We start from the raw sequence: 144,179 nt of genomic DNA, 5'->3' as shown, positions 1-144,179 counted from the left end.
TGGACGGTTGGTTTTCCCTACATAGAATGAGGAGCATATCTGACAGGTAGCTAAATAGACAACATGTGGTGTCATGCAATCTGCTTCAACAGAAATAGAGAAATTCTTTCTCAGATCTGGGTGAAAAAAATGAGGTGTCTCATCTATATAACAACAGAAATTGCATCGTCCACACGGTTTCGTACTACCTCCATTCATTTCCAATCTAGTATTAGAGGTGTAACAAAGTTTTCTTGTGAGACTGTTTTTGTTTCTATACAGAAACTTAGGGTGATTACCCACTATAGTTCTAAGTTCATTGTCAATTAACAGAATGTCCCAATGCTTATTCATAATCTCTCTTAGTTCTAGATGATCTGATGTGTACTGTGTATTAAATTTAATAGTACGCGGAAACAACATATCTGGGTTCTGGTCCATCAAGTGTTCTTGTGGGCCAAAGTAAGGTGATCCTTTGGTGGATCTTAAAGCTAAAGCAGCCTTCAGCTGCTCACTAATTTCATGTTTGCGATAACCTCGCTCTACTAGTCTATCATTCAAATTAGAAAGCTCTGTTTCATAACATTGATCAATAGGGTTGAGTCTGGATGCTCTATTAGTAGAGGATCACCTTACTTTGGCCCACAAGAACACTTGATGGACCAGAACCCAGATATGTTGTTTCCGCGTACTATTAAATTTAATACACAGTACACATCAGATCATCTAGAACTAAGAGAGATTATGAATAAGCATTGGGACATTCTGTTAGTTGACAATGAACTTAGAACTATAGTGGGTAATCACCCTAAGTTTCTGTATAGAAACAAAAAGAATCTAAAAAGAAAACTTTGCTATACCACTAACACTAGGATGGATATGAATGGAGGCAGTACGAAACCATGTGGACGATGCAATTTCTGCTGTTATATAGATGAGACACCCCACTTTTTTCATCCGGATTTGAAAAAGATTTTTAATATTTCTGCAGAAGCAGACTGCATGACACCACATGTTGTGTATTTAGCTACCTGTCAGATATGCTCCTCATTCTATGTAGGAAAAACCAACCGTCCACTTAGGGACAGAATGAGAGAGCATATCTACCACATAAGAAAGTGCTCGATACATAATGCTTTAGCGAAGCATGTCATGATGACAGATTCTTCGCACACTTTTACATTTAAAGTCCTTGAGGTGATACATCAGAATTCCAGGGGTGGTGATGTAGTTACACACACTGAGGGTAAAGAAAGTGATTGGATCCTATTATTGAAAGCAGATAAAGGATCAGGCCTCAATGAAAGAGCGTCTTTAAGACCGAGGCTGAGACAAAGAAGGAATATAAGATAGTACAGTATAATTTATGAGGCATTGAAATTTTAATTGCTCATTCTATGAATTCCCTCTTACATGATTCTTAACTAACAATATTTTTATACCCTACATATACGGTATTTTTATTTTTGTCCCATTGGCTTATATGTTCTTTTTATACAGTTCAGTCATTAGAATTTTATTAGATAATTTTATCAGATTTTTCATCTGGCCATGAGCACGCAACAAATTCCGTCATTTGGGATAGGACAGACATTCCATTAATATGAAACATAGACATGATTCTGGATTTTTTGATGTTAAGGATCAATGAAATATTGTATTTATGCATATTAGATAAAGATATAGATTCTTGTATTCAATTTTAAAAAAAATTTTTTAGTTGTTTCCTAAGTATTTTTATGTCTCTCATAAGGTTTATATGAATTTGAGAGTATTGTGATAATTGTTTGTATATCTCTTTAAATGCTTTTTATGTGATTTGATTGTTTGATTGGCATTTATTATTTTACTATAAATGGCTGCTCTTTCAGAACACAATTGTCATAGATCTGAAGAAGCTGTGAAGCGAAAGCGCTTATCTGTACTTTTATTAAACAGTATACTGACATTATTTACCTGGCCGTCTAACGTTCCTTGTATTGGACTTTAACGTTTATGGTGTTGGATTCTATCATCAGTGGACTTGCACTTGCTAACTCTGGGGTTTGTTGCAGTTCGTTTGATTATTCATTATATTTTTCTTACCCCAGTTTCAACCTGCAGTGTGACCGGAGATTTTTTATCAGTTACTTATATATTTATACATAGTCTACGCATGCAGGAGCAGTGTATCGACGTTTTTGGATTTTATACTTTATTTTTTGCTTTCTCAACCTATCAAATGGCTGATATCGAACTTGATTACATTCCCAGAGATGAACATCGTGGGAGCGTAACTTTGCGAGATGACGTTGTTGTCAAGAGGTTCCAAGACCAGTTGAAAGGAAACGCCTATACATCTTGGTTCTTTGATGAGGAGACAGCACGAAGGGAAGCGATAGGACAGAACTTTGATTCAAATAAATTGTATACGATGCTTGAATACATCGAGACGAGCTTTATTAAGCTCAAGAGGCTACAAGTACAAAGGGCACATTTTCAGTTATGCCTAGATCGCAACATAATACCGAGGGGTCTGCGAGTGTTTACAATGCCTAGCCAAGGCAAGGACTACCCAGAACTTCTGGCACAGTGGCAACGCCTGAATATAGAGGTGAGTCAGAAGTATTTGATGCTCTTAATTAACTTCTTTAAACCGGAAGAGACTGCCCTGACCGAAGAGATAAAGAAAAGCAATGTATTTTGTTTAACGACTTTCCTTCGGACATTGTATGCCCTTTGTTTGACAACATGTTGGATAGTATTTCCGTATTTGAAAGAAAGCTATACCAGCAAAAACGGCACAAGGTCATTAGGGACACTAATGACTTTAAAAATGGACACGTCTTTATGTGGCCTAGGCTCAATGCAAAAGCTACAGCAGAGACAAGTAATGTGAACTTTGCCAATGCAGTAAAAAAGACGGGGTATGATAAACCGATGAACAGGGTTGTTGACATGCTTCCTAGGGCTTCTAAGGACTGTAACCAAATAATTGATGGGAATAACACAGCTAATAGCTCTGTATTAACTCAAATTGTACAAGTTGATGTTTTAGAGAATAACATTGTAACTAATAATGCTCTAAATAGTGAACACTGCAATGATTCCACAGATGTGATACACTTAGTGCATTCTACTGTGGACAATAACACTAACCTGTACCCAGAGGTTAAGATAGTTAAAGATAAAACAAAACAATTAGTGAAAGAACCTACTGATATACATACTAATGAACCGGTCGTTAGACCAAAGCAAACTGCTATACATTCTACTTCCAATACGTCTGCCCAACTGGTTTTTCCTCTTCCAGTCAGAGCGGAGAACAACAGGTTTCGTTCCCGCTCGGTAAGCAGAGGCAAACAAAAAAGAAAACTCTCAGAAGAGTATACCCCACAGAAGACACTGAGAAAGATGTGGGTAGACAAACACTAGTACATAATATGTCGAATTATATCTTGACGGATGAAGAGTTGAGCTTATTGAACAAAGGGCTCAATTTTATTCCCAGAAGTAAGAGTAATATGATAGACACTATAATGGATGTTCGACTTTTTTTGTAGAAACATGATGTTGAAACTTATGTTCAAAGATAGCACTCAGGCACATAGTGAGTTTAAGTTTAAGAATTTGAGTGAGTTTACAACCACTAATCACCCATTGATAGAAGCATATATGAGACTTACTGAAGACGAACTCTATAATTATTATGAGAATAAAGCCTCCAAAAAGCATTATTATAGTAAGGACAACCTCACATATGGTGAAAGACTTAGCCTCAGGAAATTACATAGTGATTCTAACATAGCTATTAGACCTGCGGACAAGGGAGGGAAGATTGTGGTCATGGACATGACTGATTATGATGCACGCATGACTTCTATGTTGTCTGATGACTATTATGTTAAAATGGCTAGACATGATGTAGTTCAAATTATTAGATATGTGTATAATACCATTACAGACATCTTTATGGGACATTTGATAGATAGAGATACTTATGAATATCTTATTGTCTCTCATCCTGTCATACCCATCATACATGGCCTCCCAAAGATACATAAAGACCTGACAAATCCTCCATTAAGACCTATAGTGTCAGGCCGAGGCTGGGTAACCGAACACCTATCAGTCTATGTAGAAAAACATTTGAGGCATGTATTAAATAACAACAAGACAGTTTTAAAAGACTCAAGACAATTTTTACTAGATTTATATACTTGCATCAAAGATGTGACGATTAATATGGAATATATTTTTGTTACATTTGATATTCAATCTTTATTTACCATGATCCCCAATGATTTGGGTGTCATGTATGTTACTGAATATATGCACAAGTATAGTGATTATCCAGCAGTTAAAATAGATTTAATAACTTGCTTTTTGGAACTTATATTAGAAAATAATTTGTTCATGTTTAGTGAGGAAATATATAGGCAGAAAGATGGCGTAGCTATGGGCACACCCTGTGCCAATAGCTACGCCAATATGTTTTTAGCCCAATGGGAGGAACAGTCTCTCTTTGGAGATGCTTTATTTAAACAACATGTCATTTTTTACCGACGTTTCGTCGATGATTTGTTCGTTCTATGGAAGGGCACAAAGGAACAACTTGATTTGTTTTTCACCAACATGAATGATTTACTCACTTGTCTTAAATTTACAATGAATAGCTCACAATATAGGATAGAGTTCCTTGACATGTTCATTGAAAGGCTCGACAACAATATTATTAATACAGGGGTATTTCGAAAAAGTTGCTACAGCAACAATTTACTGCACAGGACTAGCATGCATCCTTCACATGTTTTTAGGAACATTGTGAGAGGACAAGCTATTAGAGCATCTAGGCTCAACCCTATTGATCAATGTTATGAAACAGAGCTCTCTAATTTGAATGATAGACTAGTAGAACGAGGTTATCGTAAACATGAAATTAGTGAGCAGCTGAAGGCTGCTTCATCTTTAAGATCCACTAAAGGATCACCTTACTTTGGCCCACAAGAACACTTGATGGATCAGAACCCACATATGTTGTTTCCACGTACTATTAAATTTAATACACAGTACACATCAGATCATTTAGAACTAAGAGAGATTATGAATAAGCATTGGGACATCCTGTTAGTTGACAATGAACTTAGAACTATAGTGGGTGATCACCCTAAGTTTCTGTATAGAAACAAAAAGAATCTAAAAAGAAAACTTTGCTATACCTCTAATACCAGATTGGAAATGAATGGAGGTAGTACGAAACCGTGTGGACGATGCAATTTCTGTTGTTATATAGATGAGACACCTCATTTTTTTCACCCAGATCTGAGAAAGAATTTCTCTATTTCTGTTGAAGCAGATTGCATGACACCACATGTTGTCTATTTAGCTACCTGTCAGATATGCTCCTCATTCTATGTAGGGAAAACCAACCGTCCACTTAGGGACAGAATGAGAGAGCATATCTATCACATAAAAAAGTGCTCGATACATAATGCTCTAGCGAAGCATGTCATGATGACAGATTCTTCGCACACTTTTACATTTAAAGTCCTTGAGGTGATACATCAGAATTCCAGGGGTGGTGATGTAGTTACACACACTGAGGGTAAAGAAAGTGATTGGATCCTATTATTGAAAGCAGATAAAGGATCAGGCCTCAATGAAAGAGCGTCCTTAAGACCGAGGTTGAGACAAAGAAGGAATATAAGATAGTACAGTATAATCTATGAGGCATTGAAGTTTTAATTGCTCATTTTATGAATTCCTTCTTATATGATTCTCAACTAACAATATTCTTATACCCTATTTATACAGTATTTTTATTTTTGTCCCATTGACTTACATGTTTTTTATACAGTTAGTCATTAGAAATATTATACTTTATTAGATTTTTCATCTGGTCATGAGTACACAACAAATTCTGTTACTTTGGATAGGACAGACATTTCATTAACATGAAACATAGACATGATTCTGGATTTTTTGATGTTAAGGATCAATGAAATATTGTATTTATGCATATTAGATAAAGATATAGGTTTTTGTATTCAATTTTAAATTTTTTAGTTGTTTTCTAAGCATTTTTATGTCTTTCATAAGGTTTTTATGAATTTGAGTGTATAGTGGTAATTGTTTGTATATCTCTTTAAATGCATTTTCTATGTGATTTGATTGTTTGATTGGCATTTACTATTTTATTATAAATGGCTGCTCTTTCAGAGCACAATTGTCATAGATCTGAAGAAGCTGTGAAGCGAAAGCGCTTATCTGTACTTTTATTAAACAGTATACTGACATTATTTGTCCGGCCGTCTAACGTTCCTTGTATTGGACTCTAACGTTTATGGTATTGGATTTTGTCATCAGTGGACTTGCACTTGCTAACTCTGGGGTTTGTTGCAGTTTGTTTGATCATTCATTATATTTTTCTTACCCCAGTGTCAACCTGCAGCGTGACCGGAGATTTTTTATCAACTTGTAGTGGTGTTTTTATCTTTGTAATTTTTTAATTCTCAAGTTTTTAATGTTGGTATTTAAGTTTATCATGCATTGACTATGTTGAATGCTTTTGATGTTTTAACAGTGTATTTTTCAAGAAATTATGTATGATAGTTTTCACTAACTGTTAGCTATTGATAAATGATGCATGTCTATTTCTTCAAGTAAAGTAGGCAGCTAGGTCTAATTAATTGGGTTTAATTAGTTACATGCTATTTCTTAACTTTTTTCGGTTTTGGATTTGTATTATTGATCATATGACCCATGTAAGAGTTTTTAAACTTGCTGGTACTGGCTCGTAGTTTTGTTCTGATGAAGACCACTTGTATTTTATGGATGAAAAGTATTGTTCAATGAATGTGACTCGGTAATAAACTTTCATTTGGTGACTAATTGGAGGCTGCTTATTTATTGAATTACATCTTTAGTTCCTGCTCTGTCTGCACAGAGTTTTGGTTATTTATTTCCAAACTTTATTATGTCTCGGTTTTGGTTATTTATTTCCAACCTTTGTCTGTTATGTCTCGGTTTTGGTTATTTATTTCCAACCCTTGTCTGTTATGTCTCAGTTTTGATTATTTATTTCCAACCTTTGTCTGTTATGTCTCAGTTTTGGTTATTTATTTCCAACCTTTGTCTGTTATGTCTCGGTTTTGGTTATTTATTTCCAACCTTTGTCTGTTATGTCTCGGTTTTGATTATTTATTTCCAACCTTTGTCTGTTATGTCTCGGTTTTTGGTTATTTATTTCCAAACTTTATGTCTCGGTTTTGGTTATTTATTTCCAACCTTTGTCTGCTATGTCTCAGCTTTGGTTATTTATTTCCAACCTTTGTTATGTCTCGGTTTTGGTTATTTATTTCCAAAATTTGTCTGTTATGTCTCGGTTTTGGTTATTTATTTCCAACCTTTGTCTGTTATGTCTCGGTTTTGATTATTTATTTCCAACCTTTGTCTGCTATGTCTCAGCTTTGGTTATTTATTTCCAACCTTTGTTATGTCTCGGTTTTGGTTATTTATTTCCAAAATTTGTCTGTTATGTCTCGGTTTTGGTTATTTATTTCCAACCTTTGTCTGTTATGTCTCGGTTTTGGTTATTTATTTCCAACCTTTATCTGTTATGTCTCAGTTTTGGTTATTTATTTCCAACCTTTGTCTGTTATGTCTCGGTTTTGGTTATTTATTTCCAACCTTTATCTGTTATGTCTCAGTTTTGGTTATTTATTTCCAACCTTTGTCTGTTATGTCTCGGTTTTGGTTATTTATTTCCAACCTTTATCTGTTATGTCTCGGTTTTGGTTATTTATTTCCAACCTTTATCTGTTATGTCTCAGTTTTGGTTATTTATTTCTAACCTTTGTCTGTTATGTCTCAGTTTTGGTTATTTATTTCCAACCTTTGTCTGTTATGTCTCGGTTTTTGGTTATTTATTTCCAAACTTTATGTCTCGGTTTTGGTTATTTATTTCCAACCTTTGTCTGTTATGTCTCAGTTTTGGTTATTTATTTCCAACCTTTGTCTGTTATGTCTCGGTTTTGGTTATTTATTTCCAACCTTTATCTGTTATGTCTCAGTTTTGGTTATTTATTTCCAACCTTTGTCTGTTATGTCTCGGTTTTGGTTATTTATTTCCAACCTTTATCTGTTATGTCTCAGTTTTGGTTATTTATTTCCAACCTTTGTCTGTTATGTCTCGGTTTTGGTTATTTATTTCCAACCTTTATCTGTTATGTCTCGGTTTTGGTTATTTATTTCCAACCTTTATCTGTTATGTCTCACTTTTGGTTATTTATTTCCAGCCTTTGTCTGTTATGTCTAGTAATATTTGTTATATGTTTAGACCTGCTCTTTTCCCTCATCCTTTTCTTCTTTCTGTGTCTTTTCCAAACCATCTATTCTCCAATAAATTAAAAATGGAGCCTATTCCCACCCAAAAAATTGCCTGTGCCTCTTCCTCTGACCTTCATCTCTTGTGTATCCTTCATCACTCTTACCGCATATCTGCTTTTCTGTCACCCTGTTTCCTTGGGTGCATGTGTTACTTGTGTTCCCCACACATGTCATGCACCTGTTGTTAGCTACTGTTAGCCATGATAAAGTGATTGCCATTCACCTTTTTTAATTTTTTTATTAGAAATGTTGTGGATTACATTGGATTGGTGTAATTATTTATGTCTATGTATTATGACGATATCCATAATTGTTTGCAGATACAGTTCACTTTTCAGACACAACAGCTGATGCACATTTGTCTTCATTTAGAACTTTCCACGTATTAATGAAAGTTCCATTGGGCTTGTATAATTTCTGTGGATGTGCACTGGTAATGCACATACATATATTACTTTCTGAACAAGTTTTCCTGGAATACATATTTGGCATGACTGATTCTGGTTGCACTGATGTTGCTGGTTATGTCTACTTTGTGCTGAGTTATTCTTCCTAGACTGGGGCATATTTGTTAACTCGGTTAATCACAATTCTTGCTCAGAACTCAGGATTTTCCACAAGATTCCATGAAATTTATGGAATCTGACATGTAATGTTATCAATAATGTAAAGGCTAAAGTTTTTTTCTTAAAATGCAGGTGTTTGAGACATTTCAATTACACTGAACCTAAGAGTAGCAATATGAAATAATGTGTTAAGACTGATAGGGGTTTATGGTACCGCTCATAAGAAGAACATAGCTATGAGAAGTTTGGATTTTTTTTCTGCCATATTAAACATAGAATATATTCTGGGATATGGCTGTTGGAAACTGCAGGCATCATAAACTGTTTTTACTCATGTAACAAACATAATGGCATACCACATATACAAGTGAAAAAAAGCATATAAACGTATGCACATAAATGATGGAAGAAAATGTTAAGCATAAATATGATACACCTTGTTTTATTTATTTTATTACAACCCAATGTTTTTATTTTATCAACAGACAAACTTTATTGGAAATCAAAATATAACAAATTCTCATCTCTCCATACAGTTTTCAGCCACTTTTTAAAGATCTCAAATACTATGATATTGCAAAGGTTATTTCAAAAAATCTAAACAACCATCATGTGAAACTCCACTCCGAATATTTCTCAAATTATAGATAGAGAAAACAAAAATATAAATAATTTTTAAGTTTAAATACTACATTTAAATCTATATAAATAAGTTGTTAAAGTTCTTAGGAAGGACTAACTCAGCTGATAAAAAACAAAAAAATGCATCTGCTGTAAATAAAATTATCTCATTTTAATAAATGTCACAGTAAATGGTCTCTGTTCATAAGCAACAAACGTGACAACTTTTCATTTCACAGGTTTGTACTGCAACAAATAATATTCAAATATAATCAAGATTCTGTATATTAAGAAAAATATATTTTACGCTGGTCTGCAAATCATGGAAGGTTAGTCCTTTATAAGGATAAGTACTGACTGCAGGCATAAAAGAGTGAAATAGAGTGGGAAATGGAGGCAGTTAACTGAGGCATGGCTAGTAAAAGAAATCCCTATTTAAATGAATCAAGTACTAAAGAAGAGAAAAAAATGAAATGTTAATTAAAGTCAAGAGGAGTACGTTTGCAGAAAAATTCACCACCTATATCCGATATTTTGCAATATGAAAATTCTCTTCTGTAGCAATAAAGTAACTGGTAATTCATGAAATAGTTTAACAGCCAGCAAGGAGTGAAGCTATAGTTTTGGTCACTAATGTATTTTTGCCAAAGTGCTAGAAATATGTACTTTTCATGAGAGGAAGTGTAACACCTAGTTCTTTAATACCACCTTTAGAGACACTGATGCTTTATGCGCTGATGTCATTTTAATCACTTTACATTACATTTATTAGACTGAAGAAGGAAACAATAAGCCTATCAAGTCTTCACCTTAACAACATTTGATGTTATAGCTTCCTCCATCCTCTGCCTTCACTGTTATCTGATGTCAATATGTGTGTTGTCCTCTTGAATACTTATGTGCATTCCCTGTAAATACCATTCAGGTGCACTGTTCCATAAGACTGAAGCCCCTTCGGTGAAGAACGTGTCAGGTATAAACTGAACTGATAACATTGTACTAGATTATTTTAATATTTTTAAATGTAATACAAACTGATAAAATCCATGAGGTGTGCACCTAAGGATTGCATGAGACCACATAATTTTGTTATAATGAGAAGGACTGTTGATTAACAAAGCTGTAAAAAAACTCCAGCTTTGGCTGAAATTTGATATTATAGGTTCATAGGTTCATACTAGGCTATCTGCCCTAGGGCATTTATAAGTCTAGCCAGAGTGTGTTTGGCTTTCGCCACCCATTTTAAATGAATTTTGCTATGCCCTTTTTCAAGGTTAGTATACTGTGCCTCTGTCTAACAGTGACACAGAAGTGATACCTGGGGTAAACCTACGATCTCCCATCCACTCATCAAGATTCCTCTTGAAGAGAGTCAATGAGGGACTCTGCCTAACCTGGACTGGGATTTTATTCCAGAGTGAAGGGAGCCTCTGGGTTATGAATCTGTCCCTCCAGCATGTCCTATTTATTTCAGTGCTGAGGTTCAAGTCTCTCAAGCACATAGCTCGATGGGATTTGGATTTTCTGAGGAGCAGCATGTCCATTAATTCCGGGTTGAACATGGCTTTATACGTCAGGCACAGATCGCCTCTGAGCAAGTGGTATGTCACTGAGTAGAGCTGGAGTTTCTTTAACCGGGCAGCATATGGCATCTGTCTGAGCCCTTTGATCCTCTTGGTGAGGTACTTTTCGGGTCTTTCCAGTTGCTGCAGGTGTCTGGTAAGGTACATTCCAAAAGGGGCATTGTACTCAATTATGGGCCTGATGAGGGATGAGTAAAAAGGCATGGTGACCTCCCCTGATCTAGATGTGAATCCCTTCATGATTAGGTGGGCTATATAAAATGTTTTTCTAACCACTTTGGCCACATGGTTGTCAAATGAGAGATTGCTATCAACTTGGGTCCCCAGGTCCCTAATTACTTCTTCTGTACTTAATGGATTACCACCTATGTGGTAATTTATGGGCACTTTGTTTTTGCCAAAGGGGATGACTATACACTTTTTGGCGTTTAGCTTGAGGCCATGGCTCTGGCACCAGTTGTCTGTTTCTATGAGGCCCTTTTGGAGGATGCTTGTGTCAGCTGGAGAGTCTATTATGGCGCCCAGTTTGCAGTCATCTGCAAACTTGGTCAGCCACAGTCCTTCCATGTTGGCCTGTACCTTCGAGAAATATATGCCAAACAAGAGAGGTCCCAGGACTGAGCCTTGCGGGATGCCACTTGTAACTGGTTTGGAGTCTGACATGGCTCCAGCAATTCTAACCATGTGGGTTCTGTCCTTGAGCCAGTTTGCAACCCATCTAGTGACATAGGGGTTTATATTTAAGCTGGTGAGCTTATCTATAATGCCTGAGTGGGGTATTGTATCGAAGGCTTTTGCGAGGTCCACGTAGGCTGTGTGGACCACCTTCCCCTCATCAATGGCCTTGGTGACTGTTTCAAAGAAATCGACCAGGTTTAAGAGGCAGGATCTGCCCTTAACAAAGCCAAACTGGGTAGGATCCAGTGTCTGTAGGTCCCCAATATCTTTATTTATGAGGTCCATGATGATCCTTTCCATAGCTTTGCAGACCAAGCTAGTCAGGCTTATGGGGTGATAGTTTCCAGGATCCGTTGAGGCACCACCTTTGTGGAGAGGGACCACTGTTGCTGTATGCCACTCTTTGGGTACATATCCTGTAGTAAGGCTGAGAATGAACAGTAGTTTTAGGTTTGGGTTTAGCTCTTCTTGGAGTTCATGTAGGACGCAGCCCGGGACACCGTCTGGTCCCATTGATGCTGTGTTTTTTGCTTTGGAGAGGGCGGCTCTTACCTGAGCATCTGAGATGTCAGGGAGGCAGCACTCTGCTGGGATAGATATTTGCCCTTTTGGTGGGGCGGGGAGTTTGCGCTGAACCTGGCAGCTAGGATGTTGGCAATGTCTGTGGGTTCAGTGTATTTTTGTCATTTTGGACTAATTCTGAGCATATCTGGGAATTCCCACCCAGGTTCCTAACATAACTAAAGAAAGCCTTGTGATTATCCTTAGTGTCCTGTGCAATTTTTCTCTCAAAGCTGGCCTTAGACAATTTTATGAGTGCCCGTAGTTTTTTTGCTAATACTGATCAGAGATGCCTTCCCTTTTTGGGATTTTGCTCTATCATGTAGTAGCTTCCTCCTTCTATTGTATAGTTTGTTTATGGCTGGGGTCCACCAGACAGGACGTCTGCCTTTGGAGGATTGGGTCTTGGTTTTATATGAGATTGCATGATCCATGCATTCCTGAAGGTGTTCATAGAATGCATTTATAAAGGATTCTGTGGTCTGGGCCATATTTTCCACAGGCCCGGGGGCTTTGAAGGATTCCACTTCGGTTTTGAGGAGTGTGAAATTTGCTTTAGAGAAGTTTTTCACTGTGGTTTTCTGGGCAGGGGGTGGGGTCGGGATGTGAATATCCAGTGAGATTAGTTTATGGTCTGATCTTATCAGTGAGGGATACACTTCTGGTCTGGAGCATAGAGTCCCCATGTTGGTGATGATCAGGTCCAGTATGTTTTCCCCTCTTGTGGGAGTGGTAACAAGTTGTTCCATAGCATCTGAGTTTATAAATTCTAGGAATCTTTGGGCTAGGGTGTTGGAGCTAGAGTAATGCTCCCAGTCTATGTTTGGGTAGTTGAAGTCGCCCAGTATAATGGTGTTTGGAGAGACCTTCATATTTTCCAGTGTTCTCAGGAAGGCTGAGTGGGGTTCCTGGGTTTGGGAGGGTGGTCTGTAGCAGGCTATAAACTGGAAGGCAGTTTTACCCACTGTTAGTTGCACATGGATAGTCTCTGATGCTTTGTGCTGTGCCACCAACCTGGAGGTGTGGATATCTTTGACGAATATTGATACTCCCCCTCCTTTTGTGGTTCGGTCCAAGTTTTGGGGCCGAAAAGCACTCCCTGCACATTTAACATATGTGCATTAACAAATATAATGCCATCCCATACAAACACAAAAAATGTGGGATAGTCTGTATATAGAGATAAGGATGATGCAGATGCATGGAGATTTTAGATGGACAGTTGTTTCTACAGTCTTGATATGTTACAAAGTTTACTAAGTGCTGATAATCTTGTTAAAAGGTGATGTCTTGAAAAAAGTGCTCCACACTTGAGAATAAAATATTTACTGGCTTTTGAGACCAGTTACAGTGATAGCAGGATCTACATTTACACATGCACATTATTTATATATGTATAATATATATATATATATATATATATATATATATATATATATATATATATATATATATATATATATATATATATATATATATATATATATATATATATATATATATATATATATATATATATATATATATCCCTATCATATGATGTATTGAATCAGTTAGACATGAAATGCTTATCAAATGATATATAAAAATCAGTGCATACCAAGATTATATATCTCTCCCATCCTCTGAAGGAGGTATGGGGCCCCCTCAAAACTGGCAACCTGTATAGATCTGCAATCATGGGATTGCATTCATATCTGCTAACCTCATCAAATGCAAACATAGTGAAAGTTTTAAAGCATGAGGAGAAGACGTCTAAGATGACATATTTGGTTAAGTTAAGAAGATGTATTTTATTTATTTAACATTTGTTAACCAGGAAAGTCTGACTTGGAACAAAGCCAATTTTCAATGGAGGCCCAGGGAGAAATGCTCCAGATGCATGTCTTTGTAATGTGGGAGGAAACTAGAGCACCCAGAGTAAATCTACATGGACGACATGCAGACTCCACATAGAAGGCACCCCAGCCGAGAATTGAACCAGAAAACCTCTTGTTGTGAGGCGACAATGTTACCGCTGCGCCACTGCTTCATCCAAATTATTTTGGAATAAGGTAGGAATGGAAATCAAACCAGAAGTAGACAAAAATCAGACAGCAAATGAAAGTGCAAGAAAAGAAAGAAAGAATGTAAAGTAAAGGACCAGGAAAGAAGGAAAGAAAATTGGAAAGTCCACAAATAAAGTGGCAAGAATAGAGATATTTTGGGACAACCTCGTGCTGACTAAGATTTGATGCAGGAATGGTTAAAGAGAGGAAGAGAGGTGAAAATGAACTAAAAAAAAAAGTTAAAATCTAATAAATGGTGTAACGGGATAGTAGACTATATACAATTTGGTTTACAAAATCCATTGAAAAATTGAGAGAAACAGACAAATGCAGATTTGGTAAAACAGAATGGAAACAGTTCATATCTCATTACTGGGTGTGATACACTCATGGGAGAGGGTCTTTGTACTGAAAGTCACAATAATGTGGCAAGATTGTTGCATTCTGGACAGTGCAAACAGTAAAACATAGATGTAACTAAGAAGCATTCGAAACAAAAACCACAAAGCATTATAGAAAACGATGAAGTTTATATCACATGGGATCACCCATTGCCAAACAGTTCAAAAATACATGAAAGAAAACCACATATAGTAGTCTATGAAAAAAGACAAAAGTAGCATTGATCATTGAAGTTGCTGCACTTAGCAATTTCAGTGCCTTATGTACAGAGTGAGAGAGAGAGAGAGTAATAAAATACCAGGATTTGGTAGCCGAAACAAGAGCAATGCGTAAGAACGTTAACCAGGCAGCTGCAATAGTAGTATGAGCAACAGGCTTAACAAAGTATATGTAATCATACTTAAGTATGCTACCAATGCATATAACCTTATATGAACTGCAGGAGGAGGCATTTTTGGCCTCTTTGTAGGTCCTGATAAAAGCACTCTTACATAACCTCAAAGACTGTAGCTATAGTAATTTCTTGAACTCTACTCATACTCTGAAATAGGAATGGGATCCATTCCCTTCATGGGGTTAGAAGTGCAAAGCACTTGGAGAAATTAAAAACTAGAAGAAAGAGAGATAGATACACACACACACACACACACACACACACACACACACACACACACACACACACACACATATCTCTCTCTCTCTCTCTCTCTCTATATATATATATATATATATATATATGCAACATAACAAAGCTATGGGTGAGAAGATAAATTTTGTTAACTGAAGATATCTACAAAATTATACATTATTGCCTTGAAGACGGTTTGTCATGTCATTACCCTCACTTGCTAAAACATTTTGCAGCACATTATTTCTTTAACATGCAGCCCTACTATTGCAGCAAATTGTAGCCAAAGATTAAGGGGATTGGGAAAATTGAAACATATTGACATAGGTTGACAGCAAGATAAAAAAAACATCTCTATACACAAGTTAAAACTGATCACATTTTTTCATTGTGAAATTTTAGAGTACAATTTAGCTAGACTAAGTAATTTTCAAAACTGTTGCTCTCAGGAATTTGTTATAAGTAGCATGGGCGAATTATGTATTATTGTACATTCAGCTGGTATAAACATGTTATTATAAGAGGAAGCTGCATGCCACTGAAAATGAGCAAAACCAAGAAATGTGTGTGGTTTGATCAAAAGGGCTCTTTTTTATGCCTTAGGTCTCTACTTACAATCAGAAGATGAAATCCCACAAAAAGAAGGGAAAACAAAACTTAATGTTTTTGGCTGTGGATTAATATTCTTACTCATTCAAGAAATATTAGCCTCTGCCGAAGAATTAGGAAGTTATTTTAGGTTCACAGATTAAGACCATACTTTGGCATATCAACAAAGGTGGAAAGTTATTTATGATTAATGTTGCAAGGATCTATGTACTGCATAAAGAGAAACATCCAATAATTGAAATTCTGAAATAATGAAAGTACTGCTGAAGAATTAAAAGTGGCTGATTGCCTCCTATACGCAGAAGGTCAAAACAACTCGGGTAATTTAATTTTACTAATCATATAGGATAATATTTACTGAAAAAAGTGTGCATAGAATATATTTATAACTGACAACTTTGCACTACATAAATCAGTAAGCAGTAACTTGTAATCCATGGGAAAGAAAAGAAAAAGAAAAACATAAATATGATAGCTTTAAACTTACATCTCTGTTTGAAAAAAAATGAGACTGCCATGCCTCTGTATCCCAAATCCACAAAGTGAAGATTTGTTTAAGTTTTCCATTATAAGATGAGGGGGCCAGATTTCAAAAGAAAGTCATGGACATTGGAGCACACAGAAGGAAGACATCAGTCCATTAGTGGCCGATGCAATTCCATAACAGACAGTAAAACAGGAGGAAGTAATTATTAATTCAATGTAGGATAATTGCAGATTCCACACCCATTCACTAGATCCTAAAACATAATGGGTGCCTCAACACAAATAAAATGCAACAGACAAGATCACCAACAATTTCATGAAAGCACTCAGTGGAGGCCATATGTGCTTACTTTTAATGATACTTTATTCTATGAATGCCTAAACAATCCTGTGGAATCTGCACATTAAAGCTAAAAAGTATGGAAGTAATAATTTATGACTAGAACATTCTAGGGTACTACAAACTGCAATAGAAGGTGATCTCCAAGTATGTCCTAGTAGGCAGTCAGGAAGGCACCAAGCCAGCTCTCTGAACAGGAAATACAGATAGATACAAATTAGACAGAGAACTGGTGAATGCAGAGTGCAGGATGGGTGCAACCCACATGTACACTCACAGTCTGTGGGGTAATCCAGTACCAGTAGAAACAAAAGTGTGTCTGAGTCTGGGTGTACTGACATCTGAGGCATTCCAGTGTTGTATGTGTGATGCAGTAGGACTGTTCTAGACAGCCACCAATTGCATTCTAGCATATTTAACTGCAGTAATGTGCACCAAAGTGGATAAATACATCCACTTCCCAACAACAGCCATTCAACAGTTCAATGCCCTTGCCAGTTTCCTCCATGTCCTTGGTACAACTGATGGCATCCACATCACAATTAAATCCCCAGTAGTACTAGATGCTGAATGGTGCATCAATAGAAAGGGGTGACCATTGCTAAGATGTCAGGTGATTTGCTCTGCAAATGACCTCATTACCAATATCATTGCCATACATCCTGGTAGTGTGCTAATACAGCAGTTTGGAGGGAAAGTGCTCTGAGGGCTGCTTTCCAACATGTTGAAATACCAAAGAGGCTCCCACTGATCACCACTACATTGTAAGTAGTAGCCAAACATTGCAACGGGAAGCATGATGAGCAAATATCCTTTCTCATTCCTTTAAAAACTGGTGGCTACAGTTGTCCACTGGAGACTTAGCTTATGGCACCATACAGAGCCCTATCAATGCCTGCTGAAGATGCATACAACAGAGCACACCATGACATGGAACACCATTAACATGTGTTCATCATGCTGTAAACAAGATTCAGACATCTGAACACATCTGGGGATGCACTCTGACACACACCAGAAAAGGCATCACAGATGGTCACTGCATATGCCATGCTGCACAAGATGATAATATCAGAATGTGGTGGTGATGTACCTGCTGCAGATGTGTGTAATCTACCACCAAAACCTCATAAGTCAGATATGGAGCTATAAGTGCTGTCACAGGATGACCAGTAGGATAAAGAGGGGAGAAGAAAAAACATGGGCAATGGAAGCTGTGGCATTATGTCCAAGCTTAGGCAACATGGCAGTGTCTGACTCACACCTTTGAGTCATGACAAGCCACACATACAGAAGTACACAGACTAAGCAGTGATGTTCACACAGTGCTGTCCATAACCGAAGCACATAGCATGACTAATGGAAATAGTTCATTAGTTGTTCACATTTAACCTCACACATAACATAAGCATCATGTGATTTACTTGTAATAACTTCTGCACATACACATAATATAGCAAGGAACAATCTGAATATCTACAGAGGAAATATCACCACAGGAATATTCTCTGCAATGTACAACACTAAACAGGACTACACAGGCACATGTGTGGCACACTTAAGGTGCATACATCAGAAAGCGTGGCTGTCCAGGATATCATCACACAGAAAAGTATCTGTACAACAGCCAGTACCATAACAAATCTAAGCCCATGCAGTAGAGGAATGAATCAGAACAAAAATAACCTAAGTGCATGGGTTATACTCTAATACCAAGGCATCGCACATAACATAGTGATGTGCAACAGTGTTGCAGAACACACTATGCAGCATACAGCAACATGAGTGATTGCCAAAATGAAACATCCCTATGTCAGAAACAAGTTTCACATTACATGCCTGACGTGGAATGTTACACATAAGGAAACACTACAATGCACAGGTATTGGTGCAACATGACTCATGTAGATGTAGGAATATGTTCAGTCATGCAGAGCATCAAAGACAGGCAGTACACATCAGCCAATGGAACGTGCATCATTGATTGCGGTACAACAACATAAGTACCTATGTCTGTGTGTGACCAGGTAGATATTCGAAAGCACACATGTCAGCAAGAGGATAAGAAATGGGAACAAGAGAACATAAGTGCATGTAGTGCTGATGAGAAGGCATGTGCAGTACCTCATCAAAATGCCATGTTTAACACAGGTATGTATACAGAGGCATACTTGTGTATGCAGGTATGGCAGACAAGAAAGAAATGTATAATGGAGCAAACAATGCTGAAATAGTAAGGTAACATCCTGATGATCATAACAAATGCTTTCAAACTTTTCAACTATTAATAAATACAACCATGAAAGTAGGGAGATTGTTACATACAGCACTGCAGTTGTTACTATCCAAACCAACATAAAATAATGAGAAATATGTACAATATAACAAAACTTCAAGCCAGTCATTTAAGGCAGATAAATGATCAGAAAAAGTTTGTGGCATCAGACATTTAAGAAACCATTTAGAGGTGGATAAGGCAGTGGTCAGAAAAGCAATTATCATTGCCAGAGGATCAGAATATCACAGCAGGACACACATTGGATCAACTGTCAGTTTTCTCTAACATATTCTAGAGTGGCCATGCTGATGGCTGGCACCTCAGTCTTGGCTGACCCTGCCATGCCAGGAAACACTTAGCCCATGGTGATATGCCAAGGATCTAGAAGTGGTGACAATAGCAGTGAGCGACACGGTGTGGGTAGGGGTAGTGATGCAATGTGTCTGCCTGGATGTGACTGCCGGGTTCAGAGTAAATTGCCCAACAGCAGATATGTGTGCTTCTCTCAACTGTAGATAATCTGCTCAGTACAGTCAGGGCATATAACCTCTGATTCTGGGACTGCTGTAACAAGGTTTTAACAGAGTGTGCAACAGATACCACACTAACATACTGTGCAGCCAGTACTGCCATAACCGCTCCATGTCTGCTTTCTTGACCTACATATAACACAAGTAGATGGTGTGCTACAAAATCAGTGGCATGTGCAAGGGAGCACAGGTCAGAGCCATGATGTGATTGTGAATGTTCATGCATCAGTAACAGCAATTAGAAAACCTCTAACATGCATCCATACATATCACCTACACCCTCATGTGTAGTCCAATGGACAATATCAGTATGTCATGTAGAATAGTCATCGTCAATAACATACTCAACAAAGGACAGGGGTCACAGTCCACCTGATGTTCCCCACATCATCAGAATGGTCAGCCACACTATTCTCCTGATTAGAGGCTACACCATCATACATATGGCTATCACCTTCCTGGCCAGACAATGAAACCATTGTAGTGGCCTGTGTGCTATTGGCCATGCTGTCATATCGAGGCACATCACATTCCACCACAGGATCACTGGATGGGCTACTAGACGATGGAGGCTGTGAACGTGCTGCAAATAGAGACAGATGGCACATATCATATACATTCTCAAAGATCACATAAGGCAAGAGATGACTGACACAACTGCAGAACTACTAGGCATTTGACATAATACCACACTCAGGCATTGTTGAAAAACTCAAGAGGTTAAGTACAAACCATTATGTCACCTGGTGGATAGCTAACTGGCTTACTGACAGGATCCAGGAAGTTAGAACTGGGGAGTCCACCTTTACAAAGAGGCCAGTCACAAGTAGAGTCCCTCAGGAAATTGTAGCATCCAGCATAAAGCAGTATCTTTATGTTAAATGGAACACCATCAACATTTGAGAATATATCTCTGGCATAACAAGAGGCACAGGCATACAAAAGCTACAGACTGCACTAACAGAATATGGAGACACTTGCATGACAAGCAGTTCTCTTGTCCTGATATTGGTAGATCTATTCAACTAAAACATACAGCAGTACCAGTGGTGCTGACAGTGTCATCTATGTACTGTTTAGATCCAAACAAAGGAATGAAAAGGTCACACAGACCAACCAGTTAGTAAAAACTACAAGGATAACCTAACCAAGCAAGAGTTTTTACTGTGTAATACCTTAAACCTCCTGTAATAAAAGCCCTCGGGATATATGCAAATAACCTCTCAAGGGCATCAAGTGTTTCAGCTTTATGACTTCTGAATGCCCATGACTTTTTACTTTTTCTAAGTCTTTCTGGATACATTCAGGCCAGAAAAGACAAACCCCACTTTGGCCTTGGCCTTTGGCTTTTTTTACCTGAACATATCCAGAAAGACTTAGAAAAAGTAAAAAGTAGATCTGATGCTTGTCTGAATATCCCCTATCAGTTAATATCAAGGGAGCGGCATTAAAAAAGTGCAGTCACAGGCCCTGATAGTTTAAATGCATATTTTCTTTCTAGAATAGCAAGTGGCTTGGTATCATGTCTTCAAGCACTCTTTCAACAAACACTGGAAGGATATGTTCCCAAGATATGGATGGAAACATTTGTTGTCCCAATATCCTAAGGATACGTACAACAATATTCGGTCAACTACAGATCTATCAGTTTGACCTCAATACTGAGTAAATGTTTTGAGTGAGCAATCTACAGTCCAGTCCAGGGAAATATTGGACTCAGGACTGACCTATATCAACATGGTTTCCTTATTGGGAGATTATGTTTGACTAATCTTATCCAGTTTTATGATAGCAAATGTTGCTCATTTGATTTAGGCCTTGCTAATGATGTTATTTACCTAGATAGGATGAAGTCCTTGGATTCGGTCTCCATGACAGAAAAAAATTATAAAAATGTGCATACACAAGGAGAAGTACAGAACTCCACTTTTCACCGCAATCAATATTTATTGAAGACAAACAAAACAATAGTTACAAAAAGATGATTTATAGCTTTCGTCCCTGCCATATTCAGAGGACTTCATCAAAACAATAAGGTCTTACATCACTTTCCTTGTATAACAGCATGATAAAAATGGTCATTTCTACAGATAACTGGTTTTCAGAAAATATCTCACATAAATGCAAAACATAGTAATAAATACATTTTTTAACCCTACATTACAAAATTAATACATATATATTAATAATCACATTCACAAGTTTGATGTTTGAATATGACAAAATTGTTTAAAAATGTATTTTCATAAAAATACCTATTGTGGACCATTTGTTATTCTAAAGATTAGAAATGTAATATTTAATCATTTATTATCATTCAATCACTTTTAGCGACTCCTCAAAAAATATTATTAATTATTTCCTATTCAGATCATAAATATTATTATAAATACATTTTCTCAGTGGCTGCTCTGTCTCAGCTATTTAAAATCTTCAGCACCTGATGTTGAACAAATATTATTTTCCAATTTATTAAAGTTATCTTTTAAAATTAAAAGCAAAAAAAGCGGAAAGCTCTCCAAAAGTACAAAAACAAAAAACAGGAGTGCAATAGCACAGAGAGTGAAACCACCGATACTGGCCAACACAGCTTTAATAATCCACCGTTTAACACTGTCAGTGTGTTTATGGTGTGTTAAACGGTGGATTATTAAACCTGTGTTGGCCAGTATCAGTGGTTTCACTCTCTGTGCTATTGCACTCCTATCTTTTAAAATTAAACTATCACCCTCAAATATACAAGAATATTGCTTATAATGCCAACATCTGGAAGGCCCTTTTGGAACTTTCCTAACCTGTACATTTCTCTTGCTTTTTTGATTTCTCCACCAACCCTTTAATATTTTGCGCTGTTTTGCACAAAAACTGGGTCTTTTCCCTACAGAATTGAATACTGTGTTGGTGGCTCTCACTATAACCCCCATAGACCTTTATTTTTTGCTTGTACTTTGGGTATATCTCTCAACTGTCTGGATTTTCACAGAATGTCCAGATATTTGCCTCATATTTTTGGTCTCTTCCTCTTAAAAATTGTGATTTTCTGGCAACTCACTAGGACAATCTGAGGACTGAAGTTACTAAATCATTTTATTTATTTATTGTCATTTGTTAACTGGGATGGTCCAACTGAGCCAAAGGCCCATTTTCAGTGGGGACCCAAGGAGAAAAGCTCCAGTTACAAATTATAGTCATACACAAAGTAATTCAGTCATAGAAAAAAGAAATTACATTTCAAAGCAAGTTAATACAACAAAGATAATAACACAATTAAAGTTTTTTTGTAAAAAAAAAAAAAATTATGTACATTTGTTTTTCAGATATCATATCTTTCAGAAAAATACATGCTAAGAGAAATCCTGTTGTTCTAGCAACTTTCTAAGTTTATAAGAGCAATATTTAAAATCTGTCCCTATTTTTGGGCATTTGTCCCCCCCATTCTGCCAGGCTTTGTCCATATTTTATTGCACTGAGTTTGAGAGATATGACTTTGGATTAATAGATTCTGAACAGTAGAGGTCCCAGGACTGATCCCTGTGGAACACCATTGGTTATGGGTCTGCTGTTGGAGGTAAATTTCCCTATTTTGACTGTATGGTTTCTATCAGTGAGCCAGTTAGCGACCATCCTAATCATATAATGGTTGATACCTAGCTGGGTGAGTTTGCCAATAATGTCTGAGTGGGGAATAGAGTCAAAAGCCTTAACCAAGTCCAGGTAGGCTGTATGCCCAGTTTTCCCCTCATCCAGGGCTCTGGTGACTGTCTTGAAGAAGTCCATCTGGTTTAACAGGCATGATCTTCCTTTGACAAATCCAGTAGGGTCAAGTGTTTGGAGGTTACCTATATTTCTATTGATAAGGTCCATAATTATTCGCTCCATGGTCTTGCAGATAAGGCTAGTCAGGTTAATAAGTCTATAGTTGCCAGGGTCAGTAGAAGCATCACCTTTGTGCAAGGGGATAACAGCAGCCATTTTCAATTCAGCTGGGATGAAGCTGGTGCTTAGACTATAACTAAAAAGAGTACCCAATGGTGTTGCTAATTCTTGTTTGAGCCCATGTATGATGCAGCCTGGGATGTTATCGCATCCCATAGATGCTGTGTTTTTGGCCTTAGAGAGGGCATTTGCAACTTGCTCTCTAGAGATACAAGGTAGGGGACAAGTGGATGGGATGTCATGGGGACAAGGAATTAAGTTTTCACAGAACCTGTTGGCTAACAGGGTTGCTATGTTCACAGGCTCAGTGTATGTGGTATCATTAACTAACAGTTTGGCGCAAATCTGGGTCTTACCTTTTAGGCTACAGATGTGACTAAAACTAAATGCCAAAAAATACATAGTAGTATCTATCATGAAGTAATCCATCCCTAGTAACTATCATATTGACAACACACCCCTTAGATTTGACCCATTAGTCAGAGACTTAGGGACACACATAGATAGTAATCTAGCCTTTGATCATCATGTGTCTACAATTGTGAGGAACGCATTCTATGTTGTGCAACTTATAAACAAAGGTATGGCATCTAAGTCCAAGGAAGTCATTGTTCCACTGTATTCAGCATTCATCAGACCTATCATTGAGTACAATGTCCCCTTTGGTATGTACCTAACCAGGCATATCTAACAACTGGAACGTCCACAGAGGTTTCTCACTAAAAGAATACAGGTCATAAGTAATATTTCCTGTGCAGACCACCTCAAGACCCTATCCCTGTATTCTAGCTCTTACAGGCTTTTGAGGGGAGATCTATGCCTGGCATACAGGGCATTGTCAGACCCCACTCTGGTGGACCTCCTGCATATCCACAAAACAAACAGTACCAGAATTACCCATTCTAAAGACTTAAACCTTGCCTGTGATATAAATAGGACCCGCTGGAGAGATAGGTATGTATCCCAGAGACTACGCCATCTATGGAACAGGCTCTCTGTCCATGTGAAGCTGTGTTCCTTCCTAATCCAATTCAAGTGTAACTTGGACAATTGGATGGGAAACCAGAAATTCATCCCTGGTTTGGCACCTATCTCTCTGATGCAAACAGGTAACTTGTAAATTGTTCATCTCCTAAGACCATGCTTACACTTATCAAAGGTATCAGAACTTGTCAAAGATTTGGGATGCATGGCTAGGCTTAAAAAAGCCCTTGTGGCCATTATCCTAGTAAACACCTATGAACCTATGAATAAAGAACACTTATGGTTTTCCTTAGCTGAGGGCACTAATCTGGATTTGTAGTTTGCTTTGGAGGACTTCACAAGAAGTCTTATTTGCTTGTTTAAGCTGAGGAGGGAATGTTTCCAGTTTAGGGACACTCCCTCGTACTTTTCAACAACAATTTCTTCCTCTTATTGTAAAGCCTGTTAATGGCAGTTGTCCACCAGGCAGGTTTGCTCTTCCTTAAAGAGCTTGTTTTGGCTCTATCAGGTATGGTCGCATCAATGCAGTTATACAGGTGCTTGTAAAAAGCATTGTTGTAGGACTCAGCATAGTTGCTAGTTCATTCTGAGGGGGGAGGTGCAATGAAGCTATTTATACCATCCCTTAGATGGATACAATCTGCTTTGGAGAAGTTTTTTAATTTAGTTGCTGATGGAGGGGAGTCCGGTGTGATAGTTACTTCAAATGAGACTGATTTGTGGTCAGATCTGACAAGGGAAGACCACACAGTGGGAGTGCTACAGCAGTCCCCCATATTGGTAAGCACCAGATCCAAGATGTTGGCACGCATAGTTGGGGTGTCCCCCAGCTGGTCTAGGGTGTTAGAGTTATTGATCTCTAGGAACCTTTGAGCAAGTGAGTTTTAGCACAAGTAATTTACCCATTCAAAGGATGGGTAATTATAATCACCCAGAACCATGGTGTTCAGATCTATTTTGATAGATTCCAGTAGATCCAAATAGGCAGCATGGGCATCTTGATTCATGGAGGGGGTCCTATAGCTGGCAATGACTTCAATAGGTCTCCTACTAACAGTTAGTTGCACCTGAAGCGTTTTCAGGGAATCATACTGTTTAACCAATCTGGAGGTGTATTTATCTTTAATGAAAATTGATACACTGCCTCCTTTAATTTTCAAGCCTTCCATTTGTGGACTGAACATGTAGTAGGAGGTGTAACCAGGTATGGCTGACATGCTCTCCTCAGCCTTGAATCAGGTCTCCATGACTGCACAGATGTCAGTGTCTTCCAAGCTGAGGACTGCTTCCAGTGAGTGCAGTTTCATGCTAAGACTCCTAGCATTTAGCAGCATAACCTTGACATTGTTTTTGATGAAATTTTTACATTGGAAATTTTGTCCTTGTGACATTGCCTAAAAAAGCCACTATGAGAGTAGCAAGAGCCTTTGACAGTAGCCAAAATTTCAGGTGTGACAGATGAAGACCATCTCTGGCAAAGCATCGAGGACTATCAATTATGTCATCCCAGGCTGACAGAAATTGGATCCCCTTAGAGTGACACCAGAAACTAAGCCAATTATTGAAGTCAATGATTTTCTGTTTATATTGTGGTATCATCCTAGGTGGGGGTAATATGCTCTTTAAGACTGGGAACATACCTGCCTGTGACACATAATCAGACAGCTCAATCATGTCTCTCTTCATGTAGTCCAGGGAGGTACGTCTCAAATCATTCACACCAACATGTTGTTGTTGATGTTGTGTCTTTCAGCTTATCCTGGTTAGGGGTCTCCACAGCAGAACTCCAGTCCACTAATGTTTGGTAGTGGATTTTTACATGCTGAGTTACCAGCCCTGATGCACAACCTTCAACGAAGGCATGCCCATTCATGCATGCATCCACACAGAAGACGATCTAGCTGAGAATCGAACGGGACAATGTCTTGCTGTGAGGCGACAATGTGACCAAATCATAATGGTACTTGTTGTTGAGACACTTGATTGTCTGTGTGATCTGATGAATCCTGGCACCAGAAAGACAGCTGACCATGATTTTCTCCTTGTTAAGCCTGGTGAGGGGGACATTTGTGTGTCTCACTAGAGAGTCTCCTATGACTAAGATGGTTGGAGTGGATGTGCATTGCCTTATGGGCTTTGATGGTGAGACATTTGTGCTTGTGTCATTATGTGTATTATGTGTTTTGGGTGTTATGGTTGGTTTAGTATGTATGTGTTTTGGAGGTCTGATGTAGATTTTTGTGAGTACCTCTGCATATGTTGATCTGTGTGTATGCTGTGTGTTATATGAGTAGGAGTTTGTGGTAGGTGGGCTGCCAACCCACTCTGTTTTGCTATCTATGTGAGAGAGCTGTGATTCCAGTTTCATAATGTAGGTGCATCTCTCACAAATGGTGCAGGAATGATTTAGAAGTAGGGGGTTGTCAGTGTACATGAGGCAGATGCTACACTGCCTCAGTAGCCCCATGTCAACCAGGCTGGTAGGAGAAAAGGAGGGAAACTGACAGTTCATGGTCCTAGGAATAATCATGGTCTGGTTATAACAGTTGAAGAGAGAATACAGCAGGGGCAGGTATTAGTAGGTTTAGGTGCAAAGAGCTTTGGTTTAGGTAATATTTGCAAGGATAGAGAACATGTGTCTGTAACCAGCAATCCCTCTGCTCAGTAGTGTGTGATGCTGTGTGATGTGCAAACAGGTGCAAATAAGCACAAGCTGGTTCAAACACAAGCAGAAAAACAGGAAACAGACAAAGTTCACATTATCCAATTAAAGCGCCCTAAAAAAAGCCCTGTAACAGTAGCTATGGATAGATCAGTCCAAACTGTACCATCCTGCCACAAGGGTACAGGAGGGCCTCTCCAGACAAAAGATTAACTGTTTTACAAACTCCAGAGGTCACAAACAGTACTAGATTCAGCAAAAACCTGAACCTAGTCTATGCTAATGTTTTTCAAGTGCTGCAAACAACTAAACTGAACAAAACAAGCAGATGAACAGTAATCACAATTGTAAGAGGAATTCAATTAGAAGACAATATAAAAAATGCAGCAATATACAGTTGCACATTTTAAGTAAACAGATATGCAGCAAATATTGTTTTAGTTAATCAGAAAGTGCAGACAGCAGTTGAAAATAAGCACTTATCATTTGTAGTCTCACAGCAGGTATTTGAAAAACAGTAGAGCAAGGGCAGAAGTCCTAACACACTGCAGCTTTGAACAAACAAACCATTAAAAATGGGGTCAAGCATAGTTAACAGGTAGCCTCCCTTGGTGAACATATCTCATAAGTAGTTCATTTCAGTTATAAACTTATCCTTAGTAGATATCATACCCTTGTACAGTGCCCTTTTACCAAACTTCTCTTATGACTAAATGGATGGTGACTTGAAAAATGTAAGTGTGCATTACTAAAATTAGGTTTCCTATATATATATATATATATTTATATATACAGAAAGTGAAACCATGTCCCATGTGTTGAATAAAAAAAAAACTCTGTGGTACCATGTAAATAGTGAATAAGTGGTTGTATTTGATTAATGGGACCACACTATAAAATGAAGATTTCATCCGAGACACTATAAATACCATGTACAATATTTATAACACAGTAAAAACTATTTTCTGTGTCCCAAGCAAGTAGTACTAGATTTGCACATATGGGGGCACATGCTGCCCCCATTGTTACCCATTTAGTTTGTTTGACGATTTTTCCCACAATATATACATACCATTGTTACTTAATACTGATGACATACAGTCCATTACTAAATCAATTTCATCTGACTTTAAAGAGTCACAAACAATCCAACTTTCATAAAAAATGACAATCCTTCCTCCCTGGGTAAACAGATAAAAAAACTATCACATTGATCATTAAAACACATAGCTTTCTACCCCATAGATAATTTTAAGCATACATAGAAAGTCCCAGGAATCCTTGACAGAATACTTAATGTTATGTTAAAACATAAAATGAATATCTATGGACTATCAGAAAGGAAATTTGGATGAGAATAGGGCATTCTTTTCCAAAAATAAGAAATGCGATCCCCCAGAGATCTTTTCTTGGTAGCATATTGGGCTATTGATGTCTGATTTCCCAGTATGTGATAACACCTGGCTAAATAAATGAATTGATGACACTATTGGGAAAGGTATAGTTACAAATATGTATGATCATAATAAATTGCAAAATTAACTAGACATTTTATTCATGTGGGTCACCAAAAATGAGATGCAATTTAATGCCAAGAAATGCAATGTGATATATTTTGGTTCTAGAAATAACCATTATCCTTAGATTCTGAATAATGAAATTTTGACCTCCATAAGTTATGTGAGATATTTAGGATACATGGTGAATGGTTTGGATGTTGATGATCATATCAAGAAAGTGGGGAAAAGTGTTATGGTCTTTTAAAAGACAGCTTGAGAAGTGTCAGTAGTAAAGAGATGAAAGTCCTGATTCCACTTTTTACTGCCACCATACAACCTATTGTGAAATACAGTGGACCTTTTGGTTGTTACATCACTTGTCAAATGAACAGACTTAAGAGAATCCACAAGATTGTTACTAGTTAAGTGAGAGGACTGAAAAATCTCAGTTATAAAGAGAGACTGGAGGCTCTTTCCCTGTACACAGTTGGTTATAGGCTTTTAAGAGGTCACTAAGAAATGAGACATTATTAGCTTCTCTTGGTATTACATTTTTGGGGCATTGTATCAATACTAGGAACAGCAATCTACATGTGAGAGTGCCAGATGTTAAAACATCAGTTAAGAGCAGGTATTTCCATCATACAACAGGAACATTATGGAACGCTTTCCCTAAATATATAAGAGGAAAATGGTAGTGATATACATTTCAAGTCCCTGATAGATAAATGGTATAGAAATGTTGTTTATATTCCTAGTGCTGGCAAACTCTTAAATCTTCTAGAAGCCCAGAGTATGAATTTCATTTACACTGAATACTGAACATGATTCTGTGACTATTATAATATTGAGGAGATACCCAGTTTTCCAGGAGATGAACGGAATTAGTTTCCTGCAAAGTTTATGAATTGTTTATGTTTTAGTTCTGGGACGGATTTATAGTGACTTGGTTGTTGCTTGATGGTAGTATATGGTGTATTGGTGGTGAATGTCTTCACTGAGTACAAGTGCTGTGGATTGCTGTGGAGATGAAGTTAGGAAGGGATTTTATAGACTGGAGTTGTGTTTGGGGAGTGCTTAATGATATGGAGCTATGCTTAAGGAGCTTGTATTTTAGACAGTGTACTTGACTAAAGGTTATTAGACTTGAGAGATTTTGGAAAAGTGAAGAGATGGCTGTTGCGATTGTTTTCCAATACTGAATTTGAGTTTACGGGGATGTTATAGGTCATGAGAATAGTGAGGAAGTAAAGAGAATAATCAGAGTGATTAGAAAAATTATGGCAGGGTAGTACATTGGGAGTGGTGAGGAGGTGGAAAGGGTGATCGGCAATATCTTTTGTTTTGAAATAATAGCAAGGGAAAGGGAAGATAGAATGAAGGGGCAGAGAGTTGAGGTAACTCTAGGAGTGCTTTGATTACGACTTGGTTAGTGGGAGAAAAAATAAAATATGGCTGCTGATGAGGTGTGTTTAGGTTTATCTTTTGCAATCTGAGAGTAGGAGGGTGTCCTATGGTACTAGCTGTGAGTTCATAGAAAGAAAATTAATTTTTATGAAGATGTTGGGTGAAAGAGTAAGGGGGAGATGGAAAGTGCTTTTGGTGGGTAGAAATAAATCTGGATAGTTAGAAGTGGTTAGTGATGTAATGAAATTAGGAGACTAGGGAAGTTTGTGAGCTGTAGGTGATTTGCAATTGATTGCAATGAGTAGTGTGCAGTTTGAAAGATCAATGATTGATGGATGAAGTAAGGGACAGGGCTGTAAACTTACATATTTAGTGGGGGAGAGTATTTTAGTAGAATAGGGGAACAGAGCAGAACAGGCCTCAACAGCAGACCTGGCTTCTCAATATCCAATCTATTTAACTGCAGAAGTGACTTATTATCCTTATGTACCATTATCATCTGAGAAGAGAGTAATTGCAATTTACACTGTTGATTAACAAGCTGTATCTCACATATCTACCATTAGACAACTCAGGCCTACAGTCAGCGAAAAAAATTCATAGGCATGTTTCATATCTGGCTTAATTTAAAAGCAATAGGTAACTTGGGTGTCTCAGGTCATAATCTATTGTGATGGCAATACTAGTATTCCAGGAAGAAGGATGTGGGTAATTTGAAAATTCTATGCCTGGGAACTGTGTGTGTGTGTATGTTTGGGGGGCTGTAAATAATAGTGTGTACGAGAGGCAGCTGCCATGGATGAAGAAGCACTCAAAGACATTGCTTTACAGAGAGAGAGCAGTAAGACAGGCCCTTGTGCTGCTTGACCAAAGAATCAGCTCAGTAAGTGGCTCCAATGAACTCCAGTCCTGGTGCAGTTGTTGGATGCCCATTCCCAAAACAGGAGCATATATTCCATTTGTACTATAAGGGCTGTTATGTATTTTGTGAACTAATTATTAAAACAGACTTGCATGTACTTTCTTGCTATTATTTCACCACTGGATTGCAGTGGTAGAACTCAAACTTCATCAATAACCATACTAATGTCAATAGTGGCTGACACCCCGTCATCTGGGTGTCACATTGGTGGTAACAGTGCATTCCTCAGTCATAGCTAAATCCAATGCTGAGTACTTTAGGTCAGGATTTAGCTGGGAAGATTTTCTCAGATGAAGCAAGTTTTTAATAATACAAGTACCCAGTGACACAAGTACGAACAGTGATCAGTCTCATAGAGAGGTTTCCAGAGAGAGTGGATGTGCAGCAAGGTTCAGCTCTGAGCCCACTGTTCTTCATACTGGTGATGGACTGTATTTGCAAATAGGTCAGATAGTGTGCCATTACAACAAAAGAAAGGAAAATGGAATGTAAAACTTAAGGTTCACAGGATGAAACTAAATGCAGATCTTCTTCTTCTTTCGACTGCTCCTGTTAGGGGTCGCCATAGCAGATTATCTATTTCCATTTCTTCCTGTCCTCTGCATCTTGCTCTGTCACACCAACCACCTGCATGTCCTCTCTCACTACATCCATAAACCTTATCTTTGGCCTTCCTTTTATCCTGTTACCTAGCAGCTTCATCCTTAACATCTTTTTCCCAATATACTCTGCATCCCTCCTCAGCACATGTCCAAGCCAGCTTAATTTTGCCTCTCTGGCTTTGTCTCCTAAACCTTCCAACCTGGGCTGACCCTCTAATATACTTATTCCTAATCCTGTAAACCCTCATTAATCCCATTGCAAATCTTAACATCTTTAACTCTGCCACATCCAGCTCTGACTCCTGCCTTTTTGTCAATGCCACTGTCTCCAACCCATATAACATAGCTGGTCTCATTACCCTCTTGTAGACCTTCCCTTTCACTCTTACTGGTACTCGTCTGTCACAAATCACTCCAGACACTCTTCACCCACTCCATCCTGCCTGTACTCTCTTCTTCACCTCTCTTCCACACTCACCATTACTCTGAACTGTTGATCCCAAGTATTTAAACTCATCCACCTTTGTCACCTCTACTCCCTGCATCCTTACCCTGAAATTGAATGCAGATAACACAGTTTTAATGGCAGCAAATGGGAGACGTCAGAAGAAGTTGAGAAAAGAGACTGAAATGAAAATTTTGCAAAGGGTTAACAACTTCAGATATCTAAAACAAACTGCTAACTCAGAAGCCATGACCTACAAAACTGTTTAATACAAATAACTTAAGTGATTTTGTTCCCAAATAAAAATGGAACTTCTTCAGAAAAGTCAGTTATACATTGTGTCCTTTAAATAGCTCAGTTGAATAAATATCAACAAATAAAAAGTTTTGTCCCAAAAACTGAAAAACTTCAATTAATTTTGTCACACGGTATCTGCAAGATTTGTTCAAGTAATCAAAACACATTAAAAAACTTTGTGTAAAAAATAATAAATAAAAAATACAGTGTAAAATATTTATGTTACACTCTGTCAGTTCTAAAAGTTAATACAATGTTCAATGATAACTTATCATTAATACCAGGAGCTTGCAAAGCATTCAGTGAAATATGCCACCAAACTTCCCTGTATTCAGGATAACGTTCCCTATTCCCACCTTTGTTATTTCAATGCACTTGTTCTATAATTGTTGACTTAGTTCCTCTTAATACCTTGATAATCTTGGGAACAGAGTTGTACTTAGTTAGGCTTGTAAGGGCCCTAGGGCCATTAGCCTAGTAACCTGCTATGATTCTGTGATCCTATATTAAAAAATAAAAATGTTTTGTATTTTTTCACATGTTAACATGTTTGCTGAAAGCGTTGGAGGAGGTTATATGTTTAACAGCATAAAATGTTGGTAAATTCACTTCCAGAATATCTAAAATATCTAAAATTTAATATCTAAAAAGCAGGGCAAGAAAGACAAATGGTTATGTGAACAACACCTTTTGAACCACAATCAAAGCTGATATCTAGGTTCATAGGTTCATAGCAGATTACTAAACTAATGCCTCAAAAGCCCTTACAAGCCTAGCCGGTTACCCAGATTTTACCCAATTTTCTATCCCTAAGGGAAAGATAAGGGTCAGCCAGCACAGTTTTGATACTTTTTACCGTCTTTGTCTATAAGGGACATGGGTTCCACCCCAGGAGTGAATTTGTGATTTTTCCATCCATTGGTCCAGATTGCACTTGAAGATGGTCAGGGAAGGGCTCGGCTTCAAGTAAATAGGAAGCCTATTCCAGAGCAGAGGCAGTTTCTGGGACACATATCTATCTCTCCAGCCTCATCTATTCATGACAGAGATTAGGTTTACATCCTTGGAACAGGTAACCCTCATGCAGATAGTTTTCCAGATATGCAACATTTCCATCAGGGTTGGGTCTGAGACTGCCTTGAGGGTCAGGAATATATCACTCCTCAATAATTGGTAGGAAAATGAATACAGTGATAGGATTTTTAGTCAGTCTGCATATGACATGTTGGTTATGCCCTGCATTTATTTGGTGAGAAACCTCTTTAGATACTCCAGCTGTTGCAGGTGCTTGGTGAGATACTTGCCAAAGGGTGCATTGTACTCGATTATTGGTCTGATGAGGGCCAGGGACAGTGGTACTATAACATCCTTAGATTTGGATGTCAAGCCATTACTTATAAGCTGAGCCACATAGATGGATCTCCTCACCACTGTGGACAGATGGTGGTCAAAGTTCAGATTACTGTCTATCTGAGCACACAGATCTCTCACCACTGGGTCCACTTCTTTGGGGTGGTGCTGTCAATGTTGAACTTTGCAGGTATATTTGATTTCCAAAAGGGTATTATTAGACATTTCTTCACATTTAGTTTGAGGCCATGGCTCTGACACTAATCATTAGTCTGTGTCAGTCCTTTCTGTAGGATATCACATTCTTTGGGGAGTCAATGATTACTCCCAACTTGTAGTCATCAGCAAACTTGGTCATCCAAAGGCCATCTAGATTTGTCTTGACATATGAGAAGTATATCCCAAACAGGATGGGTCTCAGCAATGAGCCCTATGGTGCTCCAATGGTAACTGGCCTCTTGCTGGATGTGGATTCCCCCACTCTAATAACATGTGTCCTATCTGTCAGCCATTTGGTTATCTATCGGGTGATATAGAAATGTATGCCCAATTGTGTGAGTTTATCTATAATACCCATGTGAGGTACTGTGTCAAATGCCTTGGCCAGGTTAAGGTAGGCTGTAAGCACTGTCTTACCTTCATCCATGGCCTAGGTGACCGTCTCATAAAAGTCCACCAGACTGAGCAAGCAGGACCTGCCTGTGGCAAAGCCAAACTGGGTTGGGTCTAGAGTCTGAAGATATCCTATGTCATTGTTAATCAGGTCCAAGATTATCCTTTCCATAGCCTTGCATATGAGACTAGGCAGACTTATGGGTCACTAGTTTCCTAAGTCAATTGATGGTCCCTCCTTGTGCAGAGGGATGACTGTTGCCATTTTCCACTCTAAGCAGGCAAAGCCTGTTTGGAGGCAGTGGTTAAATAAAGATATGACTGTGTCTGCTCAGTCATGTTTGAAGCTATTTAATAGGCACCCTGGGATTCCATCAGGGGCCCATTGATGTTGTGTTTCTATCTTTAGAAAGTGCAGTGAAGACCTGATCTTTTGTGATAACAGACAAAGAAATGGTAGGTGGTATTTCATGGGGAGTGACCAGTGGTGATGGGAAGAAATTTGATCTGAATTTATTGGCCAGCAGGTTTGCTATTTCTTCTGGCTGAGTATAGGTAGAGCCATCTACAGCCAACTGATCACATTGTTGAGAATTTCCGTTAAAATTTCGGACATAACTAAAAAATGCTTTGTGGCTGTCTTTTTCTTGGTAGGCTATTTTAGTCTCATATTTAGCTTTTGAGGAATTGACTGGTTCCCTGATTTGCCTGTTGAGACTAATGATGGATTTTTTTTCTCTGTTGTGCACCCTCCCACTTGCTTCTAGACAGGAATTTCTTAGTTCTGTTTTATAATCTATTTATGCCAGCAGTCCACCAGGGTGACTTGTTTTTCTGGGTAGACTTGGGGTTTAATTTGGTGAGGTACTGCCACTTCTATACAGTTGTTTAAGTGGTTGTACAGGGCATGTGTGTATATTTCTGCATAGGCTTTGTGTTTTTGGTGTTGGGGAGGTTTAAAATTAACTACGCTACCACTTAATAGAAAGTAATTTGCCTTGGAAAAAACTCTTTAGAGTTTTAGGGCTTGATGAAAATTCTCCAATTACATTTATTTCAAAGGAGACTGATTTATAATGCAGTCTTACCAATGATGACATTACGCCGATGGTGGGGGTGTAACTCTCCCCATGTTTGTGAGTACTATGTCAAGGATATCCGAGTCCCTAGTGGGAGTGAATACCAACAACTGGTCCAGAGAACTTTCATTGACAAAGTCCAGTAATCTCTGAGCCTGCATGTTAGTTTTTGTGTATGTTAAAGTACTAGTGCTATTACTCTGGTGTAGTTTTTAAGCACTATATTGTTACCCACATATATGTCCCTACATTGTGCAAGCCCCACACTTTTTATCCCTTTAGTTCTGTTGGTATTACTTGGTGTTTTTTTTTTCTTTTCTATATTAGTCTCACAATAAGATTTTAAATTCTTACCCTTCTTATAAACAACAAACAGATGGGGGCCTAAAGTCTTGGTTAAGTCAAAAGTTTCAAAAATCCCACTCCAATTTCTATGTAAAATCTTAACCACATTGTATGCTTCATCCCATATTCCAACAACATGGCCTTGTAAAAGTCAGCTTCATTTTTGTTACAATCGGGTAAAAAGGTATGCAGGAAACATATAATTGCTGGATATGTATCATCCATTTCAATAAGAATTTATTTTCCTATATCCTCTACCAATTATTTGAGGGAATGCCTATCAAGAAACATTCCCTGAAGAATGTTCAGCTCTTTCCCAAATGTTAAGTTATCTATAGTCCCAACCTCATAACAGAATTCTAAAAAAGTAGTAGTATTAGTAATATAATTCTAAAATTGATTAATCTCCAACAGAGTTTGTTAATTATACTTGGAACATCCAATACTGTGTTTGAATGCAAGAAATATGAGATTTATAACTATAGTAATTTAAATATAACTCCTATTTACAGTGGCCTGTTTTTAAAGGTTTTAACTTTCTCCCGTCTAATGAACTCAAACTAGTGGACATTGTTGAAACTCACATTATACTTTAGAAAGCTTAGTTATTTTTCAGTGGTAAGTATACTGTGAGGGTTAATTGACCCTTGTCTAGTAAAAGTAAATTTAATCCACCATTGGTTCCCCTTCACACTTTTGGAGAAGTTATACAAAACTGACTTATGCAACATCCTTGGTAATAATAAAAGGAAAATTGATTCTTTTTTAAACTTGACTAGTGATGAAAGAGCATTGCTCCACAGCTTAAGAGGAAATAGTAACATTTGCATGATGAAGGCTGACAAAGGGGGAGGACTGTTATTATGGATGAGTTTATGTACTCTCCGAAAAGGTTAGATTATTTAAATAATGGAATGTTTTTTGTTACTGTTTAAAAAATGAAGTGAAAATAGCTTATCATAGGTTGGACCTTTATATAGAGGAGATGGCTCTTGACTTTGGTTTTTAACAACAACTAATGAGTTTTTACCAGTTAAGAACCACTTAAAGCAGTCAATGTTTGGTATTCCAAAGGTACACAAATCAGTTTTAAAACCACCTTTAAGACCGATTGTTGTAACTAGAGAGTCCATAACAGAACCCATTGTGAAATATATAGATTATAAATTAAAGAGTTTTTCTATAGACAAGCCCCAAGTCTTGATTGACTCTTGGCACTTTCTTAAGAGTTTGGGAGAGTATGAGTTTTCAGAACAGACCATTTTTATAGGGATAGATCTTAAAGTTTTTTTCCATTATACCCCACACTATTGGATTAGATTGGTGTACAAGGCTTTAACAAACAATTACCAGTTTATACATGAAGATATTAAAGTATTATTTTTTTTATGGAATTTGTGTTAACTTACAACTATGCTTACTTCAAAGGAGAATACTAACAGGAGACAACCAGAGTGGCAATTTTTGACAACATTGTTTTATGGTGGTGGGAATTTAATTTTGTAGTTCCTTCAGATTTTAGTAGGCATATTTACAAATATACTTGTTATCTTGATGCATTAATAACACTACTACTTTTTTACATTTTACCTAAGAGGCTGGAACTAATCAGTGTAATTTTTTGACATTATCTTTGGAAGAAAATATTACAAAAAAGACCTGAGTCAACAATTTTTAGAAAAGCCACTTATTCCAATAGTCTGCTGCATTACAGTAGCCATCACCCTTGATGGCAGAAGAAAAATCTCATTAAGGGTTAAATGCTTAGATTATTTAGAATTATTACAGATAACCTAGCTTTAGGAAAAGAACTGCAAATTCTTTAAGGAATTTTTTGATAGACATTACCCAAAAGAATTGGTAGAGGATATAAGCAGACAAATTCTTACTGAAAGGGATGAGAAATATCCATCAAATTTAATTTTCCTGCATACCTTTTTACCTAATCATAACAAACAATAAATCTGACTTATGTAGAGCCATGTTGTTGCAATATGGGATGAGGAATAAAGATGTGGTGAAAATTTTGCATAAAAATTAAAGTGAGTTTTTTCAAACTTTTGATTTATAAAAGACTTTAGGCCCCACCCTTTTGTTGTTGATCAGAAGGGTAAAACAGGTACTATAGAGAAACCACCAGGTAATAACAACAGAGCTAAAGGGACAAAAAAGTGTGGGGCTTGCTCACAGTGTAGGTACATATATGTTGGCAACAATATAGAGCTTTGAAACTACACCATAGTAATAGTTCCAGTGGTAGCTTTGACTGTAGTACAAAAGGTCTGGTTTACATAGGTATTTGACTTTCTTGCCCTATTCTTTATATTGGTATTCAGGGAGAAAATTGACTAACATCTTTATGCTATTCAAACAGGTGTCCCCATCAACTCATTCAGCAAACATGTTAACACATATAAAAATACAAAAAATGTTATGTTTTATTATAGAAATGGGAACTTCAAACAACAGAGGTGGGAAATGGGAAAGTTATCTTATATACAGGGAAATCTGGTGGCAGCTTTTCCTGTATGAAATGCAAGCTTCTGGTATTAATGATAAGTTATCATTAAATAGCATATTGGCTCTAAGAGGTGACGATGTGTGACAGAAATATTTCCTATTGTATTTTTTATTTCTTATTTTTTACACAAAATAAAGCTTTTTAATGTGCTTTGATTAATTGATTAATTGAGTAAGTCATTCAGATATACTGCTTGACAAAATAAATTGAACTATTTCAATTTTGGAGATGAGACTTTTGATTAGTTGATATTTATTCAAATGTGGGTCTATATTAGTTCACCAAATGATATTTTCAGTGAGCGTGTCTTCATCAACATGTAACCATCAAAAATCACTTTGTGATATAAACCCCTTTAAAGGACACATTATGTATAATTGGCTATGCTGATGCAGTTCCATTTTATTTCAGAATACAAGAACTTATTTCTAATAAACAGTTTTCTGGGTTGTGGTTTCTGAATCAGCATTCATTTTGTTTTGGATTTCTTGTTCTGTGCTGAACCTGCTTGGGGACTGGAACTTTAAATATCTGAGAGGATTGGTTGAGGAGAAGGGTAGTCTGAATGAAAAGATTAAAGCTAAAATCAGGGTGGGCTGCAGCTAAAAGGTACAGAGTGTCAGGGTAGTTTATGGCAGCAGAACTACTGTATGGTACCAAAACCCTGGCACAGGAGGTAGAACAGATGATGAAGCTAGAGGTGCTAGAGATGAGGTGCCTGAGATAGGAGGTGTGATGCACAAATTAGGATAGAATAAGAAAGGAGATTATCAGAGTAGAAGCCTAAGTAGCTTCAATTGCAGAGAAGGTTAAATATCGAATTTCAGAATTTCGAGATCATAAAAAAAAACGTGACAATCCAACCCCAGAAATGTGAATTTTTTTTTAATTGCTAACACATTACACTAACCACACACACACACACACACACACACACAGCTTCACACACACACAAAACTCAACTACACACAGCAGGGCAAAGCCTCTGCTCCCCCCCACACCCCCCTCTACTTAAATAATATACTCCACACAGATCACAGTAACCAAACACACTGACACACACGTTTTGAACTTTTGAGCTTTTGGCTTTATAATCTTGGGATTCTGAAATTCGGTATTTCAGAATTTCAGGATTATAAAGTGTTCCCTTGGGCACATATATGGGAAAGTAGAAGACAATCCAGTGAAGAATACTTGGGGCAAACAGAAAGAGGGCAAGTGGAAAGGAGGGCATGCATCAAACAGATAAATGGACTGTGTGAGAGAAGACCTGTAGCAGTCAATCATGACTGTTGAAAATGTTAGAAAAGTTGCATTGAACCAATAGAGATGGTGACAGTTGATGCCACACCCTGACCCCTTGTAGAGAATGGAAAAAAGGGGGTGATGATGATGATGATTACCTGCTCTTCTTTGAAAATGGTGTCCCACTCTCCAACATGTGTTTTCATGTAAAAGATGTTTAATAAAACTTGCATATTTATATCTCTTAATGTTCCACAAAATACTCTATTAAAATACGCTTGGAAGATTGGGAATGTAAAATCAGAGGTATTCCAAGGTGTCATAACATTACAAGAGGAAATAAACGTGGCTGTTAATCCAAACTTAAACACCACATCTAAACTGCACCCAAAGCCTAGAGCTGCAATGAATAAAGGAACTGTGTGAAATGAAACATGAATCTATCAGACAGATATAGTAGCATTTGAACCTTCATCAGGAACCATACTATTATTATTACTGTATTAACAGAGGAAAGCTCAACCATTTAGCTTCTATTTGGTGGTGTTTCTTAAAGTGTTTTACCAAGTTTTTAAATGGAATTGAAGGACCTTGTGTATGTGGAAGCCGCTTGCCATATACTGAGTTTATTTGGATTGTGGATTTGTATTCAGTATCTGGGTTTGGTTCTTTCTATCATCAGGAAACATATGTACTCATTCTCATTAGTGTTCTGCTTTAATATACATTTTCTTTCTTACTGGCAGCATATATGGCTGAAGTATAATATACTGAATATGTCACTGTGTAAGCATACTGAAACACAACGTTAGCAAAATCAGTATGTTACTTTATAACATTACAAAACTTTATAGCATGAGGTTTTAATCTCCACCAGTATTGCTATCCTTGGTTATACTCCTCATCGCACACTAAGAAGTACTAATCAATACTTTCTTGAAGTTCATAAGCCAAACAAAACCTTTGGGAAAATACTCTATTGTCACTCAGTTGCAAAAAAAATTGGAACGCACTCCCTTTAGCCCTTAGACTACTTAAAGACAAAAATGCCTTCAAGAAACAGCTTAAATGTTTTTTCCTATCAAATTAGATATGTTCATGCTCTAAACTAATACCCAAGAAACATTCGGGGATAACCTAACTTAACTGTATCACTTCTAGCTCTCTCTCTCTCTTACTACTCCCTACACATTTTTTCTCATCATATTACATACTAGTTAGCTCATGTTACACTCAGTTCCCATAATCCCTTACTACTGTTCTTTAATTTATTTATTAACTTCCAAAGTTCACACAACTGTATCTGTATATTTACTTATTTCATGCCTAGTACCTTGGTTCAGCAATGTATTGACCTTAGTCTTACTTAGTTTCTTGCCATACTACATGAAAATTTCCATATACGTATTGTATTTCTATCCATTCTATATATTCCTTTATTGCATGTTATGTAATTACTTCAGAAGTATGTATGCTTAAAATGTGATCTGTGTTTATCGTTGTTCTTACTATTTGTTTACTTAAATTTGTTTTGGGAACTTTTCTCCTCGGGTCTCTGCTGAAAAAGGGCTTTTAAGAACCCAAACAGACTAACCCGGTTAAAAAATGTAAAAATAAAATAAATAAATAAAAAAATATGTATAAACTGGACAGTATTTAAATGTATTAGGTATACATACCTGAGCTGCATCCCATCAGTAAATATTTTCACTTGTGCATCACTCCCACTGTATTAACAGTGATTCAATGATTTGGGGCTTTTCAGACTTCTCTGAGTAGTACAATTCTGAACTTAGTATATACAATTAAGAAGAGTATGGCAGGCAAATTCCTGAATTAAAGGGTGCAGGAGCTCTTGCATTCATGCATATATATATTTTTTTTATTTTGTTGAAGCTTCTGATTCAAATGGTTTGTTTTGTCTGACTGAAGTTACGATCAATGTACTCAGCCAAATGTAGAGGAGCAATCACTGGTGAGATGGCAGACAGTAGCAATGTGAAAACAAAAGGCGATTATAACAGTGACCTAAGCACCCTGAAAGCTGCATGAACTCTACAAAAAAGCTGTCACTAAAGAAAGGCAATGAAAAATGAATGCAGGCTAAGTATGTTATTCAAAAAAAGAAAAAGAAAAAAAAGAAAGAACAGCCACTACAAAGGCAGAAGAAAGTGAGGTAATGCACAGAACTGTCACCGGCATAGAAAAGAAGCAACAGAAGCAGAAAAATATTGTATTTTAGATTATGTGAAAAGGACAGCAAAACAATGTCAGTAACCACAAGTTATAGAAAATACTCTGGATGTAAGTGCTGAAGTTGCCAAAGCACCACCAAATAAGCAATGAAACTCATAAGACAGGATAAAGAAAACCTACAGAAATAGCTTACTTTACAAAAATAATTGAAGAAGATTCCTTCATGTCTGCAAAAGTTCAAATGAATCATGGAAAACTCAAGAATAAAAATGCACACCGTGATACCAATTAAACTCTTAATTACTTAGCATTTACAGGTCTTTCCCTAGAACATTGCCTGTATTAATCTATTTTTGTTTTTTTGGATTTAAAAGCTTATATATCCAAAATGGTTCAATGTTTATTTGTAAAACTTTTAGGGAATGTTACTAGTGTAAACATCTATAAAATATCATTGGATTTGGGCTTCTACCCTCAAAGAAGGCAAAAGACCACATATCTTGAATTTTACTTAAAAATCAATCTTTTTATGCTTCAATGTAAACGAATATGTAAACATTCCTTTTAGGCCTAAAATCACAAGAAAATTATATGTTTATGTTTTTGATAACTTTAGTTGAACACTGAAAGCCATAGTTTGCTTTTGGCTATCTTGCAAAATTTTCATTCTGACAATTTACAAAGACCATACTTGCTAGAATTCCACCCTAATTTCACATAAGAATCTTTCTCTTCTAAGATTTTAAAAAGTCCCTGTAGAACTATTTTGTCAAGAACACAAGTTGAGTGTAAGTAAAGAAATTAGTTTTTGAGTTGTGATATAGGATTTGAATTGTCCAGACATAGTAAGGTTTTGTTGAGCCAAAAGAGCAATTACTAGAATATGGAAATCAAAGTCTACACCAACTGAATTAGAAGTAGTAAATATAGTAGCAGAGATAAAAGAACTGCAAGTGTGAGCTTTAGAAAAGGGTAGGAGCAAATGACATAGACAAAATGTGAATTGTGGGAACAATACATGGAGAATAATGTTTTAGAGGAGAAATGAATTTTAAGGGAAGGCAGGAACTGAATGATCTATGTAGTGTTCACTTGACAATTATTGTATAGAAATAAATAAAATGAGGCACCTCCAAGGAACAAATTCCCCATTGTAGAAAATAAATCCAAAAAGCAGTCCAAATAGAACAAAGAAAGCAGAGCAGACCAAGGCTGAGTATAACCATAAAAATGCAGTAATCAGATGTATAAAAATGCAGAACTGTTTAATAAACAAAAACAGAAGACATAAACAGTTAAGCACTTTCACCAACAAGGCTTCTTCAGACCATACACTCCTGAGAGTGGTATACAGCTAAAACACAGCTCAGAGAGGTTTATGAGCTGCATAATGGGTAAAAACAACCCATTGATGCTCTTTGAGCTTCTTCCGGTTCAACCATGCAAGCTGAGGGCTCAGTGGATCTCTCACGGCTATGAATAGGGACAGAGCATCTGGAAGCAGATTTCCTGAAGTTAAAATGTTTGCAGACACACTGCCAGCATTTTGAAGTCTGCATTAAGAGGAAAATTATACCGAGAGTACTACGGATATTAAAAATGCCTAGCTTTGGGACACAATATCCAGGGCTCTTAATGAAGTGGCATAAACTAAATAATGAGGTAAGCCTCAAGTATATGATGTTGTTAAATGCGTTTTTCTTCCCCAAAGAGCTTCATTTAAGGAAGGAGATTAAAAAGCAACAGTGTTATATGTATGGCAACTTTCCAGTACAGTCTGTTGAGCAAGCTATGGAGAGCCTGTTAGACAATGTATTTTTGTATGAGAAAAGGTTACTGGAACAGAAAAAAACATAAGATTATGAGAGATTCCAGTGACTTTAAGAATGATTATATTTTTACCTGGCCTAGGAATGATTTTGTGCAAAGAGGAACAGTTCAAAAGACTAATAATTTGTCATTGAATGTTGCTAATGCTGCTTTTATTGGCCTGAATAGACATGCTGATGCAATAACTGATAAACATGATCTACAAACTGCACCTTCTACTGGTGTTGACCAAGGATTGGCGAATGTTACATCTGATACTGCTTGTTCTGAAGTTTTATCTAGTAGTACTTCAGATGGTAATGAGTCTAATAAGACAGGCTCTACAGTTTTTGTGCATTCACTGGGACCTGATGTAAGATGGAAGGTTCCCATGCCAAATACTGTTGCCCCAAGTGGTGATCTACCAAGTTCTGTCAATAATGGTACTATGTTTCCCCTTTCCCTTTACCCATCAGCAGAGATTAGAGAGGAGGCACGACTCATTCTATGAGCAGAGGGCAACAAAAATGGAAGTTGTCCACGGAGAGGTCATCAGAACAGACAATCAAGAATCAAGTTTTATGGTCTGTAGAAGTGTCTTTTGAGGCATGAAAGTGCTAACATAATAAATACATCTTGGTTCTACATGATTTCAGTCGTGGAGGTGAAGGGGATTTTTCCTGTTTTGTTTTTGAGGAATGTTTATATCCTTAAGGACTCTAAACAATTCTTGTTAGATTTGTATAGTTTCACCAAGCATCTGCCTCCTAAAGCAATGTTTTTATTTGTTACCTTAGATGTACAATCACTGTTTATGGTTATACCAAATGCAGAAGGGGTTGAATGCATCCATAGGTATCTGTTGAAACATGGTGAATATGCTGAATCCTTTATTGACCTGCTGTGCTCTATATTAGAGGTTGTCATAGAGAACAATATTTTCATTTTTGATGATCAGGTTTACATAAAAAATGATGGCATAGCTATATGCACATCATGTGCCAATAGCTGTGCCAACATGTTTATGGCCACCTGGGAGGAAGAATTCTTATTTAAACTTCATGATTTTGTTGCATTTGTGCCATTTTATAGAAGTTTTGTGGACAATCTGTTCTTTATTTGGACAGGAAGTCCACAACAGTTGGACTTGTTCTTTCAAGAATTGAATGGCTTGACTATTTTTTAAAGTTTACTATTATATCCTCTGAGACCAAACTAGCATATACTGATGTCCTAATAGAGAGGTTGGAAAATGAGTTGGTTAACACTGGAGTGCATACGAAGACCTGCTACAGGAATACCCTTTTTCACAGACATAGTATGCACCCCAATTATGTTCTTAGGAATGTCATAAGGGGTCAGGCTATGTGTGCATCAAGGTTGAATTCCTCTGAGGAGTAATTTCATTCTGAATTATTAAGCCTAGAAGAAAGGCTGTTAGCAAGAGGCTATAACAACTCTGAAATCTGTAAAGGGATGGATGGAATACCTATGTTGAGGACAGATGTAGCATGGCCATATTTTTCTGACTATGAGATGGATGCGTCCAGTAATGTGAGGAAGGAATTAAGCCATCATGTTAAGGTCCCATTATTTTATACACAGGATGCTCATGAGATCAGAGGAATTATTAATAAGAATTGGGGTATCCTAACTGTTGACCCTGGTATCAAACAGATTATAGGGAACACTCCCGTTTTGTTTATAAGAATAAACTGAATTTGAGAAGGATGCTATGCTATCCTAAGGGCTCCACCAATACAGTGACTATGGATACTGTTTGTTGCACTACCCCTTGTAACTGTTGTAATTATTGTGCATACATAGACAGCAGTGGATATTTTGTACATCCTTTGATTAAACATAAGTATAAACTTAATTCAGTAACAACTTGTCAGACAGAACATGTTGTATACCTAGCTTACTGTGTATCCTGTTGGTCATATTATGTTGGTAAAACTAATAGAATGTTTAAAGACAGAATAAGTAAGCACTTATATCATATCAGTTAAGTCAGGTAATAAAGCTCTGTCTAAACATGCTCTACAAGCAGGTTCTGAGCATACCTTTAAATTTTTAGTCATTGAGGTGATTAAACCCAATCCCCATGGTAGAGATGTTAGGAATTATACTGAGGGGAGAGAGACTAGATGGATTATTCGGCTTTGAGCAGATTGGGGACTTGGTCTTAATGGCAATGTAAAAACGTTCTTAAATTTAGAGCTCTGAGCATCAATATATATATATATATATATATATATATATATATATATATATATATATATATATATATATATATATATACTGAAATTAAAAGGTATGCTCAGAACCTGCTTATAGAGCATGCTTAGACAGAGCATTTTTATGATGTGATATATTATTTTTAGTTGTTAGCACTTTAAATGGTACCAAGTAGCTTTGATTCTTTAATTATTTAATTAGCTGTACTTGGGCAAGATAGATTTTAAGCTGGTTGTTTTTACTCTGTGTATGGTCTGAAGAAGCCTTGTTGGTGAAAGTGCTTACCTGTTTATGTCTTCTGTTTTTGTTTATTAAATGGATCTATGTTTTTATACACCTGATTACTGTGTTTTTATGGTTATACTCAGCATTGGCCTCCTCTGCTGTTTCTGTGTTCTATTTGGACTGCTTTTTGGAATTATTGTATAGAAGATTACATGTGATGTATAATATTTGCAACTGAAAATATGTCAGTATGGTTTGTTGTCATTTATATAAATGTATTATAACATTTATGAATGGCTATGCCATGAGTGATAATTCAATATAGATTTTTTTGTTGTTTGTTTAAATAAAATTATCTTTCTCAATTACTTCAAGATATTCTTATGTAATTTTCTGGATAATAGCCCCTGACAAATTCCACTTTCATTTTGTTTTGCACAGGTCAATAGCTTTTATGGAAAGAAGGTGGCAGGATCACAAATATCAGTATGCCTCTCAGAACATGAAATGATCCCTGGGATTCATGAAGCTTGCTCCAGGTGCAGGCGTAGCATCAGCATTCTAACACCAAAGATGGCTGCCAAGCGATTCAGGTACGAGCTGTTCCCACGTGCACTATCTGCATACGCTACGCCTGCACAACTCCTGAGCCTTGTATGATAATTACAACATGTGCAGCAGTGTAGCATGCAAATGAAGGTATGTAGCGATTCAGGAAGTGGTGTAGGCATAGTGTAAGCATGCAGAAATATAAACCGTATAAAACGGTTTACATTTTTGCAAACATAAAATTGGAGCCATGACAGCCAACCAAACACATGTATTATATTGTTAATATACGCCAATGGCTAAATATATAGCCATTGGCATAAAAAAATGTACAAAATATAAAATTAACATTTAATATATATATATATATATATATATATATATATATAGTCGCACTATCGTGACATGGAAGCGCAGGGCAGCGGTGCTCAAAGGGGATCGCAAGGAATATATAAAAATATAGAATAAAACAGCAATGAAACACATATCATGAGTTCCCCATAATAGTCATTGGCAGGCATGCTACACCATATTCATGGCGCAAGGGTTGCTAAGGGGCAGTGGCAGTGTTATGCGCAGTAGCTAGGAATTAGTAGGCAGTGCCATGCAAATGAGAGGAGTAATAGTGAATAGCAGATTCTCCACTGGTGTAAGGATGCACCTCACAGCGTAGCCTTATAACACTGAGGTAAGCCCTTGAGATAAAGATGATATCAAGAGAGGGGAGTGTTGCCATTGCTGTAAGAACATTGGATCATTGCTAAACCGGTCTGCCCCTAGCTAGGCAAAGCTGCAGGATAGGGGTGTGTCAAATTGCCCATAGCTATGCTTAGCTGAGAGTACACAAGGTAACCAAGTATGCATGTGAACGGAGATCAAAACGTGCATAAACCGGGTAAATGGGTATGCACAATGTGCACTGCAGCTGAAAAAGGAAGGATATAGGAAAGAAATAAGGAAATGCTGCAGCAGTGAAATTGGAATACAAATGACTAATTAACACCTATGAGCCTACAGTGGGCCATTGACAACAGCTGAGAAGGCTGCAAGCAGCTACCTGCAGAACAGGGAAGTGGAGGGGCTGTACTGCAATGAAAACAGCAAATTGTCAAAGCAGAACAAAGCCAATATGCAGTATATCAGCTACAAGGCACATTTTGCCATTACTGGGTAGGGAAAGTACAAAACAAGAAAGAAGGCAAGTGGATGCATGCCTGATAATGGGAGGGGATCCAGGTCTAAAAGTGAATTATAGGGCAACAGATTAATCAAGGCAGGCAAGTAGATCTCCACATTAAAGGCCCCACACTTGCAGTACTCATTGCAAAACCCTTAATTAAGTCACGCAGCAGCTGGAATAGCTCATACACACCCACTTACATCAGCAGCATCCATAGCACAATACTATAAAGTGTGAAAGCACCTCACACACATTTGTGTATTCCCATACACTCTGCACCAGTATACAGACGGGGAACTTTTATTATGTACATGTTAGGGGCTGACATAGCTTTGATCCACCAGCATGGGTTGGAGACTGAAGGTGGTGTAGAGGATGATGCACACGACCACCACAGGCACCAGAGGTAGAGGAGAGTGTTCAGACCCAGGGTAACCTACCAGGGGCTACATGATCTGGAGATAGTAGAGCGTTACCCTGTGGACAGGAACACCCTACAGCAACTTGTGGAGCTGTGCTGGCCATGCCTCAGAGCCAGAACAAACAGAGGGGAACCCATCCCAGTGGATATGAAGGTATGTGTAAGCCTGAGAATACTAGCTACAGGTACCTTTCAAAGACCAACTGGGGATATCATGGGGATCTCACAGGCATCAGCTAAGGTTGCAAACTGTACAGAATTTTTCCAGATTGTCCGGAAATAAAGGCTGTTGTCCGGTTGTCTGGATTTCACAGTGTAAATCCAGAAATTATTTTTCGCAGGCTCGCAACAGTTGAAAAAAAAAAACTTGACTGGTGCCTGTAAAGTCCGACTGCTGAAACATCAGTGAGTTACACACTACATAGGCACCTAACCTTATTGCATGTTGATTTGCGGTTGCTAAGCAACCATATATGCATGCATAGACAAATTTGGTGTGTGTGTGTGTGTGTGTGTGTCTAGAGAACTATTACTAGTTCTATTACTCATGTAACTAACTCCGAGCCCGATTCTGAACGAACTCATGTTAAACATCATGCAACTCAAATGCCTAACTGTTTTCCATGATTTCTTAGGCATATTTTTGAGAAAGGCTGTCCATAACGTGTTCAGAGTGTGGTGGATGGATTCTGCTTTTTCTGTGTATGCCACCGCTTTACACGAAACCTAAAAACTGGCAGTTCCTGTTTGTGACCTCAGTAGCTAAAGCAGTTAGAAATGCACGAAGGAGGAGATTCCGTGCTTTCCAAAATTTTGGTACTAGGCTAGCAGAAAGGTGGAGTCTACACAAGCAGCAACTGAGCCCCAATACAACAACAAACACTTGTTTTCTCTTCACTTCCTTTGACTCTGCAGACTGTACACTCTTTAGATGGGGTGTGTGTGGGCCTGGGCTTTGCTGGGTTCCTACAGCTCACACCGACAAACAATTCATACAAATCTAGTCAGCCTGCACAGTAACCAAACTGAAGCATTTATTATACAAATGAAATGGCTATTAAAACAATCGTATTGCTAGTCAGCTTAGCTAAAATGTTGCCGTATCGTCCAACTTCATCTAAACTCACTCAACTTGCAAATCCTTATTTTTCTGCTGCAATTCAGTCTCAGAGTGAAATGTAGAGCAACTTACAATTACATGCACTTGCCCTGCTTCCACAAAGCCTCTCTTCGGTGGTGTGTCAATACGGGGTCCTTAGCTGGCTTACACATCTACAATCTACATTTGCATTTGCAATTTGCATTATGTATTCATATGAGAACATTTCCCCTGAAGCTGATTGGTTAATCTTAGTTTGCAAGTGAAAGCTGAGATAACCAATTACCACTGATTCAGCACCGTGCCAGAATTGAAGAAAGCAAACTGAAATCCTACAGTTTTACAGCTCCTAAGATGGTGAGACCTCACAAGAGTGAGACGTGTATAAAAACACCATGCAGCCAACATCCACCATTATGCAAAGAAAAAGTGAAGGTGACTGTGTGGAAAACAACAAAAAAGAATTAATTATCTTTTAGGCAGGAAGAAGAAGGGGAAGGAAGAAGTCAAGTCTGTAGAAGAGGTCAGTTACTGTAGGTAAGTAAGTACAGTGGATACATTACAGACAGAGAATAAATAACTTTCATTCCATATTTACAGAAGGTATAATAAAAAACAATAAATAATACACAAATGCAGTTAGTGCACTGCACTGTGCATTATTAATGGAATGGTGATCATTTTCATAGTACTTTCCTTTGAATTGTACAGTCATTATCAGTAGTAGTAGTTAATGTGTGACTGTACTGAGACAGACGGATTCAAAGTTTATAGATTAGAAGCAGGAAGATTGGAACACTGTGGAAAGTATCTTAAAATTCTAAACCCGTGGGAAAAAGGGAGAAGAAGAAGAAGAAGATATAGTAATGGCAGTCTAGAGTTTAGCTGAAATGTAAAATAAAGCATAACATTGGTGGTATATGTTTGTAGTTGTAGAGTTTTATCCTGGGAAAGTGCAAGAGCAAAGTAAGGAATCCAAATTTAGGTATTGTGTGTTAGTTGTGATTTGAAGGAATTTTAATTGTCAGTTTGAGGGAGAGAGAGTGTTGGTGTTTGGATTACAAATAGCTGTCTCTTTCTTTTGTGGAGCATAGAATTCTGCTTGTAGAGCAGTGCTCGATAATGCCATTTACAGTCTTAGAAGGCATGGGTAGTTTTCTGGTTTGTTAATGGGATTATGCATTGTTTGTCGCTAACTTAGCTAGCTCAGTCCAGTCTGTTGTAAGACTGCACAATGGCGTAGTTGTCAGTGAGATGACAGCAGTACAAAAGGAAGATAAGATTAAATGAATAATTTAAAATACTAAAATACATTAAATTAATAATTTAAAATACTAAAATAGAAATCAAAATAAGATACTAAAAATAAAGTAAGCAAAAAATTGAAATTTTTTCTACAGCAGAAACAAAACAAAACAAATACAACAACAGGAAAAGACACAGTAGAAATATAAGAAAATATAACAAGCAGTACTATAAATAGGTAAAAAGGCACACGTAAAAAAATTTACCACCAGCCATTACCAATGTATCTATGTATGCCATACACTTAACATTTATAGTTTTATAGGGCAGATAGAGACGTATACGGTGGTGAGCTATGTAGACAGTTATGTAAATAGCAAGGACATATTGTTGCACATAATGTTTTACCCATTTAGTGGGTTAGGCTATGGGTTTGTTGTTCAGCAGTCTGATTTAGCATGTGTATTGGAAGAAGCTGTTATGGTTATGGAATCTGGATGCCCAGGCTGTATCTAATGCTTTTGTAGCACCCCCTTGTTGGCAGGAGTTTGGTTTCATGCATCTATTATATATCTATATGTTATATATAATTCAAACTGTTCAATCATGCAGAGAGACTGTATATAATTGCATTCTGAATTAATAACAGTACAACAACTTTGTTGATCTGTCCCCTTCAACTTGTTTGCTAATTATGTAGTTCATCACCAGTATGAACAGTAGTGGGTGGGTGCAAAACTACATCCTAATGCACATCCACACCCACTGGAAATCCCTCTGAGTCCACACTGTTTGTACTTCAACAGTACGTGTGTCATTGGGCTCTTGTACTGTACATAGCCTGTATGAAGTCTACTGTTTCTGGAGCCTTTGAACTATATTAGCACTGCCAACGTCAACTTTCTTGGAACTTTGTATGCTTTCTCCAAATCTAGAAATGCCCATTTGGATTCTTTCCACATCTCTAGCCTTTTCTCCACAGTCCACTATCTGTCTCATTGCAACAGGTTTGTTTATTTGGTTAGTGTATACTCCTGATGATCTGAATCCAAACTGCTCCCGTCTCCCCCACCCTTACTTTCTTCTAGCACCATGATTCTACTTATTTGTTAACGAGGGGCAAGTAAATGATATTGTTTTTCTTTTCTACTAGGAAATTTAATAGACAAACAGGATTTGCTGCATCACACTTGAAATGGATAATGGACTTCCTCCTGCACCTGTGAAGAAGATTACCTCACTTCCTACATGTGCGACTACTAAAGAAGACACTCCACCTAAAAAGAAACTACAAATTTGCATGTTTCTACAGGAGTGGCTGAAGGATTCAGAGTTCAAATCCTGGTTATACCGGGACTATAAAAACGTCGACTTTGCACGGTGTAAAGTTTGCTGCTGTTCATTTTCTGTCAGAACTGATGGACTTACAGACATCCGGAAATATGCAGCTGGTGACAAGCACAAATGAAACTTTGAAAGCAAAAAAAAAGTCAAGTACAATGAAGCATTTCTTTCCTACTCCCAACTGTTTGGATGAAGAACAAGTTACCGCTTCCGAATTAGCAATGACGTTTCATGGAATATATCATCATAGCTACTCTTCACAGGCTTGTGGCAATAAACTCTTTTGCCAAATATTTTCCGATTCCAAATTGAGCAAAAAAATTTCTGTGGACAGTGATGAAACGGCAGATGGAGTAACGACCAAGATTTTAGAAGTGCTAGAAGGCAATGGCCTGCAAGTTGAAACTTAGTCAGCTACTGTGCTGATAATGCATCTGTCAACTATGGCAAGCACCATTCCATTTTTACTAATTTAAAGACCAAACAGCCACGTCTTATCAAAGCAAACTGCAACTGCCATGTTCTGCACAACACTGCCAAACACGCATGCAAACAGCTAAGCTATGATGTTGAGCAATTGATTGTCAAGGTGTACAACGAATTTTCATTATCAACTAAACAGTTGGATGAGCTGAAATCTTGCTATGACTTTGCAGAGGAAGAATACATTGCTTTATTGCGTCATATTCCTGTACGTTGGTTGTCTCTTGAACCTGCAGTTGAAAGGCTGATAAAATGCTTGACAGCTGTAAAGATTTACTTCATCAGTGAAGGAAAACAGGAAACAAATAAACTTCTATTCTATAATAAAAGAACAGCAAGCCCCAGAAACCTCTATGAGTAGGAGAGCTCTGAGTCATTGAGCATCCTAATGTAACTGTAAATATTACATTCCAACTCAGAGAGTGGGAGATTTGATGGTCATCCAGCAGCAGGACTAACTGAAGCCAAAGCAAGCCCACCAAAGCAGTGAGTGCAGCTGCTGCTGTAACCAGTGCTGTGGACGTGTAGTGTAGCAGCAGGTAATACTCGCAGTACTAGTCTAGAGTCTAGACTGTAAAAAGCAGTGCTGTGGATGTGTAGTGTAGCAGCAGGTAATACTCGCAGTACTAGTCTAGACTGTAAAAAGCAGTGCTGTGGATGTGTAGTGTAGCAGCAGGTAATACTCGCAGTACTAGTCTAGACTGTAAAAAGCAGTGCTGTGGATGTGTAGTGTAGCAGCAGGTCATACTCGCAGTACTAGTCTAGACTGTAAAAAGCAGTGCTGTGGATGTGTGGCAGGTCATTTAACACTCGCAGTACTAGTCTAGACTGTAAAAAGGATCCAGGCCGATCCCATTGTGCCATGTTTACTTCAAGCAGTCACACCTTCTACTTATCAAATTATCAGTTTACTGTAGAAGCAGTTACATCTTTTCTGTACCAAGTTATCAATTTGTAGCTGAGGAGTCTAAGAGACTAAGATAAGTCTAAGGGCTATTTGTAAAATTATAAATTTTCATCAGAAGAATATATTTAAAAGTAGGGTATTGTAAAATGCAAAATTAGTAAAAGGAAAGCTGTGTTTGCTAAACTGCTGATAGCCGAAGAAAAAACTATGAAGTTTTGCTTACTGGATTATATATACTTCAGCAAATTTCCTTCATTGTTAAGCAGATTAGTTAAACTGTACTGGAAGTACTGCTAATCCTGACTTCAGAGGGTGGCTAAAGGGTACAGAGTTGTTTATCTGAAAATTTTCAAAAGACCCCAAAAATGTATAATAAAAGCTGATTATGTATTGCATATCCTAACTGCAGACTGCTAAAGGAACTATGTCAAAGAGTGTGTTTAGACTGCATCTGATTCTGCGTGGAAACATGGGAACTTTTCTATACTTTAGACATATTAATTGACTAAAAAATTCAGCCAGTAGTAGTGCCAGTGCTAGGGCTAAGGGCTATTGATTTAAATTTGCTTATCCATTTCTCCGAAGCAAGTGCTTTGCATGTTCTAATTTTTGTGTAAGAGAAGATAAAACAAGTGTCCTCTCCTCTGTCCTGAGTTTGTTTTCCTCTGTTTTAACTAGGTTGAACTGCGACTGAGTGATTTGTTTCCCTTGCTAAACTGTGTGTGAAAAAAATATTATAAACCAATATTTTGTGTACCCTTCCTTAACACAGTAAGTGTTAACTTTGCTATAATATGCATGCAACAAAAATGGTGTATCTAGCACTAGCAATTAAAATAAAGTTTCATATTACATATGTGTTCATGTTTTGTGTGCGTGCGTGCGTGCATGTGTGTGTGTGTGTGTGTGTGTGTGTGTGTGTGTGTGTGTGTGTGTGTGTGTGTGTGTGTGTGCATAAGAGTGAGACAGAATTCTGTGAACAACTTACAGTTTTAAAGCATCAGGATAATTATTCTCTTTGGCTAGGAGCCTATGAATGGAGAGGTTTGCTGTCGTGTATGAAAGACAAGTGTACATTTAAATGAAGTAAAAACCCTGTGAGTCTTTAGCACCTAGGCCTCCTTCAGACCTTCACAATCACATATTTGGTTGAAGTCACCTAACATCAGCTCACTGACTCAGCATCTTTTTTTCCATAATTTTGCATCTATTAAGTACTGTCAGTTTCCTTTTCAGCATTAGTGAATTGAGCAAAATGGTTTATTTGTTATTTTTCTATATAATATTTCTTTTCAATTTTACTGTCTCCTGACATTGTCCACTTTTGTGGGTAATTGTAAATATGCCAATTTTAATTCAGGCTCCTTCTATTGTGTCCACCTCAGCCTATGTTTTCCAGGGATCCTTTTCAAATACATTTATTAGTTATTTATTTTGTCAATTAGCTTTGTTTAGTCTGTACATCTTCATGAAGATTATCTGCAATTTTTTATCCCATCCTACAGCAAGATGATTCAAGCGTCATCAAGTTCTTGACAGGCAGTGTCAGCTGACAGCAGACAATACATTTTCAGTATTAAGCAGAAAAAAGTATTAAGTACTTTCAGCTCAACTAAACATAAAGAAATATCATATGACATGCCCAATGTAATGGGAAGCAGAGGTTGCCACTTGCCACCTTTTCAAATGCCCAAGGTTGGACATTTTTTGTAGAAACGTGAGATTTTGCAGGAAAGAAACATACACATGGGTATGTTTTGTTGTTCTATGGCTGTGTAAATACAAAATCTTACAGTTTACAGCCAGAAAAAAGTAAGAAATGTAAGTTGCAGTTAACAAAAATAATGCGAGAGAGAGACTAATGATTCCAAACATTATTAAGCAAAATTTTGTATTTTGCGTACCAAAATTACATGCCTTTTTTGCTTTCATGTACATATCCAGAATTTTTGACATGAAAAGTTGGCAACCCTAGCATCAGCATCCAGGGTACTACACCAGTTCCTGGATGCCATGTTACCACATGCCAATGAGCACATAAACTTCCCCCGAACACAGAAGGAGTTGGCCAGCAATATGCGTCTCTTCCACCGTGCGGCAGATTACCCAGAGGCACTGGGTGCAATAGACTGCACTTACATACACATCAAGTCACCACCCGGTGAGCAGGGTAGGTGCTACATAAACCACAAGGGATACCCCTCCATTAACTGCCAGGTCATGTGCAATGCCCAGGGCATTATCTTGGATATATGTGCTGGCAGTCCTGGAAGCTATCACGACTCCCACATCTGGCATGCCTCACAGCTGTATTGGTTATTTGCCAGGGGGGACATCCCAAAATGTCCACCTGGTGGGGGATGCTGGCTATGCACTGGAACCGTGGATGATGACTCCCATCAGAAATGCACACACACCCATGCAGGAATGCCATAATGAGGCACACGCACAAACCAGAATCATCATAGAGCATGTGTTTGGGATGCTGAAATCACGGTTCCATTGCTTGGACATATCTGGTGGAGTCTTGCAGTACTCTCCAAGCACATGTGCTCACATCTTCATAGTGTGTTCCATGCTACACAATATAGTCCTGTGGCAACAGCTGCAGCAGGGACAGAATTTGCAAAGGCCCTCACAGCCCACCAATATTGCCAAGGGCCCCACAGGCACAGAGGTACTCAGACCACGAACACCCTGAGCCAGCCCCAGTAGGCAGATGGAGGCATGCCCAGTATGCCCATGCCTTGGCAAAGAGGGAACATACAGCACACACACTGAGTGTAGGCCCCTAGGGACTGACACCTTTCTCCACCTGCACACACAGTAAAAATGGATGGCACACACACAAGACTGCCTGTAAATTGTCATGTATAGGCAGTCTACTGTGTACATTCAACATAGGCAGCCCTCAACTATTGCACACAAAACAGCCATTGGCACAAGGTAAGTCAACACCTGAACAGTAAATTAAGCTATCAGCATATGGAGATACTGTATGTATAGATTCATAGGTAGGTACTTGGCCAACTGCCAGAGGCCATTCATAAGGCCAGCCAAAATATGTCAGCTTTTGCCAGCCTATTGATTCATTAACTGTCCCTCTGTGGAGCAGAGCCAATGGCGGGATCCCTGGGGTACATCTATGTTCCCCATCCACCCTTCAAGGTTTCTCTTGCAGAGTGTTAGTGAGGGGCTCTGTATAATGTAGTTAGGGATGTTGCTCTAAAGTATGGGGAGTGTCTGTGTCCCTCCAGCATCTTCCAGTTATTGTTGTGACAAGGTTCAGCTCACTATAGTGTGTGGCTCACTGTGACATGGATTCCCATAGGTGGAGCATATCCATCAAGCCTGAGTTTGACATGGCTGTGTTGGCCAGCAGAGATCATCTCTGGGTAAATGAGATGTCACTGAGTAAAGCAGGAGTTTATTCAGTCTGGCTGCATAGGCCATATGTTGGAGGCCAGTATTCTCCTTGGCAAGGTACATTCATGGACCCCCCAGCTGTTGGACATGTCCTCTGAGGTACATCCCACATGGATTATTATACCCTATAATGGGACTGATGAGTGGTGAGTAAAGGGGCACTATAACCCCAGTATGTCTAGATAGGAATCCTTTAGTAATCAGATGGCCTTCATAGAAGGATGTCCTAACTACTGTGGAAATATGATTGTCAAAGGGGAGATCACTATCTACCTTAGTCCCCAGATACCCCATTACCTAATCTGTATTAAAGTTGCTGCTGCTTATGTGTTAATATGTGGGTGCCAATTCCACAATGAAATGACCATGCAGTTAATGGCACTTGGTTGGAGGCTGTGTTGTTGGCACCCTGTGATGTTCTCTGTGAGGCCCCTGGAGGGATGTTCATGTCAGCTGGACTATCAATCATGGCTCCCAGTTCACAGTCATTGCCAAACATGGTCTGCCTTAGTCCACCTGTGTTTGCCTGTAAATCTGAGATGTATATGCCAAACAGTATGAGTCCCAGGACTGAGTTCTGTGGGACACCAGTCATGACTGTTCAAGAGTTGGACCTGGAGACTGCTAGTCGTACCATGTGGGTTCTGTGTGTAAGCCCACTGGCAACCCAACTTGTGATGTATGGGTGAATGTACAGGCTGGTGTGTTTATCAATAATACCTGAGTGGGGAATGGTGTCAAAAGCCTTGGTGAGGTCCAGGTAGTGTGTCTGAACCACCTCCCCCATCATCTAACGTCTTGGTGACTGTATGTAAGATGTCAAACAGGTTCAGTATGCATGAACTGCACTCAACCAAGCTGACCTGGGATGGGTCACATGTTCGGAGGTTACCAATGTCATTGTTAATGAGTGCCATGCAGATGGGAACCATACCATTGCAGACCAGGCTAGTCAGGATTATGAGGTGGTAGTTACCATGGTCAGTTGTGATTCCACCTTGATGGTGTGGAATAACCATTGCCATGTGCCATTGTATGGGCATGTAGCTTGTGGAGAGGCTGAGGTAGGAATGCTTAATAAGGTGGGGGCAGGTTGTCTTGTACAGTTTGCAAGATGCAGTCTGGGTCAACATCTGCCTGCATTGATGCTGTGTTCTGCTGTTAGAGAGGGCCATTTCCACCTGTGTGTCTCTGATGGTTGGGATACTGTGCCTTTCGGGTAGTGTTGTGGGCTCTTTAGGGGGTGAACTATGCACCGAATGTATCTGCAAGGATGTTGGCGATATCAGTAGGGTCAGCATATTTTGTGCTATATTTCACCGGCACAGTGCAAATCTGTGTGTCAACACGTATATCCTTGACTTAGCCAAAGAAGGCTTTGTGGTTATCTTTTGAATCCTTGTGTATTCTCCTGCTGATGTTAGCCTTGGATGATGTCATGAGGGACCTACATATCATATTAATAGTGGTCACGGATGTCTGCCCTTCGTAGGATTTGCTGTGTGTCTGGAACACTGTCCTACTTGTGTAGTATAGCCTGTTTATTGCAACGGACCACCAGACAGGGTGAAGACTGGGGTTGTGGAGGGTGATAGGGGCACTTAGTGATCTAATGAGGGCATGTTAATGTGGCAGTTCAACACCATTCAATTCCCCCAACAGGTCTTGCAGCTATCAAACTAGACAGGCTTCCCCACCCCCTGGCTATATGGTTCTGGGGCACATGATCCCAGGGGTGTATAGTCTGTTACCCATTCACACAACAAGGTTTCCCTTGAAGTGTGTCAGTGAGGGGCTATGCCTAATGAAGTAAGGAATGTAATGTATTCTCTCACAGTACATTTGTTATATGTTGTTATTTCAAGAGTACGTGAAGCTCAGTGAGTTTAGGGGCCTCCAACCTTTGCTTAGCCTAGCTTACACATAGAAATCATCTAAATAGGAAATAGGCAGAAGCAATGTTAATGTCAACAGTGCAATGGTTACAGCATCCACACAGTATCTGTGCATTCGATGTTACAATCCCGATAAAGGCAGGGATGTTTATCATGTGCAAAAGTATACCTTAACCACAGCTAACATATATAGGTAGCAATCATCTGTATAATAAACATTTGAAACACCCATATAAACCCATGTGTGCTGCAGAGTACAGTTAACAGAGAATGTAATGTTATGTCAGCACATAGAGAGATGTTACATCACTGACATGTATATATCCAGAGGAGTTAGCGGATGTGGCTGTGTTTGCACGCACAGGTTATACGTTGCAAAGTTTGTTTAACTGTGTTTAACCGCTGCTATAATGTCACACAAACACTTTTAAACATGCTTACAACTGCTTAAATGAGCCTTATTCTGCAGTAAAGAGCATTTGTAAAGCATCGCAGGTGCCGAACCCTGGACCATGTACGCTATAGTCATGGGACTTACAACTAAGCCATCCGAGGTGTGCACATGTTTCTTGGTCTTGAGACTACACCTTATACCATATGCATTTCACTATAATGATCGCAAATGGGGCAGTCACTTTGTATGCATATGTACAGTACATTGTAATGTACTGCAGTTTGTGAACCAACACATTCCAGTCTACATATGTATTACTGTTACAAACTAATACAATATATATATATATATATATATATATATATATATATATATATATATATATATATATATATATATCAGTGATGTCTGCATATATATGTATATATATATATATATATATATATATATATTATACAGTTACATCAATAGCCATATATATAAACATCTATGATCACACTTTGTGACATAGAAACACTCCAAAGGAATTGGAGTGTACACAAAACACATGCAGCTCTGGTATTATAACAATTAATAGTAACCTAATTCACCATAGAAGGGGTGGTTGTTTTGTATGTGAAGATTGGGGTGGGGGAGGAATGATGGGTAATGCAATCATGCATCAAGGAGGGCCTGGGTCGGATGTCCAATAAGTGAACTGGAGGGGCATACATGTAGTATGAGGACAATATAAAAAAGACACAAAGCAAGAACCTGTCTCCTTCATAATACACCCTATCATGTCACATTGCAACACCTAATTTCACAAACATATGAACATTAACATGTTTCAGATATATGTACACTAACTGAATGTCACATTTGTTTTCAGTAGTGAGGAATGTCTATAGAACAATGCCTATTCTAAACACCATAACATTTGTATATATCTCAGATGCCTTAGTGGTAAAGTCAGTGAGTGTGGTGTTCATGGTTCAGGGTTCAAGGGCTGTTAGGTTATTTTGAGGGCCAGAATAAGGGCTTTTGGATGTAGGTGGATTAAAGCACTCTTAAGCAGTTGTAAGCAGGTTTTCACATTTTTGTGCCACGGTAAGTGGCACTGAAACATGGTAAATGGAGAAGTGCTTCACACGTTTGACATTTGCTTAACATCACAGACCATGGGCAAACCTGCTCACAACCACGTAAATGTGCATTATTCACACTTTCCCTACCAGTGCCTACTCTAAGAGGTAAAATAATAACACCTTCCAGGAGTAGAACCTGCAACCATGTACTCCATTCTCAGAGTAACCTAACACTAAGCTACCTGGGCTGTATCTATCCCAGTTGTGTATGCAGACAGCTTAAAACACAAAAGGCAGGAATGTGTTGAAATAGGAAAACCCGCCATGTACCCAATTAAAGGTGCATGCTCATATATATATATATATATATATATATATATAGAGAGAGAGAGAGAGAGAGATACATAGAGATGTGTCAATATTTACAGGTCTCTCTCTCTCTATAAATATATATATATATATATATATATATATATATATATATGTAGATATATATAGATAGGTTAAAAACATCTACACATCTATGGAGGTACAGATAAACGTATGCAATAATGTATATATCTATATACATACACACACACACACACACACACACACACACACACACACACATATATATATATATATATATATATATATATATATATATATGTACATATACACACACACACACATATATATATATATATATATATATATATATATATATATATATATATATAATAACACACACACACATACATACATGTCTGTAGACAGCATCCAAAGTGGTCATATCTAAGTATAACATGGACCATAGCAATCACACATTCCACCCCTCCAAACAATATGAACATAACATATGAAGAGTATATGCCAATACACTATTACAAATTTGTTCTATGGACACAGTCACCAACACAGCTGCAATGACTGCAAATATCCATGACAGAATTACACAGACAGCTTTCATTTTGCAAAACTTTATTACATTCTGATGTATTGCCAAAAGGATTCAAGGACTAACAGTACCTGCATGCTTTAGAGGAAGCATTTAATAGTGCCTCAGTGAATCAGCCTGCAATTACAATAGTATTAGTCCACTAAGGGATAGGTGTTCACATAGGGAAAGAACACCCACACACATATAGACATTGTATAAAAGGGGTTCCTACACACCTGCATGTGCTATGTACACCCACCAACATCTACCCCACAACCAAAATAATTGCATCAGTGCATACTGTCATACCATAACCAATTATGCAACTATTGTACAACATCTGCTGAAACCTTAACATACCTGGACACAGACACACCATCACCATTACTGTGTTCCAGCTACACTCAGTAAACTAGGTGTATATTCCTATGTCACAGGAGTGGTTGGCAACTGGAATGCTGGCAGAACCAACACTACAGAAGGTAATAAAACCAGTGCCAGCCACAGTAATACAGGGGTCATTCCTGGTACTCCCCCTCTTTGCTATCTATACCATGCAGACTAACACAGAATGCATCAGCCTATTGATGTTTGCAAATGACAATGAACTAGGAGCAATAGTTGACTCAATGTGTGCTGTGTTCAACATACAAAAGGGCCTTAGTGTGTCAGATGTGTGGTGTGTGATGTATGGCCACAATCTGACAGCTAAGTATTGCATTGTCATCCCTGATGTTACAAACTCTTTACCCATTAACTACCACCAAGGCAGCGGTCAACATAATGGCAACTGTGTGTATGGGATGCAGCTGGACAGTATTTCCCTTTGATAGTTATGTCACCACAAAAGACAGGTAGTCATATGTGGCACCCCTAATCATGACAGGGTGCCATCCAGGAATATAGAGCTAACTGCTCAGCCATACTCAACACCCATGTGACCCATAATAGACCACATATTTCCTTTAAGGGTTATTGCCCATGTGTAGATGGCCGACATTGCTCTTCCCTATCCCTAGCTGCACTATGTAGCATACAGCCTACCCTGAATAAAGCCATGTCCAACCCAGAGGTGTTGGACATGCTGCACTTAACACATCCTGATCCCAAATAAACACATACATCATGGACATCCACCTTTCTAGTACAAGAATCACAACATGCCTGACAGATCTCTGTCCCATACACTTAACATACTCTTGCCATACTATGCATCCCTGTCCAGCGAAGCTGCACATCACCCCTCTCTGTGACATGGTGTGATGACCGCATGCCAAATATATCAGTAACCATGTGTATCAGTTCTGTGGCACTGCTTGAATTGGCCACTGAAACTTACCTGTCTGTTGCCTACAGCTAGGTAACCTGTCTGCCTAGGCTCACAAATGGCCCAGGGCATGTAGCCTACTAGATCACTATGACCATGCATGCTATAGTTGATATCCAACCCTGCAAATACCATCAGACTAGCTATTGTTCCATGTGTTACACATGTGCAACACAGGCAATACATGGCAAAATGCTACACAGCTGTACAGTGCCATGTATATGGCAAAACACATACATGCTTGCAAGTCTGCAGGGTCACAGGTCATGTCCCTAATGGCTATGCATGACTATGTATGTGACATATACACAGCATTAAGGTTGATTGCATTAATGTGAAAACATCCAGGCATGTGCTGATAGGTAAAGACACCACTACAGGCAAACAGACATGCCCACGTCAAGACAACATCCACATGGTGTATGAGCAATGTCATCACATGTCACACACATATATGGCGATAACATCACATCACCAGTAGGTGTCAAATGTGTATGACTTATACATGTCAGTGGTGTTAGTGTCATGTAGATTTACAAAGATGTATTTGTAATCTTAATAAATGTGATACATGTGTATGTTCAGCTGTACTGCTGCACTTCTCTGTGAGTTACTGTGACCTGTCTCCATCATTATGTCTTCCAGGTATGCCACGTATCAGACTGCCAGCATACAGCCGCTTGGAGGATGATGTCCTCATCCCATACCTACTCTACAACTACACAACGCTCTTTAGCCATGTGCCACAGGATGCGCAGCAGCGGGATGGCCTGTGGAAGGAACACTGCAGGAGGGTAAAGGATGTTTGCGGTCACAATTGCACCTATCAGCAGGTGCACTGACACTGCACTGACCTGATAAGACAGGCAAAACAGCATGCTAAGGCATTCGCCAGGGAACAAGGTGCAACAGGTGGGGGGGGCACTCCCCCAGCCCCCACTCACACGTACTGAGGAGCTACTGGCCAACCTGGGGACACCTGCAGACCTCCATCCACAAGCTTTAGCTGGTATTGTAGAGGTGGGTGTCTCTCAACCACCGAGCCTGGAGTTGCCTGGTAAGTCACTACTGCACATAAAACACAACTATATATCACATAGTTACATGTGTTACTATACAATATGTAATGTAACATCATATCCAAGGCTTGTATGCACACATGCCACATGCTATAGTCTGCCACTGTATGTATGCACAGATTTGCATACTCCATAGTATAGCATATTGTACTGGCTTATATGCTAGTATGGACATTGCACCCTGTAGCTATCACACAGGTGTGGATAATGATCTTACTGCTGTGACACTCCTATTTAGGTACCTCTGGCATTTTGCAGTGAAAGCAGCCTGTGTCAGGTGAGATTGTTATTATTTACCAGGCTTAACAATGCATGGAACATATGAATTGCATGTTTTCTGTCATAACACACGTACACATAATGTATGGTGGTCCTGTTAACGGACACTGGTCAGACCTGCAAAGCATCACACTGTTTACCTATGTGAAACAACTGAAGACTGTATGAAACACCTACACTAAATCTTCCAAACTGTCATTGCCAGATGTGTGGGCAACAGTGAATACAATGGTGGAGGTGTGTTCCACTGTAGGGACAGGTACTACATATCAGCATTACACATGTTGGGAATACGAACAGTACTGTACAGAGAGCATATGTGTGCACACACTCTAAATGTGTTAGAGCTGGAGTATGACCGGCCCACAGGATACACTCTTGTGGAGTATACCCTTGCTATTAATGTCACATAATGTCATGTGTTATCAGACATGTCCATGACATGTAGTGGGCTGACTGCAACACTGCTCAACTATCCTGTAAAACATGTCTTACATCCCATACATACCACCTTTTGTCTGCATAACCCTGTCCTCAGTAGAGCATATGACATCTATGGGTGTATGTCATATGGGACAGCATTGACATGTGAAATAAGATGGCCATCACAACCATTGGACTGAACATGTGTACACATGGCCATAGAGGATGTCCAGAGACATGAAGCAACACACACAGTAGAAGTGATGTACATGTGTGTACACCCTGTTGTACATTGGCTCGACACAATACAACTATGGCCTTTTTGTAATGGTGATTTTGCAAATGTGAAACACTAAACAGCATACAGGCCTGTGTGCAGCTTGTGTAGGCATAACACAACATAACATGTCTTGAACATCTTGAGTGTGTCATGACATGGAAGCATTCACCTATACAGTATCCAGATACATACATGTGTTGCACAACATACACATACATCCACATCAAGCCACAGATACAGTGCATTCACCTTGCTGGTGTCAAACATCACTCTTATGCCTCCTCCTCATGTATGTGAGGTACACAGATGGCATGTGGGACATAGAGTACTTGTAAGTTAGCCATGTGTGAGCATAGTTGCCAGGTATCAGTAATATGGTTGCAGATGTGCAGGGGTGTCATCCGTATACCCTTCTGTGACCTGTGTCACACATTCCACATTAGGGTTTATTGTGTATACACCTCAGTGACATGGGTCACATTCCACATTAGATATGTATTGTATGTGAACATAGTCATGGCTATGAACTGTGTCAGTAGCTCACACTGTATAGAAATTGTGAAGCCACATTATGCCCTGCAATGGCTATGCACATCAGCTCAATGTGCAGTATGTCCCTGCATATTTGTAGGGTGGACAGACAACATTGCATCAGCTGAAGGCCCATGTTAGTATAAGACATCCCTGCACTGGGACATCATTGCCATACTGTAGATTGGAAAGGACACCATTGTGTTACACATGTATGCATGTCATTCAACATGTCAGCAGAAGACATGTCATACTACATGTGATTAGCAAGGTCATACGCCACACAGCAGGCCAGTGTACTGTAAACCTGTGCTGGTCTGTGGCACCATTGTAAAGTAGGGACAGCCATGTCAAACATTTGTGTACAGCCACATACACAATGTCTACACTCAGCTCAGGGTTAGGCAGAATAATGTTGAACAGACATGCACTGCTTTGGGGGAGATATGCAAGCTAGGGCTCAGGCAAACATAGTATGCAGTCGACATACCCTACTGCTCATGTCCTCACACATAGGGGCGGTGGCCAACACAAAGCATCAGTGGCAGATGCACAAAGGTCAGCGATGGTCTGTTAACATGTGGTGTATGTTGCACACACCATGGCAGTGTGGTGCAACGGTGCAAAGTGCATGCATTGTGTTGCAGGTATGGGGCATAGGCTACTAACACAAATGGTGCAATACAGGTAAGTATGCTAACCACCACTATATTTGTGTAAGGTGCATGCCGTCTGCTATAACACATGCATGCTGTTGTGTGCAACTCAGGGATGTATGATAACTACCACTATAATTGCCTAAGCTGAAACTATAATTGTCTAAGCTGAATGCCATCTGCCATATCACCTGCATGTAGCATATGTGTCTGTTTGTGTGTGTGTGTGTGTGTGTGTGTGTGTGTGTGTGTGTGTGTCTGTGTGTACTTTTAAGCAATGACGTACATGTCTTAAAGTGTCTGTGTGTGTGTGTGTGTGTGTGTGTGTGTGTGTGTGTGTGTGTGTGTGTGTGTGTCTGTGTGTGTGTGTGTGTGTGTGTGTGTGTGTGTGTGTGTGTGTGTGTGTGTGTGTGTGTGTGTGTATGTCACTGTGTGTGTGTGTGTGTGTGTGTGTGTGTGTGTGTGTGTCTGTGTGTGTCTCTGTGTCTGTCTGTCTGTGCCTGTGTGTTTCTCTATCTGTCTGTGTGTCTCTGTCTGTGTGTGTCTCCGTCTGTCTGCCTATGTGTGTCTCTGTCTATCTGTGTGTGTCTCTGTCTGTCTGTCTATCTGTGTGTTCCCACAGACTCTAGCAGTGATGATGATAGTATGATTGAGGCACAGGCAGGGTTGTCAGGGGCTGAATCTTTGCCATTGGTTGCCATTCCACCTGTCTCCCCCTCATCCTCGCACACAGTTCCCCTGCCTGCACATATCCCATCACCATTGAGGAAGGACAGTTGGTGGGTGGTAGCATGGAACAGGGAAGTGTGGTGACTATGGAAGGTGTGCTTGCACACCATAATCCCAGTCAACAGACTGGTGATGTCCCACACAAGCATGTGCCCAGCGCTGCTCGTAGGAGGATCACTGAAAAACATGCCCCTGTGAGACAAAGCACATCAGCTGGAGTCACCAGATGCATGTTTCTGGCTGTAATGGAGGCACAGGCACGTGCTGAATGGCATAACAGAGAAGATCTGAGGCTTCAGAGGGCTGCTGTCTGTTCATTAACTGACAACATCCAGGCACTTGCAAATGCTCACTATCATCTTGCAGATGTTTTGGATAGAGGATTGGGTGACATGGAGGGAGACTGTGGCATGTCAATCCTCGAGCGTGGAATGTCTGTGCTGGAACATCTGGTGGGAGTGAGGCGTCGGGCACGTGGATGTAGGTCAGCTACATCACCTGTTGAAGGTCTATGTGAACATGCTACTGCACATGCCCGCTCCCATAGTGGCGGTAGCAGCAGCAGTGCAACTGGTGCTGCGCAGTCCACTCCAGGACACAGCAAGCCACGTACACGTGGTCTTGGATGGTCCCAACAGTGACACGACTCCAGTGGACATGTGTCATCAGAAGGTACCAAAACTGAACTTCTGCCTGGTAGTGCCCGTGCAACCCCAGGCAGGTGCAGGTCACATAGCCATGGCTGGACACTGTGAACTGTGAAACCTGCCTTGCACAGTCTGCAGCTGTCAATAATACCCCTGTGTAGGCCAGCCACATGCCAGACCTGTGTGCATGCATACATACACACTGGAAACAAATGTAGGGCACCTTAACACACACACGCATAACATCCACACATGCCCAATGATATCACAGGTCCTAACACACACACATGATATCATCCAATGGCACAGACTAGGCCTCTGGCAAACATTATCACCCCGTGCATTTGATGATGCCTGTGCTGCATCCCTGTCATCCACACCATCGGTGCAGGGACATGTTCACATGGTCTGATGCACAGGGTGAACATACTAGGTAGACAATTTTAGATTAATATTGTTGAGTAGTGTTGACAGGCAGCAGACACACCATGTATTGCAGTTTTAGAATGCATTTTGTACATCTGACAGTATTTATCATGTGTAACAACACTAACAGCATGTTGATCTTGATGTTCTGCCTTCCTCTTTCAGGTGTAGTTGTATGTGTCAGGGATGTTGGTGTTTGTGGGTGTCCCATATGTACATATTGACTACCCACAGGTCAGTATGACAATACCTGCATGCACTTTGTAGCTCCCACATCACAGTTATATTCTCCCATGTTTCAATTATGTTTACTGTTCTAATGATCCAAGAGCATGATAGCTGTGTGACATCACAGGTATAATTACCTGGAGCATGGAGTGGGTAAAAGAGTGGTATGTCGGATGACAAGGGTAAAGGCCAGTGGAAATAGTGGCTTACATGCACACACACACACACACACACACAGTTGCCAGTGTTCGGATGAGAACCCCTGCCTATGTACATATCATCATTATAGTACTATGCAATTACAAGATGCACCACAGAGATTACACATGTACAGGTAGTTGGAATGGCCTAAGATCAAGGACAATGATAGAGATACTACAGTGCAGTGAGTGCATGGGGGGGGTCCATCAGTAGGCTATGTAACAACAGATCACACCCCAGGGTGTACATGTTAACAGGCGGTTAGTATGTCTGTCTACGATTGATGATATCAACAGGGATGCTAGATTGCATTGAGTGGAAGGGGGAGGGAGCATTAACATTTCACTATGGTAAAATACAGCTTCACTCCAGGAACTGGACAGCCATACACATGGACAGCCATGCACACACACACACACACACACACACACACACACACACACACACACACACACACACACACACACACACACACACACTGGCATTCACAAAGATATACACCTATGTCACACACATACAGACACCTTACATGTGTGAGGTTTAACTACCTGCCTATGCCTTTCTTTCTACACTTCACTCTGTACTGGTGTCAGCAACAGTGTTCAGGAGAGTGATAACATGTGGGATGTATTCCCAACCATACGTGACATATATGGACACACACACCCACACATGCCAGTACTGTGAATCAAACACCTGCCTAACACATGATAGGTACTATAGAAATACAGCACTATCACATCCGGTACAATGCTTACTGACTCTTTCCTTTGACAATATATGCACAGGGGAGATATTACTGTTACAGGTGTCATGAGGTTTGCCTTCAGTGTCACCCTTACAGCATTCTACATTGTCTGTCTTCCACTTTAATTAACAAAACCTGACCTTAGCAGGTACACAGGTTATTGTAGGACTGGTTTTAACACACCAGTGAGCTGTCCTCAGTAATCATTCATCTGCAAAGAAGCCCCACCACTTAGTAGTCATGTCCAAACATCTTTCCATACCTCATGTACAGCTTACTGTACTTAGAGCATATCACCATATACAGTTGGCAATGTTGAGGCTGTATTGCAACAGCATGATGTAGTAAGACAACAGTCACCTTCAGACAGCAGATACTGCACACACATGGAATCTACACAAACATCAATACATGTACACATATGCGGTCTACATCAGTACGTGCACTAGTAGGTCAAGAGGATACATTCCACACCTTCCCCACGCCATGTGTGAAACATAGCTGAACATTAAACCATAATGGATGTTGTATTCATGTCCTGGTAGGACACCACCACTTTCACAAGTAGCTACATGTACATATATTACAACAACACATATCAGCGTGACACACACAGCATTATTCCATGCCATGCTCCTACAAATTGTTACTTGTTAGTGCCATGGTGAAGCCAGGGCACTGTAATGGTCAACAGTGAGCACATCATATTTGCCACACACACACCTCATATGTACTGGAAGAGTGCCAGCAATGTGCTCTGTTAGAGCTAGGCAGTACACTCATTCAAGCATGTGCGAGGTCTGTGGCTTGTAAACATCTCACCCCAGCATGTACTGGCTATTGTGATACTAAGGCTAATGTCCAGACAGCACATAGCATGCATGGCTTGCAATTGTTGACATGGGGTATATGTAGGAGCTGTGGCCACACGTGGCTGTACATGTCATGAACATATCACCTGTGACTACTCAGGAACATACAGAGCAGAGCTGGATTTCCCTGAGTCTGTCAATACAGGCCTTGTGTAGGTCCTATGGGCCTGCTATCGGGGTATATTTGTAGGCATTGCATTCGGTGGACATGTCTAAAGACATACATGCCACATGGGGTGTTGTATGATATGATAGGTATCATGGGTGACAAGTAGAAAGGGGATATTACCTCTGTAAACATAGATATCGAACCTTATGTACTGTTAGCATGCTATCTGCCATGTGCATGTGTGTAATGACTGTAGCCACCTGTATGTAGAAAGAAAAATGAAAGCTATGGTAATGTAATTTATGTTGTATGAGTGTGGGATGTACATATCCAGGGCAGGTATGGTTAGGTCATATCCAACCATGAGGGTGTTGTTTACTGGTGTACAGCAACAGTCGAACGTGTTAATGCTGACAACATCTGAGGGACCCTGGTATGTGTACAACTAAGCTGGTTACAAACAGTGGTATTATTGCATTGCATAAAACATTATGCAGCTGTGTCTGTATATCAGTACTTTACACAGTTGATGTAGGCCTAGGTACAGTCCACCAGTCGAGGGTTATCTGGTGGTTTACCATACTATGTCATACCACATATGTATGCGTGTTGGTTGTCTGGGAATAAAGTGGTGGATGTATATGAGGATACAACCTAGAATGCAGCATTTACCACTGTCACCTGTACCTGACTCATCTGTGATGTGTTATGTCGGAATAGTGGTCTTTACATGTGAGTAGCCTTTATGAATATGTGTACACCACCACCTGGAATGGTCCATACCACTTTTATGGCCCACATGTCTGGATCTGAGTTATAGGGTTGTAGTGCAATTGTGCACTACAGAGCCTTCAGCCAGGTGTTCCTCACTGCATAGATGTCAGTATTCTCCATTGTAGGTTCGACATTGAGCAAATGGATTACTAAAGCCACACATCTAGCACTGGTTAGCATAAGCACCCAATGCAGTTGTCATGTAGGTGTCAGGGTGTTACATCTGTGTGTAGGACATTTGCCTTGGAATGCGGCTATATGGGTAAATGCGATCTAGGTATTATCCACACACACATGTAACATGGATGCATGTGCTCTGTGTTGAAGGCTCATCGTTCAGTCATGACAGCGCAGAATGACAAACACTGGACAACCTCATAATAACAGCAGGACACTGGATCATTGTTTTGGTCCAGCAGTTGCTACCTGTACCATGACATCACTGCGCGTGGCATTAATGCGCTTAGTAACAAATGCCTCATGTAAGGTGACAGACAGCAGCAGAACTTGTGTATATGACCAATGTGAGATATACTTGGGGTAGCAGTCCTGCTAATAATGACAACTACTAACACAGCTGGGAGAGGTCATCTTGACACCTGCACCTCAGTACCATTACACAAGGTGGCTCACACATTATGCTTGCACATGCCACTGTTCCACGTATAATGCCACTGTCCACAACCTGCTATCAACGTATGCCTTTCAGGGCAGCAAGGTGTGTGACACATGCTGTAGGCAGCATCCACCTGTACGACCCAGGTAACCTATTGTCTGTCACTTCCACACATGCATGAATGTGTATATGTAACATATATATGTCAGTACTTCATGTACATTTATGCATGTGTATCACACAGCACAGACACAGATATATCATTTACAGGTCACATACAGGTATCAGGTAGTAAACCAGCATGATGTGCATATATACTGACAGGTAAGATGTACCTAGCTGTAAACCTGTGTGTTTACAATAGGAGTCCATTACAATGTGTTCTGTACATGTAAGTGTTTGAGCATACACACTGTGGCCTTCAGTGGTTAGAATTAGAGTGCATCCCAAAGAGCCCTGTGCTACTAAGTGTATGAGCGTACCCACTGCCACCTTGTGTAATTTCAGTCAGTGCATCCAACAAGCCCTCTGTTACTGTGTATGAGCATTCCCAGTATAATCTTGTGTAGTTGTAGTCATAGTGCATCCCAAACGGCCCTGTGCTACTAAGTGTATGAGCATGCCCACTGTAACCCTGTATGGTGATAGTAGTTGTCCATTCCACAGATGGCCATACTCCAGTTCGGGTTCCTGTTGTGCTACAACTATACCTCTCAGGCCTACCCTCGGATGATGTGTTTTATTTGCACATACAGGTTGTAATGGACACCTACTTTCAACACACAGGTCTACAGCTATGTATTTCGTGACTGTTAGTCTCCCTGTTGTTGTCCTCAATTGTAGAAAGGCAGTCTGACTACCTTGGAATGTGTAATCTCTGTGGTGTGTCTTGTAACTGTGTAGTACTATAATAATGATCTAAAGATAGGCAGGAGTTCTGATCCCACCACTGGCAACTATATGTCTGTGTTTGTGTGTGTGACAGCAAATGGCTGAGTGTGTGTGCATTTGTGTCTGCATCCTGTCATGACAGCGGGTTTTGCTGCATTCCAAAGAGATACCTCCTTTTGCACTGGCCTTTATCCTTGTCAAATGCTAAACCTCTCTCTTCCCCCCTCCCCACTGCAAGTTATTGGTCCTGTGATGTCATCCAGCTCAGAAGTGGAATCAGAGTAAGTATAATTGTTTGTGTTCTGTGGCACATACCCCAACTGCATACCACTGTACTAGTTATCTTTACATAGGCAAGATGTGTATGCACAATACTGGCAAGTGTGTGTGTGTTTGTGTGTGTGACTACCCTGTAGCCAGGCATACACATGTGAAATGTCTTTTAACACACCGTGGTAACCATCTGTGGTGACCGGTGTCTACAAAGTATTATATAGTTAGGAATGGTAAAGAATACACAGTCAAGCACAACTACAGTTGGGTATGTTATTTTCCTGTGCCACTGTCTAGCAGTGACACAGAAGTGGTCTCTGGGATGTAAGGCCATACCCATCATTCCCCCACCCTAACTCCACAATCCCCAGGGTAGATTACATTAGCCATCATTCCCCACCCCAAATTCCACATACACAACAACCATCCCTTCTCTGGTGAACTGCTTATGATTTAAATGTTATAACACAAGAGATGCCTCTGTTTTGTGTACACGTCAGTTCCTTTGGAACCCTTCTGTGTCACAAAGGGAACTCAGACATATATATATATATATATATATATATATATATATATATACATATATATATATATATATATATATATATATGCTATGGCTGTGTATATGCATATATATATATATATATATATATATATATATATATATATATATATATATATATATATATTTTACTAAGCAATATTATATCAAAACTTAACAATATCATATGAAATGAGTGGGGCCAGCCCCCACCCCACCCCCAATGGGGGCTGTGCTCCCCACACCCCCACTATATATTCTAGGGCGTGGTCGTGGGAAACAGGGGGGAGGGAAGGGGCACAAAATGAACTGTCAGTGAAATGAAGTGTCAGTCAGTGAAATGGAAGTTAGGTGAAATGAAGTAGACATATATAATATATATATATATATATATATATATATATATATATATATATATATATATGTGTGTGTGTGTGTGTGTGTGCGTGTGTGTGTGCGCGTGTGTGTGTGTGTGTGTGTGTGTGTGTGTGTGTGTGTGTGTGTGTGTGTGTGTGTGTGTGATGTTATGACAGTTGTACAGATGTACACTTGTCTTTGTTGTTTCACAGAGTACAGTACATTCAAGGGTACTGTACATATATACACAAAGGGACTGTCACATTTGTTTTCAGTACTGTGGAATACCTGTAGTAGGATGTGTATTATAGACTCCATGCAACATGTGTACAACGCAGATGGGTAAGTGGTACGTCCAGTGACCTCAGTGTGCATGGTCCAGGGTTTAAGACATGCAAGCTTTGTTGATACTGTTAATTAGGACTCCATAAAACACTTGTAAGCAGGTATAAATGTGTTTTTGTGACAGTAAGCAGTGGATACACACAGGTAACAGACATGTACAACCCGCAGTACACTTGGAATGCCCTTCTTTGGCAATCCTGCTGATGTCACCCACCTACGAATACACCTCTGGGACTGCTGTAACCCAGTAATCTCCATAGCACATGCTGTAACTGTGTAATTCTCTAGTGTGTTAAACTAGTTTGGTAGGTGTTCTAATCCCAGACAGGTCAATTGTGTGTGTGTATGTGTGTCTGTCTGAGAAAGTAACAATAACTTTTAGAGTATGCATACTCTTTACAATTCATATGACCACCTTTGGCAATCCTGCTGATGTCACCCACCTAGAAAATGACCTCTAGGACTACTGTAACCAGGTATTCTCCATAGCGTGTGCTGTAACTGCGTATTGCTGTAGTGTGATAAACTAGTTAGGTAGGAGTTCCGTTCCAAGAGAGGCCAACTGTGTATGTCTTTGTCTGCCTTTGACAAGAACAATGCTTTTTAGTGTATACACACTCTTTACAATTCACATGACCACCTTTATTCTCCATAGCGCATGCTGTAACTGCGTATTGCTATAGTGTGATAAACTAGTTAGGTAGGGGTTCCATTCCAAGAGAGGCCAAGTGTGTGTGTGTGTGTGTGTGTGTGTGTGCATGTCTTTGTCTGCCTGAAACAAGAACAATGTTTTTTAGAGTATGCACACACTTTACAATTCACATGACCACCTTTGGCAATCTTGCTGATGTCACTCACCTAGGAATACACCTCTAGGACTACTGTAACCCAGTATTCTCTGTAGCGTGTGCTATAACTGTGTATTGTTGTAGTGTGATAAATTAGTTAGGTAGGGGTTCTAGTCCAAGAGAGACCAACTGTGTGTGTGTGTGTGTGTGTGTGTGTGTGTGTGTGTGTGTGTGTGTGTGTGTGTGTGTGTGTCTATCTGCCTGAGAAAGTAACAATGCATTTTAGAGTATGCACACTCTTTACAATTCACATGACCACCTTTGTCAATCCTGCTGATGTCACCCACCTAGACATAGACCTCTGGGACTGCTGCATCCAGTAATCTCCATTGCACATGCTATAACTGCATAATGCTGTAGTGTGATATACTAGTTAGGTAGGGGTTCTATTCCAAGACATGGCAGGTGTGTGTGTGTTTGACTGTCAGAGCCTATGTAGAGGTGGCTGTGAGTGTCTAACCACTGGACATGTTGGGGAGTGGATTTTGTAGTTTTCCTATATGGTGTCCATCTTATATGTCACAATGTCCACTTCACGAGGAGTACAGATGTCAGTCAGCCAAGGGACTGTGTTGGCAAGCCATACCCCTACATCTGGCAAAAGGCCTGGTGAACAAAGTATGCAACCCTACTATTACCCGGAATACGTCCTGAACCCATGTGTCATACACAAACACACTTGCCTAGAATATCCCACTATGTTGCTAGTACCCTGCATATTGATGACAGATAGTAGGCATGGTGTGATTGCAGTGGGCTGCAGAGGGCATGGCACCCTGTACAGCAGTACAATAGGCACATAATTGCAGACAATGTGCCTTCACTATGTTCCCCACTGGATGCCTGCAACGTATGTGGTGCCATCAAATGTGATCCACAGAGGCCATACAATGCCTTATACATGTGCCCTGTATGAACCAATGCCACTGACACTAGGGAATACCTGTATCATGCTATCAATGCAGGTGCAGGGTCAACCTGCTGACTATAAGCAGGTCCTGCCACACCAGGCCAGTACTGGCATATCAGAAGATAACAGTCTGTGCACACAACATGTGCCAGCCAAACCAGGTACACCTGTACATGTCACCGTACATTATTGTGTGACATGCACATCCCAGGCAATGTCCATGTCATGGACTATCGAACACTGACATGGCATGCATTGCAAAGCTATGGCCATACACAATGGCAACCAGGATGTCAGGATAGTTCATACAATACCCATCTGTGTGGGACATTGCAGACACTACACCCCTGTACCACACTGCACACCACTGTCAGGTGGCATGATGCCAAGGATTACACCTCATCCAGCCTTGTACAGCCAACTACTACACACCCATGAAGCAATGCACACATGCATGTTAGTACTGGCACCTTGTGTCTGCATGTGGGGTATGATGCTCCCAACCACAGTCACTCCCAGTATAACTCCCATTTGTATACCGACAGATATCAAACACGTTCACATGCCTAGCCCATAGACCTCCAGATATTCTCTGTGGTGCATGTAGTACCTGTGCATTACTGCAGTGTGGAAAACTAAGTAGTTTGGAAGTTTATTTGTGGGCCTGGAAAAGAGTGTCAATGTGAGTCCATTAGACAGTGTGGTTGTGTTGACAATGACATCCGCTCATGTGGACAGCCATGTGTGCTACACCTAATGTATGTCTACTATATCTCTGTTGCAGATGTCACTCACCAGCACACATATATGTTCTTACAGCACACCAACATGCCAGCTTTGTGGCACATGGAGTAACTGCATGCACTTGTAATAGTAATGACTAATCAGTCAGTAGTTTGAACCCCTATACTGGTAGGTGTGTGACAGACAATGCTTAGGTTTTAGTCTCCAAGCCCTTCTCTGATGTACTTTGCCTCTGTCTGTCCATCCCACACACTCTCTCGTGGATATGGAGGTGTACACCTGCTCAGCAACAGCTTGTGTTTTGTAAGTGATGGTCATAATCAGGTGATGACCTCTGCACCTATTGCAGTCCTCCTCTAGTTGATTGCATGTGGAACAGCTGTGATGATGTTCCCATAGCCAATTGCATGAAAAACACAGTACAATGTCTAGGAACATCATGTTGGTGTTTGCCCATGATAGTCACTGTGAGTGGTACCTGGATCTGGTGTTTGGTAAATGACATCACAGATGATATCTGGATGTTCCTCAAACAACATACACAGTGGGAAATAGCCTAAAGACAGGAGGGTGATGTGCCAGACATGACTACAGCATGTAAGTGTAGCTATGCTTCATTGAGACTACTGCCTGTTTAACAAGTTGTGTGTGGTAATGGCTATTCTGCATGTTTTAAAACTGACAAGATAGTGCTCAGTTTGTGAGGGACCCCCATCTGTAGGGCCATCTGTGGACTGGTCAGTGTGTGGAACAATTTATTTCCTGTGTTACTCACTGAACACACATCTGTGAACTGCAGGACCATAGTGAGAAGACTGCAGTCAGTACATGGTGACAGTGATGTGTTACTGCCATCGCATCCCTGATAGAACATATGTCACATGAAACAGTGGTATGACAGACACTGTCTCGGGTTCTCAATGACATGCCAGTAATGGCCCACTGTTCATAGCTGCAGTCACAAGTCTTCTACACTTTGTACAGATGTCATGCAGTATATATGCATGTGTTGTGCTCCCTCTGCAAATGTATACCATCTGTTGTGTTGGGTTGATGGTCATATCTATGCATGCTGTTATAAGTAATCCTGAATGCTGTTGACTATTACTAAGCCATATCTGTGTTTAAACTGCAACACCATAGATTGTATGGGTTTGAAGGTCCTGGCAGAACCTCCTGTCCCACTTCAGCTGGCCATGGCACTGAGCACCAGCACATCTGGGGCCCAGCCTTAGACCTCCACCTCTGTTGGTTCTGCACCACCTTCTGGTGGTACCGCCACTGAGGATGGGGCTTGTCCCACCTGGGATCAGGTACAGACAGGAGCATGTCAGCTGTCGTACAGTCCTGGATGTGGTGTGTAGGGGGCTCAATAAGGGGTTTTGAGGCCAGATACACCAGCTCAAGGGCAGAGTGTCACATTTACAGGGTGAGGCTGCCCCTCCTAGACAGCCCCCAGCACTGCCACCTTTGCAGCTTTTTTGGTGCAGTGGCAGCTGCCCATGGCTGGGGACCTCCATCCCACTGTTTCCATCTGGGGGCTCATAGGCTTGTGACTGCCGAACACTCCTCCCCGTCCGAGGTGTATCCCCCCACATGTGTCATATACTGACCCTGTATGGTGTCTTGTCTGTCATCCTACCCTACCTATCCTTCACGAGCATACCTACTCTCCTTCTCCCACATCCCACTCTCACCCTACAGAAACAAAAGGCCAATCGGTTCCTAGAACAACATTTGCCCCATATATAGCTGTCTATTTCACACACGTGTCCACTGGACACATGTAACCCTTTTAATATGCATCACGACATACTCCAGTTGTCCTCACCCGTGTCTCTCAGGCACATGATCCTGGTATGCACATGACTCCTAAATGTTCCAGGTACACGTGATGTGGATGACCCCATTGCACACAACACTACCAGTCCCTCTATGGTTACCCCATTTACCTTTATCATGATGATGATGTCGCACACAGCAACTTGCAAAAGTACTGTTCTCACATAATGATTGGACAGGAACTGTTGTGTTAATGTAAATAACATGCACAGAGTGATGTATATGGCCAATGTACAAATGTTTGCATGTATGAATGACACATGTCTGTCTGAGGGAGTCTTGATATTACATAGGACAACACCATTACATAATACAGGCATTGCTGGTGTTTCCCTTTTCATTCCTTTGTAATGCTTTGTTGTCACATGGGGTGTTCCTGATATATCTATATATATATATATATGTATGTATCTATATCTCGACATAAACACTCACACATACATCTACATGATGGAATACATTTCCTATACTGTTGAATGACTGCGCTAAGCATTTATACACTGCTGAAAATATACAGTTTTAATGTCATTTTAACCATAACATTGTGATCATGTCTCTGAACTGCTCATTAACATCTTGGTAAAATACTGAACTGGGCTTAGATAATAAATATCTGAAAGCAATTGTTTTACTGGGATAAAACCAGTGATATTACAACTTGACAAATTACTTTTGAACTTATTACAATGTATCCTGTACAGTATGTATTTACACAGACTGCTATTTATGCATTTTAATCTACTAGGTACCTTGGACCCATTCTTTTCTTTAAATATGTTTTTTTACACATATTTATTACCAGACATTCATTTTATTTGTCCTGAATTCTTCTGCATTTATACATACAAAGACTATCATTTGTACTGAATTCTTCTGCATTTGTATATACAAAGACTATCATTTGTACTGAATTCTTCTGCATTTGTATATACAAAGACTATAAAGTACATTTAGTTTAATCTTACAAATTTAACAACATCAGTATTAAGCAAAATCTTGGAAAATGTTTATGTCTCTTTAGAAATATTTAGTGGAATTAACACCAAATGCACATGTCCTGTTATTTTAAACTACATACTCAGCAATTAAAAATATTCATGCATTTTTATACCAACATTGTTTTGCCAAAAACATATTAAAAATAGTGACCAATCTTGTTCAGTTTTTTACATGTCTTTAATCAATTTTAAGCCATCTCTTGTTTTTTAAACCATCTCTTGTACAGCTTTACAGTTTAACAGGTTGTAAATACAATGTAATACTAAACAATACAATAACAACCATTATGATAGCTATTAACAACTTGTAAAATATCTTATCCAGTCAGGTTTAATCCAGTTTACCAGTATTTTTAATACACTAATACCTGTTTTTCCCTCCCCCTAAAAGAGTATTGTCAAGAAGGAATGAATTTTTATTTCCTGTAGCTTTATTTTAGACCCTTGTGCAGTACTGCTTATACAGTCATTGTAAAACTGAGAAAGTACCCCTCCCCCTGTAGCATTGCAGTATTGTTTATCTCCTTTATGCTGTGAGAATAGAATGTATGTCAGCCCAACACTTTGGCCATACATTTACTTTATTAGATTACTAAACTATAGACCTTTGTCTGATTTGATCATTTTTATAAAGCTTTTGCTGTTTACTACCACTAGCAGGCATTTACACCCTTCTGCACAATTGATTTGAACTATATGTATACTGTAGCCCATTTGCTGGCTGTACTTGATGCAAATTATTTTTTTTTCTTTTAACATGTACTTTCAAACAGATTATCAGTGACATCTATGCACAATTATGACATTTTATCACAATTACCAAATAGTGTTGCTTGTAAACATTTTAACAATTATGTTTTAATAACAATGATGTTTTTAGAAAAACTCAAGCTACTTGTCTGGCAATCAGTCCTGTTGTTTATTTCATCTTTTTAACATTTTTTGTAACTATTTATCTAGTCTAGGAAGGTCTGAGCTCACATTTTATATTTTATAAACTATAGTTAATTCTTTTGGCATTTTTCCTTAAATTTGATTGTGATTTGCATAACTATGCATTTATACTACATAAATAGACATTATTTTACAATTACCTTACATGGATTTTAATATATTTTTTTATTTATTTAACTATTTAACTGTCCTGCCATTAATTTAACAAAAACTGTTTGAATAATACCATCTATGATTTTCTTTTTAAAATTTTGAACTTTAACTGTTTGGTGTGATGTTACTATACAATTATATAAATATTGTAAAAAACAAAATAGATATTAGCTTAATTGACATGTTTATATTTACATTATTTATATTTGCTGTTGTCTGCCTGTTATTCTTGTGCATTGTAACAGAGGTACTCTAGATGAAAAGAACATACATGCATGTCTGTCTTGCATCTGTATATCTTTATACAAGCATGTCAGTCTTGTGACTTTAACTTTTTATTCTTATTAACTATTTTTATTTAATTTTATGCACTATAACTGTTTTGTTTACCTTTTGACTGTGCTAAGAATGGCAGTCATATGCTTTACTTTACTGTAGTACTGATAAATGTCTTGCTTTAACTGAATGAAAGTAAAACATTTAAAAATGATTTGCCCCTACCATCCTAGCATGTATGCTTAACCATTTTCAAAACATAAAATATATTTCTTTTGCACAGATTAACTGGGTATGCAGGAAGGTCCCAGTCTTTGTCAGTTCGGCTAATTTATTTCCCTTATCCTGCAACTGCTATTGAATTTCCTGTAATGTTGCATGGTTTTTCTGATATTCTTTAGTAAGCTGTTCTGCTGAATTTGAAACTCCTATGCACTTTTGAAAAGATGTGTGTATAACTTGTCTAAGCTTCCTGAACTCATTGTGTCTGTCTTTTAGAAGTTTATTACATTCCTTTGTAACAAAATGTACTAGAGGTTCTATCAGTAACTGATTTGACTCACATGTGGTGACAGGACATAACTGTTAAACATCTGAATATAATAGAAACACTTTACCCTTAGTTCATTCTTTATAATGAACAGATCTGTCTTTACAGTCTATTTTATTAGCAATATGATGCAATATTTTTTATGGCATAATAAACAAAATGCAGTTTTTGTTGAAGCACACAATAAACATTTGTCATATTTCACATGGTTTTCTTTGAGATACCAGTCAAATATTGTAATACATTTGCATAATGCCTTACTATCAACCTGCCCTAATAAGGTTTTACATTTACTAATGTACTGTGTATAGCAACATTGCAATTTACTAAAGTTTGGTTTACTCCTGCATGAATTATAAATAATATCCATACTGTCTAATAACATCCAAACTGTCTAATAATATACAAACTGTCTAAGAATATACAAACTGTCTAACATCATCCACACTAAATATGTGACACAGAAAAAAGTCTTACCAGTTAGCAAGAAAACAGGTGATCAGGCTGTTGTTGCTGATGGCTAGAAATTTTTCAGAGTCACTTGAGAAGCTGGTGAAGTACAACAGGCAGTGGACTGCTGTACAAGTAGATATCCACCTTTTCTTGGAGAATTTATGGCACTGCGACTTTCTTGAACTAGTCTCACTCCGGATTTTAGACATCTAAAAAACTTTACTACTGCAAGCTGCATAAACTGGAATACTTCTGTTTAGGATTTACACATACGTACAAATGTTAGTTACTGCAATTTGACTGAAGTGACCCTCTGCAGGGCTTACCATCACTCCCCCTGTGTTTGAATGCAGATTTTAGGTTCAAATGCAGGCTAGCTTGCCATTGAAAAATTATATTGAGCTTACTGCTTGCTGTGATGGATTTGAAGTCTTCTTGAGACACTCAGTCTTGCTGGCTGGATTCTGCTAAAATTCAAAGTCTGGTTATATTTGCATTCACAGTCTGTTGCATACAGAAACTTGCAGAATATACACTGATGAGAGAATATACTTTGCAGCATTAACTTAGAGCAGTAACAAATAACTTTTTATAATAAACCAAACGGACTAACATTGCAGCTTAAAGTACTGTTCCACTTTACTTCTCATATAGTACAGATGATGTGAGAGATATAACATTTACCTCAGGACAAATGCATCCCTACCATACCCCTAACATAACTGGATTCATACAGCTCTTTATGTACAATTTTAGTCCTCTTGGTATTCTATTTTGGAGAATTGCTCATCCTGTAGAAACAGTACTAATTGTTGCAGATGCTGACGCAAATTGCTGACTTAATGATATTATTTTTCAGCTTCCTTGTTTAACAATGTCTTGTCACATTTTTGCTGAATTTTATGAGAGACCAGCTTTTCTGACAGTGTGAACATCCTGTATTCTATTTGGATCTTTGTATAAGAACATCTGTTCTTGTGCCAATGCTGATATAACATGTCCTGTTTTCCATGCAGAAAAGTATATTTTTGAGGAAACACATTGCCACAGTGTCATTGTCCATTCTTTAAAAGCAGATTTTGCATTTTTGCTCTTGCATACATCCTGTTTTTAAGTCTGTAAGGGAAAAATGTCCATTCAGCAGATTCCTTATTTTCCAAGCCATGGTCATTTAGTATGGTTGCTGATCACATATTACTAAACTCTGTTTCTGCATTTAAGCAAGCTTTTTCTTTCAGCATATTTACAACAGAATTAATTTTAGCCTTATATTCATAATATCTAACAATATATATATACATATACATATATATATATATATATATATATATATATATATAGAGAGAGAGAGAGAGAGATACATGTTGATATATAGAGATATACATATATATGTAATATGTAGATAGGTTAAAAACATCTACACATCTATGGAGGTACAGATAAACGCATGCAATAATATATATTATATATCTTTATCAATGCAGGTATGTCCCAAGGCCTGGGTAGCATTCTGCCATTGGCCAGAATGATACTGCAGTACAGGGACAAAAGGATTGTATTCCACAATTGTCTAATGTACTGGTGCAATTCAAAGGGTATCCAGTATCTCTCTGGCTGGGATAACATGGCTGACAGACCATGATGCTTTGCCAGTCAGGGCCTGCACCTGTCACCCCTGGGAATCTGGATACTGGCTAGGGCTCATGCTTTCCCTATAGCGCCTTCATCATGCAAAGTTCAAGTGAAAGTCCACTGCTGTAACAGGGACAGCCAAGCAATAAACTGCAGGGCTCGCTACTCAGTGATACATTTCAGAAACTCAATATGGACTCACTTATGTCAATCCTAAACATGGAGAACATATCTGTGCAGTGACTGAGATATTGTTCAATGCTCCAGAGAGCACACCTGCATGACCATGTTATAATGCATACCTCACCTCTTGCCCATTATCCTTTATTGGAACACACAGGACACAGGTGTGTCCATATTCCTGAAGGATATGTACACCCCCACGCTAGTTGCACTTGCATAACTTCAGATGCATTATGCTGGGCAACTACTTTTATGCCAAAGTGGAATACAAATTGCACCTTGCGACAGATCACCCACCATGCCTCAGAATTCCCGACTGTCATATTGTGCTGTAATGGGGAATATTAGGTTTGAGAAAGCAAACCATAATAATGGCTACTCTTAACTATTCCATTATGAACTGGGAAGACTCCTCATGTACCACCACCTGCGCTCAATGCATGTTGGATTTCATCAACCCCAATGACCTGGATCACCATAGTCACACAAACAGGGCTAACAGTATGCTACACATAGTCAGTTTCCAAAGCCAGTGTTATGCTTCTTAAGAGTGAAGTGGTGACTGTCATGGCACTCATGCAGATGGACAATGCATGTGCAAATGCTGAATCCTATACAAATGAACTTTAAGCAATCACATATGTGCAGTGATTGTGCCATTGAAACAGAACCAAGATTCAACCAAACACAAACAAGAAGGCAAACTGGTGGTACCCTGCCTTAAACTGTACCACAGTAGGTAGTAACTGCTACAAGAGTGAACACACATGAGTGGAGGTAATCCCTGGTTAGCCTCAGTAAGATACAGATACACCATATAAAACCACACAAAGCTACTATGAAACTAATCAGCCACATATTATGAGGCCAACCACACAGCATTCTATATCTGTGTCATGAATTGTAATGGCAACAACAAGACCTGCTGTGCTTTACAGTACTATGGCATGGGAAGTACTGCACCTACAGAAATAGCACATGTTCATCCAGATAGAGAACCTAAACCCACTCCCACCTCCCCCCTCAACAGGTACACATATTTATATATCCATGTACACTACAGAGCCCCTGTAATAACAACTATGCCGGTACAAGCTGCACTCTCTAAAGCCATACATACAGCTTTCATGGGACCTGTCAACATCGCAGGGTGTATCCTACATAAATGCCAGAACAATTTGCTCTCCACATACACATCATGTTCAATCATGGCTTCATGTCAGGCTGTGTACACACTAAATGGTGCACAGCAACAATTATCACACCCCACAAAGGGGGAGACACTACTGATAATGGGAATTAGTGCACTACTACCCTGCTGAATCTGGTCTGTAAGGCCATGAACTGTGATCAACTTATTTGATGTAGTCAATACAGATGTAGATGACAGTAAGGTTGATTCACACAGCATATCATGACCTTGCCAGGTCTTAGGACACCATCACCCATACTTTATTCCAGCTACACTCAGTAAACTAGGTGTATATTCCTATGTCACAGGAGTGGTTGGCAACTGGACTGCTGGCAGAACCAACACTACAGAAGGTGTCTGACTAATACATGCACATCAAACCAGTGCCTGCTACAGTAATACAGGGTTAATTCTGGGTACTCCCTCTCTTTGTTATCTATATCACACAGATTAACACAGAAGGCATCTGCCTATTGAAGTTTGCAAATGACTATGAACTAGGAGTAATAGTTGACTCAATGTGTGCTGCGGTCAACATACAGAAGGGCCTTTGTGAGTCAGATGTGTGTTGTGTGACGTATGGCCACAATCTGACAGCTAAGTATTGCATTGTCATCCCTATGTTAAAAACCCTGTACCCATGAACTACCACCTAGGCAGTGGTCAACATAATGGAAATGGTGTGTGTATGGGATGCAGCTGGACAGTAGTCATTCCTTTGATAGTTACTTCACCACACCAGTCAGGTAGTCATAAGTGGCAGCCTTAATCATGACAGGGTGCCATCCATGAATATAGAGATCATTGTTCAGCCATACTCAACACTCAAGTGACCCATAATAGATCACATATTTCCTTTAAGGGTTATTGGCCATGTTCAGATGGCCTACACTGGCCTTCCCAATCCCTAGCTCTACTATGTAGCATGATGCCTTTCCTGAATAAAGCCATGTCCAACCCAGCTTACACAGCCTGATTTCAAATAAACACATACTTCATGGACATCCACCTTTCTAGTACAAGGATCCCAACATGCCTGACAGATCTCTGTCCCATACACTTTACATACTCCTGCCATACTATGCATCCCTGTCCAGCGAAGCTGCACATTGCCCCTCTTTGTGACATGGTGTGATGACCGCATGGCAAATATATCAGTAACCCTGTGGATCAGTTCTGTGGCACTGCTTGAACTGGCCACTGAAACTTACATCTCTGTTGGGTACAGCTAGATAACATTTCAGCCTAGGCTCATAAATGGTCCATAAATGGCCCAGGGCATATAGCCTACTAGTTCACTATGACCATACATGCTATAGTTGATATCCAACCCTGCAAATACCATCAGGCTTGCCATTGTCCCATGTGTCTCACATGTGTAACACAGGTAATACATGGCAGGATGCTAAACAGCTGTACAGTGCCATGTAGATATATATAGCAAAACACATACATGTAAAACTTTCTGTGAGCAAGTCTGCAGGGTCACAGGTCACATCCCTTAAGGCTGTGTATGACTATATATGTGACATATACACAGCATTAAGGTCTATTGCATTAATGTGAACACATCCAGGCATGTGCTGGTAGGTAAAGACACCAGTACAGGCAAACAGACATGCCCACATCAAGACAACATCCACATGGAGTATGAGCAATGTCCTCACTTGACAAACACATATATGGTGATAACATCAAATCACCAGTAAGTGTCAAATGTGTGTGAGTTAAACATGTCAGTGGTGTTAGTGTAATGTAGATTTGCAAAGACATATTTGTAATCTTAATAAATGTGATACACATGTATGTTCAGCTGTACTTCTGTACTTCTCTGGGAGTTTCTGTGACCTGTCTCCATCATGATGTCTTCCAGGTATGCCACGTGGCAGGCTGCCACCATCACCTGCTTGGAGGATGAGGTCCTCATCCCATACCTCCTCGACAACCATGTAACACTCTTCAGCCATGTGCCACAGGATGCACAGCAGCGGGATGCCCAGTGGGAAGAACTCTGCAGGAGGGTAAATGATGTTGGCGGCCACAATCGCACCTATCAGCAGGGGCACCGACACTACACCAACCTCATAAGATGGGCAAAACAGCGTGCTAATGCAATCGCCAGGGAACAAGGTGCAACAGGTGGGGGGCCACTCACCCAGCTTCCACTCACACGTACCGAGGAGCTACCGGCCATCCTGGGGACATCTGCAGGCCTCCATCCACAAGCTTTATCTGGTATTGTGGAGGTGGGTGTCTCTCAACCACCAAGCCTGGAGTTGCCTGGTAAGTCACTACTGTACATATAACACAACTATATTTCATATAGTTACATGTGTTACTGTACAATATGTAATGTAACATCATATACAAGGCATGTATACACACACGCCACATATTATAGTCTGCTACTCTATTTATGCACAGATGTGCATTCTCCATAGTATAGTATATTGTACTGGCTTATGTGCTAACAAGGACATTGCACCCTGTAGCTATCACACAGGTGTGGATAATGATCTTTCTGATGTGACACTCCTATTTAGGTACCTCTGGCATTTTGCAGTGACAGCAGCCTGTTGCAGGTGAGATTGTTATTATTTACCAGGCTTGATAATGCACAGATCACATTAATTGCATGCTATCTGCCATGTGACCATTTAACACACGTACACATAATGTATGGTGGTCCTGTTAATATACACTGGTCAGACCTGCAATGCATCACAGTGGTTACCCATGTGGAATAATTGAAGACTATATGAAACACTTACACTAAACCTTACAAACTGTCATTGCCAGATGTGTGCACAGCTGTGAATACAATGGTGGAGGTGTGGTTCACTGTAGGGACATGTACTACAGATCAGCATTACACATGTGGGGAATGCAAACAGTACTATATAGAGTGCATATTTGTGCACACACTCTAAATGTTTTGGAGCTGGAGTATGACCAGCCCACAGGATTCACCATTGTGGATTATACCCTTGCTATCAATGTCACACAATGTCATGTGCTATCTGACATTTCCATGTCATTTAGTGGGCTGACTGCAACACTGCTCAACTATCCTGCAAAACATGATATCTCACATCCCAAACATACTACCCTTTGTCTGCATAACCCTGTCCTCAGTGGAGCATATGACATTTATGGGTGTATGTCATATGGGATAACACTGTCATGTGAAATAGATGTCCATCACAACCATTGGACAAAACATGTGTACACATGGACATGGAGGATGGCCAGAGACATGAAGCAACACACACAGTAGAAGTGATGTACATGTGTGTATACCCTGTTGTACATTGGCTCGACATAATACAACTATGGCCATTGTGTAATGGTGATATTGCAGATGTGAAACACTAAACATCATACAAGCCTGTGCACAGCTCATGTAGGTATGACATCAAACCACCACATAACATGTCATGAACATCTTGAGTGTGTCACAACATGAAAGCATTCACCTATACAGTATCCAAACACATACATGTGTTGCACAACATACACATACAACCACATCAAGCCACATATACAGTACATTCACCTTGCTGGTGTCAGACATCACTGTAATGCTTGCTCCTCATGTGTATGAGGTACACAGATGGCATGTGGGACATGGAGTACTGCTGAGTTAGCCATGTCTGGACATAGTTGTCAGCCATCAGTAATATGGTTGCAGATGTGCAGGGGTGTCATCTGTATACCCTACAGTGACCTGTGTCACACATTCCACATTAGGGTGTAGTGTGTATACACCTCAGTGATGTGGGTCACATTCCACATTAGATATATATTGTATCTAAACACAGTCATGGCTATGAGCTGTCTGTAATTTACACTGTATAGCAATAGTAAAGCTACATGATGCCCTGCAATGACTATGCACATTAGCTCGATGTGAAGTATGTCACTGCATATTTGTAGGGTGGACTGACAACATTGCGTCAGCTGAAGGTCCATGTTAGTATAACACACCCCTGCATTGGGAAACCATTACCTTACTGTATATTTGAAAGGACACCATTGTGTTACACATGTATGCATGTCATTCAACATGTCAGTAGAACACATGACATACTACATGTGATTGGCAAGGTCATATGCCACACATCAGGCTAGTGTACAGTTAACCTGTGCTGGTCTGTGGCACCATTGCATAGTAGGGACAGCCATGTCAAACATGTGTGTACAGCCATGTGCATATTGTCTGTAGACACGGCTCAGGGGTAAGCAGAATAATGTTAAACAGACATGCACTGCTTTGGGGAGATATATGCAAGCTAGGGCTCAGACAAACATAGTAGTCACTCAACATACCCTTCTGCACATGTCCTCCTCACACATAGGGGCAGTGGCCAACACAAAGCATCAGTGGCAGATATACAAAAGTCAGCGATGGTCTGTTAACATGTAGGGTATGTTGCACAAAACATGGCAGTGCGGTGCAACGGTGCATAGTGCATGCATTGTGTTGCAGGTATGGGGCATAAGCTACTAACACAAATGGTGCAACACAGGGATCTATGCTAACTACTACTATAATTGTGTAAGGTGCATGCCTTCTGCTATAACACATGCATGATGTTGTGTGCAACTCAGGGATGTATGATAACTACATTCACCTTGCTGGTGTCAGACATCACTGTCATGCTTGCTCCTCATGTGTATGAGGTACACATATGGCATGTGGGACATGGAGTACTGCTGAGTTAGCCATGTCTGGGCATAGTTGTCAGCCATCAGTAATATGGTTGCAGATGTGCAGGGGTGTCATCTGTATACCCTACAGTGACCTGTGTCACACATTCCACATTAGGGTGTAGTGTGTATACACCTCAGTGATGTGGGTCACATTCCACATTCTATAGTTGTCTAAGCTGAATGCCATCTGGCATATCACATGCATGCTGCATGCCGTTGGGTGCCATAGCATGTGTGTCTGTGTGTGTCTCTGTGTATATGGGTCTGTGTGTGTGTCTGTGTGTGTGTGTGTGTGTGTGTGTGTGTGTGTGTGTGTGTGTGTGTGTGTGTGTGTGTGTGTGTGTGTGCTGTGCTGTATAACTTGTAATGTACAGTTCTTGTCTGCCCCTCACAGGTGTTGATGTAGGTGCATTGCTCTCCTGCGGTCCACCTGATGTTAATGTCCCCACAGACTCTAGCAATGATGATGAAAGTATGATTGAGGCACAGGCAAGGTTGTCAGGGGCTGAATCTGTGCCATTGGTTGCCATTCCACTTGTATCCCCCTCATCCCTGCACACAGTTCTCCTGCCTACACATACCCCATCACCAGTGGCCATAGAGGAAGGACAGTTGGCAGATGGTAGCATGGAAAAGGGAAGTGTGGAGACTATAGAAGGTGTGCCTGCACAGCATGATCCCAGTCAACTGACTGGTGATGTCCCACACAGGCATGTGCCCAGTGCTACTTGTAGGAGGACCACTGGCCAACATGCCCCTGCAAAACAAAGCACATCAGTTGGTGTCACCGGACGCATATTTCAGGTTGTAATGGAGGCACAGGCACCTGCTGAATGGCACAACAGAGAAGGTCTTAGGCTTCATAGGGCTGCTGTCCGTTCTTTAACTGACAACATCCAGGCAATTGCAAATGCTCACCATCATCTTACAGAAGTTTTGGATAGATGATTGGGTAACATGGTGGGAGTCCTTGACCATGGCATGTCAATCCTCAAGCATAGAATGTCTGTGCTGGAACCTCTGGTGGGAGTGAGGCTCGGGCACATGGACATAGGCCAGCTACATCACCTGTTGAAGGTCTACGTGAACATGCCCGCTCCCATAGTGGCTGTAGCAGCAGCAGTGCAGCTGGTGTTGTGCTGTCCATACCAGAACACAGCAGGTCACGTGCACATGGTCCTGGATGATCCCAACAGGGACATGGTTCCAGTGGACATGTGTCATCAGACATTACCCAAGCTGGACCTCATCCTGGTACTGCTGATGCAACCCCTGGCAGGCGCAGGTCACGTGGTCATGGCCTGACACCATGAACCATGAAACCTGCTCAGTACAGTCTGCAGCTGTCAATAATACCTCAGTGTAGGCCAGCCACATGCCAGACCTGTGTGCATACATACACACACACACCAGAAACAAATGTAGGCACCTCAACACACACACACATAACATCCACACACGCCCAATGATATCAAAGTCCCTAACCCACACACACGATGTCATCCAATGGTGCAGCCTAGACCTCTGTCAAACATTATCACCCTGTGCGCATGATGATGCCTGTGCCGTATCCCTGTCATTCACACCATCGGTGCAGGGACATGCTCATATGGTCTGATGCACAGGGTGAACATACTAGGAAGACAATTGTAGATTAATATTGTTGAGTAATGTGTGACAGGCAACAGACAAACTATGTATTACAGTTTTAGAATGCATTTGGTACGTTTGACAGTATGTATCATGTGTAACAGTAACTGCATGTTGCTTTTGATGTGCTGCCTTCCTTTTTCAGGTGTAATTGCATGTGCCGGGGGATGTCAGTGTTTGCAGTTAGTGTCCCATATGTAAATGTTGACTACTCACAGGTCTGTATGACAATACCTGCATGCACTTTGTAGCTTCCACATCACAGTTTTAACCTCCCAAGTTTCAGTTATGTTTACTGATCTAATGATCCAAGAGCATGATAGCTGTGTAGTAAGCTACTGTGTTCAGAGCCGTCACATCCATAGTGGGTGACATCACAGGTATAGTTACCTGGAGCGGGGAGGAGTTAAAAGAGTGGTATAGCTGATGACAAGGGTAAAGGCCAGTGGAAAAAGTGGATTTTCATTGGGAAGCAGTAATACCCACTCTCGTGACAGGATGCAAACAGAGACACCCAGGGATTCACAGACACAGTAACACAACCACACACTCAGGGAATGACAGACACAGTAACACATCCACACACTCAGGGATTCACAGACGCAGTAACACACCCACATGCTCAGGGATTCACAGACACAGTAACACACCCACACACTCAGGGATTCACAGACAGTAACACATACTCTGACACACACAGTTGCCAGTGTCGGGATGAGCACCCTTGCCTATGTGCAAATCATCATTATAGTACTATGCAATTACAAGATGTGCCACAGAGATTACACATGTACAGGTAGTCAGAATGGCCTAAGATTGAAGACATCAACAGGGATACTAGATTGCAGTGAGTGAATGTAGGGAGGGAGGTTCATCAGTAGGTTATGTAACAACAAGCCTCACCCCAGGGTGTACATGTTTACAGGTGGTTAGAATGCCCTTCTAAGATTGTTGACATCAACAGGGATACTAGATTGCATTGAGTGGATGGGGGGAAGGGGCCTTAACATTTCACTATGGTAAAATACAGCCTCACTCCAGGGACCAGACAGCCAATACATACACACACACACACACACACACACACACACACACACACACACACACACACACACACACACACGCACACACACACGTGCCAGTACTGTGAACAAAACACCAGACTATCTCATGGTAGGTATTGTAGAGTTACAGCATTATCGCATGCACTGCAAAGCATACTGACTCTTTCCTTTGCCAACTGTGCTGATATATGCACAATATATGCACAGGGGAGGTGTTACTGTTACAGGTGTCAAGAGATTTGCCTTCAGTGTCACCCTTACTGCATTCTATGCTGTGTGTCTTCCACTTCAATTAACAGAACCATAGCTTAGCAGTTACACAGGTTATTGTAGGAATGGTTGTAACACACCTGTGAGCTGTCCTCAGTAATCATTCATCTGCAAAGTAGCCCCACCACTTAGTAGTCATGTCCAAACATCTATCCATACCTAAAGTACAGCTTATTGTACTTTGAGCAGATCACCATATACAGTTGGCAATGTTGAGGCTGCATTGCAACAGCATGATGTACTAAGACAACAGTCACCTTCAAACATCAGACACTGCACATGCATGGAATCTAAACACTCATCAATACATGTACACATATGCAGTCTCCATCAGTAAGTGGACTAGCAGGTCAAGAGGATACATTCCACACCTTTCCCATACCATGTGTGAAACCTAGCCAAGCATTACACCATAATGAATGTTGTATCCATGTACTGGTAGGGCACACAACCACCTTCATTGAGTACCCAAGTGTACATTCATGCCAACAGCACATATCAGCAAGACACACACACAGCAACATTCCATGTCATGTTCTACCAAACTGTTACTTGACAGTTCCATGGTGAAGCCAGTAAAGGTCAACAGTGAGCACTTCATATTTGCCACACACACCTCATGATTACTGGAAGAGTGCCAGCAATGTGATCTGTTTGAGCTAGGCATTACACTCATTCAGGCATGTGCGAGGTCTGTGGCTTGTAAACATCTCACCCCAGCACATTCTGGCTATTTTGGTAATAAGGTTAATGTCCAGACAGCACACAGCATGCATGGCTTGCAATTGTTGACATGGGGTATATGTAGGAGCTGTAGACATACATGGCTGTACATGTCATGGACATATCACATGTAACTACTCATGAGCATACAGAGCATAGCTGTATTTCCCTGATTCTGTCAATACAGGCCATATGAATTATACAAAAACTCACCAGCCTGAACATAAACCCCTATGTCACGAGATGGGTTGCCAACTGGCTTACAGACAGAACTCACACGGTAAGAATAGCAGGCTCCAGGTCCGACTCTAAACCAGTCACAAGTGGTGTCCCACAAGGCTTGGTCCTGGAACCCTACTGTTTGACATATACTTCTCAGAAGTACAGGCAAACACAGGAGGACTATGGCTAACCAAGTTCACCGATGACTGCAAACTGGGAGCCATAATTGACTCATCAGCTGACACAGACATTCTCCAAAAGGGCCTTACTGAGATGGACACGTGGTGTCAAAGTCATGATCTCAAGCTAAATGCCAAAAAATGCATAGTCATCCCGTTTGGGGAAAACAAAACACCCATGAATTACCACATAAGTGGCAGCCCCCTTAATACAGAAGAGGTAATAAGAGATCTGGGGACCCAGGTAGATAGTAATCTATCCTTTGACAATCATATTGCCAAAGTAGTTAGGAAATCCTTCTATGTAGCCCATCTAATTACTAAAGGGTTCGCATCTAGAAATAAAGAGGTTATAGTGCCACTCTACTTGTCACTCATCAGACCCATCATAGAGTACAATGCCCCATGTGGGATGTACTTCACATAACACTTCCAACAGCTGAAAAGACCACAAAAGTACCTCACTGAGAGGATTACTGGTCTCAAACATGTGTCCTATGCAGCCCGACTGGAAAAACTCCAGCTGTGCTCAGTGGCATATCACTTACTCAGAGGTGATCTCTGCCTGACATACAAAGCCATGTCCAACTCAGAATTGATGGACATGCTCCACCTAAAGAAATCCAAGTCACTGTGAGCCACTTGCTCTAGTGAGCTAAACCTCACCACAACAATAAATAGAACATGCTGGAGGGATAGATTCCTTTCACAGAGACTCCCCATGCTTTGGAACAAAATTCCTAACTACATTAGGCAGAGCCCCTCACTAACACTCTTCAAGAGAAACCTTGGCGAGTGGATGGGTAACAGAAAATACACCCCTGGGATCACTTCATTGGCTCTTCTTGACAGAGGCTCAGTTAATTAATCAATGGGGCGGCAAAAGCTGACGCACTCTGGCTAGGCTTATAAATGCCCTCAGGCAGATAGCCTAGTACCTACCTATGAACCTATGAACCTATGTGTGTAGGTCCTATGATCCTGTTATTTGGGTATGTTTGTAGGCATTGCATAGGTGGACATGTCTAATGACATACATGCCACATGGGTTGTTGTATGATATGATAGGTGTCATGGGTGACCAGTAGAGAGGGAATATTACCTTTGTCAACATAGATATTAAACCTTATGTACTGTTAGCATTCAGCAGCCATGGACCTATCTTCCATGTGCATGTGTGTAATGAATGTAGCCACCTGTATGTAGAAAGGACAACAACAGCTATGGTATTTTCATTTATGTTGTATGAGTGTAGGATGTACATATCCAGGGCAGGTACATTTAGGTCATATCCAACCATGAGGGTGATGTTTACTGGTGTAGAGCAACAGTTGACTGTGTTAATGCTGACAACAGCCGAGGGACCCTGGTATGTGTACAACTGACCTGGTTACAAACAATGGCATAATTGCATTGCATAACACATTATGCAACTGTGCCAGTACATGGGTACTTTGCACAGTTGATGTAGGGCTAGGTACAGTCCACCAATCGAAGGTTATTTGGTGTTCTACCATACTATGTCATACCACATGTATAGATGTGTGTTTGTAGTCTGAGGACATGGTGGTGGATGTATGAGGATACACCCTAGAATGCAGCTTTTGCCACTGTCACCTGTACCTGACTCATCTGTGATGACTTATGTCAGAGTAGTGGTCTTTACTTGTGAGTAGCCTTTATGAATATGTGGACACCACCACCTGGAATGGTCCATAACATTGTTATGGCCCACATGTCTGGATCTGAGTTATATGATGGTAGTGCAATTGTGCACTACAGAACCTTCAGCCAGATGTTGATCACTGCACAGATGTCAGTATTCCCCATTGTAGGTTCTACATTGAGCAAATGGATTACGAAAGCCACACATCTAGCACTGGTTAGCATAAGCATCCAATGCAGTTGCCTTGTAGGTGTCAGGGTGTTACTTCGTGTTTAGGACTTTTGCCTTGTAATGCCACTATATGGGTAAATGCGACCTAGGTATTATCCACACTCCCTTGAATCATAGATGCATGTGCTCTGTGACAAAGGTTTGTCTTTCAGTCATGGCATCCCAGAATGGCAGACACTGGACAACCTCATTATTACAGCAGGACATTGACTCATTGTTTTGGCCAAGCAGTTGCCACTCGTACCATGACATCACTGAGTGGCAATAATGTGATTGGTATCAAATGCTACATCTAAGGTGACGGACACCAGCAGACGTTGTGTATATGACCAATGTCAGATATACTTAGGGTAGTGGTCCTGCTAATAATGACGACTACTAAAACAGCAGGGAGAGGTCATCTTGACACCTGCACCTCAGTACCATTAGACAATGGGGCTCACAAATTATGCTTGCACATGCCACTGTTCCAAGTATAATGCCACTGTCCACAACCTGCTATCAATGCATGTCTTTCAGGGTAGCAATGTGTGTGACACATGCTGTAGTTAGCATCCACCTGTGTGTCCCAGTTAACCTATTGTCTGTCACTTCCACACATGCATGATTGTGTATACTTCACACACACACACACACACACACACACACACACACACATATATATATATATATATATATATATATACATATATATATATATATATATATATATATATATATATATATATATATATATATATATATATATATATATGTCAGTACTTCATGTACATGTATGCATATGTATCACACAGCACAGACACAGATATATAATTTACGGGCCACATACAGGTATCTGATAGTAAACCTTTATGATGTGCATATATACTGACAGTTAAGATGTACATAGCTGTAAACATGTGTGTTTACATTAAGAGTCCATTACAACATGTTCTGTACATGTAAGTGTATGAGCATGCACACTGTGGCCTTCCGTGGTTAGAATCGGAGTGCATCCCAAACAGCCCTGTGCTACTGAGTGTATGAGTGTACCCATTGCCACCTTGTATAATTTGAGTCAGTGCATCCAAACAAGCCCTTTGTTTCTAAGTGCATGAGCATGCCCAATATAACCTTGTGTAGTTGTAGTCATAGTGCATCCCAAATGGCCCTGTACTACTAAGTGTATGAGCATGCCCACTGTCACCTTGTGTAATTGGAGTCAATGCAGCCAAACAAGTCCAGTGATTCTATGTGTATGAGCATGACCAGTGTAACCCTGTATACTAGTTGTCCATTCCACAGATGGGCATACTCCAGTTCAGGGCTTGTTGTGTTACAACTATACCTCTCAGGCCTATCTATGTCTTATCTGCAGATGATGTGTCTTGTTTGTGCATACAGGTTGTAATGGACTCCTACTTTAAATACACAGGTTTACAGCTATGTACATCTTAACTGTCAGTATCCCTGTTGTTGTCCTCAATCTTAGAAGGGCATTCTGACTGCCTTGAAATATGTAATCACTGTGGCACATCTCATAACTGTGTAGTACTGTAATAGTGATCTGTAGATAGGCAGGAGTTCTAATCCCACTGCTGACAACTGTGTCTGTGTCAGCAAATGGCTGTGTGGTTGTGTGTGTATTTGTGTCTGCATCCTGTTATGACAGTGAGTTTTGCTGCTTTCCAAAGAAAAAACACATTTTGCACTGGCCTTTATCATTGTCATCTGCTAAACCACCCTTTTCTCCCCACCCCACTGCAAGTAATCAGTCCTGTAATGTCACCCAGCTTAGAAGTAGAATCAGAGTAAGTGTAATTGAATGGGTTCTGTGGCACATACCCCAACTGCATACCAGTCTACTAGTTACCTTTACATAGGCAAGACGTGTATGCACAATACTGGCAAGTGTGTGTGTGTGTTTGTGTGTGTGACTACCCTGTAGTCAGGCATACACATGTGTTATGTCTTTTAACATGCTGCACACCATGGTAATCATCTGTGGTGAGTGGAGTCTACAAATTATTACATAGTTAGGAATAGAAAAGAATAGACAGTCAAGAATGGCTACAGTTTGGTATTTTCCTGTGCCACTGTCGAGCAGTGACACAGAAGTGGTCACCGGGGTGTATCTCCATACCCATCATTCCCCTACCCAAACTCCACAATCCCTGGGATATATTTCCTTAGCCATCATTCCCCACCCCAAAATCTACATACACAACAACCATCCCTTCTCTGGTGAACTGATTAAGATTTAAATGTTATAAAACAAGAGATGCCTCTGTTTTGTGTACACGTCAGTTCCTTTGGAACCCTTCTGTGTCACAAAGGGTGTTCAGACATGTGTGTGTGTGTGTGTGTGTGTGTGTGTGTGTGTGTGTGTGTGTGTATATATATATATATATATATATATATATATATATATAGCTATAGCTGTGTCTGTGTATTTGCGTATATATATATATATATATATATATATATATATATATATATATATATATATATATATATATATGTGTGTGTGTGTGTTTGTGTACACATCCCGTAGTTTCTTATATGTATTTAGTTATGACAGTTGTACAGAAGTAGACTTGTCTATGTTGTTTCACAGAGTACAGTACATTCAAGGGTACTGTACATATGTACACAAAGTGACTGTCCCATTTGTTTTCAGTACTGTGGAATACCTGTAGTAAGATGTGTATTATAAAAACCATGAAACAGGTATACAACACAAATGGCTTAGTGGTAAGTCCAGTGACCTTGGTGTGCATGGTCCAGGTTTCAAGACCTGCAAGACTTGTTGATAATGAAATTTAGGGCTGAATAAGATACTTTTAAGTATGTGTAAATGTGTTTTCATGACAGTAAGCAGCGGGTACATACAGGTACAAGACATGTACAACTCGCAGTACACTTGAAATGCCCTTTTTGGCAATCCTTCTGATGTCACCCACCTAGAAATACACCTCTGGGACTACTATAACCCAGTAATCTCTGTAGCACTTCCTGTAACTGTGCAATGTTGTAGTGTGATAAACTAGTTTGATAGGTGTATTAATCCCAGACATGCTAACTGTTTGTGTGTGTCTTTCTGCCTGAGAAAAGAACAATGCTTTTTAGTGTACGCACACTCCTTACGATTCACATACTCACCTTTGGCAACCCTGCTGATGTCACCCACCTAGAAATACACCTCTGGGAGTGCTGTAACTCAGTAGTTTCTGTAGCACATCCTGTAACTGCATAATGCTGTAGTGTGATAAACTAGTTTGATAGGTGTTCTAATCCCAGACATGCCAACTGTGTCTGTCTACCTGAGAAGGGAACAATGCTTTTTAGAGTACGCACACTCCCTACAATTCACATACTCACCTTTGGCAATCCTGCTGATGTCACCCACCTAGTAATACACATCTGGGACTGCTGTAACCCATTAATCTCTGTGGTGCGCCCTGTAACTGCATACTGCTGGAGTGTGATTTAGAACTGTGGTAGGGATCAAGCCACAATCATGGCAGTTATGTATGTTTTCTGTGTGTTTCAATGTCTGTGTAGGGAACAATGCATTATACCCTACTCACTTGCAGGACATTTACAATGCCTTACTTTGGTACTCCTGCTAATGTCATACCTTGTTAAATACACCTCTGGGGAACAAGTTCCCTAGTAATCCTTGTGGTGCGTCGTATAACATCTCCATGCAGTAGTGTGATATAGATCTTGGTCATGGGTTCTATACCCACACATGTCAGTTGTAGATGTGTTTCACTGTCTGTTTTGTGAGCAATGCAGTTTGGGCTACTCACTTGCAGGAGATCTGAAATGCCCTACTTTGGTAAACCTGCTGATGTCATTCCTTGTGAAATACACCGTTCAGGATGAAGTAGCCCAGTAATCTCCGTAGTGCATGCTATAACTGCTTAATGCTGTAGTGTGATAAACTAATTAGGTAAGAGTTATATTCCAAGATAAACAGGTGTGCGTTTTTGACAGTCGGTGGCTGTGAATGTCTAACCACTGGACATGTTGAGGAGTGGGTTTTGTAGTTTTCCTATATGGTGGCTATATTATATGTCACAATGTCCACCTCATGAGGTTTACAGATTTCAATCAGCCAAGAGACTGGGTTGGCAAACCATACCCCTACATCTGGCAAAAGGCCTGGTGAAAAAAGTAAGCAACCCTACTATTATCCAGAATACGGTCTGAACCCATGTGTCATACACAAACACACTTGCCTAGAATATCCCGCTATGTTGCTAGTACCCTGCACATTGTTGACAGATAGTAGGCATGGTGTGATTGCAGTGGGCTGCAGAGGGCATGGCACCCTGACCAATAGTACAATAGGCACATAATTGCAGAAAATGCGCCTTCACTAGGTTCCCCACTGGACGCCTGCAACATATGTGGTGCCATCAAATGTGATCCACAAATGACATACAATGCCTTACACACATACCCTGTATGGACAGATGCCACTGACACCAGGGAATACCTGTATCATGCTATCAATGCAGTTGCAGGGTCAACCTGCTGTCTATTAGCAGGTCCTGCCACACCAGGCCAGTATTGGCACAGACCAGTACTGGCACATCTGATGATAACATTCAGTGTACACAACAGGCAAACCAGGTACACTTAAACATGTCACTGTACATTATTGTGGGACATGAACATCCCAGGCAATGTCCATGTCAAGGACTATCAAACACAGACATGGCACCTTGTGTCTGCATGTGGGGTATGATGTTCCCAACCACAGTCACACCCAGTATAACTCCCATTGGCATATGGACTGATGTCAGGCACGTTTACATGCCCTAGCCTGTAGAACCTCAGGATATCCCCTGTGGTGCATGTAATACCTGTGCATTACTGCAGTGTGGCAAACTAAGTAGTTAGGAAGTGTATTTGTGAGCCTGCCAATATGTGCCAATGTGTCTGAGTCCCTTAGAGAGTGTGGTTGCGTTGACAATGGCATATGTTCATGTGGACAGCCATGTGTGCTACACCTAATGTATGTCTACTATATCTCTGTTGCAAATGTCACTCACCAGCATACATATATGTTCTTACAGCACACCAGTATGTCAGCTATTTGGCACATGGACAAACTGCATGCACTTGTAATAGTAATGGCTAGTCAGTCAGGGGCTTGAACCCCTGTACTGGTAGGTGTGTGACAGACAATGCTTAGGTTTTAGTCTCCCAGCCCTTCTCTGATGTACTTTGCCTCTGTCTGTCCCTCCCACACACTCTCTGGTGGATGTGGAGATGTACACCTGCTCAGCAGCAGCTTGTGTTTTGTAAGTGATGGTCATGATCAGGTGATAGCCTATGCACCTATTGCAGTCCTCCTCTAGCTGATTGCATGTGGAACAGCTGTGGTGACATTCCCATAGCCAATTGCCTGGAAACACAATACAATATCTAGGAACATCATGTCGGTGTTTACCCATGACAGTCGCTGTGAGAGGACCCTGGATCTGGTGTTTGGTAAAAAGCATCACAGATGATATCTGGATATTCCTCAAACAACATACACAGTGGAAAATAGCCTAAAGACAGGAGGGTGATGTGCCAGACATGACTAAAGCATGTAAGTGTAGCTATGCTTCATTGACACTACTGCCAATTTAACAGGTTGTGTGTGGTAATGGCTAGTCTGCATGTTTTAATAACTGACAAGACAGTGCTCTGTTTGTGATGAAACCCCCATCTGTAGGGTCATCTGTGGACCAGTCAATGTGTGGAACCATTTGTTTCTTGTGTTACTCACAGAACACACATCTGTGAACTGCAGAAGCATAGTGTGAGGATTGCAGTCAGTACATGGTGACAGTGATGAGAGTTACTGCCATTGCATCCCTATTTGGACATACATCACATGAAACAGTAGTATGACAGTCACTGTCTGAGGTTAACACAGTGACATGCCGATAATGGGCCACTGTTCATAGCTGCAGTCACAAGTCATCTACGCTTTGTACAGATATCATGCAGTATATATGCATGTGTTGTGCTCCCTCTGCAAATGGATGACATCTGTTGTGTTGGGTTAATGGTCATATCTATGCATGCTGTTATAAGTAATCCTGAATGTTGTTGACTATTACTAAGCCATATCTGTGTTAAAACTGCAACACCATAGGCTGTATGGGATTGGAGGTCTCAGCGGAACCACCTGTCCCACTTCAGCTGGCCATGGCACCATGCTGGTGCCCAGCCTTGGGCTTCCACCTCTGCTGGCTCTGCACCACCTTCTGGTGGAACCATCACTGAGGATGGGGCATGCCACCCCCTGGGAGCATGTCCAGACAGGAACTTGCCAGCCATCGTACAGTCCAGGACGTAGTGAGTAGGGGGCTCAGTAAGGGGCTTTGAGGCCAGCTATGCCAGCTCAAGGGCAGAGTGTCATATTTAGATGGTGAGCCTGCCCCTGCTAGACAGCCCCCAGCACAGCCACCTTTGCAGCTGTGAAGGTGCAGTGGTGGCTGGCCATGGGTGGGGACCTGTGTGTGTGGGAGGGTGGTCTAATGGTTAAGGTGTTTACCTTACAAACACAAGGTGGTGGGGTTTGAGTCTCTCAGGAGGAAGCTGGCTAAGGGCTTAAAAGCAAGGGGCAGGCAGTTAGCTTAGTACTAACCTATGAACCTATGAACCTATGAACCTCCGTCCCACTGTTACCATTTGGGAGCTCATGGGCTTGTGACTGCAGAACACCCCTCCCTGTCCAAGATGTACCCCCCCCACATGTGTCATATACCACCCCTGTATGATGTATTGTCTGTCATCCTACCCAACCTATCCTCCACAAGCATACATACTCTCCTTCCCCAACATCTCACTCTCACCTTACGAAAATGGAAACAAAAGGCCAATCTGTTCCCAGAACAACATTTGCCCTCATACATAGCTGTCCATTTCACACGTGTCCACTGGACACATGTAACCTTTTAAATTTGCATCACAACATACTACTCTTGTCCTCACCCCTCTCTCAGGCACAAGGTCCTGGTATGCACATGACTCCTAAAGGTTCCAGGTACACATGATGCAGATGACCCCATTGTACATAGGACACTACCGGTCCCTCTTTGGTTACCCCATTTAACATTTTAATGATGATGATGTCACACACAGCACCTTGCAAGAGTACTGTCCTCACATAATGATTGGACAGGAACTGTTTTGTTAATGTAAATGAAATGCACAAAGTAATGTATTTGGTCAATGTACAAATGTTTGCGTGTATTAATGACACATGTCTGTCTGAGGGACTCTTGATGTCACAAAGGACACCACTACATAATACAGGTGTTTCTGGTGTTTCCCTTTTCATTCTTTTTTAATGCTTTGTTGTCACATGGTATGTATCTGTATCTGAACATAAACACACACATACATCTACATGATGGAATACATTTCCTATAATGTTGAATGACTGTGCTGGATGATATGTTTGTGATAACATCCAATGTCTGTATATCTGCCATGGCTTAGTGGTAAATCACATTGACTGTGGTGTGCAGGGTCATGGTTTCGAGCTTTTGCAGAGGCTGTTTATTTTGTTGCTGGGCAGAACAAGGGCCGTTAGATATGAAGTGATTAAGGCACTTTTAAGCAGATGTGAGCAGGTGTGCATGGGTTTGCGTGACGGTAAGCAGTGGTTACTTTTGGTTACAGTTCTTTACACATTGCTTAACCTGTGTAGGCAGTGCTTACCCCCATGCAAACAGGCTGTAACCTGCTCACTGCTGCTTAAAATTGCTTACTCCCGCTTACCCTGCGCTAATTTTTTTAAAAGAAAAGGAAAAATGGGTGATAGGAAAGTGGTGAAAAAAAAAGCACAAAGAGGGAAAGACAGTAGGCAAGGTAGCTAGGGATGTGCAGGAAGGGTGTAGGGAAGGTCCATAGCTGTCCATTCTTCTACAGCAACGGCTGTGCATATGCAATAAATTCGGCGGTACATTTGGACACTCACAACCCTGAGAAAGGGGTGAGGACAAAAATAGTATGTTTTGATGCCAATTAGAAATGTTTACATGTGTCCAGTGGACATGTGCAAAATGGACAGCTATCTATGGGGCATGCTTTTTTTGTGGGAACAGATTGCCCTTCTTTTCTTTTATTTTAGGTGAGAGTGGGATGCTGGGGAAGGAGACTAGGTATGATCATGGAGGATAGGTTAGGTAGAATGACAGACAAGACAAACAAGACGCGTACAAGGGCAGTATATGACACATGTGGGTGGGAACACCTTAGATGGGGAGGGATGTTTGGAAGTCGTAAACCCATGAGCCCACAAATGGTTACAGTGGGACTGAGGTCCCCACCCATGGGCAGTCACCACTGTACCTTCAAAGCCCAGAAGGTGGCTGTGCTGGGGGCTGTGTAGGAGGGGCAGGCTCACCCTCTAGTTGTGCCACTCGGCCCTCAAGCTGGCATAAGCAGTCTCGAATCTCCCTGTCACACTCCCTACGTACCACTGCCCGGACCATACCACAGGTGACAGGTTCCTGTCTGCTCCCGATCCCAGGGTAGGCCAAGCCCCATCCCCTGTGGTGGTTCCACTCGAAGGTGGTACAGAGCCAATGGACGAGGAAGTCCCAGGCTGGGCCCCAGATGTGCTGGTGCCCGATGCCATGGCCAGCTGAGGTGGGACAGGTGGGTCCATTGGGACCGGCCTTTCCATACGAGCTATGTTGTAGCATGTTTAAGGCAGATATGGGTTAGTAATAGTCAACAGCATTCATGATGAGTTATAACAGCATGCATAGGTATTCCCATTACCCAGGGCACCAGATTTAACATAGTTGCAGAGCAGGCAGAATACATGCATATATGGGTAAACAGTGGCCATTACAACAACATGCAGGTTTCACTGATGGCAACATGACACCAATATGGGAGTATTTTAACATGGTACATGCATAGAAACAGATGTGAATATTTATAAACCAACAGGGCATATGTACCAACAAAGGTTAGGAGTGTAGATATACCAAATGAGTTGTGTAAATCGGTTATTTTTGCACATATGGTAGGGGTGAGAGAGAGAGTGAGTTCAATTAACAACTAATAAATTCTTGTAGTTTTCACAACACTCAGTCACTGCAGTGGTCTGTCCCTTGCATGTATTATTACACTAACCAGTGGTGTTATATTGTACAATGGTATGTTTGTAGATTAGTATGTATGGGACCTGTGTCATACATACAGGCTTGACAAGATGCAGGTGTTAATGCAACATGTTTTGAGACTGCTGACTGCTGTCATACACTTTGGGTGAGATGCTGGGATGACAGGTATGTTTGCATGTACATTCTCTGACTATGTACAGATCTATCAGTCATTTACAGCTGCCTACATTTCTTGGATCATCACACTAATTTGTCAGGGGAACAGGGCAAAAGGCAGGTGATGTGGGCCATTTATCAGGACATACCAGGCAGATTGGAACAGTTGAGGGGTATGACTATGCATACCACTTTCTATTTGAGCATTCCAGCATAATCTGTACAGCTATTAAGTGTATATATGCATACAGCTTTCTCACTGAACATTCTAACAAACTGTGCAGTTGTGTGGAATGATCATGCATACAACTCACTGGCACTCCTGGGATCCAAAGCCCTGCTGAGTGTGACAAAAGCATTACAGTTTAGATCACTGTACACTATGCTATCAGGCAATTGTTGTGAGGCTTTCCAATGTATTTAGTCTAATATGACTGCCCTATTTGCACTTCCTACATTGTTATACAGCACTTCATACACATTTTATCTGCATACCACAGTGTGGGTAACACTGCTTACTACAACAGTACTATTTAATAACTGCAACAGTACAACAACATATGACTGCAGTGTAAGCAGAAGCAATGCAGGGGTTACACATTTATTTGCAGCATATTACATAATTCTGTATACTGGTACAACACTTTCTGAGGCTCTTACATTTATTTGTTATGACAGTACATGCAGGCTATTTACTAACCTGCCTTGCGACACATCCTTTGCAGCCTAGCATCATAGGTTTGCTGGTTCACAGCACACTCATCTGCAGCTGTCAGAGAAGTACAGTGATATTTAGCTATACCTATCCATAGTATACACAAGCTAGGCAATTATTAACTATGTAGTGGAAGGAGTACTTACTCAGTTCTGGGGCATTCTGCATCTGCCTTGCTTCCTGGATCCACTGTTCCAGGACATCCCCCCTCTGCCGCTTCAGGTCTGCATGATGGTGCCTGACCTGCTCACCAGTCTGGGGGATACCTGTGGCGCTAGTGAGGTCACGGGCGAGACTGCCCCGGGCCTCTGTTTTGTACTGCGAGCCCTGGACTGACCCTGCAGTAGTCTCCTGTCATGGTGCTTTACCAGGTGCCATACCAAGAATTTGGACTCCTGGATGCCCTAGCGCTGCACTCTAAAGTGAGTGCCTTCTCCCACTCCAGCCACTCTGCCTGCAGGGGGATGCTACAACCAGTTATGAGCCGTATTCGCACCTCTTTGGTTTAAGTAGGACCGGATTCCCGCACTTTTCTGTAATTAGCTGGTTTCAAAAAGGCTAAGCTATGGGCACACCTGCTTACTTCAGGTTGGCACTTCTTAAAGAGGTGTACCTATGGGCATATTGTATTGGCTTCCCTATACATTGCTTACAATTACTTAGTTGGGCTGTGCTGCGGTTAGCATTGCTTATTGGATATCTAGCATTTTATTTGCCTTTTGTCAATGATGTCTTATTCATTACAGGTTATATATGTGTCTAGTATCCATCAATCATCTGTACATACACTGTATGGGGTCCTGGGGACTTCATATCTTTGTTACAGTGACACCTCAACCCTATGTTTACTGCAGTACTCCAATTCACATATTTATGGTCTGTGGCAGGTTATAGCACATTACACTGTACATAGATTCAGTTCACATATTTGATTTGATTTCCCTGTTGTGAGGATTAGTTTGCTGATACCTCCTTTATATGTATTGCTATCATGGTGTAGTGGTTTACTACTATGACTGTGATGTACAGGGTCCTGAGTTCTAGCCTTTCAGAGGCTGGTTATTTTGTTGCTGGCCAGAACACCAGTTCTTGGGTACAGAGTGATTAAGGCACTTTAAAGTAGTTGTGAGCAGGTGTGCGTGGGTTTGCAAGGAGCTAAGCAATGCTAACCTCCGGTTACAGTTTCTTACACTCAGTTAGCCTTTGCATTGCTTCACCAGTGTGATACTCACATACCGGTGCCCAAACAGGCTTACACCCGCTTGCTCCTGCACTTACAAATGCACTTCATTTGGTGTTTGCATCTGACACTCACACCCCTGGGTGGGGCTGAGGACTACAATAATACCTTCTGATGCCTATTACATTGGTTTACATGCCTACAGTGGGGTGTTGTGACCATGTGTTCATAGGTGTTGTGTAGTGGGTTATGCAATGACACATATGGTCATACCGTACTTAGCCATTTAAACTGGACTGTGCTGCGGTGGGACCCATATCGGGAATGGCTGCCCATTAGGCGGAAACATGCTGGTTGACTGTACGGAATCCATGGCCTGTCCAAAGTTTGCTTTATACTATTGTTGTGTTCCTCTTACAATCTGCACCTGTCTGGCAAATACCTGGGTACTGACACCATTAAATACCGACAAGTAATTGGGTTTAGGACCCCACATCCTTCAGCCAAGTCATGCTAATGCATACCTATTATTCTATCAGCTTTCTAAGGTTGTAAGTGGGATATGTGCTTTCTGTCCCTCCCTATTTTTTTTCCCCCAATGGTTTATGTCTTGTCCAGTGGATTTGCTCTTAGGGGTTGAGAGGTATGGGCGTAAGCTCTGCCCATTTTGGAATATTACTTACATCCCTGGGGCAGTCCTAATACAACTGCACCAGACAACACCTGCATGCCTAGGCCCATAATTGCATACCCATAGTATCGTCACCTGCCCCTCCTCTACAGCACTCATCCTTACTGTGGGTGCAGGTAGAGTCTAACCACACCACTACACAATGCCCAATCTCCACATGTCAGGACCCATGTCATATGTTGTGTCGACCCATGGGCTATCAGGCTTGCACAACCTACTGGTCCATGTACAACTATAGCCTGGTTTGATGACTCATGACAGGAACTGACTCCAATGATCAGTAATTTTTGGGGCACAAGGGACATTGATGTCTTTGTTTCAACTGTGGGGGCATGTTTCTGCCTCTGTAGAGCACTTAAACACACCCCCTGCACTCGCACACATTTCCTTTGCACGTCGAGGGTGCGGCAGCACACCCTCATAAATATTCATATGGCGCTGCTGCGCCATATGTAATGAGGACGCTCTGTGCAAGGCTAAAACTGTCCTTGCTCTGAGCTTCATGAATCCTGGGGCATTTTTTTTCTGTTAGTGTATGAAGTATTATGGCAAATTCTTCCTCAGAGAAACAAATTAACAATGACAACATGATAAGGTGAAACTCATTGTAGTATTTGGTAAACAAGTAGAGCACAAGAACAACTTGTTCCTCAAAGAGAAAAAAAAAACATTAATTTATGTTAGTATAGTAATAAGCAGTGAAAGTGTGGAATGTTACCATAAACATAAACAAAAAATTTAAAAAAAATGACAAAAAATAAATTCTAAAAAAAGAAAAATTAAAATTAAAAGTAAAAATTCAAAAAAAAAGTCATTCAAAAGTAACCTATAAAAAGTAAGTATATTATGGTAATGGATTAAATCAAAAATGGTAATCCATTATAAGTATGAACCATAATGAGAGCAACTGTGTACTTTAAAGATATTATTGTATAAATAATAATAATAACTAAAAATCTAAATATATTTAACATGAGAGGGTGCTACAAAGGCACGTCACACACATGAAGAAAAAAAAAAAAATTTTGTATGTTTTTAAAAAAAAATGTATGCATGCATAAGAAAGTAAGGAATATCTACAAAGGGGGTACTACCTTCCTCAGCTCCTCAATTTGTACTGCTGAGAAATGTGTCTAAACGCAGTTTGCCACCCAGTTAACGTGACTTCTAAGAGTAGAGTTATTGGGCCCGATGTTATTTGGTTGGTTGATTCTATGCCATAAACGAGAAACGAGAAATGGGTGGTTGGGTGGTTGTGTAGCCAAGCGTTAACGTCAGCTTTTCTTTTTCTAATTGCATACATATGCTCATAGACACACCCCGGGTAAACGTAGTTCTCAGATCTAATCCTTGGGAGGGACAATGATCAAGAGCAAGCCAGCACTGCAATACTTTCACAGTTGAGTGGGGTTGAAGATACTAAACTTCCTGTCCCTTTATAGTGTGGTAGTCTCATCTACCACTATTACGGTTTTGTACCATACGGGCAATAAACCCGTGCGCTTTTTTAAAGGTTTTTTAGTAGGGTTTTTAGAGCCCTCAAGATGTAGAAGTTCTTCTAAGACAAATTTGGACAGGAAGGACAGGACAAGAGGCCAGACTTCCAAGAGAGATTAAGCAGACTTTCCAAGATATGCATAAAATCTTTGTGTTAATCGTAACAGTGTGCAAAATCATAGCAAAATCACTAATTACGGAATCAACGAGGAACCTCATGCATGAGGGAATAGTGAGAGGGTGGGAGAGAGGGTCAAGTAGCATAAGGTAAAGTATGTATGGCTTTAGAAGAAACCCCCTATTAAGGAACATGTTACACAAGTGTGCGTGCGTTCTCTGAAAAAAAAGTCAAAATCATTCTTTATTACTTAAACAGCCCATTTAGCCCTTTCACAATTTCTTTCTTTTGTTTGAAGGTGGCTGTGTTGTGTGCAGGAGTGAACTGAATTACAGTAAGTTGGCTTTCTGTAAACACAAGATGTGTGTTCGTCCTTCTTTCAACAAAAGTAATCCTTCAAAAAAAGAGTAATTATGAAAAAGGACTATGTCCAAGAAGACTTCTGTAACAAAGTCAATTTCAGTCTGTGGTGCCTCTAAAAAGCAAAAAAAGGGAACCACAGCTTCTTGTGTGGGTGGGAGGGTGTGAAAGTTAACAATGCCGATGGTGTAAAAAAGACCAGGAGTCTACATACACACCTCAAGGTCCTTCAGGTATTTAGACAGGATAGTGTCTACCAATCTGGCTGGGGGATATGGTAGATGATCTACCATCAACCAGCGACAACGATGGGGATTTATTACATCCTTATGGGATCTGGGGATGCCAAACATGGAATTTTTTTTTGGCATAGAGATATCGATGTAATTATAAGTTTCTCAATCAATCTTACCCTGCACAAGTCACGGTGTCCATAATTACAAGTCCACCCCTTTATCAGGTTTGACTACTGAACTGGGTAATGGCATATACATCTAAGAGGAGACTTGTTCTTAGTAAAATGCTATACCGAGGTTTTTCGCATAAATTACATGCCTTAAAGGGAATGTCTGATGTCTGCTTCACAAGATCCTTTCAAAAAGCTGAGAGAAGGGGATGGGGGGGTTATACACACTCGGTAGTTTGAGAGAATCATGGCAAGGCAGCAACTTCTTCAACAAACAGTAACTTGAAATTTAATCCGGACAAACAATTTTTCAATAATAAGTTTTTGGATATGTCTCCCCCATTACTAGGGACAAATGTAACCAGGGAAAATAACTCATCAACCACCCTCCCTTAGTTCCAAGTAAACAAATAGTGAAATAGTCTAAGTTTACGGTTATTGGTATTTGACCTTGAAGGGAAACAAGGGTGCAGGTCAGGTGCAGGGTGAAGTGGGAAGGGAAGTGAAGAGATGTGTAAGAGAATGAGAGTCGGTTGTGTCAAGAACTGAGAGACTAGAGAAGAATCCTCCGCTTCTATCCTTTCTCAGAAACGTTGTCTGGTTGTGGTTGCGTAAAACTGTTTTTACTGTGTTTTTTTGTTTGTGTGTGTATGTTATTTGGTTTTTGGTTTGATTACCCTTAACCTTCTATCCCTTCTTAAACCCTTTTCTTTCGCTCTTTCTCACCTCGTCTTCTCCTACCTCATTCGTCAAAGAGAGGGCTGGGGCAAGACAGGGGGGGGTGGGTTAGTAGATGTTGTGGGTGGGTGTACTAGTAGTTGTGAGTATCAGAAGCCCTTGTCAAAACATCAATCTCCTTCAGGAGAACACAAACATGTTGGTTATAATGTTTCACAATGTTGTAACACAGGTAAAAACCTTGCTACAAAATAAGTCTTAAGTCACAAAGGAAATTGTTGTTGTTGATTAAGCCTGAAGGAGAAAAAGTACTACTGAACCTTTTGGAACAAGTTTCTCATGAATGTACTGGTTAAAGTAACCAACTCTCTAAGCTGTAACTTTTAAGTTTGAGAATTTTACTGTCAAAGACCTTTTATTTTATTTGTGACTGATTCATTGAAATGCTGATCAACTGTATCAGCTGTAATTCCATAGGGTTAGAAAAAAAGTGTTCGGGATCAGTATTGATCAGAAAAAAAAAATGAATGGAGCAGTCTGGTGTTCATTTGCAGAATGAAAAGGTTGTCCTGCCGGGTTAGAGAGAACCAGAGTTCGCCTGTGTGTAGTATTAGTGGCTGAAGATAGAGTAGATAAAAGTATAGAAGCTACCCTATGGCGGTTCCTGTAATACCTCCAGTGTCAAAGCTGTCAAAAGCGTCGCTTCTTTCGACTTTTCGATTCTTTCAATCAAAGAAGGCAGGCAGGCACGGATTAGACCGCGCCTTGCTTCCTCCATTCCAGAGAGAGCGAGGGCTGCTGGCTGCTGGGACCTGGGGGCCCCTGTATGAATGAACAACATAATAAAGAAAGAAACACATCAAAAAATAATGGAATGACACGGACAGCCAGCAACACAGGGTAGTCAAAACGCATCGCCGCCATTTATTCGCAGCTATTTAAGCACCACAAGTGTCTTTGAGAACAACACGGGCAGCAGTCGACAGCATGCACAGCGACATGACAACAATGAGGGTGAAGTGCACAACTTTTTTGTAACACCTAATATAGCATTAAGATTAGCAAATAAACAAAGAAACTGTTAATAAAGATTAATGACATATTTGAACAATTTCTTAAAAATATAATTTAAAAATGTATTTAGTTAAAGTAAAATTCGTAACATAAAAGTCTAACATATAAAAAAATAAAAAATAGTCAAATAATAAAAAATTAAATAATTAACAAAAGTAAAAATAAAATCAGCAAGTAAAAAAATAATAATTTATGATATGGTACCATCCATAAAAAGCAATATTGTTAACACAACTATAAATCTGTATAATATTTAACATGAACATAAAATATTATAGAAATTAAGTTTGAATTAAACAAAGCAACTATCGACACCCAAATGTTCAGCACGCAAAGGACGGGAAAAAATACTAGACACCCTCTGTAGAAATCGACACTGAAACAAAATCTGTTCCTGCACTTACACCACCACCACTTCTTGTAATTGCTCAGAAAGCCAACTTAAGTGGCCAAATAATAGCTGTTAGCATGTGTAGTGATGTTGAAACCAAACAAATAGACGTACTTAGAAGTAACATGTTTTTTTAGTGTTCAATGTGAATACACACTGAAATGTAATAATGTTTCCTTTTGTGTAACATAAAACGGGTTTATAATTGAATCTCCAAAGCCACCATTTGACCTTAGTCTTAATAAATACACTACTGTCACTTGCGGGAAAAAGGTACTACTTGACCTGCCCATTAAATTCCACAGAATAACATGTCATGATCCTCAGATACAATATGTAGTTACCTGGTCATTCCAGCCATAAAAATACATCTGCAACATACTTTCCGGGATTCACTAATTTGACCATTTAAGGGCAGCATGGCAGTGCGCCATGCATAGTAATGAAGGCATACTGCCTCTGCTCCTAAATGGACACGGAGCATGGATGAGTGCAGGGGGTGTGTCCGAGAGCAGAGCTCTCACAATACACATTCCCCTGCACTCAGGAAGAGCCGTTCAGCAATTACAATGAGCAAGAACACTCATAGGAGGCTGCATACCTCCCAGCTGTACAAATCATTGCAGAATGTCCAGATTTGTCACCCATACAGTACCCCATTTGTCCTGGCAAATCACTGGGGCAATCTCAGGACTGAATTCGGTAAATAATGGCATACATTTCAGTTTCAGTCTTCAAATCCATCAGAAAATATATATTAAAACAAACCTGTTACACTAGCAACTTTCCCAAGTTTATAAGAGCAATAACTAAAATATGTCCGTAGTTAGACCTCATGTTGTCAAGCTTTGTTCAGATAATTTGCATGAAGAGGTTGAGAGGTATGGGGGGTTGCTAGGATGTCTGCCAAATGTGCAGATGCACGCAGGAATCCACAGCAATAAGTGAAACCTGACCCTTCCTACAGAAAATAGCAGTAGAGAATTTTTTTTATCAAACAGATTAAATTTAACCGTAGGTGTGCAGGTTTGTCCATTGCGTAGCTACACATACTGTAGCTTAAGAAAAAACAGAGTCACCAATCAAAGCAACCAAGAACCAGACTCAATGGTACCAAAATAAAAAAATGTTTAATTCCACAAAAAAGACTCAGTAGTAACACAGTAAGTGAAGCGCTTTTGTCATCCAAGACTTCTTCAGAACTGTGTAATACATCATTAACACTCCTTAAATAATTAGTCTCCCCCCATTTACCACACTAATTAAACTTTAAAAACATACACCCTTAAAAATCTAAGTCTAAAAGGCAACAGTACATAATAAATAAAACTTTAAACAAATACAGTGTTTGATAAGTGTGGTGTATAATAACATTAATACTATAACTTAGTAGCCCTGTGTTTCAACTCTGGCTTGATACAAATATGGTCATTAATACCAGGGGCTACAGTGGCATTCAAACGAATCTGCCATCGCATTTCAGCCCTATCCAGTTTGTTGGTCCAATCACCCCCTCTAATGTCCATGCCTACCACCTCCAAAATACCAAAATGAAAAAAATGGTCAGGATTGAGGTTGATATGCCTGAATAGTGCATTGTTGTCATCCCTTTTCCTAATACTATATAGGTGTTCATAAACTCTTCTCTGGAACATCCTTTCTGTTTTACCTATATAGAAATTGTAACAACCCTGACATACAGCAATATAGACTACACAGCTGGTGTTACAAGAGCCTGTGGCTAACCTAACTTCAAAGTCATTGGAACCTAAACATACAGTAGGGCATGATATAATGTATTTACAATAATCACATGCCCCACATTTGGTAATTCCCTTAATATTCTTGTTCTTTCTCTCAATAGAGTGTTCTAACTAGTTTTTCAAATTCCTATTGGTCCTATAGGAGAAGGTAGGTACCTCACCTAAAACAGCCATCAGTTCTTGATTCACTTTAAATAAAACCCAATTTTTCTTTATTAGCTCTCTAATAGGGTCAGAAGTGTCCCCAAAAGTCAAAACCATAGAATAAGAGAAGTCATTGTTCTGTTGGTGAATGACTTCAACCTTCTTATTCTGGCAGACCCCAAGTAGAGGTTTGTACCTATTACCCCATTCACTTGTGACTTGCTTGCTAATGGTAACCACAGAATCCAACAGGTACCCACTGGCTACAAACATTTTAATCAGTTTGTCCATTTCCAACTTAACTGTGTCAAGGTCAGAGCACATTTTGGCTATATGCACCATCTGACCTTTCACTATGTTCCTTTTCACAAAGTGGGGGTGACAACTCCGGAACACCAGATAATCATTTGAGAAAGTGGGTTTTCGGTGAACACTAGACCGAAAATACTTCATGTTCGAATCCTTCCAAATACACACATCCAGGTAGTTAATCCTAGAATTACCACTATTACCAGTAAATTTAAAATAATCACAAAGATTATTAAGAAAATTTAAGAAGTTGGTATGTTGATCCCCTACTTTCCAAAGAACGAAAAAATCATCCAAAAATCTTAAGTACACCACCCAAGAATATTTAAATGCACTTTTAAAAATGAACTGTCCCAACAGTACATAACTAAATTTGCAAACAAAGGTGAACAACGATTACCCATTGCTATACCGTTTGTTTAGCGGAAAAAACTCTGCACCAAAACTAAGAAAATTGTTCATCAAAATAATCTCCATTAACACCATAATAAAATTAACCATGGTGTTCCCCAAATTAGTTTTCTCAACTAGTACCTCATGAAAATATTCCAAGCCTAACTCATGGGGTATAGAAGTGAATAAGTCCACAGCATCAACTGTGGAAAAACTGGCCTCCTCACTATAATGTTCTTCTTTTATCCGACCCAAAAAAATCCCATGAGTCTACTAACATTTGATCAATATGGGTTAAACATTTCCTCACCACCCGGTTGACAAAAACCCCTAATGAGTGGGAAATACTATTTTGGCAGGAGATTATAAGATGATAAGGGGGTCATAAATATTTGTATGGGTATTCAGAATACCATAGACCACCGGAATTGTTGGATGTTCGTTATACAAAAATTGGTAGGTCTCTTCATTAATAACCCCTGAAATAGAGAGTCCTCCAGTGTCATTTTAATTTTCCTAAAAGCGAGGTTTATTTTGTTTCTAGAAACACACTGGTATTTGTTTTCATCCTGTAACATACCAAATATTTTGTTGTTATAATCTTCAGTGTTAACAAGAGTCATCTCCCCACCCTTATCTGTTTTCATAAGTTTCAAACTAGACTTACTTCTTAGTTCTTCTAACAGTTCTCTTTCTTTTGTAGTCAAATTAAACTGTTTATGTTTATGTTGTTTCAACATTTGATGTATCTGCTGGGAAAATATCTTATCAAATGTCCCAATGAGGGGGTGTAGAGGTGGATTGTAACAACTCTTGTTTTTTTAATTTTTTCTTTCCATTATGTGAAGGGTTGTCCCTAAACATATATTTCAAGTTCATCTTTCTAATGAAAATTTTAAATTCAGTTAGAGTAGTACAAACATCCTCCTTCCCAGATGCTACAAATTTTATTCCCTTCATTAAAAGCAAAAAAAGATCTTTGCTTACTTCAACACCTGCATAGTTAAAAATATTAAACCCCCGGTATGTGTGTAGGACTCCCCCAAATGAAGTAGTAATCTCATCTATTTCAGTCACTCTTGTATTACCACTAGTAGAGGTATCTAGTGGTAGCTGTTCTTCCTCCATTGCTTCTGATTCCTGTAAGTGTTCACCCTTCCCCCTCCCCATTGTCCTAAAAAACATTATTAATCATTCCTAAAATTATTTTTATTCTGAAGTCTTTCGGACCTCCTTACAGGGGGATATTCTTGGTCATATGTAGTATCCCTACCACCTTCCCTTCGAGTAGAGTCCAGCCTAGTGTTATAATTGTCAGCCCTCTGGGTGCTTACATTTTCATCCCCCACTTCAGTGTAAACTTTGGGCAAAGAGTCAGCTAAATTATTAGTGTGTTCAAATTCGTCCCTCACCAACTTCCTCTTTTTCCTTTCTATATTGTTCCTCACATCATGTTCAACCTTGTCAAACACTCTAATGTACTTGCCCAAAAGATTGTTAAAACTAACATCATTTAAAATAATTTCATTCTTGTCAATTTCAGCTAATAACTCATCAATCTTTTTATTGTTAACCCTAACAATAAATTCCATTAATTCAATGCCATGATGATCAAACATTTGTAACAGTTCTTCACATTCAGTCTGTCCCTTTTTTACTCCATTGGGAAATCTAAAAACATGCAGTTCCTTAGGGACCCTGTGCTTAGCCACACACTCAGTAAAATAAGCATTGTCACACTGAAGATTCTGAACTTTGGTTAACGTCTGTTCAAGTGTGACTAACCTTGCTTCCATAGTGTCATTATCATTGATAGTACTCGTTTTAAATAACCCAAAGTTATTTTTAAACCAGTCCTTAAACGATCATTAGTCTGTGAAAGTCCTTGAGTTCCATGTGAAGTGCTAGTCGTTTCAACTCCCCCGTGTACTACAACACCCGTTTCCACTACCAAATGGCCTCGGTTTGCCATGTGGGTAGCAAGTGATGACACTCCAACCGTCTCCTTTTGCTGACATCCTCCTGTTCCTTTGAACCTAGGAGTAGCTGGGTGTTGTAGTTTTAGAACTGCCTCTTGCAGTTCAGAAACCTTGCTCATCAAGCTTAAATAGCGCAAGAAGATAAATAGCAAGATACATTCAATTGAAGCAGAACTGTAATAGTGTAGTGGTCAGAGTGCTCGCTTTGTGAGCAATCATTCCTGGTTTGATTCTCACTGTAGTAAATTCCATTTTCCATGTGAAATCAGTTTATGAACATTTTTTTTTGCTAATTAACCTACTAAATAACATATATTTGTCAAGTGGAGTACTGCATTAAGTGCAGATGTGAGGTATCATTGTAATAATGTGGTAAAATCCAGAGATAAACACAAGTGCCCCATACAGTATACATACACATGAATCAGGGATACTAAATGAAGGTATAATGTGTAATGAATGATAAATCCATAGAGTGTCCAAATCTACCACTTTCCCAAGACCAATGTTTTATTCCTTTCTAAATTAGTGTGGGGCAAGTGGGAGTAAGTACTATTAAGCAGCAGTAAGTGGGTTTAAGCCTATTTGCGTGGGGGTAAGCAATGCGCACACAAGTTAAGCAATTTTGAAGCTAACTCTCCATAAGCATATTTAACCTGAAGTTAGCATTGCTTGCCATCACGCAAACCTGCGCAAACCTGCTTACAACTGCTTAAAAGTGCTTTAATCACTCTGTATCCAACAGCCCCTGTTCTGCCCAGCAACAAAATAAACAGGCCTTGCAGGTCTTGAACCTTGGATACTGTACAATATAGTCACAACAGTTAACCAGTAAGCCATCACAGCTGCACATAAAATGGAGGTATACCCAAACAGATCCTCACTATAGCAAAATCACAATGTACATGTGAAAGGAATCTATAAACAGTTTTATGTTGTATAAAATACTACATAACATATATATGTGAATTGGAGAACTGCATTAAGTCCAGGTGTGAGGTGTCATTGTAATTAAGTGGTGAAATCCCCAGATAAACACAATGATCCCATACAGTGTACGTACACATGAATCATGGATACTAAACAAATATATAACATGTAATGAATGATAAATCAATGCCAAATAGCAAATAGTGTGCAAATTTAAAAATAAGCAATGCTAAGCATTGCACACCCCTGCTTACTAAGTGTAAGCAATGTGTAGCCCAGCTAAATCAATTTGCTCATTGGTATACCCCTTTAAGCAATGCCCCCTTTAAGCAATGCCAACCTTAGGTAAGCAGGTTTTTCAAACCATCCAATCATGGCAAAGTGTGGGAAATTGGCCCTATTTAAACCCCACAGGTAGGAATACATCTCATAACTGGTTGCAGCTTCTTCCTGTAGGCACTATGGCCGGTGTCGGAGAAGGATCATTCTTCCGAGTGCAGCACTGGTGCATCCAGGAATCCAAAGTCATGGCAGGACTCCTTGTAAAAGAACATGACCAGAGACTACTGCAGGGCCAGAACCAGGGTTCCCAATATAAACTCGAAGCCTGGGACCGTCTCGCCCATGACCTCACCAGTGCCACTGGCATCCCTCGAACTGGTGATCAGGTCAGGGATCACTATGCTGGCCTGAAACGGAGGAAGAGGGAGCTCTTGGATCAGTGGATCTAAAAACTAGGCAGTTGGGTGATGTCCCAGCCGTGTGTAAGTACTCATCCTACTACCTGTTTAATAATTGCCAGTTCATGTATATTATGGATAGATATGGCTAAATACTCCTCTTATTTCTTTGACAGCGGCAACAGAGTGGGCTGTGAATCAGGAATCTCATGCCTGTAGGCTGCTGAGGCTGCGTCGCGAGGCAGGTTAATAATAATCTTGCATGTACTGTCATAAGAAATAAATCTAAAAGTAGTAGAAAATTAATTGCCAGTATAAAACATGTATTGTGTATGGCATGTACTGAATAAACCAGACAATATGGCAGGAAGAGTCTCATATAGGTTGTATGTAAATAAACGGGTAACAGCCTGGCAATAAAGGTCTAACTCCTGGACTGCTTGTGTTTACTCTGGTATCATATGGTAATGTAGTGTTGCATTCTCTTAATAGTACTGTCGTATTAAGCACTGTTACCCACACTGTGCCACATAAATAAAATGTGTAGGGATGTCTGTATACGACTGTTGCAATCACAAGGTCATATTGTACAACTGAGAGACCGACAGAAAACAGTCAACCGATAGACAACATAATCCAAATAGTACACTCAACTGAGATGTGATGTGTTGTATTTTAGCACACACAGCCATGGTTCGAATCCTGGGAGTGGTGGTAAGCTGTATGCAGAATCATACCCCACAACTGTACAGATATTATCAGAAAATCCAGATAATTGGCATAATTCTCCTGCCTGTCACCCTGTCCCCCTAGCAAATCAGTGGGATGATCCCAAAAGTTTAGGCAGCAAATAACGACATACAACCAATTGTCAGACATCATAACTGTCAGAAATATATCTATAAGAACATGCCTGTCACTCTAGCAACTCAACAAAATGTTATGAGAGTAAAAAGCAAAGTATGTCCCATCTCCACCCCCATGTTCTGAAGCTATGACCAGAGTGCATGCAGTAACAGAGTAAGACGTATGTGCATAATAATAATGTGGAATCTGGTAATATGTGTGACAACATTCAGGTAGTGTTAACAAACATTCCCCCCACAGGTCTGTCAGATAAAAAAACTGTGCCTAGAAATAAATGATTGAAATCCTGGACTGGTACTGTTTAGTCTGGTATTGCATGGCATTGTTAGTGTTGCAGTTTCTTTAAATAATAAGGTATTACTCATCACTGTCATCCACACAGTGCTACATAATAAAACTGTCTAGGAAACCCTCTATAAGAGTATTGCAATTCCAAGGTCAGATTGTAAAACCACGGGAAACTTATAGACATAAATCAGTGGTAGTAAGCTGTATGCAGAATCATATCCCACAACTGTACAGATATTGCCAGAAAGTCCAGATAATTGGCGTAATTATCCTGCCTGTCACCCTGTCCCCCTGGCAAATGAGTGGGATGATCCCAGAAGCTTAGGCAGCAAATAATGACATACAACTGATTGTCAGACATCATAACTGTCAGAAATATATCTATAAGAACACACCTGTCATTCTAGCAACTCAAAAAAAATGTTATGAGAGTAATAAGCAAAGTATGCCCCATCTCCACCCTCATGTTCTGAAGCTATGACCAGAGTGCATGCAGTAACAGAGTAAGACGTATGTGCATAATAATAATGTGGAATCTGGTAATACGTGTGGCAACATTCAGGTAGTGTTAACAAACGTTCCCCCCACAGGTCTGTCAGATACGGAAACTGTGCCTAGAAATAAATGATTGAAATCCTGGACTGGTACAGTTTAGTCTGGTATTGTATGGCATTGTTAGTGTTGCAGTTTCTCTGAATAATAAGGTATTACTCATCACTGTCATCCACACAGTGCTACATAATAAAACTGTCTAGGAAACCCTGTATAAGAGTGTTGTAATTCCAAGATCAAATTGTAAAACCACGGGAGACTTATAGACAGAAATCAGAGAAAAGTTACACAGCAATATCTATATAGCAAACTCAACTGTGATGTACACTGTTTTATTTTTAGCAGACACAGCCATGGTTCGAATCCTGCAAGTGGTAGTAAGCTGAATGCTGAATCATATTCTCAACTGTATATATTTGTCCATAATGTCCAAATAATTGGCCCATATCCACTGCCTGTTACCCTGTCCCCCTGGCATACCAATGTGATGATCTCTGACATTTAGTCAGCATTTAATGATATATAACTGACTGTCAGATCTGTAAATAATCAGAAAATGTATATGAAAACAAACCTGTCATTGTAACAACTCACCAAAAGTTTATTTGGGCAAAAGTGAAAATATGTCCCAGTTTCACCTGCATGTTGTCAAGACTTTCCCAGAATGTGTGCAATAAGAGCTGGAGAGGTATGTGCATAACATCAACCTGGAATCTGGGCATATGCGTAGAAACAGTCAGGTAGTGTTAGCAAACAATACCTCCACAGGTATACCAGGTAAGAGGTGTATATTGCAGGTAAAACACAGTTCACATATATAGTTGTCTACAACCATACCACGGTCCAAACTAAGCCCATATGGTAGTGTAATAATACCTGTAAGGTACAGATTACAGTACTGGCTAAGAAAGTAATGAGAATTACAGGGATATAGAAGTTAACTGACATCTTTCTCCTCCCCACCATATCTGCAACAATAATCTAAATACACAACTCAATGGGTATGTGTACAATTAAATCTACTGTTGGGACATATGTCGTATTGTTTGATAAATATTGAAATTTGTTTCTATGCATGTGCCATGTTGAAATACTCCCACATTGGTGGCATGCTGCCATCAATGTACCTGCATGCTGTTGTGATGGCCACTGTGGTTCCATATATGCATGTGTTCTGTTTGCTATGCAACTGCTCCATATCTGGTGTTTTGGGTTAATGGGAATATCTATGTATGCTGTTATACCTAATCCTGGAATATGTTAACTATTACTAACCCACATATGTTTTAAAATTGAAACACCATAGCATGTTTGGGAAGGCCAGTCCCAGCGGACCCACCTCTCCCACCTCATCTGGCCATGGCACTGGGCACAAGCACATCTGGGGTCCACTCCAGGACCTCCTCATCCACTGGTCCTGCACCACCTTCAGATGGAACTGCCTCAGGGGATTGGGTTCACCCCCCTCCAAGGAGAGGGCACGGAGAGGATACTGTCACCTGTCGTCAGGTCCACGGTCTGGTGCATAGCGAGTTCCACAGGGAGTTTGGAGATCTGCTATGCCAGCTTGAGGACTGCATGGCAAATCTAGAGGGTCAGCCTGCCCCTCCTACCCAGCCTGCAGCACAGCCACCTTTGGGGTTATGAAGGTGCAGTGGTGACTGCCCATGGATGGGGACCACAGTCCCACTGTTTCCATTTGGGGGCTCATAGGCTTCCGACTTTCAAACACTCCTCCCCATCCAAGGTGTTTACCCCCCACATGTGTCATATACTGCCTCTGTATGATGTCTTGTCTGTCTTGTCTGTCATCCTACCCAACCTACCTCCCCAAATATACCTACTATCCCTCCTCAACATCCCACTCTCACCTTAAAAAAAAGGTGCAATCTGTTCCTAAAAAAATCTCGCCCCATACAAAGCTGTCCATTTCACACACATGTCCACTGGACACATGTAATCTGGTCTAATTGACTTCACAACATATAATTGTTGTCCTCACCCCTCTCTCAGGGGTATGAGTGTCCAAATCTACCTGCAAATCAGTGTATATGCACAGCTATTGCTGTAGAAGAAATGGGCAGCTATGGACCTTCCCTACATCTGTCCTGCACATCCCTAGCTATTTTCCCTACTGTCTTTCCTTCTTTGTGCCACTTTTTCACCACTTTCCTATCAACTCTTTTTCTTTACTTTTAAAGAAATTAGCATGGGGTAAGCAGGAGTAAGCACTTTTAAGCAACAGCATTAAGTGGGTTTAAGCCTGTTGTGTATACATCTGTGTGTGTATACATCTATAGATATATATGTCTACATATATATGTTGATAAATATATATGTATATATATATATATATATATATATATATATATGTGTGTATATATATATATATATATATATATATATATATATATATATATATATATATATATATATATGGATCTAGGACTATTGAAGCGAAAGTTCAATAGTCGAATCAAAAATAACGCAAGCGCTTTCATGGAAAAAGCGCTTTTGCTAAAGTGCGTTAAAAAAACACTAAATCTTCTTTTTATGCAGGGGCAAGCCCCTGCACTAATGGGGTTGTGCCCCCAACCCCCTACTTTTATATTCTCACTCCGAGGTCACACTACAGTGGGGAAAAGGGAAATTTCCCTTAACTGCACTGTAGTGCGACCGGCACAACAAGCATACTTATTCGAAAGTGCTGCTTCGGTGAACAGCACTTTCGGTTAAGTATATTCGGTGATTTCTGCTTCAGCAGAAAGTGCCGTCGGGGATCTGTACAGATCCCATAGCAATATATATATGTAAACATATATATATTTGTATCTACAGATATATATATATATATATCTATAGATATAAAAGAGAACACAACAAACACATATATGACCAAAGGCACCATTAATGGGAGTGAGGGGGCCCACTCTAAATAACTCTTATAATTATTGATATCATCCCCTCCCCCGCAGCCAAACAGATCTGCCTTGCAACACACTACCAACACCTGCAAGTCCCATACCCAGGACCCTACACAACATATCCACAAGAAGTTAACATTAATCCATCCCACCTATACAATGTCAGGATGGTATCATTAACATCATGCAGTACAATCTGGCTACCATAGGGAATGTACAATGTGGAAGCAATAAAGATTCCAATGATACCTATACACACACCCATATATGCTTTATATATATATATATATATATATATATATATATATATATATATATATATATGCATATATATAGATATATATGTATATACACATACACACATATATACATATATTGCTATGTATAGATATGTATAGGAAGATACATATTTAGAGGGAGCACAGCATATTGAACAGCCCCTATTCCTACAGTTGCCACCTTTTAAAATGGACAGCGTATGATTCTCTCATACAAAAGACACTTATTGCATGAAACATATACCCACAGAGAAGTCAAGGGATATGAGACCACACACAGGTTTGCATACATAAGAAATGTTTATTTGTGTACTATTGCAGTAGTATATGCCATGTCATATAGTTGTTAGGTGTCTGAAATACATACTAACTGAGTAATGCAACTCTCAAGCAGATCATTTCATACAGTAATCCGAAAGCATAACCTATGTTGCTGTCCAGGCCAAGGCCTTCAAGTAGTGCAACAGTAAAAAAAGACTGGGCCAGAGGATAAAAATCAATTAACAGTAAGTAATGCAGATGTAGTTCAGCAGCCTCCAATTACACTCTGTACTCAACCCCTATGGGGAAAAGAATTAAGCTGTCACAATGAAGATGTATCTATTTCATAATGCTTAACTTAAAACATCACTATCACACTCACAAACAGAACAGTCTGTATGACAGTAAGCACTAGGCCACCAATGTTCCCAGGGTGAAATGTATGAAAATGTACAACCATATACCTTAAGGTGTCTTACTACTGATATCCCTCATATGTTGTAACAACCTAAGTTATATATGGTGCATACCCTTCTCCCATAGACTGACTTACAGGAACATATAACAGTGTTGCATACACTAACCTCTGGACTGCACAAGGGCACACATGTTTTGTCCAGCTGTAGCCCACATATATATATGGACCCTACCCCACAATATGTGTGGGGACCACAACATCACTGGAATGATGGCAGGAATGGCAGCACAACATGATCACAGGCCCCTACGTAACAACCTCTTACTGCATGTCATATGGACAAAGCCTGGGATATAGGTGGAGGACAGAGGCTGGAGCACAGGGCCATATTTGCAATATTGTTGTTATACACTGAGAAGGTTGCTGGTGTTACAGGATTGTTTGCAACATACACTAAGTCAGGAATATGAAGTCAGAAACACGAATGGATGTAACCATGTACTTATAGCACTCAACAGACAGAATACCAATGATATATCTGAGACAAGACCTGTGTGGTGGACAGACAAAATATAACAGGCAATCCTCTGGCCATCATGTGGGTAAGCCCACAGTTGAGAGCTATGCAGACAGACTGCATTCCATGCTAAACTAGTATGTACACACAAACCCTGTAACACTAGTGGTATACAATGCATATAACAGCACTACTCTCACTGTCTGTAGGTCTGGACCATTATACAAATATGTAGCTGTCCTGTGTCTGCAAGTTCTCTTGTAAGAGGTATTGCTACCTGCTGTCTGTAACACTGCTGGCCACACACAGGAAAAATGTCCTCCATACAGGAAAGGTAAAGGCACCATGCCCACATGATTTAGGAATTTATAGTAGTGGGTTGCCATGACAGTGGTAATTGGAAGCACTATACAGTGGGCTGCATGCAGGTAGCGAGTGGTGGACACTGATAGGTGCAGAGGCCATCACCTGATCATGTGCATCACCTACAAAATCCATGCTGCAATCTGTTAAAAGCAGCTCAATCCATTTAGTGGAGAAAGATACAGAGATAGAAAGTGAGAAAGAAAAAAAAAAAAAACACATCCATCCATCCACACAGTAAACAGTATCCAGAAGAGACTACATTCCCACAACAGGTATGTGAAGCATATATGCTTGTAATTGGATGTAGTACTTGGTTCATAATAATGGCATAGATGATGTGGAAGGATTTATATGTACCATCAGGTGTTGTTGTAATGATGTCCAGCTGAACAACTGCAATGGACAATAGTCTCTGTCCCTGTGAATTGTGGGCCATACCTGTCAACTCTGCAAATCAGCACTGACTGACAAGATGTAAGCCATCATAATGTGTGTTGTGTACTGCAAGACATGTATATTAGTGTGGCCAATAGCTGATGGTGGAAGTAATGCCATTATGATGGACATGTGAATTTCAGAGCCCACCACTTGCAGGACAGTCATGTTAACATGTAATGTAGCATGCACAAATTCCATAAGTGTGTAATAGGCTTACCTGCAATCTGTCCCTATATATACCCCGGAATGTTAGGCTGTGTCCACATGTGACACCTGTCTGTGTTTTAGCAAGGCAGAACAGTGCAGTTGTGCAGGAAGAATAGTTAGAGAGTATGGACCTGATGTCTGAATGCACCCTATATATATATATATATATATATATATATATATATATATATATATATATATATATATATATATATATATATATATATATATATATATATATATATATATATATATATATATATATATATATATCTGTGTATATATATATATATATATATATATATATATATATATATATATATCTGTGTGTATATACATACATATATATATATATATATATATATATATATATATATATATATATATATATATATATAAATATATATATATATATATATATATATATATAAACACACATAATTCATAATATATAGCTACACAGACACACACACACACACACACACACACACACACACACACACACACACACACACACACATATATATATATATATATATGTGTGTGTGTGTGTGTGTGTGTCTACATATATACAAACACACACACACACACACACACACACACACACACACACACACACACACACACACACACACACACACACACATACACACACACACACATATTTATATAAATACATGTCCCCTACTGTTGAATGACAGTGCTGCACAATATGTGTGAGAGAGCATCACACATATCAATATACATGTATATATATATATATATATATATACACACACACACATCAGTAAGTGGGTGCAAAATGGATGGTTATGCCAGGTGTGAACCCCATGTTGGGAACACATTGCCTTTGTTTGTGAAGGTGGAATTGGTAATTTGGGGGAGGATAGTAGGTGTATTTGGGGAGGTAGGTTGGGTTGGAAGACAGACAAGACAGTATACAGGGGTGGTATGTGACACGTGGTGGGTAAACACTCTGGATGGGGAGTGTTGTCTGGGATGTGGAAGCCCATGAGCCCCCATATGGAAACATTGGGACCAAGGTCCCAATCCATGGGCAGTCACAACATCATCGTCACAGCCCTGAAGGTGCCTGGGCTGAGGGTTGAGTAGGAAGAGCATGCAGACCCTGTGAGTGCGTACTGAGCACAACCAACAAGTCACTGCAGAGCTCCCTATGCAACAGACCCTGAACCTGATTTTAGCCAGTAACCTGAATCCCAGGGGTGACAGGTGCAGACCATCTCTGGCAAAGCATTGTGGTCTGTTGATCATGTCGTCCCAGGCAGACAGATACTGGATCCCCTTTAAATGACACCAGAAGCTTAGCCAATTGTTGAAGTTAATCATTTTGTTCTTATATTGTGGTATCATTCTGGGTGAAGGCAGGATGCTACTCAGGGCTAGGGTCATACCTGCCTGGACCACATGATCCGAGAGCTCTTTCATGTCTCTTTTCATGTAGTCCAGGGAGGTACGTCTCAAGTCATTCACTCCAACATGGACAATGACAGAGTCATATTTGAACTTGTGAAGTGACTTGAGTGCATGTGTTATGTGGCGGATCCTGACACCCGACAGGTAACTGACTGTAATTTTCTCCTTGGTCAGCCTGGTGAGTGGGACATCAGTGTGCCTGACTATAGTGTCACCTATGACTAAAGTGTTAGGTACATTGTCTTGCCTTAGGGGCTTTTGCTGGGTGGCACACTGGTGTTGTGAGCTACGTGACACTTTGGTTGTGATTGGTGTTTGCGTTTCAGCTTTGAAGGTCCTTGTTGCTTGGGCAGGTTACAGTTAAGGTCCTCCACATTTGTGGATTTAGTGTTGCTATGTGTGGGTGTTGGTGGTGTGGGTTTAGAAGGGCTATGTGTTGCTTGAGGTGTAGTGTGGGTGTTAACCTTCTCCACTTGACTGTCTAGCACAATTTTGGGTGGAGAGAGCTTTGCTTCCAGTTTGGCTATGTAAGTGCGTCTCTCACAGGTTGTAGCATTAGGTGGTAGGAGGAGAGGGTTGTCTGTGTACATGAGACAATTGCTGCATTGCCCCGTACACCCAGATTCACTAGGTGGACAGGAGAAATCACCGGAAGCTAAACCTTGGACGTGCTTGGTTTGGTGCTTTTTTTGTAAAGTACAGGAGCTGTTTTCCCTTACCTTAGCAAGCTACTTTGCAGTTATAGGCTATTTAGTGCCTATGATTAATTTCTCCTTATTAACAAGGAGAGTTGAGTGCTTTTATCAGTTTAAGGCTTCCTAGTGCTTTCCAGTAAGTAGTAGTGCAAGTGCTAGTCACAGGGATGCTTAAAGGTAAGATGAAAAAAATTGTTTATCCTAAAAACTGCAGTGTGCAATAGAGAAGTTAGATGTGAAAGTAGGTAACTTAAGTTTTACCTGTCTGAAACTTTAAGTTTTAGTGGGGAGTCACTATTTTTAATACAGCAAGATAGATTGAAAGGGGGTGGTCACTTTTGTATTCTGGTACCATGGAATACAGTAGGAAGGCCTATAAATTTAAATAGTTGAAGGGGAGTAATTACACAAGATGATAATGTTGTGCTTACTCACACAAGCCACTGAAAGCAGAGAGGAAATGAGATATATGGTCAAATTAACATAAGAGGCAGGCAACTAGAAAGACAATGGTATTTAAGAACAGAATAGTAACAGGGTAGGTGGGTGGGAAAAGATTTCTGCCTGACTCACAAGAGACAGAGCTTTGGTCCCTTTTGAAGTTTTAATATGCAGTTAAAAGCAGACTACAAGTAAAACATAAGGTAAAGAAAACAAATCACAATATTCAAAATATAAAAAGGCAACAAAGTAATACAAAATACAACAAATAAAAAGCAAACTAACCTTTCATTCACAGCAAAGTGTAGCAGAGTCTGGGTGAGCCTTTCCTAGTAAAGCAGGCAATCTGATGTTGGTGTCCATACAGACACTGAAAATGATAATAGGTGTGTTGAGGCACAGGTGGGGTTGTCAGAGGCTGAAGCTGCACCATCATTTGACATCCCACTGTTACCCATCCTATCCCCACACTCAGTCACAGTGCCTATGCATACTCCATCACCAGTGGCCATAGCAGAGGGACAGTTGACAGTTGGTGGCATGGGAAAGGACAGTGTGGTATCTATGGCACATGTTTCTGGACACAGCAGTCATAGCAGGACGTCCAGTGGGGTATCACATAGGCAGATGTACAAGGGTGCTTGTTAGAGGGCTGCTGGTCATCATGCCCCTGAGAAAAGTGCCACATCTGGTATCACCAGACGCATGCTTCAGGCTGTCATCTACCACTAGCTGTGATGGAATGTATGTCCACAGGATGATACCTGTGAAATATTAGCATATGCCAGACAGTTCTCAGGCAGATGACCTCCTGGGACATGTATATTCTGCAATGGGAAGTAGATTCCTTCACATACACATACTCCTATTTGGCAACACTGGGACTACACCCCTACCTAGGTATGTAGTGCTATTGATGTGTGTGGATTTAACTGCACACACCACATAGCTTTTAGGATGAGGTGTGTTCCAGGTTACATGTTACGTGAAGAACATCCCCAGGCCTGTACAGTATGGTAATGGGGGATGTACTGGTTGTTTATGAACAATACATAGTGTGTCATAACGTCATATACACATTGGCAAACACATAACAGTCAGACATACATCTGAGAGACCCGGGCTTATCAGTGCTAACTTCCTTGTCAGTATGTCCGTTGTGTTACAGATAAGTTGCACACAGCACATGCATGACAGGGTTGGATAGTGTTATCAGTTACTTGTGTGGTTGATGGTGACAGTGGTCCCCATACAGTGGAACATGGGACATGTACTGGGGTACCATGGTGTAAAGACAGCATACCCAGCACCCACACTCCACAGTGGATATTGTACGCACTGAAACCCATGATAACACTCTGACATACCCACCATCACACATTGTCCAGGACTGCAATACAACCCATTATCTATCCCAAGTGTGCTACTACAGGGATATGCATCTAATGCACATGCCACAGGCATAGTAGGGTGATACATCGTCATGCCTCTCCTATGGTCAGCAACATCACTAACTCTAATACTATCTGACAAGACACACTGTATTAGGAGAATGTGGCCTTAGAATGCTGTATCCTACATACATATACACATGCACACTTGCCAGAACTCAGTGGGTATCCCAGGCCTATTAACCCATTTGTACAACAGTGTTGTGCTGGTACTACAAGGCTCAGGTAGCCCTTAGGTAGAATAGTGTAACAAGGTACATGTAATGTCTGGTACAGCAGTAGCCACATCTAATTATGGCAATGTGGGGTGCAGTGTGAAGGGCCTCATGGTATTCTCAACTACAGGTATACAAACACACAGACACTGATATTCTCAGTAATGCACACGTACACATTTGTCAGTACTGGGTTTCATCGGTGCAGGTGTTCATAGGTGTGTACCAGGCGATTGTCCATGGATCGATGGGAAGTGTAGGGGATGTGTGTACAGTAGTATCATGCAACCTGCCATGTGCCAGTAGGCCATCTATCAACAGATACCACAGGGGTGATCCTCAGGGTGAGAGTTACATGCATAAGCCTCAGCCAATCATCTGGGTACCTCTTGCAGAGGGCCAGTGAGGTGCTCCAGTTGACATGTATGCAACATGTATTACATAACATGGTCAGTGTCTGTTTTGGAGACCTGTACCCAAGCATGTCCAGTTGACTGTGGTAGTGTAGTTGAGGTATCCATGGCTTGTGGTGCATACAGGGTGTGGACTACTAGCTGTGGCATTCATAACACAGCTGGGCAGACATGTCAGGGTCAGTCAAGCATAGATTGCTCGTAAGTAGCCAAGATGGATACCTGACATCTGCAAATCTGTACAGAGGACAGACATCAGCTAGCCAACTAGCTATGCATTAGGATGAATATGTTGAAAGACAGATGTCTGACACCAATTGGTATGCCATTACTACATGATGGCAGCCCTCACTGACATGTGCTATACACACAGTAGTCTATAGTTTAGTTCCACATGTCAGATCATTATCTAGTAGGATATATTTAAAAAGACACAGTTCACACACCAGGAACACAACAGTGAGTCCATCTTTGCATGCAGGGGTGTTTGGTTCCAGTATTATAATCTGCAATCTACTCTTACTTGGGACAGCACTGTCAACAGTAGTAATGTAATGATGCACTACATGCCAGTGTGTCTGCATATAACCCGGGATACTACTCATGTATGTAACACATTCAAATGGAAAAGAGTGTTGTACAAGCCATATATACTCAACATAAATGCAAAGCACATTTGTGCACTGGTAAGCTAAGCTGAAATGGTGTAGGTGTCTGTATATTTAACTGTATGTTAACAGCACTTACTGTCATGCAAACCTGCACAAACCCACTTAAAGCTGCTCAAAACTGCATTAACCATAGCCTTTGTTCTGCCCAGCAACAAAATAAACAGCCCTTGCAGATCTTGAGCCCAGGTCCCTGTACACTATAGTCACAGCACTAAGCCACTAAGCCATCACAGCTGTGAAGACAGTTGTTTTTCCAATATAGCTGTCAGTACACATACTGAATAGTATTGAACAACTACTATGACTTCTACAATTGTGTAGTACTTGCTAGTGATATTACTGTTGAATCATGTATGTTGTTCTATCTAAATATACACATATCAGATAAATATGGTGTGATACATCTGGGAAGGTATATACAACAGTCATGTTTACACATAACAAGGATATGGATATATATATATATATATATATATATATATATATATATATATATATATATATATATATATATATATATATATATGTATATATATATTATATATATATATATATATATATATATATATATATATATATATATATATATATATATATATATATATGTGTGTACATGTACATACACATATATATTCATATATATGTATTTATATACATCTGTATATTGCATTATATATGGCCATACATAGATCTCTCTGTATATATATATATATATATATATATATATATATATATATATAAACCAAATCCAAGAAAGCAAAAACCACGAAGGGATAAACGCTCCTGGGATGCAAGTAATAAATCCAAATAGAAACGAGTCCAAAGACATACACAGGAGCAAAAATAGCAGTAAAACTCAATGCTGTATCAGTGCCAACAAATAATCCAACCCGTGATCAGTATTTTAACAAAAAGCAGCGTTTTTATTGTTATACAAGTAAGCGCTTTCACCCTGAGGCTTCTTCAGACTTTAAAACCCATTTAAAACTTGATCATTTAAATAGTGGTAAAAGTCATGTCATAGGTTGATTCAAACACATATTACATAATTAGAATCTAGTATTTAAAGCAACATACATATACAGTAAAAATGACTACAAGATAAAATAAAATAATATACTATAATAAAATAGTATTGAAAGCATCAATACTAAAGAAGCAAACAATATATATTAAATGTTGTTTCTTTCTACAACCTCATTCTCAATTTAGGTCTAAATAACCTTCTTTTCTTAAGAATAGGTTGCAAATGAACTTTATCATTTAACCTTGGTGATCTATCCGCTCTGCAGCGAATGATCCAACGTAACTCACATTCTTCAGTATAATTGTCAATATCACCCCCTCTAACGCTTGGAGTATTAAGTTGTATAACAAAAAATTTAAAATAATGTAATTCACCTAATTGCTTGCAGTGTTTAGCAAAAGCATTATGTTCAGTACCAATTCTAATGTGATAGACATATTCTCTGATACGTTCACGTAGTTGTCTATTCGTTTTTCCAATATAGAAAGCTGTGCATGCTATACATCTAGCAAGATAGACAACATTAACATTCCTACAGTTTGTCTGAGTGTTAAAATGAGATTCACAACCAGAGACATGCTGTATAAAGGTACTGCTTGTGTCGATGTACTGACATTGTTTACATGTATTGCAAGGTTTAGTATTGAAGCTGGGTGTAGCACAACTAATACTAGTCATACTGACTGAATAGTCACAAAGCCTTCGTTTCAAGCTTTTCTTGTTTTTGTATCTAAACATGAGTTTTTCACCTACTATATCACTGATATCTTCATTTAACATTAAGGTGTCCCAGTGTTTCATGATTACATCTCTAATATCACTGGCATCACTCGTGTAAAACATAGGTATTTTCTAGTTATTTGTTCCCCTCACTTGTTGAATTTGAACTTCATCTCTACAACCTGAGAAGTACGGTCGTTCCCTTGTTGTTCTTAATTCATTTACCACAGTGACTGCCCTCTCAACCTCTTCTGTGTAATAGCATCTCTCAGTTAGTCTATTTTTGAGATCGAACACTTCTTGTTTGTACCCTTCAGGTAGTGGATTTAATCTAGACCCTCTCATCATCTGCTCTTTGACTATATTGTCAAAAACATACCTGGGGTGCATAGTGTGTCTATGTAGTAAGGTAATCCTATAGTAAGCTTTTCTATGTACAGAAGTATTCAATAATCCATTCTCCAATCTCATGACATTCACATCCAAGAAGGAAATGTTAGAGGTGGAATGGCATAAACTAAATTTGAGAAAATAAGTAGAAATGTTAATAATAGAAACAAAATTCAGAAGGCTCTGTTCATCCCCCCTCCAAATCAGGAAGAGGTCATCTACAAACCTTCTATAAAATCCAACGTATTGTTGGAAGGCTATATGTGGAAATAAAATCTCTTCCTCCCAGTCAGCCATCACTATATTGGCGTAGCTATTGGCCATATATAGATCTCTGTATATATATATATATATATATATATATATATATATATATATATATATATATATATATATATATATATATATATATATATATATATATATATATATCTGTATATGTGTAGACATATATAAATAAATATATATAAATATATATATATATATATATATATATATGTGTGTGTGTGTGTGTGTGTGTGTGTGTGTGTGTGTATATATATATATATATATATATATGTATATATGTATATATATATATATATATATATATATATATATATATATATATATATATATATATATATATATATATTATATATATGTTGTGTTGTTGTGTCTTTTGGCTTTTTCCAGTTAGGGGTTGCCACAGCGGAACTCCGGTCCGCTAATGATTGGCAGTAGATTTTACATGCCGAGTTGCCAGCTCTGACGCACAACCTTCAACGAAGGTATGCCCATTCACGCATGTCTCCATACAGAAGACGCTCTAGCTGAGAATCGAAAAGGACAATGTCTTCCTGTGAGGCGACAATGCTACCACAGCACCACCACCGCATGTATATGTATGTATATATATATATATATATATATATATATATATATATATATATATATATATATATATGTACATATATATCCATATATGTATGTATATATGTAAATGTATATATATAAATATATATATATATATATATATATATATATATATATATATATATATATATATATATATATATATATATATATATATATATATATATATATATATATATATATATATATATACATACATATAAGTTTAACATATGTCCAGAACATGGAGTGGAGTTGTACCTCAGCACCAATAGACGCAATCTCTTAGTGCAAGGGGATGTCATGTAAGTATCGCAGGTATAAATGTAGACTGTTGCTACTGTAACAGGGGTTGTCTTAACAGAAATGTTGTGTGTGGGAGGTCACATCTAATATTGACATGTACGCCATCAGTTATGGATAGACATCCTAAGATCATCATAGTACAGTACAACAGATATCACAGTAATGGTCCTGTGGAATACAGCAGAAATATGACCAAAAAATGTGGACAGTCTGACACACTCTGGTCAGTCCAGAGGTATACACAGAACCCTTTAGTGCAAGATGTGTGGACCAAGCCTGACAATGTGGATGTTAGCAGCCATGTAAATGGGTATATCACGTAAGCACTGGAATACCTATGTTCACACAGTTTATGCATTCACACTCCTGTCTGTCCTGACACATAATTACCGGTGGAGCAGAGGTCACAAGCCCACATACTACCCACTACTTTGTGACATAGATCTGTACAGTATCCCACTGCTTTGTCAGAAATACACAATGGTTACGGTGGCCCAATAGCAATACATCTGACAAATATCTGGACATAACATCACACTGGGTAAGTACACTGAGCTGCTAGGCATGTCACAAAGCACTGTGCAAACTACAAGCAGACTGCCACAACACTGGCCTACAGTTCTTATGGGGGAATGCACATGTACCTGCAAATATAGTAGGCTCTACAGGCATGTAACAGCACGGAGTAACATACACCTGTGTGAAATGCATACTCACAACCAATGTGAACACAGTCACAGCCACATATGTTAAGTGTGCTTAATATTACAATATATGGACTGGCTGATCAACATCATCCTCATATGTGCCACTCACACACTAACCCTATATATCCTGGGCCAATACACAGTGTATTCGATGCCTGACTGTGGTATGGGACATGTGTGTGTTTGGCCCTAGAAACATGTAAGCCGATAGTATACCATACACTGGAGCAGCATGCAACATCTGCTAGAACAGGGCCAAGAACAATGACATGTACCAAAGTCTGTACACAGGCCAAGGTGCAAATTTGCAATACACACATTGCTGACAATCACCGTATGTACACAGACCTCACTACTGTACACACTACGACAGAATGTCCAGGTTTTGTCCTCAAATATAATCCCTACTAAACATAACCTGTTTAGCAGTCTGATATCTCACTGGCTTGTTATCAGGTATGATGTCAATAAATAATGGTGTACTGAACATATGCACCTCTTACTGCATGACATATGTAGAAAGGTTGACAGAGTTGTGGTGGGAGGCACAAACACAGGGCCAATATTGACATGTTGTTGTGATAACCTCATACATTTATTGGTGCAGCAGGGTTTGTTGTGACATATGTCTTATGAAGGATATAGATTTCATAGATTAGTACTAAGCTAACTGCCCTTGAGAGCCATTTAAAGCCTAGCCAATTATCCCTTGTGAGACTCAAACCCTGCATGTTGTGTTTGTAAGGCGAACACCTTAACCATTAGGCCACCCTCCCCTAAGATTATATCACCCCAAGATGGAATTCGAACCCACAATCCCTGGTTTAGGAGGCCAATGCTTTATCCTTTAGGCCAACTCTCATGGCTGTCACCATGTACTGACTACAATCCTCAGACTATGCTACTGCATTTCTAATGATAGGTAATCTGTGAGTAATACAACACATGTAAGACTCCAAACACTGTCCAGTCTGCAGATAGCCCTACAGGTGGGACTTTCCTCAACCACATAACACTGTCAAGACAGGTATTAAATCATATAGACCAGCTATATCCACACAGACCCTGTTAAACCAACATTACTTCAAATGCAAAAGCAAGACTTACATTCTGTAGTCATGTCTGGAACATCCTCCTCCTGTTTGTTGGCCTGTCTCCACAGTGTATGTTGTAAGAGGTATATCCCACTACCCTCTGTGATGCTGTTTGCCAAACACAGACATGAAGTCCTGCTCACAGTGAATGAAAAGGGCCAACATCCACATGATGTTCCTAGTTATAGGAGTGTGTTTCCATGCAATTGTCTATGGGAATGTTACCACAGCTGTTCCACATGCAATCAGTTAGTGGGGGACTGCAATTCACGCACAGGCCATCAGCTGATTATGAGCATCAGTTACAAAACACAAGATGCTGCCTAAGCAAAGCAGGTGTACTTCTCCACATCCACCAGAGAGGGAGTGAGAGGGACAGACAGAGACAAAGTAAGAAGGGAGGGGGTAGGAGAGCAAAAGCTAAGCATGTTTGTGTCACACACTTACCAGTATGGGGTTTCAAACCCCTGTCTGACTATGTATTGCTATTACATTTCTATGCAGTTATTGCATGCGCCACAGAGATTAAATGTTGGAGAATTGTCCAAAGGTATATTCAAAGGTGAGTGACATCAGCAACAGTGATAAAGGAGGGATAAGGTAGGTGTAGTACATGTGCCTGTCCACAGGAACAGGTGTCAAGGATGACACAGCCACACTCTCTCAGGGACTCACACACATTATCACAGTTGGCAGGGTCAGGATTAGAATTTCTAACTAACTAGTTTACTACACTACAGTATTACGCAGGTATCACATGCACCACAGAGGTTATTAGGCTGATATATGGGCAAAGGGTATGTCAAGGTGACTGACATCAGAAGGCATGCTTCAGTAGGGCAATGGGACATGTAGTGAGTGTGAATGGCTTACAAATCATTAATCTCCACACACACACACACACACACACACACACACACACACACACACACACACACACACACACACACACACACACACACACACACACACACACACACAACACAGGTTTGCCAGTACTGACATGCATGGGTTCATTGCTTCACTGGTATGTAGTGGTTGACTGTGCCAGAAGGCTGTACAAGGCTAGGCAAAGGGGATACCTTGGCATCAGCCCACATGACAATGGTCTGCAGTGTGGCTCAGTGGTGTAGTCTCTGGATTGGCCTACACAGGTGGGTATTATATTCACCATCCACTCATCTGGGTTACTATTGTGGGTGGCCAGTGCTGTGCAATGCTTGCCATGTACATGTTTTATATTTCATAACATGGATGGTGTCTGGGATGTGCACATGTCCCACATGTATGTTCTGTGACATGTGGAAGTGTACCTGGGGTGTCTGAGACATGTTGTGTGGACAGATTATCATCTGATGTGGCATTCCTGACCTCATGTGGTGAGAACTGTCAATGGAACTCAGGTTGACCCTGCATTTACATTGACAGCATGATACATGTATTCAATGGTGTTAGTGGCATCTGTCCATACAGGGCATGTGTATAAGGCATGGCATTTCCTTTGTGGGTTGCATTTGCTGAATCTACAGATGTTTCAGGTGTCCAGTGGGGAACATAGCAAAGGACCACTGTATGCAATGCTTTGTCTATTATAGGAATGGGACAGGGTGCCATGTTCTCTGTAGTCCACTGCAATCACACCATGGTTACTATTTGTGGGCAATATGCAGGGAACTACCAACATAGTGGTTGTTTCCTAGCCAAGTGTGTTTGTGTATGAGACATGGGTGGAGAGTGTTCTCTGGGTAATACAATGGTTGCCTATATTGTTCCCCAATCCATAATGTCACATGTAGGGGTATGTATTGTCTACACAAGCCTCTCTGCTGTTTGACATCTGGTGTCCTTGTAAGGTGGACATTGTGACATATAGTAGGCTTACCATATAAATTTGCAAATCCCATTCCACAATGAGTCCTGTTATTACACAATGCTACCTCCACACAGGATACTGATGACAAAAACACACATACAGAGTTTCACAGTTGCCATGTCTGGGATTAAAACACCTACCTAACATTTACACTACAGCATTACACAGGTATAGCATGTGCCATGGAGCTTACTGGGATACTTTTTCCCCAAAGGTGTGTTTGGAAGTAAATGACATCAGCAGGCTTGCCAAAGTAGGGCAATGGAAAGTGATTTGACTTGACTGTGAATGGCCTCAAAAGCATTGATCCCTACACAGACAAACAAATACACACACACACAGTTGCCATGTCTGGCATTAGAACTCTTACCTAGCTAGTACATCACTCTATAGCATTACGGAGTTATAGCATGCGCCACAGAGCTTATAGGGCTACTGTTTCCCCAAAGGTGTAGTTCAAGGTGAGTGACATCAACAGGCTTGCCAAAGTAGGGCAATGGGGAGTGAAGTGTCTGTGAATAACCACAAAAGCATTGATCCTTACACATACACACACACACACACACACACACACACACACACACACACACACACACACACAACCACACACACAGACACCATGTCGTGGATTAAAACTCCTACCTTACTAGTACATTACACTATAGCATTACGCAGTTATAGCAAGTGCCACAGAGCTTATAAGGTTACTCCTTTCCCAAAGGTATATTTCAAGGTGAATGACATCAGCAGGCTTGTCAAAGTAGGGCAATGGGGAGTGCAGTGTGTGTGAATGGGCCATAAACCATTCATCAGGAAGCACACACAGCACTCAGTCACACACAGGCTTACATTTAACAGGTACATGTATACAATTGCTAGATGAATAATTGTGACTTGTACGGTCATGTTACACAGTTATCACAAGCACCACGAACACTATAGTGCTGAGGGATACCAGAGGCAAATGTTTACAGTGATTGACATTTGCACATCATGTGGTTTTAGTGTGTGCTGGGTGGAACAGGCCTCATGATGGGAGGCTCTTTGTCACTGTCTGTCACTCTCTTCCTCACATCTATGTATGTGTAAGTTTGGCCTATTATAGTGTGCTGTCCTTGAATATATGTGTGTATTCCTATCCGATGTGTGTGCAAAGCATGACTGGTGTGCAATGTGGAGTGCGTACACAAACATCAGCGACTGTCAGATATTTATAGTCCACTGTTGTTGCCTGACATGGGCTTCATTTCTGTAAGTGTGGGAGCATGGCCAGTATGACCTTTCATTATTTTGTTGTCAGACACGGGCTTTGTTTTCTCTAAGAGTGGGAGCATGCCCAGTATAACCTTTTGTATTGAATGTGTGAATCCATTCCAGGTAGGTTGTACTTTAGTGCAGGCTTTTGTGTTCTACACCCACAATTAGCAACCTCTTTCTGCAGGATATCTGTAGATCGGTTGACAATATGGGGTCCCATTGGCAAAGGATAGTGGGTTACTGTAGGCAATTGTGTCTGTGCAGCTCTGCTACATGGTTTTGGTGTTAGCAGAGATATTCAAACATATGTACTGTTTTACATTGCAATGTTTTATGTCATCAAATATTATCAGGTATACATATTTGCTTGCAGTAATTTCCTGGGGAACACAGGATGAAAGCAGCTGTGTCCAGTATTGTGGTCTGCAGCCGACATATTCTTACACAATCATGCCATTCTGGAGGAGAAGCTGCAGACACTTGCTGATGGGTCTGTGTAAATGGTTCACTACCTTCGTACAGTGGTGGCTGAAGATCCCATGCTTGTACATCCATCGACATGACAGTATGGCCATATCCTGCTGTGGCCATAACTCACAGCTGTACAGATTCACACTGGTTACCCAGAAGCAGGGCTCAAATATCTGGTCATTATCCCTTCACATTGTGGTTTACAAGCAGGTTTGTAGTCATCCATTCCTGCGTTTGCAGGCAGGGATCGTATGTGTACACAGCTGAGTTTCAGACTTCACACACTCCATGGCGTCCATGCTTCGACCCCCGTTATTCTATCCTCTTCCACACATTATGCAAACATTAACTGATAAATTCCCTATAGTTATCACTTCATCCCAGCAGTATTTAGGGGTTGGTCCACAGTTCATGCAGTAGGACGTGGTGGACATGCTACTGAGATTTGTTAACATGGCCTTACATTTGGGTTCTGTGGACTGTGTTATGTTATTTGGGTGCCCATGAAATAACATACATGAACAAATGTGAATAAAGCTTAGTAAGGAGTACTTTAGAAGACTTAAATTAATCCTAAAAACAGCATTGACACATAGGAACAAGATCTAAGCTATAAATCACTTTGCACTTCCTGTTCTAACTTATAGTTTTGGAGTGACTGACTGGCCCCAAAAAGTGTTGGATAGATTGGATATTAAAACAAGAAGGATGTTTCATGCTCACCAAATGATTTACTAAGATTATATATTCCCCATTCTGAAGGAGGGATGGGCCTCCTTGAAACTGATTACATGTATAGATCTGGAATCATGGGACCCCACACATAACTACTGACCTCACAAGATGCAAATGTGGTGAAAGTTTTAAAACATGAGGAGAATAAATCTAAGATGACATCTCTGCTTAATTTAGCAGAAGCATATCGACGTCAAGCAGGAATGGAAATCAAACCAGAAGTGGATAAAAACTAGGCGGCAACTGAATGTGCTGAAAAACAAAAGAAAGAATATATAAGGTAAAGAACCAGGTGAGAAGGCAAGAAATGAGGAAAAAACATAAATACAGTTGCAAGTATAGAAAACTTCTGGAAGAGCCTCATGTTGATCAAGAACAAATGCAGGAATGGTTAAGGAGAGGTGAATTTACATCAAGAATTGAAAGGTTAATATTGGCAGCCCAAGATATTTGACTACGTACAAGATGGTTTACTAAATCCATTGAACGTGTGGGAGAAACAGACACACCTTATTGCTGGTTGTGACTCTCTATTGGCAGAGGGACTGTATACCGAAAGGCATAATAATGTGGTGAGATTGTTACACTGGAGATTGTGCAAACTTTATGGTACTGAAGTGGCTGAAAAACACTGGAAACATGAACCACAGAGAATCATAGAAAATGATGAAATTTACATCACGTGGGGATCACCCAATACAAACAGTACAAAAGACAGATGCTAGAAAACCAGATATAGTGGTCCAAGAAAAGAAGACAAAAATAGCATTGATCATTGAAATCGCCACATCTAGTGACTACAGTGTCTTGCGTACAGAGAGATACAAAGTCATAAAATACCTTGATCTGCATGCAGAAATGAGAGCCATGTGGAAGAAAGATTCCCAGACAGTTCCAATAGTAGTAGGAGCAACTGGTCTTATAAAAAAATAATTTACAAACATATTTAGATATGTTACCAATTTATGTAACACCATATGAATTGCAGAAGGAGCCATTACTGGGCACATTGCGGGTGCTGCGAAGAGCACTTTTGGCTAACATCAAAGAGTGAAACAATACTCATTTCATGAACTTTAATCATATGTTGACTTAGGAATGGGGTCCATTCCATTCATGGTATTAGAAACTCAAAAGACTTGGAGAAATTAAAAATGGCAGTACGGGTGAGACACAGGCCTTTGACAGAGGATTGTAGGGCATCTGGTAGTGATGCAGGCCATCTGTAGCAGGCCATTGCATTGTGTTACTCTTACAGTCCCAGGCTACAAGCCACTATATTCCCCTGGGGTGACAGGGTAGGTGTGCAAGCTGTTAATGTCAATAGTTTCTGTCCTTATTGATCGAGTGGTGTGGATGCTGGCAGGGTGCTGCTTACAGCTAAGGACACACCTGCATGGGACACCTCTTCAGCATGCTGCATTCTGTGGCTATTCCCATACAGAGGTGTTGGTCATATTCTACTCATTCCCAACAGCAGGGATAAGACCTGTAATGCACCTGTGGCTGATGGTGGGGTGAGATGGGTGCATGTGTGCTATGGAAGCTACTTGCAGCTGACTCACAGATATAAGTGGGGCATTCCACTTATGCTGGCATGTGCAAGGACATCAGCAGTTTCTCACTACTTCATACCTCTGACTTTTTGGTCTGCCAGTGTTTGGCCAGATGACATCAGTATTCCATACTACAAACCCAACTAATGTGCTGCTAACCTGTATGTACAATTCCAAAGGTGTGTCCATTTGACAGTAACATTTTATACACCCTCTGTCTAGGGTACTTCCACCCGCGTACTGTTTGTATGTCTGGGCCCACATTCATGCCATGTCCATCTTTCAGATGGTGACAGATATTACATCTGAACAATTAGTATGACTTACTTTTGGAATGTGTCTTGCTGGGATGCATTGTGTTTGGCACTGCAGTTGTGAGAACTTGGCCGAGTCATCGGCAGTACTGGCCATTGGCCACCAGGACACAACCCACCATGCCTACATGCTGACCACTCTCACACAATATGCAGCACACACCAACCTGACACACACAGCCCTGCATATTGTACATGTGCTACAATCTATCCTGCTACTTTGGCTGGCTCAGATTATCTGTGCTCCACTGTAATTATTACCTACACATACATGTTACTACATTTTTACATCAGGTTGTGGTGGGGGGGCACACCTGACAACTGTACACATTTGCTATGACTGTACTGGTATTTCAGGTACTTCATTTCATTCTGTATTCTGACCTATCATGCAGACTAGAGGCATATCAGTGGACTACAGTTTTAGGTTTTATTGACCTACATTTCAGTTTCAGGCATCTTACCCATCAGAACTAACATCCCACTGCCTGTTCTGTTGTAGTCTGTCTGTGTAGGTCTGGAGGGGGGACTGTTTTCCATAGCCATCAATCAGAGGCCTTACCACAGCCTTTACTGGTGTTTGTCTATGCCTGTCCTGCTGGCTGAGACTGTTGTTGGGTATGTGAGCCTCACTGACTTGCATATGTGTGTCCTATGGGCACACATTTGGCCCACCACATGTCCTGCAGTGGGTTTTGTCACCTTGTCTAGTACTGGCTACTATGTTGACACCAGTATTTGTTACAAATTTCATTCTGCCGATATAGGTGTCTACTATCTGCTGGCATCCTATTCAGCCACCTAATTCCCTTGCACGCTCACATCCATACCATAGATACAAGTAGCAGAACATACTACTCCATTCAGCAATTGATAGGGAGAGTGCCTTACCTTGTGGCTGTGCCAGTATTGAGGATGGTGCTGAAGGGCTGACTATGTCAGATGCACATAGTACACCCCCTATACATGGTTAAGTACAGGTAGTGTCATGTTTTGCATCCCTTTTACTGTATGTGCGAGTCAGAGAGAGGTGTCATTCCCTGTGTTCCTATCGTGTCAGTGTATATGTTATGGGTAGCCTCTTTGCCAAGGCCTGGGCATACTGGGCATGCCTCCTTCTGCCTACTGGGACAGGCTCAGGTTTTTCCTCCTCCGAGTCACTCTGTGCCTGTGCAGGCCTTGGCAATGGTAGGGAGCTGTGTGGCCCTGCCCCATGCTGTTTCTACTGCAGCTGTTTCCGCAGGATCATATTGTGTAGCATGGCACATATGATGACAGTTTGGGTACATGTAGCTGGTGAGTACTGCAAGGCTCCACCAGATATATACAGGCACCGGGACCATGACTTGAGCATCCCAAACAAATGCTCTATTGATTCTGGTCTGCGTGTGTGCCTCATTATGGAGTTCTTGTTCAGGTGTGTGTGCATTTCTGATGAGTGTCATCAGCCATGGCTCCAGTGTGTAACCAGCATCCCCCACTAGGTGGCCATATGGAATGTCCTCATTGGCAAATCTCTGGTACAGCTGCGTCATATGCCAGATGTGGAGTTGTGATAGCTTTCAGGGCGACAAGCACACACATTCATTATAATGCCCTGGGCATCGCACATGACCTGTCAGTTGATGGAGGGAAATCCCTTGCGGTTTATGTAGACCCTACCCTGCTCGCCGGGTGGTGCTTTGATGATAGCACCCACTACCTTAGGGTATTCTGCTATTTGGTGTTAGAGATGCATATTGCTGGTCAACGCCTCACAGGTGTTGAGGAAATATATGTGATCATCGGCATGTGCTGACATGGCATCCAGGAACTGGTGGAGTGCCCTGGATGCTGATGCCCATTTGGCCTTTGGAAGGTACCTGTGGCTAGTATTCTTAAGCCTACACCTACATTGGTATCCACTGGGATGGGTTCCCCTCTGCTGGTTCTGTGTGAGGCATGGCCGGCGCAACTCAACAATTTGCTGTAGGAGGTCCCTGTCCACCCTATAGCGCTCAACTATCTCCAGCACATGTACCCCCTGGTAGGTTACCTTGGGTCTGTACACTCTTCTCCTTCTCCTCACTGTGGGTTGGCCATCAGCATTCTCATCCTCACCACCCTCAGCCTCTTCACCATGTTGATTTATGAGATCGAATGCAGCCCCTATCATTTTGTTGCTTTTGTTAGGTAAAATGTCCCCATTTGTATACACCGGTGGTGTAGAATTTGTGGGAAAAACCAGAGGGAAAGGTGTTTGCATAGTTTATAGTAGTGTGCTGTGCTGGGCTGCTGCCTGTGTAATTGGCTGATTCTGATACATTTCACCTGCCAGCTATAATAGTTCTCCTTGAATACCTTCCTACTGCAGTTTTCCCTTCCCATTGCCTTCCTGTTTAAGCCCAGGGTCATGCCACTCAAACATAGTGCTCAGATGTGAATGGAGCTGCTATTTCCTGGTTTGCTTTTTTTTGTTTAAACCTCAGTGTGCAGCGCACACCTGTTTAGGCAATGTAAAGAGTGCTAGGCAGCTTCAGACACACCTCCTTCCTTAGCTCTGCTAAGAAAGGGCAAACCGAGCCACAGAGCTCCAATAGGTTTAGAGTATATTTGACACACCCCTCTATGATGTCAGCTAGCTCTTAGACTTGCACCATGGTTTTCCTGCACCTAAATGGTTGGGTGCAGGCTAGCCATGAGAGGAAATCTGTGATTCAGTATCATTTCCCTCATTTGCATAGGATTGCCTGCTAATGCCTAGTTACAAGTCCCACACTGAGTCTTCCCCCTTAGCAACCACTGTTCACTGGCCTTGTTGTCTTCTGCCTGCCATCGACTATAATGGCAAAATTGTGATTTTTGCAGAGAAAGCTTTATTTCAGGGTTTTTCTTTTATTTTCCAGCAAATCCCATTTGCACACTGCTGCCCTATGCTTAAACGTCCGAAATCGGCCGAAAAATAAATAAAAGTTTGGTTTTTTTTGCAACTGTTTTCCATGCCACTGGCCATATATTTGGCCATTGCCATGCTTTACACATTATATAC

The sequence above is a fragment of the Protopterus annectens genome, chromosome 3.part0 (assembly GCF_019279795.1).
Source record: "Protopterus annectens isolate FY-2018-M chromosome 3.part0, PAN1.0, whole genome shotgun sequence".
Taxonomy (NCBI): domain Eukaryota; kingdom Metazoa; phylum Chordata; order Ceratodontiformes; family Protopteridae; genus Protopterus; species Protopterus annectens.
The sequence above is the reverse complement of the archived record's forward strand: the minus strand, read 5'-3'. Positions refer to the sequence as shown.